Below are 144,179 nucleotides of genomic sequence, written 5' to 3' on the forward strand. Positions count from 1 at the left end.
GTGTCTGCGTCCCTGGGTCTCTTTTCCTCTTATAAGGTCTCCAGGCATGTTGGATTAAGGGCCCACCCTACTTCAGGATGGCTTCATCCTGGCTAATTATATCTGCATTTGTGCTGAAAGATGAGAGAGAGGGCTGGTGGGGGATGGGGGCTGGGAAGTTGGGGAGCAGGGAGGAGGGGAGGAGCGGAAGGCATGTGGCAGGGGAGAGCCTTGTGAGAACCTCTGCCGGTGAAATGCTGTGATGGAGGGACAGTGTGCCCCTGGGAGACCCAGAAATCAGGAAGAAGGATACACATCACCCACTCACAGCTTGGCTCACAGCCTGGAACCCACCCACCGCTGCATGCCGGGATTAGCCATGGCAGACGGCCCAGCCTGACCGATTGTATAGGACGGAATAGGGGATAAGGCACAACAGGTGAATTAGATCCTTACCCTCATTCTCGGAAAGACTCCACGTTTCTTGGTTCGCCAGAAGCATGAATGTACCAGCATTTTTATTTTCTGAAACAATGGCTGTGATTATAATCGCAGTTGTGTGATACATACAGTGACAGTTTTGTAAGTTCCTTGAGGCTTATCTCCGTCCATTATGCTCTGCAGCCTTTCTGGGCTTTTCTATATGAAACCTTCAGAAGGGTTCAGACAGCCAAAGGGCATTTGTGGAATTTTTAATAGTTTTCTCTATCTGGGCACCTGGGTGGCTCAGTGGGTTAAAGCCTCTGCCTTCAGCTCAGGTCATGATCCCAGGGTCCTGGGATCAAGCCCTGCATCGGGCTCTCTGCTCAGCAGGGAGCCTACTTCCCTTCCTCTCTCTCTCTGCCTGCCTCTCTGCCTGCTTGTGATCTCTGTCTGTCAGATAAATAAATAAAATCTTAAAAAATAATAATAATAATTTTCTCTGCCTATGGGTTGGGCAGTTGGGGCAGAGGAAGTTAATGACATTTATTACTTATTCCACAGTTTACTGCTTGGCTGTCTACACTGAGGGCATCAGGCACACTTACTGTTTGGCTTATTTTCTGGGTTGTAGCATTATTGCTGTACCATGACATAGAACGTTATAATTTGGTCTGTTTTCCAAACATTATTTATGTAACACAGCATGATGGATTTTTCTGTTATCTTAAATCTGAAAGCCAGAAAGACACGCCATTCTCTACTTTTTCAACATGTTATGATTCCTAGGATCAATATGATTTTCTTTTCTCTCTCTCCTTTTTTAAGAGTTTATTTATTTATTTGAGAGGGAGTGAGAAAGCACAAGCAGGTGGAGTGGCAGGCAGAGGGAGAAGCAGGCTCCTCACCGAGTAGGGAGCCCAATGTGGGACTCAATCCCAGGACTGGGATCATGATCTGAGGTGAAAGCAGATGCTTAACAGACTGAGCCTCCCAGGTGTCCCTCGATACAATTTTCTACACATTGTTCTGCTAGACCATACCCTGGAAGGTTTTTGTTTTTTTTTTTTCCCCTCCTAGTTAGGTAATTAGATTTTTTGGTGATATGAGAGATTTACTTATTTATACCATCATATAACTCTATCTAATCCCTTTATTATTCTATAATCAAGGTGTTTTGTCTATCAATAAGTATCTACCCTTTATATTTCAAAACAGTGGGCAAATTGCTTCGTTGGTTTCAGATGGAACGGTGAGATTCACACTGTGACTGAATAGTGCAGTTTTTAGAGAAATTAGCATACTTGATTAAGCACTTTTGCAGGGTCAATGATGATGATTCCAAAGTTTTGGTGGAGCAAAACTCCAGAGAAGAGTTAAGAGTGGGGAAGAATGGAGGAAGGCTGAGAAAGTTGTCACACATAGGATTGTCCCCAGATGGTCTGTGGTGGTGGTCCTCAGCCCCAGCTGCACGGGGAAATCACCCAGGAATTCTGAGCAGCACCAGCACCCAATCCTGGCCTCCAAAGGCTTTGACCTAATTTGTGTGGGGGTGGGCCTAGCATCAGGTTTGCCTCCCACGTGGCAGGGAACATGGAACTGGACAGCCAGCAGATGCCATATATAATTGCTGATCTTTTCAGAGGTTATCAGTTTTCAAAGAAGAGAAGGGGAGAGGAAAAGCGCCTTCGTCAATAAAAACAGAACTTGGCTCCTCTAGACTTGGAAGTAGACTAGCAATCTTGGGAGGGGTGGGCTTAGGCTCCTCTGAGGCTGACTGTCCCCCTGAGGGTCTCTCACAATGACTCCAGGCTCCACCGAGCCAAGCCAAAATGGAAGGAAAGGGGATGCTGTATTCCAATAACACAGTGGCCTTGCCCTAAACATAGCCCTGTCCTAACCCCTGCATAGAACTGAGGGCAAGACAGGGGACATTCAAGTCAAATTTTATTATTAACTAGGCCCGCAGATGCAAAATAAGATCCCAGCTCCACTTCCTATAAAACCTTAGGTTGGAGGTAGGAGTTACTTAGCTTCTGGTAGCTTGATTTCCTTATCTTTCAAATGAACATATTCATCATTGTTGTAGGTACATAATCATGTGGGATTGTAGGAAGTTTAATGAGATCGCATTTATAATAAAATGCTTGACACCTAATAGAGGTCAGTGATGAGTAGCTTTTGCTATTGTTAGACTCAAAATATCCTCACCCTGGATCATCTGCTCCAGATAAGACTAGCTCAGGACCTGCCGACCTTGTTGTGGGTCCACTGACCCATGGAGGACACCGTAAGTAGAACAGAATGAGTTCTAGACATCTTCTCCAGTGTAATCACAAGGCCAAGGAAAAACATTTTCTCCTATCCCCCTCTGCAGCAACTAGAGTTCGCTTTACAGAAGAAGGACCTTCCAGATCTTGAGACAATTGACACTGGGAATGTCAAGCCCTTCATGAATAACCAGCCTCCTATCCACTGGGATGGAGCCCATCGTAACACAATGCAACATACACCACAACACAATCAATACAACATGGTAATCCCCACAGTCTTGAGAGACGCATATGGGAACAGGGATGCTGATTTCTAAAGCAAGGATTCTCATGCCCTTCTCTACCCCTTCTCTACAGCAATGGTGTGCAAATAGATCTATGTCCCATTTTCTTTGCTATTTATCCATCAGTGGCCACTTAGGTTGTTGTCATATCTTGGTTATTGTAAATAATGCTATGATAAACACGTGATGCAGATATTTTTAGTTAGTGTTTTTGTTTTCTTTGGATAAATATCTGGAAGTGAAATTGCCGGATCTCATGGTAGCTCCATTTTTAATTTTTTGAGGAACCTCCACACAGTTTTCCAGAGTGGCTGCATCAGTTTGCATTCCCACCAACAGTGCATCAGGGCTCATATTTCTCCACATCCTCATCAACACTTAGTATTTCTTGTCTTTCTGATATTCTCATTTTAACAGGTAGGAAGTGATATCTTGTGGTTTTGTTGTGCATTTCCCTGGATTAATGATGTTGAGCATCTTTTAAAGTACCAGTTGGCTATCTGTATGTCTGCTTTGGAAAAATGTTCAGATCTCTGCCCATTTTTTAATTTGGATTTTTTTTTTTTTTTTTTTTTTTGCCCTTGAGTTGTATGAGCTCTTTATATATTTTGGATATTAGTCCCTTATCAGTTACATGATTTACATATATTTTCTCTCACTCAGCAGATTGTTTTTCATTTTTTTTTTCATTTTGTTGATGATTTCCTTTGCTGAGCAGAAGCTTTGTAGTTTGATATGGTCCCACTTATTTACTTATGCTTTTGCTGTCAGATTAAAACACACACACACACACACACATTACCAAGGCTGATATCAAGAAGTTTACTACCTGTGTTTTCTTCTAGGAGTTTAATGGTGTCAGGTCTTACACTCAAGCATTTTGAATTAATTTTTAATCCATTTGAGTTAATTTTTCTGTATATAATAATCAATTTTGAGTAAATTTTTCTGTATCTTATGATCTTATAATAAGATCCTGGTCTAGTTTCATCCTTTTGCATGTGGCTGTCCAGGTTTTCCAGCACCATTTATTATAGAGAGAATGCTTTCCTCATTGTGTATTCTTGGTTATTTTGTGATAAATGAATTGGCCATATATATGTGGGTTAATTTATTTTTTTAAGATTTTATTTATTTATTTGACAGAGAGAGAGATCACAAGTAGGCAGAGAGAGAAGGGGAAGCAGGCTCCCCGCTGAACAGAGAGCCTGATGCGGGGCTCGATTCCAGGACCCTGGGATCAGGACCTGAGCTGAAGGCAGAGGCTTAACCCACTGAACCACCCAGGTGCCCTGTTCTGGACTCTCTATTCTGTTCCATGGATCTGTGTGTCTGTCTTTATGCCAATATCATTCCATTTAAATTGCTTATAGCTTTGGACTAAGCTTGAATTTATCAAAGATTTCCATAGGAGGAAATAAAACCAGTGGCTCTTTCTCTCTAACTAGAGGATGATGCCCAATTATTATTGCTATTACTATAACTATTGAAGTTTATAAGCCGTTTGTAATTACAAAATGGCACGGTGCTTTGCGGGGCGTGGTTCCTGACCTGGTGCCAACTTGCGAACTGTTAGTGTCTGGTCCTTGCTGAGGTAAGTGCAGAACTCAAGAAATGGTGTCTCAAAAGTTCTAGAGACATTTGATGTTGTCATAGGACCAGTGGTACAGCCCCGGGTCAGAAGGCAGGGGTCAGACTCGGTGTGTTGAAGGCAGTTCAAGCTACAGACCAGCTGTGCCCCACAGGAAAGACCACACCTCCTCCCACAATGCCCTGGAAAGAAACAAAACTGGTGCCGCCTCACAGATGGCCTAAGCTGGTGGCCTTCTGACCAGTCCTCCTTTTACAGCTTGAAAACAATAGCTTGGGGAGACTGTGACCAACTGATGGTGGAGTCTTGATAGGAGTAGAGTTGGAATGATAATTTGATTTTACACCTGATGCCTCAGCCATGTCTCATAACAACCTCCAACCAACCAGGTGCTCCAAAGCCAAGACTAATGCTGGAGGAACAGGGGACTCCAGCTCAAGTATAGGGTCTTGGGAAGTTTGGGTGGCCACCATTTCCTTTGCTTCCTACAGAAACCTAGTAAGAATCCTGGAAGTGTCTATAAAGAGGGGAGAAGTGTAACTTCCTATGATTTATAAGAACAACCAACACCAGATTGGGCCTGTACTGAGGAGTGATGAGATCTGCATTTTTGCGTATTTTTATTGGACGATCAAGAAAAAAATGTGTCAAACCAGAAGTGGAGATAGTCTCACTCACACACTGTTTGGGGTGCTGGCCCTGTTGTAAGCACTGTTGTTGGTCCTGAGAACACGCACTTCATTTGGTAACATACTTGTCTTCAGGGATTTAAAATCTGGTGGGAGGGACAGATGACCCAATAGACTCCTTCCGTCATTCTATAATGTATACTGTTATGTAATACACATGTAATATATAAAATGTAATGTCTTCCATAATTACATATATAATTTTCAAGTAGGTGCTCGCTTCGGCAGCACATATAATAATAATTTTCAAGTGGTCATAAGAGCGAGGAAGAGAAAGAAAGAGAGCGAGGGGCCAGAGATGCAGAGAGAAGGCCTGTCTGAGGAGGTGACATTTGAGCAGAGACTTGATCACAGAAAGATTTGATGCGCGATGTGATGGGTGGTGGCCAAGGGGCAGACATGAGAGTGAGACCTTGCTAGGAAAGTGGGAAGGGCTTAGTCAGGGAGGTGACTAACCCCAGCTGGGGGCGTGAGGGGTCAGGCTGGCACCACGGGGAACTGGCATGGGAGGTTGTAGGCACAGACAAAAGCAGGCAGGGAGTGTTCTGTATTTGGGAACCCCAGGCTATGTAAGGTATTGGGTAGAGTGAGGGGTTTGTGTCTGGGGGTGCAGTGGGGATTATTTGAACAGGTGCTGGGAAAGAAAGCAAGAAAAGCCTTATGGGCGATGTGAAGTTGTTTGGACTATAGCCTGACGGGAACAGGTAATATGGAGGGAATTTTAAGCATATGATATGATCACATTTGCTTTTAGAAAGCTCTCTGTGGGAGCAATAGAAAGAATGAGTGGAAGGCAAGGTATGGAGGCAAGTGAGGAGACCATAGGAGAGACCCAGGTGGAATGTGTGGACAGAGAGGAGGGGGCAGATCGGACCCAGTCAAGCATGGGATCATTAGGGTTTGCTTACTGGTGGATTGGACATGGTGGATAAGACCAGGAATTTCTAGGTGTAACAGTGTTGTTAGACAGCCCCTCCAGAAGGGAAACTGGAAGTGAAGCAGGTTCAGCTGGGGAAGATGGTGTTGAATCTATTAACTGGGGGTGACTACAAGACATCCAGGTGCAGGTCCCAACTGAGTAAGCCGTTGGAGACACATCTTACCTTTCTTCACTGGGATTTGCCAATGGGGACGACAACTGAATCACCTGTAGAGTGGCTCTCAACAGGATGCCTGTGGAGATGATTTCCAACTGCTTGCTTCACATCTCTGAAATCAAGATGTGCCTGTGGCCATAATTTCTTGGGGGCATTGTTGGAACAACAGTGTGTCCTCTCCACCATATTTATGGCATGTTTTGTTCACGCATAACAGAGGGCACTCTTTTATGTGTTTTATTTCCTGTGACTCATTTTCACTCAGAACAGCGTGTTAGACAAGCACTGTTGTTCATTTTCCAGATGGAGACATGAAGGCACAGAGAGGTGAAGTGACTTGCTAAAGTCACACAGTGCCTAAGTGGCAGAGGCCAGATTCAATCCAGGCATGTTGGAGGCAAGATTCAGTCTGACAACCACCACAACATACCTGTCCTCAAGCCGGAGGCTCTACCAATCCCTAGTGTCCTCCTGATCTTTACCCTCCAGGCCTTCCACCATTCCCTGAGCGGGGAGCACGGAGGTCTGGCAACAGGTATACCTTTATGTCCAGAATATTTTTCCTCTTTAGTTCTCTCATGGCACTTTTGGGAGGATCACACACATGCCCTAGGTCAGCCATTTTGGATCAGAGTTGTTTACCAGAACACTTGATAACCTAATCACGGCAGAAAGAGAGTGACAGGGGAATAAATAACCAGCCTGGTGTGTGCCATGAAGACCAAGGAGAGCCAGGACCTGTTCTCGTAGGCACAGCTCTGGCTGACAGCAGCGCTTTCCAAACTTGGGGGTGCAACCCTTCAGTGGGTTGGGAAATCAGTCAGTAGATCGTAACCGGCATTCCTTCCAAATAATGAAAAAGGACAGAAGAGACTAGGCCGTGTAGGGGGTGTATTACATGGAATCTAAGTAAGTTATGTGGGTGCATATATATGTGGGTGCATATATATTTGGGTCATGACATAAATGTGCTTTTTATTGAATGTCTGGAAAATGCTGAGCCAGAGCACCCTTTACTGGGCAGTCCGTGGCCAAACACACTCACTGAACTATGTATGGTAGCTCCCCTCCCCCTTACCTGTGGTTTCAGTTACTCATGGTCAAGGGCAGTCCAGAAGTGGATGTTCCTCCTTCTGACAAGTCAGAAGGTCAACAGCAGCACAACAAACGCTACGTCATTCCCCTCGCGTCATCTCATCACATGGGCCTTTTATCATCTCACATCATCACGAGAGTGATGTACTGAGTACAGTACAAATAAGATATTTTGAGACAGAGACACCACATCCACACAACTTTTATTACAGTATATTGTTATAATTGTTCTATTTCGTTGTTATTTATTTTATTTATTTTTTTAAAAGATTTTATTATTTATTTGACAGAGAGAGACACAACAAGAGAGGGAACACAAGCAGGGGGAGTGGGAGAGGGAGAAGCAGGCTTCCCACTGAGCAGGGAGCCAGATGCAGGGCTCGATCCCAGGACCCCCGGATCATGACCTGAGTCAAAGGCAGACGCTTAACCAACTAAGCCACCCAGGAGCCCCTCATTGTTAGTTATTGTTGCTAATCTCTTACTATGCCTAATTTATAAATTAAACTTTATCGTAAGTATGTGTGTAGAGAAAAAAACATAGCATATATAGGGTTTGGTACTGTCTGTGGTTTCTGGTGTCCATGAGGGGGGTTCCTGAGAATATACCCCAGTGGAGAAGGGGGGGACTACTGTATTTTGTTCTCTAATGAACTGATATAGGCGTACACCTGTGTACTTTAACTACACACATACATGCTCAGTGCATTGGCAGGAAATACAGTATTCCTGCAGATCTGAAGCTTCAACCAGAAACCTGCTCTAGCTCATGATTTGGGGGGTTGGTGGCACATAGATGGTAGCTTGTCCAAATGGAAGCTTTAGCCAGAGACAAAATCATCTGGAGAAAGTGTGTGAATGAGCAAAGAGAAGAGGGTAGAATCTGGGGAACCATTTACCTTAAAGGCAGGGGTATTGGAAAAGGAGATCTCAAGACACAGACAAAGATGTGGGAGGGAAACCAGGAGGATGTTGGCATGGGAGCCAAAAGAGGAGAGAGTTTGAAAAGCTAGGAGAGGTTCAAGATTGTCAAATGTGGCAGGAGGTCAAGTTAGTTAAGGGCTGGAAGGCACACGTTGAATTGAGCAACATAAGTTCCTTGGTGACTTTGGTTGGTGCCTTCAGTCTGTGCTGGCCACTGGACTGTGGGGGACTGAATGGTGACCAGGGAAGACAGACACAAGGGGGGAATGGGCAGCTCTTCCAAAATGCTTGGCAATGAAATGGGGAGGGCAAGAAGGTATCGGCCAGATGGGGGATAACGGGCTCCTCCGGAGACAAATTTGGCTCTAGTGTTACAGAAAGACAAAATATAAGCTAGGCTTATAAGAAGGTGTAGGACATTTAGCCTCTGTTAGAAGGGATGCGATGAAGCTCTGGATTCGCACCCCCAACCCCCATCCTCTCCGAACAGTCGGGTAAGAACTTCTGGTAATTGTGGAGACAAAATTGTAGAATGGTGACAATGACTGCTGTTGCTCTGGTTATTTATACAAGCAGTGGTGAAGTTTATTTGGGAATTGTGATTCCAAATTGTAATGCACAATACAATCAAAATCCCAGAGTTTGGAGGAGGAAAAGAAAAAGAGGATGAAACGGTAGCCAAAAGAAAAATGACATTGGTAGGCTATCAACATTAGCGCTCTCACTGCATAAGGAATAATGAACTAATGGACTGTATTCTGAAAACAGAAAATGCCGTGGGTAACAGATAGAATCCAACAGAACAGACTGAATTTATTCTATTTTTACAATGAAAACCAGACTTGAAATTACTTTTGATTTGTCTTTTGGCTTTACCACACTTTTGCGAGAATTCGGATGTAGGAAGCTTATCGCTGACATTCACTAGTCAAGATAAGATTTCTCTGTTCAGGTTCCTGGGCCCTGGGGACTATCATTATCACAACCTCAACGTAGGTTACCAGGTGTTGCATAATCATTGCCACATCTAGTCTGTAAGGAGTAAGGAAATTTGCATTTGAGCATAAATATTTGTATTTAATCTTTGCTTCCCTTGGGGAGTGAAGAAAACTGGACCCCTGATAAAGTCATCTTATTTGACAAACTTTGGGCATAAAGATCATTTTCAGAGATGAAGGAACTATATATAATTCCTAAAAGAAACTTTCTCCAAATCAGAGAGCAATTTAAGAAAGTGTGAAACTATGAAGAAAAGATATTGATGAATCTTCCTTAGGTTGCTTTCACAGTGGTGAAAGTGGTGAGTAACTGCCTTAAGGAAAAAGCTCATCTCCTGTGTTCTAGAACATTCTCAGACCATTCAAGTCACTAAAAACCATTCATGGTCTTTGGTTAACCAGCATGTGAAAAGATTTGTCTAAAAGGTTTGGAAATGAAAGTGCTTGCCTTTCATTCACAAAAATGAATAGTCTTGAAGATGAGAAATATTGCTGGTTTTGCTGAATATAGTCATCTACGTAAAGGGTCTCTGGCCTGTGAATAAGCCCCTTACTCCCAAATATTTTGAAACATGGAATTAAAGTGTGCGTGTATGTGTTTGTGTGAGTGTGTGTGTGTCTGTGTGGTGGAGAATTCCCTCCAAGTGTGTATCATGTCCTGGGTGGGGCAAGTGGATTTACAGGAAAAGGAACTTTCATGTTAGTTCAACTCCTAATTGTAAGTCAAGGTGACTCATTTGGGCCACTGAAGGTCGGTGTATGTGAGGGAAGACACTGACTGACTCCTCACTGGCTATTTTCCTACAAGTGAAGATGCCGAAAACCCTAAGTTTCTTCTTACATATCTCTTAGTACCTGTCATTTTTGAAGTCATAAGAGAAAGCTGAGTTTTAAACACAAAGGAAAAAAGGATCCTACACAGTGAAAAAAAAAAATTGACACAAGACTTTCTCAGAAAGAACTTAGTGAATTTTTACAAACTCTTTGAAGTTGTTCTTGAATGACTGAACTCATTGTCCAGAGACTCAAAGGAGCTGGAATTGGTTGGAATTTTCCACTCTTTGCCATACTCCTGGATCATAGGCACAATTTTTCAAAATATTGGTAAAGCCTGGTCCTAGTGCCAGAATGAGGGGCAGATTTTATGTAGTTTCTCCTTCGCTAACTATAATTTTAGCTGGTTTTGTTTTGATTGAAATTCTCCTGGTTGGTTCGGCCGGTTAAAGCTGGTGCTAGCTAACTTGGACCAGGGCCAGATGGCTGGAGACAGACAAGCTTATTCTGTCATTGATCACCACTGCCTTCCAACCTTTTCCTCCTGGCCAGCAGAGGTGCTCACCCTCTTGGCTACCCACTCGGAATTTAGAACAACCTCTGATGCCCCAGGCAGGTGGGTGTGGAGGTGACGTGGAAAACAGTCATCAGTCTCGAGGGGCCAATCATGGTAGTTGTCTGTGAAAAGTTGGGTGGGGAACCTAACTTGAGGAAAGCTGGCTTCTGCCATGGGGCAGAAAGATTTCAGCCTTGACCCCCTCTAATGGTGATAGGACTCCAGGGCCCCCACACCAGCCATCCCATTTCACACAATCCCCCACTAGATCCTTTCCTTTCACTCTTCAGGGCCTGCCTTGTCCTGCTGATGAACCTCAGGCATGGAACTTTTTGGGAAAAATCCCTTCTCAGGCTCTTGGTGAAAACCTTAAAGGGACAGAACAAAGGTGATCATAAATCTGGGTAGAGCAGACCTACACACCAGCTGACTGCAGAGCCAGAAAAGCTGGGGAGAAAATTTCTGGTTACGTCTTTTATTTCCCTTTGCAACTGTTGGTCTAGAATCCCACAGGGGGATACCCTAGAAAATGCTCAGAAGAAATCAACTTTATCTACTTTCTTTCCGAGAAACTTTTTTGAGTAGCTGCTGGTAAACCTCACCAGCTTTTTCAAAAAGTTCTTGAAAGCCACTTAACTGTGTTGGAGCACCTTTGTGTTTTCTTTCTGTTGCCTGAACAGAAATGCAATGCACAGGAGACATATAGTAGTGTCTCCCTATAATTTTACACACATATACATGCACTTTTCTGTTTATAATTTCCCTCCCCATCTCTTTGCCCTAAACCTTATAATAAGCTCATTCATTTGTAACTCTACTTGGCAGCCTGATGTTTTCAGAGTAAAATTAGTGCAGTGGCTTTCCCCAGTAAAAAGAGGTAGCTTGGCAGGGGTATTCCGAGAGAGGAGAGCAAACTAGTCAGGGAATACAATACTAGAAATGTAAGCCCAGTGAACAGCACTGACTCCTTTAGAGAAATGTTTGCTGCCTGGATGTCCCCAGCCTCTTAGCCAAGCGATGGATCAAGCCTGCAGTCCTTTAGATACAAAGATATAAGAATGCTCTGTCTCCGAATAAACAGACACTTTGTAAGGAGAGAAAAACTGGTCTGAAGAGAATTTCTCGGGCGCTTTGATCGTCTGATTGCACAAACATCGCCTCGTCAATTTTTCTCACAATCTGAGAGAGGAAGTGGCATGAATAGGAATGTGTTTGGAGCTGGAGGGTGGGGCCAGGAGGGAGAGAGACGCTTCCCCGCCACCCGAAGAGGGAGAGGCAAGAAAAGCTTCTCGAGGAACCTGCTGCGCCGTCCCTCCGCGCGTCCCTCTCCCGGCGGAACCCTGCCCCCGGGGCAGCGCGGAGCCCACACCGCAGGAGGCGGCCGGGAGCTTGCGCTCCCGCACCGCTGGGGGCGAAAAACGCAATTCCGCGTCTCTGGCAGGAGAGGACACCGTCATCCGCGCAGCGGACCATCTCTGGCACCAGACCCAAGACAGCCTTCTCCGGTGTCTACGCGCGGCCGCCTGCGCGCACACATTCCCGCCTCCGCGCGCCGCTCCCACGCCCCGGGCCCGGTGCCTGCGACGCGCCGGATCCGCCTCCCGGGGCTGGAGCTAGAGGGTCCTCCGCGGCGTCTTTAAGGCTGCGGTCCCCGCCCCTCCCTCTTTCCCGCCCTCCCCCGCCCGTCCTCCTCCCGGTCGCCTCGGCTCCTCCCGACCTCCCCTGGAGCCGGGCTGCCGGGCGTGCGCGGCGCGCGGAGCAGGTGCGGGCGAGCCCCTCGCATGCCGCTGCCGGGCCGGAGGTGGTAGCGGCGCCGGGCGCGCTCCGCCCGCCCCTCCTCCGGGCAGCACTCGGGCTCTGGCGCGCGCGGGGACATGTCGGTGGCGACGGGCAGCAGCGAGGCGGCCGGTGGGGCCGGCGGCGGCGGCGGCGCGCGGGTTTTCTTCCAGAGTCCCCGGGGCGGCGCCGGCGGCAGCCCGGGCTCGAGCAGTGGCTCAGGCTCCTCCCGGGAGGACTCGGCGCCGGTGGCCACGGCGACCGCGGCGGGGCAGGTTCAGCAGCAGCAGCAGCAGCAGCGACGCCACCAGCAGGGAAAAGTGACAGTGAAATACGATCGCAAGGAGCTTCGGAAGCGGCTCGTGCTGGAGGAGTGGATCGTGGAGCAGCTGGGTCAGCTGTATGGCTGCGAGGTACCTGAGCGCGGGGCCGGGAGGGTCGTGGGCCTCCCTCGCCGCACGGTGCCCACACAGGAATTCTCTGTCCCTGGGCCCCTGACTCCCCGGGACCCAGCTCTGGGAGCGAGGCGCAGGGCGTGCTCTCTCCGGGGTGCCCTCTGGCGCCAGGGCGCGACAGTTGGGACGCCTCTGCCTGGGTCCAGATGCCCGGTGCCCGCAGAGGTGCGGGCCCCTTGGATGGCAGTAGGGAGGGATGGGTTTTGCTAAGCACATTGCTTTTCTCGGAGCCGGGGGGCGCTTCTAGGCTCCAGCAGCAGCTCCACGCAGCGGGGCTCAGAAGGGCTCACGCCAGCTGCGCCTAACCCCACAAGAACAGTTCTTACTGCTGAGATCCTAGCAATCCCGGTTTCTGTGGAGAGGGAGCAGGGAAGGGACCTGAAAGCTGCTTATCGGAGAGGAGACGTTCTGGGGATCCCAGAGGACCCCTTGGTTCCTGAAATTCTACCTCAAAATCAGGAGATGAATGCTTTCCCTTTTGCAGCCAGCCCCGACGCGCGTTCCCATAATTTATCCTTGCATTTCCCCAAGCCGCACACGTTGGGCTTTGTTGAAGCAGATTTTAACCCCCTTGGTCGAGCTCGGTTACTCCCATTGATGGGAGCCGAGTGAGAGCATTTGGCAACCTGGAAAGGTGCCTGGATGAAAGGAAGGTAGTTCTGCGGGTGGTTTGTGCGATGCTCGGAATCCACCAGCTTCCCTCCGCGAGGACCCTGTGACTTCCCAGGGTTTGGGGTCTAAGGTTCACACCCGAGTCCGAAGGCTGCAGAGATGCCTGGTGTTAGGAGGAAGATTTAGAATAAGCTGTAGCAGACGTCTGCTAGAAAAATGCCTGAAGCCAAAATGATTGCCCAGGAGAGTCTTTAATAACAGCGATTCTGAATGAAGTATTGTACTTTTCTTAAGGGTGTGGAGTTCGGGAAGGGTGGGAGAATGGAGGGAATTAATAATTAAGGAGACGGCTTCTCAGTTAAAGCAGGTTTGTGTCCATAGGGATGTTAACGCTGTTCACTAAAAAAAAAAAAAAAAAAAAAGAGAGCCAGATGAACTCATTGGCTTTTCTCCTGGTTTGGGGTATTCTGTTTTTCACACATTTTATGGCCTATTGTGAACACATCCTTTCCTTCACGTTCTCATGGCAGGAGGCAACAGCATCCTCATTAGGGACTACTGATGAATGATTAGCATATAATGAAGCTTGACTATATGACTAATGGGCTTGTAAAAATATATTTTTTCTCCAGCCTGGCTCTTACAAAAAGCCATCTTAATTGAGTAAATAAAAACTGGCCAACACAGGAAGCGTTTCTGGGATTGATTTTTTTTTTTTTTTTTTTTTTTTTTTTGGTAGGAAGTTGGCAAAACTCTTGCAAGAAACACTATTTGATTTAGATGGGATGACTGTTGGGTGGATGGATGTGCTCGGTCTTGCCTCTGTAGAATCCAGTTAATTTTCATTTATTTCATACTGACCTTTATACTCCATTTTGGATTTGGAGAAGATTTAATAGAAATACTGCTGTTGAAATTCACAGTGCTTGAGCAGCACTCCTTTTAGGGAAGACTAATTAGGGGCAGTTGGGGGGAAGCTAGAGAGTTCTGCCCCTTAGCAGATTGGCAAATCAAAAATCTTAAAAATTCTTCAGAATAATTGGGGGGAGGGTGGTGGATTGGATGTTCACTGTATTGAATGTGTAGGTTAAAAATATATTGGAAAGGGTAAACATGACCTTGAATCTTTTCCTCCTACATTTCGTTTCCCGTTTTATTCTTTTTTTTTTTTAAGATTTTTTATTTATTTGAGAGAGAGTACAAGTAGGCAGAGAGGCAGGCAGAGAGAGAGAGAGAGAGAGAGAGAGGGAAGCAGGCTCCCCGCTGAGCAGAGAGCCCGATGCGGGGCTCGATCCCAGGACCCTGAGACCATGACCCGAGCCCAAGGCAGAGGCTCAACCCACTGAGCCACCCAGGCGCCCCTCGTTTCCCGTTTTAGACCTTCTGACCTACAGCGAACTAGAGATTTGAGAGGGGGCTCTCTCTGTGCTGTCAGTGTGTCATTACAATGTCGCAAGTGTTCTCTTCAAGTTGTTTGCTCTATCACTGTAGGTTGAAGGAATATTGGTCATTGAGAAGGTTGTTGGCAGTTTGTAATTAATTACCAAGCTGACAATACAGCTTCCCTTAATGACAAAAAGCATGTGGGCTCCTAAGTAGACATATAAAGAATTGTTTTCTTCCCTCTATTTCTGCACTGGTGGGGCTCTATTTTTAGCTTAGTTTCTCTGGTCTGGTAGCCTTTCCTTGCTGATGGCTTCAAGTATGTCAGCCTCTGCTCTTAATCGAGAGGGACCGTCCCTGGCTAATAGCTCTGAATTTCATGAATACAGAGGGTAGGGACTGTCCCTTTTACACTTAAAATTGGTAATGTTGTCAAATTTTCATTGCATGCAATTGACACAGAAAGCGAATTTGCCAGACTTCAAACTGGCCAGAGGCCTGAGCTTTCTGCCAAGCTGGGGGAGATGATGAACCCCTATTTAATTTCAGAAGAACGTCTATCAGACCGGTCAGCAGTTGGAAGACTTGTCCTTTTCGGAATAGAAAATAGTGATCTTTTGGAGAGGCGTAAAGCACGATATTTAAGATCAGGAGTGGGAAGAAAGAAATACACAGAACACCTTCCTGGCTGTGGTCTTAGTTCGGAGTTTGCAGTGACCAGTCGATTCTGTGCGGAGAAAAATCTAAAGATGGCACGTGTGGAGTGCTTATTAGGCGCTGCTCTCGACACTGTGTGCGGACTAATTGATTTAAGTCTTTACAACAACCCTATGAAGAGGGTGCTGTTATCTGTTTTATAGACGAGGAAACTGAGACACAGAGTAAGCGGGTCTGCCAAGCCCGCAGAGCTAGTGAATGGCAGGGCACGGGGATGGCAGTATGAACCCATCAGCTAAGCACCAGGCCTGCCTCTTAAGTTCGCAGGGGCCTAGGCAGAGAGAACAGATGGAGGCCCTCATAGCAGAGGTCTACTTATTTAAAGATAATGCAGTTGTAACAAGCATGATATAAAATTTACTCTGTCTGCCTACCTTGACAGCGATATCTCCATAGTGGCCTGGAAAGCTAAGTTTGAATTTTGAATTCTCAGACTTCCCAGGGCTCACAGCTGGCATGCAGCTGGAGAACCCCCAGGCCTTGGGCCTGCTTTCTTTTCTTCCCACGGTACAGTCTCACCTGGTGAAGAGCATTGTGCCCACTCCCATACCCACTCTCTGTCTATACCCTCTGTCCCTCTTCGTCATACCTTCGGCTCAGACCAGTGGTGGCAAAGGCCCCCTTGGAGGGACAGATCCAGGAGGAGCCTATTCATGCCCTGGGAATGGCTTGGTATTGGATCAGGAAACTCTGGGGAGCTGTAGTGAGGCCTAAAACGAGAGGGGCAGCACTTCTGGGTGGGTGGGTCCAGTGGGTCCTGGGAACTCTGCAGGGGAAAGGGTGTGGGGGGATTAGGGCCCAGGATCATGGCCCTTCCTACCCAGTGTAAGGGCAGTATTTCGGCACACCACATCAAACAGGCTTTTGGATATATAGAGAAGTGTTTTTCTAAGTTCTGAAATGCTTAGTTATGTTTATAGTTATTTTCCATTTCATCTTCTTGTACAGATAGTTAAATTTTCCAGCCAGGGATTTGGTTATAATGGAACTGTTAGAGGATGGATCTGTAGCCGCATTGAAGGATTTCTGTTTTGAGACATTTTCATATCTCGTCCAAACCCAGACAGTTTTTAAGAACATTTGAAATCTGGCACTGCATTTCCTTTGACAAGTATTGCAAGATGGGTAAGTCATAATCATTTTTTCTCATCTTGCCCAGCATCCAGATAACATCTGTACTTCCAGTGTTGCAATTTGGTTTGCTTTGGAAATAAAAGCCTGTTGTTAACCTCAGATTATCGCAATTCCTGTAGCAGCTCCCCGTAAACAGACGTGCGCAGAGGGCATTTCCTGGGTTACCCTGACGGTCCACTTAGGCTTTCCCTTTGCTGCAGCTGTCTGCATTTTATTTTTTTTTTATTTTCAAAGATTTTATTTACTCATTGGAGAGAGAGAGAGAGAGAGAGAGAGACAGCGAGAGAGGGAACACAAGCAGGCGGAGTGGAAGAGGGAGAAGCAGGCTTCCCGCCAAGTAGGGGGCCCGAGGCAGGGCTGGATCCCAGGACCCTGGGTTCATGATCTGAGCCAAGGGCAGACGCTGCATGACTGAGCCACCCGGCGCCCCAGATGTCTGCATTTTAAAGATTTTATTTATTTATTTGACAGAGAGAAATCACAAGTAGGCAGAGAGGCAGGCAGAGAGAGGAGGAAGCAGGCTCCCTGCTGAGCAGAAAGCCCGATGTGGGGCTCGAACCCAGGACCTGGGATCATGACCTGAGCCGAAGGCAGCGGCTTAACCCACTGAGCCACCCAGGCGCCCCAGATGTCTGCATTTTAAAATGTGGTTCCTGTCATGTTCTACCTTTTCCTATTCCCTGACTCCCTGTCATTGTTCGTTCTGTAAATCAGTGTTTTTCCAAATGTTTTGATGGTGACCCTAGAAAGAAATACCCTTCAGACTTCTGCCTGACACACGGGCACATGGATGTATGAAAGACACGTGGATTCACAAAGCACCGCTCAATATTACCGTGGATGCTAGAGAAAAAATGACAAGCGTCATGCAAAATAGGACTTTATTCATGTTTAAATACAATATTCTGTTCTATTTCTTTTTCCAGAATTGCTGGTTGTGACTCTCTAAGTTGCTTTTAGGGGCACCTGGGTGCCTCTGTCAGTTAAGTGTCCGACGCCTAATTTTGGCTCAGGTCAGGATCTCTGGGTTGTGAGATCAAGCCCCACCTCCCACTCTGTGGGGCATGGAAACTGCTTAAGATTCTCTCTCTCCCTCTCCCTGCCAGCTCATGCTCTTTTTCTCTCAACAAAATAAGTTAATTTAAAAAAATAAATAGGGACGCCTGGGTGGCTCAGTTGGTTAAGCAGCTGCCTTCGGCTCAGGTCATGATCCCAGCGTCCTGGGATCGAGTCCCACATCGGGCTCCTTGCTTGGCAGGGAGCCTGCTTCTCCCTCTGCCTCTGCCTGCCACTCTGTCTTGCCTGTGCTCGCTCTCGCTTCTCTCTCTATGACAAATAAATAAATAAAATCTTTAAAAAAAAATAAATAAATAGATTCCATAACATTTTTGGACAGTGGCATGCAGTTTTAAAAATACTCCTCGAGGGGCACCTGGGTGGCTCAGTCAGTTAAGCGTTCGACTCTCGATTTCAGCTCAGGGCATGATCTCAGGGTGGTGAGATCGAGCCCCGCGTCAGGCTGCAGGCCCAGCAGGGAGTCTGCCTGAGATTCTCTCTCTCTCCGAGCCCTTTGTCCCTCTCCCCCTCTGTCTCTCTAGAATAAATAAATAAATCTTAAAAAAAATACTCCTCCAGAAAGAAAAACCTGAACATATGTAATAGAATTAGCTGGCGTTTATTAAATGCTCTCAACGCATCAAGTATGGTTCATGTAGTCCTAGTCACAATTTCCGATATTCTCATTTTGTGGGTATAGAAACTGAGTCATGGAGATGCCAGAAAGTTGCCCCAGGGCCCACGGCTGAAACGCGTCCGTGCAGGTCCACGTTCCCCCATCCCTTCCCCATGAACTGACTGCTCCTCAAGGCAGGACAGCGCTGGGCACCTTCCATGAACTTCCATGTTTTGTCTACTCCCCGGAAGTGGCTGCTGGAGCCTCTGAGTTGACTGATCTTGCGTGTACAGGGAAACCCCACCATCGGGGAGCTGTTCTTATACCTGGATGAGGCTTCTAGTTTGAAGTTCAGGTCCTTGTTTTGTATATAGAGTCCCACTCTATGACATCACCTTCTCCTGTTTTGCTGTTTTCTTAGTACCTGAGCCAGAAGGTAGAACCTGTTGCCGAGAGCTTGGTTTGTGGATTATTTGGTGAAGCATCATGGGTTTGGGTATTGGAGAATGAATAGACATTTTTAAAAACCTGCTTTTTTTTTTTTAAACCTCCATAAACGCAATCTATAAGGAATCAATGAAACATGTCAGAAGTCTATGAATGGAAGAATTCTCCATTGCCAAGGGAAGAAAAGTACTTCACATGCTTCCCCTCGGAACAGAGTTAGGGAAATTCGGGGTGGAGGTGGAGGTTGAGAGAGTCAGTGCTCCACTGCTCGAAGAGCCTGAAGTCTCATCGTGACCCAGCATTCAGTGGTCGTGAGAGCGAAGGCAATTTCCATAACCTCTTGGAGCCCCAGGTTCCCCTTCTATTTAAGGGGATCACCCTGCCCTCTTGGCAGGGTTGTTGTGTGGACCAGATGGGAAAGGCATGGAACATAGATCTGGAACACAGTAGGTATGCAGTTGCCCTTGTACCTGGAACCATAACCAGCCACTATCACTTATTCTCTGTCATGTGGGCAGAGGACAGGAAGGAAGAGAAAAGGCATTCACATCTGTTTGCTGGTAGAACTTGGAGAAGATGAGTGGTTACTTGGAGTCAGGGATGTTGGTATGTGTTTGAACTTGGACATGGGCAAATTGTCTATCATTCCGTTTTCTCCTAGAATCTTCCTTATTCTGGAAGTTCCCGTGGGTTTTCATGTATGTATAGAGAAATTAAACTTCAATCTGCATTAATTTTCTCTGCATCTGTCCTGGTGCGGTAGAACACAGTTCTTCAGTCATTAAGCATTTACTGAAATGAATGAAAAAGAGTAATCACCAGAAAACATGTTTTAGCATTGAATGAGTTGGTGGCATTTCTTTGTTAAGAGTCACAGCTAGGAAAAGAAAAACCAGATTTATGGTTTTGTTACAGTAATCCATATCCCACTCTCGCATTATTACGGCTTTATTTCAGCGTTGTTGAAAAGTACACCTACCTTCATTGACTTATTTGCTCCAAACAGGAGTTTACAAATTGTGGTTGCAGTGCATTGATTTTTTTCAGCTTAGATCGAGGGAATTCTTTTGAGAATCTGATGTTCCTCATGTCTCCCGCCCACCCTCTTTCCCTCTGCTTCTGCTGTGCCCCTGACACACCAGCTCTGCCTCAGGTTCTTGCCTGGGATTCACATTTTTTGCTTCCAGGGTCTTTTGCTTTTCTCCCAGCTCTGAAACCACCTGGCTGCTCTTAGCCACCCATCCCTCATTGACAGCGCTTCTCAGAGGAGCCCCTGTTTAGAGAGGAGGGAAGAGCCAGGTCTGCATGGTTTCTTCCCACTGTGGGCACGATCTCATTTTGTGGTTTCCTCCCTAGTCTCCCCAGGCTGTGCTTGATTATTTCACGGCTATTTCAAACCATCATCTGTCTTTTCAAGGCAACTTTTCCCTGCTCTTTCCTTCCCTGCGGTCCAGTCCTCGGCCCCGTCCTGCACCAGCCAGTGCGGACGCCCAAGGGCCTCTTCCCTTCATCACTCTCCTGCCTGGGATGGGTTTGCAGCCAAGCTCCCTGCTAGAACCAGGAACAGCCATTGCCTGCCATGAAAAACGCTTCCCTTCCTGAATCCTGTATCCCCTCGGGTTGCTACTCTTACTATCTATTTTTCTGGATCCTTCTCCAGACACTGTTGATGCACGACAGCTGCCCCGAGGACCCTGCTGTTCCTCAGTCCAGGGGAACCTCATGAGTCTTTATTTTCCCTGGACTCCTGCCTCTGTAGGCACCCTTTGCCACTCCTTGGGGAAGCCTTTGGCTCCAGGGGCAGCCTCGCTGGGTCTCCCACTCCGCCAGCCCCCTTCTGGGTTCTTTCTGTGTCCATCTCTTTGGTCTGATATTGCACAGGGCCTGTCTTTGGGCCCCTGCTCTGCCTTCTGTGATGATTCCCCCCCCCCTCCCCGCCCCGCACACTCTTTCTGGGTGGAATGAATATTCGCGTGGCTTCAGTTGCTGGCCATATGCTGACAGCTCTTCAATCTGTATTTTTAGCCCAGATCAGTTTTCTGAGGACCAGACATACTCAGAGAGTTTTGAAATGGACATCTCCAGGGACACCTAAGTGGCTCAGTCGGTTAAGCATCTGCCTTCAGCTTAGGTCATGATCCTAAGGCCCAGGGATGGAGCACCACATCGGGCTCCCTGCTCAGCAGGGAGCCTGCTTCTCCCTCTCCCTTGCCTGCTGCTCCCCCTGCTTGTGCACTCTCTCTCTCTCTCTCTCTGTCAAATAAATAGATAATACCTTAAAAAAGAAAGAAAGAAAGAAAGAAAGAAAGAAAGAAAGAAAGAAAAAGAAAGAAAGAAATGGACAACTGCACTTAGATGCTCCACGAAAACCTCATGGTTCTCTGGCTGGCAGATGAGTTTACCTTCCTCTGAAGACCTCCTCCTCTTCCTCTGCAATCGTGGGGCACCAGAGAAGCTGTTACCTATCCCTGTCTACGATCATGCTGACCCCAGAGGCACATAGCTGTGATGCTGCCACTGCGCCCAGCAGCTCCATTTATTGAGTTCCTACTGGATACCCCATCCTTGCAGTAACTCTGCAAGGAATAGAGCTATGGAGGGCTTGACCAATAGGCTCCTGTCAGAGGCCACGTCCCTCTGGATGACAGAGTCAGGAACAGACAGCGGTCTCTGGTTCCTGGGCTGGGACCTCCCCCTCGGAGCCCTCCCCTCCAGCTGTCCCTCACTGTGGCCATTCAGAGTGTTTTCTGAAATCCAGACTGGATCCTCTTATGGCCCATGGCCTTCATGGCAAAAGATGAGCCCTCAGGCTGCAGCCAGGGCTCAGGGGCTTGCCCTGCCTGCTGCTTCTGGAACCACATTTCTTGCCCCTGTCCCCTCCCCCTGAGATCCTCATGCAGGGCAGACAGGACCCCTTCAGACTTGCTTCTCCTCCTGCCAGACCATCTCTTCCTATCTCTCCTACCTCACTTGTCCACCTGTTACCTGTTCTTCAGGTTCACCCTTGGGGTATCTCCTCTAGAAGCTTCTCTGGTACGTCCCCTCATGGCAGGCTGGCTGACTGGCCTCCAGGAGCTTGTGCTTCCTTCCCCCTTTCTTGGAACACGTCTGTAATCCTGTCTCTTGCAGCTTCATGAGGGTATGATCTTGGGAGGTCCCTGAGGCCCCAGTGTCTCTCACACACCTGGGTGCCCTAAGGTGTCTAGCACCTGGCCCTCAAGTGAGTGTGACCAAAACTCGCCCTCCAGACCATCTTCTGGAACTGTGTGTTTCAGAAAGACACACCCCAATTAACTGCACTAATGTCATTTGGCTCTGCCTGGGTTATAAGTCTACTTTTTCATTGTTGACTCAAAGTTTCAGCTCGCTCTCCTGGTTGTGAATTATATCTGTGCAGCCCTGTGAACCCGTGAATGGCAAGGAAGTGGCAACGAAATAAAGCACAGAGGCAGGGGGATGAAAGTCTTCCAAGGACGTAATCACAGGTTACTGCCATTCTTCTCTATAATTTTATATTTTCAGTATGTACAAGAATCCTGTTTTATTTGCACAGTCATTGTTCATTTCTCTGAGAGTGGCTGTGCTTGCTGGGCCAAGAGGGGGTGAGCTCTTTTCCATCAGTAGATGAGATTCAGAGCAACAGGCTCACGCAAGTCTTATTAGGACAGGGAATGAGAGCCAAGATTCCTGCATCTGCTTCAAAGTTTCAGCCAGTAAGGTCTAACCAGGTTTTTCTGAGTCAGGACTGGTGCTCTGGAAATCCGTTTCACTGTGTAAAACCTGAGAAAAAAGAAGACATTGGAGCGCAGGTTCATCTCTAACACATGACTTTATGGTTGAGGAAAAAAATGATCAAAGAAGGGCTTTTCCTTTTTTGAAGACTCCTTAGGGCCAACTGTGGAAGGAACTTTGGAAGATTGATGGATTGGTGGGTTGGTTGATGGGTTCATTCGTTTCCAGCAGATATTTGCAAAGATGAGGAAAGGGGACTAGGAAGCCTTTGTCCTTTAACATTGTGTAAGGGCAAAAGAAAAAGAAAGGAATTCTTTCTGTTACAGGAGGAGAATGGAGCTGTCCATGTGATCGAAGTCGTTTGAGGGCAGAGCCTATGTCCTCTTCGCGGTTGTCTTAGTTCAGTACGTTCTTTTACTACATAGTGACTCTGTGCTGCTTCTTTTACTCAAAGCCCTTTCACAAGAAAGGATATGATAAATTTGTTCACTTGAAAATGTAAATGACTAAACACACTTTAATTATCTATAGGAAGTAGGGTTTTAAGTAAGACAAAGTAATCTCTTAGCAAGTGAACTTCAGGAATCAATGAACAGGAATCAATGAATATATTATTTGTGGGCTCTGGAACCTTCTTGGCATTTATGAAATCTATGGATTCAAAGCATGTCCATTGTTCCCAGGATGTCATGGGAAGGACCCCGGCCTGTGGGACTTGAACTAGTTGGGCTGCTGCTTAATTAGCTGGATGATCTTGGCAAGTCATATTCATGACAGACTTCTGTTTTCAGGTTTTCTTTCCTTATCTGAAAAAATGAGGGTGGTCTAGGGTTTTTAGGCTCTACGCTTTAGAGCTCCTATGATAAGGGTGCCCTGCACTGCAGAAAATGGGGTTTATTGAAGACAGGGTGATACTTAAAGTGGTAATTGAAGGGTCTTTCTCTCTTAAGGCAAACATGAGACAGACATTAGGCTAGTTCACCAAAGGAGCATCTAATTGCAGAGCTAATTCCAATAGCTCAAGTGAGAGTGTATCCATCCTTCCTTTGGCTTGGTCTCTTGGGTGACAGGGCTTGGATAGGAAGAATCAGATTGAGAAGCCTTTTAAAACACCCTATTTCCCTATTCCAGCACTTCCCACTATTGACTTCTAGGTTAAATTTGAAATCTTGACACTGCCGATATCATAGGTATCCTATCTGCCTTTTAAAGAAAAATTTAATTAGGTTAACTTTTAAGAAGAGCTGGCATATTTGACTTAAAAATTTTTGGTGTCTAACTTATAATATTGGCTCTTGGGAGGCTTTTCCTTTTTCTTTATTTGTCCTTTACCTTGGCCGTTCACAATTAACTAATAGTGGTATTTATTTTTAACTTGCGTTGATATAAAATGAGCATCTGAGAGGGAAAATAGTAATAGCTTTAGGAAATAAAAAAATTTTTTTTAAAAGATGAAGTGTATAAAGTAGCCTAAAAAGGGGACTGAATAAATCTGTATAAACAAATTGATTTTCACTGGGGAATTTATCCCTAGAATGTCATTTTATAGTTAGTGTGAGAATGAGCATGACAGGATAGGAAAAAGAAGAAATTGAGATTTTTCATGCACAGTTCTGGGGGGTAGTGGAAAGCAGATTTTTTTGCTCTTAATATTTGTTTATTTTGTATGATGATGCAATCCATAAGGCACCATCAGATAATCCCTTTCAATCCATACAAAGACTCTGTCATATAAGTAGCTACCTCATTTTTAAAAAAGATTTATTTATTTGAAAGAGAGAGAACACATGCACGGAAGGGAGGGTCAGAGAGAGAGAGAGAGAATCTTAAGCAAACTCCCAGCCTAGTGAGGGCTCAATTCCACAACCCTGAGATCATGACCTGAGCTGAAATCACAAGTCAGATGCTTAACGGCCTGAGCCACCCAGGTGTCCCTGTAGCTACCTCATTTTTAAAACAACAGAACTGAGGCTCAGGGGCACCTGAGTGGCTCATTCATTTAAGTGTCTGACTTGGGCTCAGGTTATGATCTCAAAGTCCTGGGATCAAGCCCCGAGTACACCCCTGTGCTCAGCGGGGAGTTTTCTTGTCCCTCTGCCCCTCCCCCCACTTGTGCGCTCTCTCTCTCTCTTTCAAATAAATAAAATCTTAAAAAAAAAATAAAACAACAGAACTGAGGCTCAGAGAGGCTCAGTACCACGCCCGAGTATAAATTGCTGGCGGGAAAAAGAGGAAGATTCACACTTGGAAACCGTGACCTTGAGGGTCACCTCCCACCACCCTGGTCATTTCCAGCTATTCTAGAATGTCTGCCCCCATGCCCTGAGCAGAGCTCTTCTGCCTAATCATTGGATACATTTCCAAGCATGCTTCTTCTTAGTTGAGCAGTTTACAGGATTCCATTCTATGTTTGTTCCCAGTTCATTAGATGAACCATCAACAGGATTCAGCCATTTCTTTGGAAAAATTCAGATCTATCAATTCTCAAGTCTATATCATAAGAAGGGTACTGAGCATTTCTTGGATGGCCAAGTCTGCACAAACAGTATACTGGAGCCCTTGCGCTCTTCAGCTGTCCACACAGATGGAGTTTTGAGGTGAAAAGTTGGAAACTCACTTTAATTAAAGCATTGGTTGCAGAGTGGGTATTTTTTTTTAAAGATTTTATTTATTTATTTGATAGAGACACAGTGAGAGAGGGAACACAAGCAGGGGGAGTGGGAGAGGGAGAAGCAGGCTTACCAACTCAGCCCGATGTGGGGCTCGATCCCAGGACCCCGGGATCATGACCTGAGGGCAGATGCTTAGCAACTGAGCCACCCAGGTGTCCCCAGAGTGGGTATTTTTTCCAACCCGTTTGAAAGCGTCAGCTCTTACTTGTCACGTGATAGAAGTAAAGAAACGAGGCTTCTAAATAAAATGTACAAACGTCTTACCAGCTTCCTTCACTTCTGTTAAAGAATATTTTTGCCCTGAGCTGCTTTTTCAATCGTCTGTTAACATCTTTTATATTTTCTGTGTCAGTCGTACAATGGATGTAGATGCTCCATTCATTTCTGCAGATGTTAAAAGAATCCAATCTGTTTCAAGCCAAAAAGGTAAGGCGTTGAGATTTCAGATTGGTAAAGATGATCTTTCTGTTTGGTTCTTAGGGCCAGTGCTCAACCTAACAATTCTAATTAGTCAGCTGGTTTTTCTTCTGTTGGTGATGGGGTGTGGCAGCTCTCCGACAAGTCAAGAGAAGATGAGTCATTGATTTGGTGCTAAAACAGGATTATGCTTGCCACAACAAAAAGAGCCTACAAATATTACAACTAAAAAATAAAATAACATGTACTATATCTGGTAGACAAGTGCCTTTTGTTAAGCTAGAATATCCCATTTCTGCAGCAAACCCCAGATGGTTCAGCATTCAGGAATCTTCTGCCAGAAGCAGTTTATATGGATGGATGTTTAAATAAAAACGTGTGTATTTAGGTAAACAGAACATCGTCTAAACTAGCCTGAGACTTTAAAAGCATTTAGCTGCCATTCATTTCTCAAACCTCGAGGATATTCACATGTAAAAATCAGAGAGGGAGCGTGGGCTTCACTTTGTTAAGTGAAATATCCCAAGTTTGAATTAACTCGTTGCTCTAAAGAAGAAGAAAATGAGGAATTGGTCTGTTTGTCATTGACACCTTGCATAAAGCGGTTAAAGAGGCTGAAGGAGGGCAAAGAATGAGGGGCACCTGGGTGGCTCAGTGGGTTAAGCCTCTGCCTTCGGCTCAGGTCATGATCTCACGGTCCTGGGATCGAGCCCTGAATCGGGCTCTCTGCTCGGAGGGGAGCCTGCTTCCCCTCTCTCTCTCTGCCTATCTCTTTGCCTACCTGTGATCTGTCTGTCAAATAAATAAATAAAATCTTAAAAAAAAAAATACAGAGAATACATAGAACATTTAGCAAAGTATTGATTCTCAAGTCAGTCATTATGACGAAGCCACTGTCCCCTGCCGCAGGTGCGAGCGAGGCTGGGGGCTCTGATCAGGTCTGGTGCGTGGGGTGTGGACCAGCCTTCTTCTCAAGGAATGCCGGCTGTCTTTTTCTCTCTGGCCCCACTTTACAAAATCAGAACAAATGGGAAAGTTCCTACATATGGCTTCCTGCTGGTGGTAGGAAATAAGTTGTCTCATTTCAGGATCCCTCATTAGTTTTTTTTTTTTTAAAGATTTTTATTTATTTTTTTGACAGACAGAGATCACAGGTAGGCAGAGAGGCCGGCAGAGAGAAAGGGGGAAGCAGGCTTCCTGTTGAGCAGAGAGCCCGATGTGGGGCTCGATCCCAGGACCCTGGGATCATGACCTGAGCTGAAGGCAGAGGCTTTAACCCTCTGAGCCACCCAGGTGACCCCCTCATTAGTTTTGACCTTGGGTTTCTTTTAAATGCTTAATGCCTGGCTTGGGTGGCTCAGTGGGTTAAGCCTTTGGCTCAGGTCATGATCCCAGGGTCCTGAGATAGAGCCCCGAATCGGGTTCCCTGCTCAGCAGGAAGCCTGCTTCTCTCTCTCCTTCTGCCTGCTGCCCCCCATGCTTGTGCACGCTCTCTCTCTCTGACAAATAAGTAAATAAATAAAATCTTAAAAAAAATAAACAAATGCCTAGATGCCTGGCCTGGTGCAGAGCACTGCATTATAAGGGAGATGGGACATCTCCCTGGGGCAGAAATGGGCTTGGTCTGCCCAGAAGGATGAGGCAGGCTCCCTGCACCTGCCTTTATTCACAGTATGGTTCTGAGTTGTCATCCTTGGCTTCCTTTAATTTCCCCCTTTTAAATGATCTAGCCCTCTCAGGGATGTTTTGAGGATTAATAACGTTAAAAAAATCATCCCAGAAGAAGCACGTGGTATTTATGAAAGTACCATTAGCAACATCTCTGCTCTTTTTGCCATAATCAATTCAGCCTTCTTATTACAAATACTCAAGGTAAAGATACATTCTTTGACCAAAAAGAGAACAGAGGCTCTTGAAGTTTTTGTTTTGAAAAAAAAAAAAAAAAAAAAAAATTTTTTTTGAGGGGGCTTAGGCCATGGTTGAAAATTTTGGTCACACACCAGGATTTATGATTATGGAATAACCTTGCCATTGCCTCGGGATAAAAAATGTTGCTGGGGGCGCGCCTGGGTGGCTCAGTGGGTTAAAGCCTCTGCCTTCGGCTCGGGTCATGATCCCAGGGTCCTGGGATCGAGCCCCACGTCAGGCTCTCTGCTCTGCAGAGAGCCTGCTTCCTCCTCTCTCTCTCTCTGCCTGCCTCTCTGCCTACTTGTGATCTCTGTCAGATAAATAAATTAAAAAAAAAAATCTTTAAAAAAAATGTTGCTGGGCTGCTTCAAGAGAATTACCTTTTCAGTTCAAGAGAATTATTGCATGTGAGTTAAGTGATAATATATCTATTATCATATAATATTCATTCTGGATCAAAATCCTTTTCATAGGTTATCTTCCATATGTGCCTAGAAAAAGGGCTGCAAAGATGGGTAATAAATATTAATAGTGTTTTTAGTGTCATTATGGGTAATTTTTATTTTGTTTACAATGTATGTAAACCAATGAATGCATTCCTCTTATGTGAGAAATCTACGGTTCTTTTAAAATAGTGGTGGGCATGGGTATGCCTGTCCTCACCTGTGAGGAAAGGGCTCCCTGTCACAGATCTTTACCATGTTAAGAGCAGCTTTTCTGGGGCTTTGCCTTCTCCCCTTTCTGAGGCAGCCAAGAGGTTTTTATTTTTAATTGCAAATAATTAAGGAAAAAGTAAGCTAACAATTTTGTTCATATTCTATTCTTTACCTTTGCCAACTAAGCACTGGTAACGCTTTGGGAAATCAGGGTGTCCTTGGTAAGATTGGTTTGTCACATTCTGCATCCCTTCCTGAGATCCCCCAATCCCCTAAATGATTTTTTTTAATGTGCATATGAAAGACTTACTCTTTGCACTATAGAGTTCTCTGGGTTTCGACAAATGCAGAGTGTCATGTGTACTCTCACAATATCACATAGAATAACAATGGAATACTATGCAGCCATCAAAAGAAATGAAATCTTGCCATTTGTGGTGACGTGGATGGAACTAGAGGGTATTATGTTTAGCGAAATAAGTCAATCAGAGAAAGACAAGTATCATATGATCTCCCTGATATGAGGAAGTTGAGAGGCAACATGGGGAGTTTGGGGGGTAGGGAAGGAATAAATGAAACAAGATGGGATCAGGAGGGAGACAAACCATAAGAGACTCTTAATCTCACAAAACAAACTGAGGGTGGCCGGGGGTAGGGCGTAGGGAGAGGGTGGTTGGGTTATGGACATTGGGGAGGGTATATGCTATGGTGAGTGCTGTGAAGTGTGTAACCCTGATGATTCAGACCTGTACCCCTGGGGCTAATAATACATTATATGTTAATAAAAAAATTAAAAACTTCAAAAAATTAAAAATTAATAATAAAAAATCATATCACATAGAATAATATCATCGCCTTAAAAAAGTCTCCTGTGCTTCACCCATTCAGCTCTTTCTGCTTCTCCCCAGGCCCCTGATAACCACCGATCATTTTAGCATTGCCGTAGTTGCACCTTTTCTGGAAGGGCATAGAATTGGAACCAGACAGTATAAAGCCTTTTCAGCCTGGCTTCTTTCACTTAGCAATAGGCATTTAATAATCATCTATGTCTTTTTGTGACTTGGTAGCTCAGCTCTTTTTATAACTGAATAATGTCGCATTGTATAAATGTACCACATTTTATTTGTCCATTTGGCTGTTGGAGGACATCTTGGTTGCTTCGGGTTTTGGGCAATTATAAATACACCCAATACATACATTTGCATGCAGGCTGTTCTGTGGATATAAGCTTCAGATCAGTTGGGTAACTCTGCCAGATGTCAGGGCCCAGGTGCCGGGGACCCTGCAGTGAACCAAAGAGGCCAAGAGTCTGTGCTCCAAACACAAACACAGTGAGCAAACTGAAGTGGGTTCAGCTCAGGAGAAGTGCTGTGAAAGAAACAGAACAGGCCGAGGGGATAAAGGGTGCTCTGTGGCCTGTTGGGTGGGACCAAGGAAGGGCCTCCCCAGGCAAGCGGTCACACGGGCACCTGGACCTCCATGATGAGAGATGACTGCAGCGGTGCAAAGGCCCTGGGTGTACGTGTCACTGAAGTTTGCTCATTTTAGTTGCCATCCCATATTCCACGTGTGAGTGCGTCACACTTCTTTTTCATCTGTTCTGCTTCTGATGGGCATTTGAAAGGTTTCCAGTTTGGGGCCGTTCTGAATCGAGGTGCTGTGAACATTACCCCACACGTCTTTTGGTGAACATATGCCTGCGTTTCTGCTGGGTTCTATGCATCGTGGCGAGATTGCTGGCTTAGTAGGAGTGCATATGTTTGGCTTTGCAGACTGTATATTTCCAGAGGATTGTATATATGTCAGCCAAGAGTAATTAGACTGACTTACACTCCCACCGAGGTATAGGAGACGACCAGTTGTTTCCCCCCGTCCTTGCCAACACTTGGTGCTTTCTCTTTTTCACTTTCACTCTTAGGGAGACCATCACATTGGGGTTTTAGTTGACATTTACCCGAGGACTTAGAAAGTTCAGCCCCTTTTCATATGCTTATTGATACTTTGGGGATCCTCTTTGAGAAGTGCCTGTTCAAATCTTTGGCCCACTGAAAAGTAAAACGTTGAGTGGAGTTGTCTGTCTTACTGATTTTTATGAATCCTGGCTACTAATCTTTATACATCCTAGATAAGCATCCTTGGTCAGAAATAACGTGTTGTTTGAATATTTTCTCCCACAATGTGAGCTGCCTTTTTTTTTTCACTCTTGTAATATTAAGTGTCTTTTGATGAACAGAAGTTTTTAATAGTAATATTGTTCAGTTTACCAGTTTTCTGCATTTTGCATCGTATTGGAGAAATCTTTGCTCCAAGGCCATGGAGATGTTCTTGTATGTTATCTTTTGGTGCTTTGCTGTTTTACCTTTTATATTTAGATCTGTAATCTATCTGGAATTGATTTTTATGGTATAAGGTAGGGATCAAGATTCATTTTTTCCCCTCCAGTTGACCCTGTACCATTCATTAAGTGTCATCCTCTGTCCAGTGCACTATTGTCACCAATCAGGGGACCATATCTCTGTGAGTCTGTTACAGATTCTGCTGAGTGTGTTTTAATGTTGGGTTAAGCCTTCCCGTCTTGCTCACAATACTTCCATTTTCATTTCCTGGCACGGTGACCCATGCACTAAAATGGTAAATGGTTAGTAAATATCAACTATTCAAGGAGCAGGTCTGAACTTGCCTTTAGACAAGTGCATTTAAAATCTCTAGGCTCAGGCTCAAAGAAAAGATACTCAGATTTCATTTTAGAAAAGACTTTACTTGACTAGTTAATTGTGTTTCTTCAACATGCCCCAATATGGTTTTGGACTCATCCTGCTGGTGGAAGTCCTAGGGAAGGTCAGTTAACTTCAGACCGTCCAGTCGGTAGTACTGTATCTATTCAACCCTCCAGTCAGCCACCCAATAAAATTTGTTATGGGTCTACTATGTACCAGGCATAAAGGAGAACTATTAAATAATGGGATTCCTTCTAGAGTTTCCATTTTTAATTTTAGAATATTTGTTGTTTCTTTCTTTATAAACTAAATGCTTCTTTCTTTACAAGTTAAATACTCAGTACAAGAAGGGCAATTTTTGGAATTTTCTTCTATTGCTAGGATAGCTTATTCTATTGTAGTTATTTAAAATTTTTTGTGTGTGACAGTCTGGGTAAACAGGCAATAGGCCTAAGCATTAGAACTTTTATATTGCTATCAGAATATTTTAAAACAAATTGAACCCTACAAAAGAAAAGTGATTAAATTTTTTTAAAAAGCACATTATTTATTTTAAAAAAGCACACTATTAGTGGATTCAATGAGCAGTTAAATGCTTTCCTTATTTTCAGAATTTAGTGCCAGCCCCAAGACCACATCCAGTGTAATGGAGACGTGTGTTTTCTGGAGGCTGGCATTGTGCCCAGAAGGGGCCAGTCAGTTGTCCTTACATCAGATTGCACTACAAATGGGGGGCATGCTGAGGGCTGCTGTTGCTCTGGTACCTGTCCATCAGGGGGCCTGTCTATGGATGGCGTCTCCACAGCCACCATCTTGCTCGGTTATGGTAGGGCCCTGGTTCACATCACAGGACCTCTCTGCTCCTTGCCTCCCCCCAGAGGTGTTCATGAGGAGTGGTGGGGTGGACAGATGGTCTAAGCTGGGGCCAGCCCTCAGCATTAGCTGCTGGAAGGCGGGGCTGCCCCTGTCAGCTCTTTCTCGTCTACTGCTGCCTGTTTCTGATGGTTTCCAGTTCCACCTGTTCGGAGCCCTTTGTGGACGCTGGAAGAGATAGCTGGGGAGCTGGGTCATGGCTGGCTCTGCCCTGCCTCAGGCAAAGCAAAGAGACTGGCAAGAGAACAGGGTGTCTGTGCTATTGACTGTCGCTTACTTGATAGAACTTTTATTTGCTTTCATATTAGTCAACGTCGGCTCTGTTTTTAGTTTCTCTCCTTGAACGTGTTGTATATTTAGTGAAACCTCAGCTATCCCGAGGCCACTAATTCTGTGACCTCAGCCATTTCAAACACAGCAAAGAACCCGGGAGAAGGCAGATGGGGGACTTCGAGAACCTGAAGAGCTGCCCTGGAGTTTATGTTTTCATTTCTTGGGGAAGGTCTTGGGCTGGGGAGAGCACGTCGACTCTTCCTTGAGCCACAATTCCAACAAGCTTGGCCTCCTGACTTCTTAGCTCACCAGGCTCTAGAAGCCGCACACCATGCTGCTCGCTTGAAGTACTGGGAGAAAGTCTCCAAGTGACAGCTGACAGCCTGACGGTGAGGGGTTGACAGAGAATCTATAAAAAGCTCAGAAGATTGGAGCCGTCTCACAGAAGACAAAGAGCTCCATGCATGCCAGTGGCCTGGAGGGTAATGCAGCACAAAGGAATGTCTGCTCACAGGGCTGACCTGAGTCATTAAGAAAATACTAATTCTGTTGGTAGCCTCTGCTTCAGAAGGCAGACACATGAGTAATATGTTAGAGAGATTTTCAGAAAAAGAGGCCCAGTGTTGTTTACCTAAAATAACTTGCTTATAGAGATCCATTGTTTTCCTCAGGATAGTCAATATTTTTTTCTCTCTCTCTGTCTTCCTTCTCTCTTCCTCTCTCTCCCCCTCTCTCTCTCGCTCTTCTTGCTTTCTTTCCTGCTGTTCTCTCTCCCCACTCTTCCTTACCCTGGTCCCTCCACCTACCTCCCCTGCCCAACTGCTTTTCCTCCCCTCCCCCACCCCTGCCCAACACAGTGCAGTTTCCCATTTGTCTCTGAAGGACACAGGTATCCAGTGGGTTGCTGGTAAATGTTCAACAGCTGGTTCTCAGGAAACCAACCAACCAACCAACCCTGATTTATAGCATTTGTGCCTTTTGTTGGTGTGGATTAGCCACCCCCACCCCTGCCAATTTGATCTCAGGCTACCATTGTGAAGTCACCAAGTGTGGAGCAGGGATGAATATTTCCTCCATACAGACCCAGTAGATGTAAGCAACCTCCGGAGTGTAGACAGGAGTGAAAGGTAATGAAGTCATTAAAAAGTGCTAAATTTTGAGCATTTATTAACTTTATTTTACTTGTCACTAACTTCCTTGTATGTTTATATAATTTAATTTTCAAGGGCTGTGCTTGGTAGTTGGCTCATAAAATCCCTGGAAGGTTAACAGTTGTCTCTCGTCAGCTGTGAGCCGTCTCTGGCACGTACCCAGCCCCTTGTAGCTGAGGGAGATGATGCCATCTTATCCGAGCATAACCACAGTCCAACCAGCTCTCGAAGAGAATCCCAGAAACCTATAGTTAAGAGAGACCCCCCCCATCCATTCTGACCTCTTCACCTGCCACTTTAATTCCATCTACAGCCAGTGAAAGGATAGTCCCAGGCTTCCGGCACTTGGGTTTCTCATGTCCCAGTACAGAATCTACCGCTGACCTTTGCGCTCGAAGGTGGAGGGACACGGGCTTTTCCCACCCCAAACCATCCCTGGAATTTAGTGTCTTTCTCCTGTTGCTCTCCAGCTTCATTCTCATGAAAAGATTTCATTATTTAGGACATGTTTTATTGGGGGGAGATTCATTCAAAGACCTCCATGTCATTAAGTAAAATCAGCAAATGTTTATTAGTGCTTGTTATGTGGTAGGTGGTTTGTAGTTCCGATTTTTTGATGAAGAGTTTATTTTACTGTTTCAACACCCATCTATAAAGGATATTTATTATACAGGCTTATTATATATTCATAGGTGTGTATATATATAAAACCTATATATATATCCATATATACTCATTATATGGTATTTCTGACATTCAGAACTAATATTTCAATTTCCTATAGATAGGAAATATTTGATTCTCTTGGGCTAATGATACCAGACAGCCTTCTAGATCTTTCTAACCCTGGGGCACTGGTGCCTTTATGACATGGTGGAGCTCTTCTGTAAAGCTGTATTTTGGTGTGTGTTTGTTAATGCGGCAAACCACACTAGACTTCCCATATGGGGCCCTGTGGTGTGGTGGGAAGGACACGGCCTGCAGACCAAGGCAGACCTGAATCTGAAGCCCAGCTCTGCTCTGCTCACCAGCTTGTGATTCTTCTTCCTTTGGGCTATTGGGAGTTGGTGTTATGGATATTTCTTCTTTCCTTAAGAAGACTTGGTTTATTATGGGCCTCAAAATAGAAGCTCCTTAGTCTGAAGATAAAATTCTTTGGAAATCCTATCTGACATCTCTCCTGGTGGGCACAGTTCTGTAACAGGAAAGCAGTGGGTGTGTGGGTGTTGTGCGTAATGGGTACAGAGACTGGCTCCCGGCAAGGAATCTGAAGGGACAGTCAGGCTGCTCCGTGTCCCTAAAAGGCCAGATTCATCCAGCTTCATCAGGTGGCCAGATGTGGGGGTGAGGTCAGGTTCTCACATCCCATGCTTGGGTATCTCTTTGGTTTAGCGTCAGCCATATTGCTCTTAGTGTCACTCAGTCAAATCATCTTAAGGCCAAACTGGCACTTGCTATGGCTTCCCTCTTTTTATTGATGGTGTGGTGAATCCCCCCAACAGACCTGGGTTGTGTTTGTTTTTGAAGTAATTTTAGATTTACAGAAGAGTTGCAGAGACACTGATGAGTTTTCCTGTTCCCCTGTCACTGGGGTACATCCAATGTTAACATCTTTTCATGTACATTTACGAAAACCAAGAAGTCAACACTGGTATAATACTATTAGCTCAACCACAGTCTTTATTCCTATTTCCCTGGTTTTTTTTCCACTAATGTCCTTTTTCTCTAGCAGGACCTAATCCAGGATCTATCAGATCGCATCTGGTGGTGTTTGTCTTTGGCTCCTCTCATGTTCCACCCACTCTCAGTCACCTAATCTAGTCCCTTATACCCACCCTTCTTTTCGATTCTCATGGAAGTGCCTGAGCTTAGCCTCAGCTACTTACTACCTCACTTGTGGACCCTGGCATATTATTGTTGGATTTCTGTCGCCAGATTTTCTGACCTTCTTGGGAGCTGCCCAGAACTGGCAGGGAACCATCGGAAAATGGACCCCTGTGAGGTAGCTCAGACTTTTCCCTGGCTGAAAGCTGAGCTCCTCACAGCCTCTTTTCTAACCCTTCCAACATGGTTTTGCACCACCTCCCAGATTCTACTTTGGCCCTCTTCTGCAGACAGGGGGATCTCTTGGGAGCCTCCCCAACATTGCTTCCTATCTCACAGTTGCCAACCTTGAGTCCTGCTGTGTGCAGGAACTGTGTTCTTTCATTATTTATCTTACTCAGTCTTTAGGGCAGTACCTACGAGGGAGACCAGTTAGAAACTGAGGCACAGAAATGGGAGTAACTGGCCATGGTCACACAGCTAGTATGTAGCTGAACAAGGATTTGGACTGAGAGAGTCTAACTGTGGACCTTAAGTTCTTGAGCACTCCAGTCTCTCGTCTCAAATTCAAGATGGTCCCATGAGTTTTGCTCATGCCATTCCCACATTCCTTCACCAAACCCTTCCATTTTTTTAGTGAGGATTCTACTCATCCCCCAAAGCCAAACCGAAATCTCATTCCCAAGAGTTATTTTTTTCATTTTAGACTGAAATCAATTTGTTTACCCAGCCTTCTTAATACTTATAAATCAATTAAAATAAAGGCTTTATCTCTCAGCTGGCACTTACCATATGCTTCCTGTGTGTGTGATTTCTTATGGGTGTGCATCTAATCTTCCCAATTTGACTGTAAGCTCCTAGAGGGTGGGAACTTGGTTAATTTTTTATTATTTTTTTAACTTAAAAAATTAACATATATTATTGGTTTTAGAAGTACAGATCTGTGACTCATCAGTCTTATATAATACTCAGTGCTCATTATATCACATGTCCTCCCTAATGCCCCTAATGCCCATCACCCGGTTACCCCATAGGAAATAAACAGGTTTGCTAGAGGGGGAGGTGGGTAGAAACTCCAGAAAACCTGTTTATTTCCTATGATTAAGAGCCTCTTATGGTTTGTCTCCCTCTCAGGTTTTGTCTTGTTTTATTTTTTCCTCTCTTGCCCTATGATCCTCTGTTTTGTTTCTTAAATTCCACATATCAGTGAGCCATATGATAATTGTCTTTCTCTGGTTGACTTATTTTGCTTGGCATAATATCCTCTAGTTCCATCCATGTCATCGCAAATGGCAAGATTTCAGTTTTTTGATGGCTGCATAATATTTTGTTGTGTAGTGTGTGTGTGTGTGTGTGTGTGTATACATATACACACACACACCCCATATCTTCTTTATCCATTAACCTGTTGATGGACACCTGGGCTCTTCCATAGTTTGGCTCTTGTGGACATTGCTGCCATAAACACTGGGGTGCATGTGCCCCTTCGGATCACTACATTTGTATCTTTGGGGTAAATCCCCAGTAGTGCAGTTGCTGGGTCACAGGGTAACTCTATTTTCAACTTTTTGAGGAACCTCCATACTGTTTTCCAGGGAACTTTGGTTTATAATGTATTATGTCATCCAAAAAGTCCAGTGTACAGTCTCTGTTGAATAAATGTGTTTTTTTTCTCAATGTGGTTTTAATTTGAATCTCCCTGATGGCTAGTGATAATGAACATTTTTTCATCTGTCTGATACCCATTTGTATGTCTTCATTGGAGAAGATTTCTCTGTAATGAGTAAATGAACAATTACACAGCAGGCCTCCAGTTTTTCATCCACCCCACTTTTCAGTGCCCATGGCCACGTCTCTTCCTCCTCTTAAATGCTCTCCCCCTTCCCTTCTCCCACTAGACATGACTGCAGATACGTTTCCCAGAATACACTAGGTCATCTTGAGCTTGGACTCTTCCAAGGTAACTCCACCTCGAGCCGGGGTTCCCAATTCCAAGTCCTGCCATCCCTGCCCAGTCCTGCCACCAAGCTCCTCTTCCCACGTCCCCAGGATGGCCAATGCAGCCATTCACAAGAACCTCAACACATGCCTCACAGCCACTGCTCTGCCCATTGGTTCATGGCACTACCTCACTTGAAGGTCACGGTCCCATCCAAAGTCAACAGGTGCTTCTTCCTTCAGTAAAATCTCCTCTATTGCTCTGGCTGAAAATGTGATCCCTTCTTTGCACTTCCTTCGCTTGTGTGTTTCCTATCTGCTGTCATAACAAGTTATCGTAGACAATGGATTAAAACAATTCACAGAGATTCATTCTCTTTAGTCAGTGGTCCACACAGTTCTTCCTAGACTACAGTTAAGATGTTAGCAGGGCCATGTTCCTTCTGGATGCTCTAGAGGAAAATCTGTTTGACTTTTACAACTCGTAGATGTATTGGAATTTCTTTTCTTGTGGCCCCTTCTTCCACCTCCAAAGACAGAGCATAGTATCTCTCTGACTCTGACGCCTAACCATTCCTCTCCTTTTCACTCGTAATAACCCTTGTTTTTTTTTAATCATTTTTAAATTTATTTTCAGCATAACAGTATTCATTGTTTTTGTACCACACCCAGTGCTCCATGCAATCCGTGCCCTCTCTAATACCCACCACCTGGTTCCCCCCAACCTCCCACCCCCCCACCAACAAGAGACTATGGACTCTGAAAAACAATCTGAAGGGTTTGAAGAGGTGGGGGGGGGTGGGAGGTTGGGGGAACCAGGTGAATAAATGTGTTTTAAGTAAGTGTGATTTCCTGGAATATCATTTGAAAATAAATAGTGAAGAGTGTCTCATTCTATTTGAAAGATATTATTGATGGCTTGAGCTTTGCTTATGGAGCTGCTGTGGCATTGAATCACTCTTGACCAAATAAAACCCAAACCAACAATAATAATGGGCATCTGTGTTTATTTAGGTTCTGGGCTCAATTCTAAGGCCTTTCCCACATTAATTCTTTTTTAAAAATATTTTATTTATTTATTTGACAGAGAGAGAGAGCGCGCAGGCAGTGGGAACAGCAGGCAGAGGGAGAGGGAGAAGCAGGCTCCCCGTTGAGCAGGGTGCCCGACGCAGGACTCGATCCCAGGACCCTAGGATCATGACCCAAGCCAAAGGCAGTTGCTTAACCGACTGAGCCACCCAGTGCCCCCCCCCACCTGCCACATTAACTCTTCATCCCTCTTAACAAACATCTGAGGCACATATTTTCATCAGTCCCATTTTAAAAGGGTAGGAACGAGGCACAGAGAGATCAGTACTCACTGAGAGGCACAGAGGAGCTGGTGGGCAGGAAGGACTGTCTCCTGTGGGCTGGATCTCCTGGGTCTCCTTCAGTGGGGTCACAGTGGCCTCAGAACTCACCTCTTCTTTTTGTGAGGTCAGAGGTCATTTACCAAGACTACAGAACTTTGATGTGCTGAGTGTCTTTTTTTTTTTTTTCTAAGTGAGTTCATTGCCAGTGTGAGCCTTTATAAATCTTTAACTTCTTGCTCTTTAGGACTGCTTAGTAACTTCCTTTGTAATACAATACTTTACCAATTAAAAATCCAAATAAAGGCAAGCTCCCAAGTGTGGAGGATTTCTAAATGCAAAGAAGTTGCTCTGGCATTTTCTGGGTGGGGATTTGGTCCCCCCAGGACCGGGGGTGGGGGTGGTAGGGCATTATCAGAACTCCTACTTTGTGTGTTTTCTCTGTTCTAATGCTTAATTATTTTACAGCATCTAACCATGTGTTATCGGGTCACCACAGCACATGGCTTCTCACTCTGCTAGGTTTAAGGCTGGTATTTTTCTTAGAATCAGTTAAAATAAAACCTGGATGTCATAACCGTGGCCTGTTTTGGGTAATGCGGTTTAACCACAAGCATACCTCTGGTATTTGTAACTGATGTTTGGTTTGCTGGTTGCAATTGCTCTGGTGGGTCCCGAAGATTCCAAGGTTCTCTCTCTTTGGCAGCAGGATCCCCAGAGCTGCCACACCTAAGTCATAAGTTCCTCTGCTCAAGAAGAATTCACAACTCCACTGTGGGTTTTTAGAGTACTGGCCCGACATGCCTCTGCCCTTTTCTTTTTTTTTCCCCTTTCTTGTAGGTTTATCCTTTTGACTGATTACCTGGTTTTTTGGGGAAGGAGTTCTCCTGATAGCAGTGAACAGGAGGGACCCTGTCGGTCTCTAGGAGGTGAGGGGCTAGGGCCAGTGAGGGTTGGGGTTGGGGAGCCCATGCAATGTTTTCAGCCACCCTGTTGGCTAATCTGGACAGAACAGTGTGGAGGGATGCCCTCTCTGCAGGGGTGCCCTATGGCCTCCTTGAGTTACCAAGCCAGCAATTGCCCCTAAAAACTAAGCTTGAGGCAGGTCACCCTTGGTACAATTTGTGTCTGGCTCCCTCGGCAACCACCTTGTCTTTTTTCCAGCTTCGCGACTTATCATTCAGTTTAACTTGGCCTTTCCCCGTGATTGTAGGTCTTGGTGCCAAAGAGATGACAGAAAAGCAACATCCTGTTTCTATCTGTGCAATCTTTTTTTTTTTTTTAGATTTTATTTATTTATTTGAGAGAGAGAGAGAGAGAGAGCAGGAACAGAGGAGGGGGGAGGGGCAGAGGCAGAAGCAGACACCCTGCTGAGCAGGGAGCCTGAGGTGTGGCTCCATCCCAGGACCCTGGGATCATGACCTGAGCGGAAGGCAGACACCTAACACGTTGAGCCCCCCAGATGCCCCACGCCGTGCAGTTTTATTTAAAGTGCCGAGTAGGTAATTGGGCTCAGTAATTGTGACAGCTTCCTTAGTTTGTTTGAAGGACTTGTTGGTCGAATGCATAATCTGTTTCTTCCTGTGATGTTTGAGTGGATCAGTGGATTCATGTCTTGGAGCCGGCAGAGTTTTGTGACCGTCTTCAACTCGGTCCCATTCAGACACACTCTTTCGTTTCATAGAAATGAGATGTTCTTTTAAGCGTTATTGGGAGTGAGACCCATGGGAGGGCAGGCCCCTGTCATTGCCACAGAGGTCTGTCTAACAGAGGACTGGAAGGAGGGGCTGAATCAGGAGAATCCTGTGCTGTGGAGGACCCTGTGGGTGAGGAAGTGGGCTTCATACTGACTGATGAGTCCACCCTGGGAAATGGGAAGCTGGATCACTAGGAACAGCCAATTATTTAAGGCAGTCCCACCAGGCAAGTAGCCCACGTTTGCCCCGTATGTCAGCTAGCCTTTGGCTTCTGGCTTCCTGTGTTCCTGACTCCATGTCCTGTTTGCTGCCTTCTCTGTACCAGAAATTCTAATGTCCGTGTTACCCAGTCGACAACTTAGACCTACTTCCCAAGATCTCTCTCTGGGTGGTTTTGTTCTAGAAGTTTCTGACTCCACATTACCCTCCAGACACCAGTAAGCCAGCCTTAACACCCAGTGGAAAGGAAGCAGGCCTTTCCCGAATGCCGTGTGACAGCCAGAATGGGAATGAGCTTCTGCTTCAAGAGATGCATCTTGAAAGTTCTGGAAGAACTAAGATATACTGCTTCTCTCTCTACCTGTTGTTTCTGTGAAGCGACCTGGGAAGAAGAGATGGAAAATTAAATGATAATTTGCGCCTATATATGGGTCTTAGTGGTGCCTTCAGGCCAGGTTTATATTGGGAAGGGAACTATCTTGGTAGATAAGAAGTGAGAATTCTTGCCAGTGTGATGGAGGACTCGCCTCTCTCTGTTGACAACACAGGGTCATGTGTGGAGTGTCCTGGGCAATAGAGCTTTTGTGAACATGGAATGGTTTCATGCCTAGGCTTCCTTTCTCTTCTCCTTTCTGTGCATTCCTGTCCCTCTCTTCCTGGCAGAGGGAGCTAGAGTGTGGGTGGGGGGAGCTACCTTAATGGGACTGATCAGACCTACATCAGAACCCCAGAGGCCCGCCTGTCCAGTGACTCTCCCAGTGAGGAGATGGGGACAGACCTCACCACCAAGACCCCATCGCCAGCCAAGAAGATGGGCTTCTCTTTGCAGTCTACGTCTTCCCTCTTTTCTGGGCAGTTGTCCAGTTGCTCATCAGTCTAATGTTTTACCTCACTCATGAACATGCTTTCTGCCACAACTTGCGTGCTGTGACCATCATCTCCTAGAGGGCTTTGTGTGTGTGTCTCCTGACCCCCGGGTGGCCCCTCACCACCCCAGTAGATACTGTGGGGCTTTTGTGTGGAGGTTTTGTGCCCTCCTGTCTGTCTGTGTCCTGTGATAGGGGACAGGCACCATATTGGAAAGGCTTACAGTGACCAGTCTCGGGCCCACCTGGGATCCTTGTGGGGAGACCTAGCTGAAGGAAGCATCCAGATGGCCTGGCTGATAACCCAGCTCATGTAGAAAGCCTGGAGGAAACACCACATATGGGCAGGGGAGTGTGTTGGGGCCACAGGGTCAATGGGAGCCCTATGTGGGATGACAGAGAGGGGCAGGACCAGCTCAAGGATCTCTGGAGACTGTGGGAGATCCCTGAAGGGGAAAGGAGTTACAGTGGTGGAGACTTGTTACTCTCCTAATATGCATGAGCCTCTTTAGCTCCCTCCTTCAACTTAAGTCAGTGCGATTCATTCATAGACCTACTGGAAACATCTCAACCAAAGAGATGGCTGTGTGTCTGACCTAACCATGGTAATAGATGCATCACCTTGATTGCTCTCTGTTTCCTCTCTTGTTTTTTGGGAATCATTAAAGATAAGATTATACCTGGCTTTCAAAACTATCATGGCAATACAAAATTCCGTGTCCAGAAATACTACAGAGGATCTTTGTGCCATTGGTTACCGTGTGATTGCACTGAAGTGATCACCCAAGAGGAGAGTGTGGCTCCTAGTGGTTTCTCTCCAACCCCGACCCAGCTCGGGGAGGTCTGGAGGCATCCACATCTGATATGTGGATTTTCAGATCTTACAGGTGACTCATCATTCACGGAAAAGGAGAAAAATGAGATCCTCTTGGAGGTACCTCCTGGAGGATGGGTTCCAAACAGCGGATGCCGCAGGCCGGGCGAGCTCTCCAGGGAAAGCCAGCCAGCTGCACTTGTTCGCTTTCTAGAGTCTGCCTGTTACTATGAGTGCAGTCCTTTGCAAAGCTCTGTTCTGCTTCCTAAAATATCCTCCCGATTCACTTCCTCTTGAGATGAAGAGAGGCCTGTGGGGTCTGCCTGTCCTGAGAGTAGAGCCAGCCTGGGGAGGCATGGGAAGAGACCCAGGGAGGAGGGACCACCCACAGAGGCCTTCATCCTCACAGTGAGGAGGATGGACTGCCCTGGTGTGGCGAGTCCCAGTAAGTGTCTAGACCTGGGGGCTTGACCACAGGGGCCTTTTCTTTTCTTTTCTTTTTTTAAAGATTTTATTTATTTGACAGACAGAGATTACAAGTAGGCAGAGAGGCAGGCAGAGAGAGAGAGAAGGGAAAGCAGGCTCCCCACTGAGCAGAGAGCCCAATGCGGGCTCGATCCCAGGACCCTGAGATCATGACCTGAGCCGAAGGCAGAGGCTTTAACCCACTGAGCCACCCAGGCGCCCCCACAAGGGCCTTTTGAAATGGAAACTAATTCTGTAGCTTTACCATTTGTTAGACTCTGAATCTGAGGTGTATGTCTCATGTTAAGTCTTGTTGCTTTTCAGACTGGTACAAATAATTGGTTCTATCCATGGTGACTCTTACATCCGTGAGATGAAACAAGCTTATTAGTATTTTTAGAATAGGCATGATGAAACCCAAGGATGGTGCCAACCATAGTGTGAGGAAGATGCGGGTTTGAGTCACACACTGACTGTGCAATTGGGGAAATCACTTGGCCTCTGTGTTCTTTGGTTTCTCCACTTGTCAAATAGTGGGTAACAAGATGTTGTGAGAGTGAACCGAGGTGTTCTATGTAATAAAGCATTTATCACAGTGTCTCGTTGATGGTAAGTGCTCAGGAAATGTCAGCTATTTCTAGAGTTGAGGCAGAGGAGTAGCAACGGAGAAAGGTCTGGGCTGCCCTTCCAGCTATGTTACTGTGGACATATAATGGAACCTGGCCAAGTCTCAGTTTCTCCATCTGTCAAAAGGGGTAATTTTAGTTCTCCCTCCATGAAAGCATAGTCATGAGAGCTACACCTGGTCATGTTTGGGGAGAGTGCTGTAGTGAAATGCAAGCCCTTTGGGGTGTAAGGTGTGGGGTAGTTTTGTATCTTCTCCGGGGCTGCGTACGGTGCTCTACATTTGCAGATAAACCTCACGAGCTCCCAAGTTTGCCTTTGGTTGGTTTCTCTGCTGCAAATGTTGTCCCAGCCACACAAGCCCTTCTTGGAGTAGTTGTTTTGAGTACGTGTCTTGAGGACCTCCCTGGGGTCCCTTCGGTGGGTGACACAGGGAGCACAGTCTTTGTAATAAGCTCCTCGATGTGAGTGACATGAGAATGATTGCAGAGGTTTTCAGGAGTGTCACCAGCAGTGTGGCTGGGGGAGGGGCATGTGGAGTGGGCAGACTGCAGGTTTGAATTTGAAGGAAGCCTGTTCGGAGCGGTGCGTTTTTACTGCTGAACAGTGATCCTGGACCACATCCGCAGGTGTAAGAGGGGTTCCGGGTGAAACAGGATGTGACAGTGACACTCTGCATCATCACTAGGAAAATTCATCAGTGTCCACATTCTTGTCACCGTGCATCTGAAATAAGGACAGAATGTCAAAGTTTAGGTTGATTTGGGTGAAAGGAAGGTAGAGAAACCACAGCTTCTCCCTTTGGAAGTGATGGTCAGATTTAAATTTAGATGTAAGTGATGTGTGTGTGTGTGTGTGTGTGTGTGTGTATTTTTTTTTTTAAAAGATTTTATTTATTTGACAGAGAGAGATCACAAGTAGACGGAGAGGCAGGCAGAGAGAGAGAGAGGGAAGCAGGCTTCCTGCTGAGCAGAGAGCCCGATGTGGGACTCGATCCCAGGACCCTGAGATCATGACCTGAGCCGAAGGCAGCGGCTTAACCCACTGAGCCACCCAGGCGCCCCCCGTGTGTGTGTGTATTTTAGGTGAAATCAAGTGGCTCTGTCTTCAGAATCTCAACTCTTGTAATTACATTTTTTTTTTTTTTTTAAGAGAGAGAGAGAGAGAAAGAGCACATGCAGGATGGGGAGGGGCAGAGGGAGAGAGAGAACCTTAAGGCAGGCTCCACACCCAGTGCGACCCGACTCGGGGGTTGATCTCATGACCCTGAGATCATGACTTGTTCGGAAATCAAAAGAGTCTGGCGCTTAACAGACGGAGCCACCCAGGCATCCCCAGAATTGAAATTTTTATTCCCTCTATTTTCATCTATTTGCCAGGAAGTGGCTGGCTGCTTCCAGCAAGGCTGCGTTTTTAGGAGAGATTCTGGGTGTGCATTGCCTAGCCTGCCATGCACCCGAGCTCCTGCTTGGCGCAATGGTTATCTGTGCTTTCTCAGGGTAGGGGGTGGGGTTGCCAGTGGGCCTTTTCCTTCCTTTCTGCTCTGAGATTCAGGTTGTCCTGAGAGGAAGCATTTTAAAAGTATGGCAGAACATTTGAAAAATCTTGTCTTGAATACTTAACTGTGAATGAACATCGTTCTTTTCCGTCGTCCTAGCTCTTCCCTTTTCGTCCGGTTCCTGTTCCCCAGGTAGCCCACTTCCCAAGTTACGAAATGGTTTCTGGCACGTAATGGTTTTCTTGCTTATACCTTAATTAGGAAAAATATCATATATGAACCTAGCTGTCTTGTTTCTGGATATAATAAGATGCTCTGTCCTTCGCCTTAATTGTAGCATGCTGGAGAGCTGAGCCACTGAGGTTGGCTTGGAGTCTGTGTGAGCCATCTTTCTGACAAACAGAGCACGCTTGGAGTGTATCTTTGTTAAGATCTTTCATTAATGTGACTTGATTTATTTTGGATTTGGAGCTATGACAGGTTTTCTTTTTCATTGCTTCTCTAATTTAAGACTTGAAATAAAATTACTCTGTGCAGTAAATGGTTTGCAATATGTTTACCCCTTTCTTCTTCTTCTCCCATAGCAGTTGCTAGATAAAGTGAGAAACACGATGCTGGGGTAGAATATGAATTAGTTTTTTAGAAGTGCTATGTCTGGTCTGGGCTGTACCGCTAACTAGCCTGGGTGCAAATGATATTAAAGAAAAAGAAAGCTTGGTTTTGTTACTTGACTGAATTCAGCCACTTTCACCAAATAAGTTGGTGTGTATAGATCTTTAGGTTATGGTCAACAACAGAATAATCTTAGGATGGTGGCTGAAGGTGCACACTGTCCTTCCAGACCTGCTGGGATTGAATCTGGCTCTGTCAACTGCAAGCTGGGTACCTTGCTCCAACTATAAAATAGAAATAATGTAGGTGTGTACCTACCTTACAGGGTCACTGTGATGAGTAAATGAGATGATATGGTGTGAATATAGTGCAGAGTATAGTACCTTTCACCAAGTAAGCACAATATAATTGTAGAACTCCATAAATACCCACTTAAAGCATAAATATTTGGCTGGTTTGTGGATTATAGCTTTCCTGATTACTGTGGTATCTTACACTTTTCACTTTTGAAAGGGAGTGATTTTTTTTTTTTTAAATATCAGTTATCTTGGACTGTTAGCAAGCCACTGTGGCTAATGTTAGTTATAAATTTCAGTTGACTTTTCTATAGTACAGTTAGCCTGAAAATTATAAAAAGGAAAATGAGTTGGGGAAAATGGGTTTATAAATCCAACTGTAACTCTCTACCTTGACAGAAAAGAAATAGAATGGAAAATAAAATTTTGCATTTTGTTTTAAGAATTCAGGCAAGTTCGGTGTTCAGAAAAGTGCTTCCACATGTCGTGGTGTAGAGTTGTTACAGACCTAACTGTCTAACATCTGAGTGTGGGTTTCTACCTGAATCATCAGACTGGGGAATTTCTTGAAATGAGTAAGTACAGCATAGAAAAGTTTCAGTGGTTTATATCAAATTCATATTGAGGCAAACATTTATAAGCCTCTCAATTTAATTCAATTTAACTTTATTTTTAAAGCCTATTTATGGTCAACATCTTAGCAAAGGTGAAGGGATGTGCTGTGGTGTGATGCTCACCTTTTGACTCTTCACACATTTCTCTCATTTTGAGTGGTCATTTTTGATGTCAGGGGAGTGATTCTTCGAGCTTTCGAAGAAGAGGAGTTGTCAGAATTTGACAAGCTAAATTGGGTAGGTTAAATATAATTTTCTCTTTTGATCTAGATGGACTCAGAAGTTAATATCTGTGCTCTCCAGGAACTAATTTGCAGGGGTGGTGTCATGTCAGAGTGTTGTGAACGCCGCACCTGGTAAACAGGTGTCCCAGGTAGCATGTGGTATGTGACGTTCCTCGTTGGGCCTGTTACAGTGTCGAGCTGCGGTGGCTCATGCATGGAGTGTGGGAGCTGTCTCACTCACAGACTCCGCCTCTTGCTCAGGGGCAAGTCTGACTTCTGTTGGGTGAGCACTTCCTGTCACCTTCCGGTGAATATGGATGCCTGGCCCTTTGTCCCCTCCCCTGCCTCATTCCCCTTGTGACCACAGGATGTGATTTACCACATCTTGCGTTTGGGTGAACATCCACTTGACCCGTGTTTTTTTGTTGTTGTTTGTTTTCTTTTTTTTAATATTTTGAGAAAATCTTTTTTTTTTTTAAAGATTTTATTTATTTATTTGATAGAGACACAGCGAGAGAGGGAATACCAGCAGGGAGGGTAGGAGAGGGAGAAGCAGGCTTCCTACTGAGTAGGGAGCCTGATATAGGGCTTGACCCCAGGACTCTGGGATCATGACCCAAGCCGAAGGCAGATGCTTAACGACTGAGCCACCTAGGTGCCTCTTGACCCATGTTTTGAGCTTTTTTTCTGCCCAAGATGTGGCTAAGAGAACCCCGTTTTGTGTGGGACCCCCCACTTCTGGTTTAGGTCTGTTTTCTCCACTGAAAGAAGGGCTCCTTTGGAGCAGCCACAGCCCAGTTTTCTTCACTGTTGTATCTTGGAGCACACACAGTGACTCACACACGGCAGGTGCCCCAGAGGATGGGTGACTGAGTTAATGGATGGATGACTTCATGCCTTTGGCCCAGCTGAGAGACCGGTGAGCAGGAAGCCATGGTCCTGACTCCCCCACCAGGGCTGGAACGGCTGCTTCCCCTTTCATTCTCTTGATTCCTTGTCTGGGCAGCCAGCAGCTTCTCTCAGCTGACGGTGCCACCTGTGGTTGGGTCTCGGCTGTCACCCTGTGTGGCAGGCCTTTCCCCTTTCCACTCTTATTATTACCCTTCCCAATTTCTAATGTGTATGTTTTTCACGGCCCTGCCTCTCAGTGCAGCTGGGGTGTTATTTAATGTAACTGTTTTTTTTTGTTTTTTTTTTTTAAATGTAACTTCTTTCTGTGTCACTTTCTTTGTGTAGGAAATGACAGCAGTGATACCTCCTATCGCGTAGGCTCTGGGGGGATGCAGGGAGTGGCTGCCTGGGAAAGGGCCTGTGGTAGTCTGTTCTGATCCCCGAGTCACCCACCCTGTCCTGTGCACCTGCACAGCTGCCCCTGCTGAGGCCCAGGCCATCTCCCCCATACTCTTGGCCCTGCCAGCCACCTCATGCTTTCCCGACTTTGTTCAGCTTGCCAGGGGGACCCTCCTCACAGCATCCATTGGAATCTTCTAGCGACAGTCCACTGTCTCCCTAGCACTCCAGCTTAGCATCTGACGAAAAACGCACACCAGTGAACACTTGTTAGTTGGAAGATTGTGAGCTGGCCTCACCCTGTACTGGGGGCTCCAGGCTGCTGCATGGTGGCTCTCCAGCCTCCTGCCTGTGACAAGAACCGAAAGATCATTTATCATTCCGGCAACTGGAGACAAGTCAGCTCGCTGTGTCAGTCCAGATAGGCTAGGAGTGACCCCAAATTTTCCCGCCTAAAAATAATAACATTGTATTTCCCACTCAAGCTGTGTAACGAGTGTTGACCTGATGTGGGGGTTCCGCTCCTCAATGTCACTCAGGGACCCAGACCCATGAGGCTGCATCTAGAAACATGCTTTTATAATTAGCAGGTCAGGGAGAGGGCCCTGAGAAGCCCCTGAGGGCTTCCACCAGGAAGGGCACCCATTGCTCCCACTTCCTAGTTCATTGGCCAAAGCCAGTCTCACTCCACATCTAACCTTAGAGGGACCAGCCAAGCCTGAACGAGCCACTAGAATACTTGTGACCAGAGAGAGAGATTTTGCTGACAAAGAGAGTGTTTCCTAATTGTTACTGTCACTCTTCAAAAGGATTGTTCCATGCCGCATCTCCATCCTCATTCAAAATAATTTAGTCTGTGAGAAAAGGCATGAATCCCAGGAAGCTTTCTTTACAAGTGGAGTTTTCCTTCAGGATTGCCTTCCAAAGCTCTGAGGAACTCATCCACTTTGAAGGAAATGACTATCTGTCTGAAGAGAAAATATCCTAAGTAATCTAGAGCTGGGCCTCCAAGGAGAGTGATTTACATGAAAAGCCCCTCGGTTGACTCATTATTCTATTGGGCTTTTCCTGAGACCTTTCATGTGTTCAGGGTTTATATGGCCTTTAATCCACCGTAAGAAGCATAAACAAGCCTCTGGGGACTGGCCCCTCTGGGCTCAGTCCTGAGCTGGGAGCTGAGGTTCTAAGGTTATGTGGTAGAATGGCTAATAAAATGACGGCATCCTGAGGGAAGAAGTAGCAAAGGGAAGTGTGCCAGAGAATAAGCGAAGGAGAGAGCAGGTAGGGGAGGGCCTCCCCCAGAAGATTCTCCAAGGCTGAGAAATCAGCTCACTGGAGGTGAAGAGGAGGGGCGTGGTCCAGAGATGGTTCCAGGCTGTAGGGCAGCAGAAGCGGGAGACACGGAGGGTTCATACCGTGAGAACTTTGCGGGCCAAGTAAGGGAGTCAGAATTTTAAGTTTAGTTAGAAGCGACAGACACAGGGGAATGAGGTGGTCAGTTCAGAATTTTATTTTTTTTACTATTACAAAAGTGTATTGAACAGAAAAGTTCAATATTAGAATGTACACAACCTGATTTTTATATCCTAGAAAAAAAGGTGCTGTGAAGGGGGACACACAGAAAGAGTGGTTGTCACTGGGTGAACATGGCTGTCGCCTGTGCTCCCGCCAAGGCTCTTTCCTCCCATCCCCATCATTCCCACATAGTTTCGTCGCCTCATCCCCACACAGTCATCTGTCAAAAGAATCATAAAGGGACCAGATCCCCTTGGTACTCCTTGGCCGCGTCTGCCACCATTTAATTGTGACCATAACTTCTGGCCCATAATTTTTTTCATCTCAGGAGAGGAGTTTTGCTTACAGTGTCTGCTCGGCAAGCTCAAAGATGCCTCGAAACAAAATGCCTTGAATTTTTAAATTTAACTTAAGCTGGATTTGTTCATTACTTTTTACATGCCTTACTTCTTGGTATGATTTACATTTCCACAACTAATTACTTTCTGTTTTAAACCTCAAGTTCTATTTTACACCGAATACTCGCATTTAAATCTGATCATTTCCAGTATTTTTTTTTTTCACTCACACAGAAAATTTAGCCATGTGAGAAAACTGAAGTGGAATGTTCTACTGTAACGTAGACTCAATCACAGCAGAGAGAGAGAGAATGAGAGAGGTCTGTTTATTCTCAGGGCTTGTTTGTTTCATTAGGTGGTTGCTACAATTCATTATCTTGTCAAAATTTAACTTTGTACGTATGGATTTAAAGCGTGAAGGGTTTCTACTTTAGAACAGACAGATCTGCTTCTGTTTTTGTCAGTTTTGTGGTGAGATACTCTATTCATTCAAATCTTTCTTCTTTTGGTAATAGTTTAATCCGATGGTCACACAAACGTTTATACAACACGTTCGGAAACTTTAAGTTTTGTTCCTAAATGACTTGACGGCAGATTAGAATTTTGAAAAGCGCCGTGTGGCTGCTGTGTGGGGAATGGCAAGTGGCAGAGGTCGAGAGGAGTGAAGAGCTGGAGGGGGCAGAGGGGGACCAAGAAGATGTTAGCGGTGGGGATGGGGTGGGGTGTGCCTTTGGGGTGTTCTTTGGAGGTAGGATGGATGGGACTTGCCAATGGATGGGCGTGAGGTCCAGCAGGAAGGCAACAGTGGTCCTTTGCTCAGGACACACTGTCCAGGTGGGCAGTGCACCTGGGAGACGGGAATGGAAATCAGAAGCTTGGCTGGTGATGAACAGAACAAAGGGAGCCTCCTTCCCTTTGCTCAATACTTATTTACCCTTTGTTCGAGCATGAAATTCCCACTCCTTTGCGTTCATTTTTCTGGATATAACTGAAATCAACCCTTGAGGGTCTGTGCAATCCCTTCTCCCCAAAAGTGCCAGGTGCAGAGCGATAAGTTTCCAGTGTTTTGCGTTCACTCCCCATCCTCCTATATTTCTTTCTGTTGACATAGCACCCACTCAGACAGTGGACCTAATGCAATAGAGAAGATTTGCTGTGTTCTTTGATGACTTAATTGACATCCTCATGCCATTTTTCATGGTCACAGTTATTGGATTTGAGGGGGACTCTGGTCTCTTGATTGGATAAGGAGGACACCTGGGTGTCCCTGATTGAATCTAGCAACAGTTCTAGCCTCCTCGTGGAGGGTTAGAAAAATACTCAAGTCTTATCTGTGATATATTACCACACCATCTTGTATGACGGAGGGATTTTTGGTGACGGCTAAGTTCATCATGTTGATATCGATGGTTTTTAACTTCTCTTTTTAAAAAATTTTTTATTTTTTAAATTTCTTTTCATTGTTCCAGAATTCATTGTTTATGCACCACACCCAGTGCTTTATGCAATATGTACCCTCCATAATACCCACCACCAGGCTCACCCAACCTCCCACTCACCTCCCCTCCAAAACCCTCGGATTGGGGGCGCCTGAGTGGCTCAGTGGGTTAAAGCCTCTGCCTTCGGCTCAGGTCATGATCCCAGGGTCCTGGTATCGAGCCCCACATCGGGCTCTCTGCTCAGCAGGGAGCCCGCTTCCTCCTCTCTGCCTGCCTCTCTGCCTACTTGTGATCTTTGTCTGTCAAATAAAAAAACAAAACAAAACAAGAAAAAACCCTCAGATTGTTTCTCAGAGTCCATAGTCTCTCATGGTTTTCTCCCCCTCCATTTTCCCCCAACTCCCTTTTCCTCTCCATCTCTCCATGTTTTAACTTCTCTTGCAGTGGGAACATTTTCTGACTTCACATTCTAGGCTACTCTCATTTGGAACCTTTAAAACTTTCCTTCAGACCAATTTCGAATGTTTCATTTTCCCCGCACAATTCTGGATGGAGTTTGAAAGCCATAGACCCCTTAACATCAACAACCATAGCTTGGAACTGTAATTCTGGCTGGTTCTCTACTGACTCTTTGAGCTGCCACCTCCCTAGTGGGGTTGAATTGAATCACACCGGTCTGGTCTGGGTTGTCGTCCACTCCCCTCCCGGACAAGAACACGTCCCGGGAGCTATAGGAAGGGGAAGGCCAAGAGGGTCCCTGTTCAGCAAGGCTCCTAGCTGGACCTTAGTTTCCCATTCCACTTGCACATTAAAGAGGGAAGAAAGATGGTTTTGGTTCAAACCACCTGTAGATCAAGCTGCCTGACCCAGGACAAATCCTGTCACCTCTCCAAGTCTTCATGTCCTCATTTGTAACAATAGCACCTGCTGCGAAGGTCGAGATGAGCCGTAATTAAATTCTTGATGGCAAAAGTTATTGGCACAGTGCTCAGCACAGTGGTACTAACAAATAGGAACTATTATTATTTTGAAAAAATAATACCCAATTTGGTACTTCTTGACCAGACCTAGGACCATGCTTTGTGATAATTTGGCTCTTACACAAGTTTCTTAAAGAAAATATACACATTGACTCTTAAGTCACTCATTTATAGCTGATTTATGGCTCGAGACTTTGTCTTTTTATTATTATTATTTTTTAAAGACTTTATTTATTTATTTGACAGAGAGAAATCACAAGTAAGCAGAGAGGCAGGCAGAGAGAGAGGAGGAAGCAGGCTCCCCGCTGAGCAGAAAGCCCGATGTGGGGCTCGAACCCAGGACCTGGGATCATGACCTGAGCCGAAGGCAGCGGCTTAACCCACTGAGCCACCCAGGCGCCCCTGTCTTTTTATTATTAATCAATGGACGTAATAGTCTCTGCTCTGGGACTGATTTACTGAATCTTAGAGGGTGTAGACAGGTGGTACTAAGCAGTCATCTGGATGGAGGCCAGGAACCCTGAACAACCACTAATAAAACTTACATTTTGAGCTCTGCCAACAAAGGCATTGCTCGGATGTGATTAGGAATTTGGATCAGGACTTATCTTTCTCTGGCCTGGGTCTGCTCTTGACTTCCTCAGACTGATTGTAGCTCTCGCTGGTGCAGCACACAGAATAAGGCAGACACAGTGTGAGGCACAGGACATACTACTTAATCCTTGGGACAGCCCAGTGAGGACTATTCTTACTTAGTCCCATTTTATGGATGAGGAAGTAGAGGCGTAGAGAGGTTTAGGTCACATAGCGAGTGATGGGTGGGGCTGGGACCAAGCCCCTGGTCTGCTCGGCCACAAGTCGGTGTTCTGGAAGTACTATTCCCACTCGAAGGCAAAAGTGACATTGGATATGCATTTATTGAGAGCAAATATTTCATAAGGGGACAGCAATGTGCAAGGAGGTGCCTGAGGCCCATGGAAAAGGACCCATTACATATGGTACCCAGTGTTGCTGGGACTTCATCTTGGAGGACAAAAGGGAGGCAGCCAGACTTTCTTTTGTAGAGAATCTGGCTTGGGGCTCTCTCCTCACTCTTACCACTCTGCCTGGACACACTGTAAATTCACGACGATGAACTAGAGACAGGCCCCGCGTGCACCAGCTAGCCCAGGCTGGCTGCTCTCCTGTTCCCTGAGATGCCAGAGGCAGCCACGTTCCGCAGGTCCCGCCTCAGCCTTCTGGTTTCCCATAGAGAAAACGGGGACAGTTGGAGGGCCCTCCCAGTGCCCCACGGGCTCATGTGCCCACACACATTGCTCACTTCCTAGTGCGGCGGTTGAGCTGTCTACAGCCCAAGAGGGACCCTCCCTTCTGCAGGGGACTCCACCCTTCTGGTCTACTCAGGGATATTGTTCTGGTAACTTTTCCTCACTTTCCTGCTTCGTTCATTCCCTGCGGAGTATAAACATGCTATTATTTCTTCATCCCTAAAAAAAAGTCTAGAATCCTTTCTTGACCCCACTTCCTCCTGTTAGCTAACAACCCTGTCCTTCTCTTCAAAACAACTTGAGAAAGTTTTCTGTGCAGCGGCCCCCCTCTTTTGCAGGGGATACCTGCCAAGACTGCTCATGGATGCCTCCAGTTGTGCCTAATTCCAAACCCTGCATATACTGTGTTTCTCCCTTCTGTGTTCTTACCCGTGATAAAGTTTAATAAGTTAGACACAGTAACAGGTTAGCAACAATAACTAGTAATGAAATAGAATGGTTACAGCAATATATTGAAATAAAAGTTTGCGAACATGGTCTCTCTCTCTCATGATACCTTACTATACTGCTCTCAGCCTGCTTCTTGTGTGGTGTGATGGTGTAATGGTGTGAGCCTGTGTGAGGAGATGAGGGGAGTGACCTAAGCTTTGTGATATAGTGCTAGGCTGCTCTTGAACTTCTGCTGCTTGGTCAGAAGGAGGGTCATCTGCTTCCAGACCAACTTTGACCACAGGTATTTGAAACTGGAGATGGTGGGTGGGATGGCTGCTTTCTTGAATACCAAACCCAGTCCCAGTCTCCCACTGTGTCTGGAACTGACTCTGGGATTGTGCCCCAGCCCTGCTCCGAAGCTGCTTTGTTGAGTAACCGTGACTTCCCTGTTGCTCAACCCAATGGCCCAGTCTTGGTCCTTGTCTTACTTTCATAGTTTGGCACAGGTCATCTCATTCCCTCTTCCTTAAGGCATGTTCCTCTTCTGGCTTCCCAGGCACCAAACTCTATCCAGTCACTTTGCTGGTTATCACACTTCTAATTTTACCCACTGGAGGCCTCAGGGATTAGCCCTCAGCCTTATGACAATAGCCAAGTTATGGAAGCAGTCCATGTCCATCGATAAGATGAATGGATAAAGAAGATATATTTATATACAATGGAATATTACTTGGCCACAAAAAGGAATGAAATCTTGCCCTTTGCCATGGGCCCAGAGGGTATTATTCCAAGTGAAATAAATCAGAGAAAGAGAAATACCCTGGGATTTCCCTTGTATGTGGAACCTAAAAAACAAGACAAATGAACAATAATGTAAAACAAGAGAGACTCATAGATACAGAGAATAATCCAGTAGTTGCCAGAACAAGGTGGGGATGGGGAGGGAGCAGATGAAGGAAATAAGAGAAGGGGAGCAGAAGCTACAAACTTGCAGTTATAAAATAAATAAATAAGGTACAGGGATACAATGTAGAGCATATAGGAATATAGTTAGTAATATGTAATAACTTTGTATGGTGAGGGATGATAGCTACATTTACCATGGAGATCACTTTGTAATGAATATACATATTGAGTCACTGTGCTCTATGCTGGAAACTAATATGATATTGTACATCATCTACACTTGGGTAAAAAAAATTAATCAAAAAAATTTCTTGGTGCTAGATATTTGCTGTTCTTTAGCATCTCAATGAGTAAAGGGGGAAGTCTGCTCCCTGAAGTACTCATGCACATTGAATGTAGTTATTGACAAGAAATTTATGGGTGAGATGGAGCCAGTTCATAAATATAGTAATTGATCCAAGAGGCTGTCTCATTGTCTCTCGATCAATGAAGGCAAGAGTTATAAAAAGAATATATTTCTACTTTCCCTCGCATTTTCTTTACTAACACAGCTAGAGAAGTTTCTGTTTATAGCCCTTTCTTACATAAACCTGCACAACCATTTTATCTCCAGTTCTGGGTCAATTTCAAGAAGAAATTAAGTATTCATGGCGTTACACGATTTCCTTTTATTCTTAATGTCAATATCCTAGAAAATGTGTCTAAAGGTAGTTGTAGGCCTAACTATTTTGTTTTGGTGAGCACTTCCATTTATTCACTTGATAAAAAATTCACCATGCAGGTACATGGGCCAGATAGGTGTGAGGGTTACAAAATAAGACATAGTCCCTACCCTCAAGGACCTCTTCCTGTGTTGGTGGACACAACAGTTATATACATCTTGATGGGTTTTAGGGTTTTAATGTACTAGGGATCATGATGAAATGTAATGTGCCAGTGATTATAGAGCTGTGGGAGGCCAGAGGACAGGAGATCCAGGTCCTAAGAGGACAGAAGATCCAGACCCAGATTGGGTCATGGGCAGTGGTCAGCCTGAATGACTTTCACCCCATCTTCGGATGTGCTCTGGGTATTGAGGATGGAAGGCCCAAGATCCTTCAGGTGGGTCCCTGTCTGGGCTGAAGAACCCATCTCCGTGAGTGGAGGGATGGGATTCTCCTGGTCTGTGTTACAGAGGCCGACTACGAACCGTACTCCTGGTAGACCTTCACTTTCTTTCTTTTTTTTTTTTTTTAAAGATTTTATTTATTTATTTGTCATAGAGAGAGAAGCGAGAGCGAGCACAGGCAGACAGAGTGGCAGGCAGAGGCAGAGGGACAAGCAGGTTCCCCGCCAAGCAAGGAGCCCGATGTGGGACTCGATCCCAGGATGCTGGGATCATGACCTGAGCCGAAGGCAGCTGCTTAACCAACTGAGCCACCCAGGCGTCCCTGACCTTCACTTTCTAAAAAGAGCATCTCCAGGGCCTTCCAAAGGGAATCATCACAATATACCATCATTATGCCTGCCGAACTACTAGCCGGGCTGCTTGGAACAGCCTAGAGGTTGGCAAGGATTTGTGGTCATTTGGGGTAACCGGGTAATCATAAATCTTCTACCCTGCTTGCCTTTATGACAACTGAATTAGCTTGCAAGTGCAAAGAGCCTTTGGGACTTGGGATAAATCATGTGATCGGACACTCAACAGATAATTATGGAGTGCCCACTAGGTGTGAGGCCTTCTGTCTCCTCTCTCATTGATGTCAGAAGTTAGCAGACTAGCAGGGCATCGGATTCTTAAATCTAATTTCTGTTCCAGAGACCTTTTGATTTTGGGGGGGTTTTTTGGTTTTGTTTTTTTAATTTGCAAGGTTGTTTTGAAGATGTCGTCTTCAATCCAAATTATTCCCCGCCTGGAAGAAACTAAATAAGGATTTGGGGAAAGAGTTGACCATGTCACACCTCTTTCTGGGAATAAAAACATAGATCGGAGTAAGGCATTTGCACCTTTGTTATCTGCCACCGCTTTTTTCTTTCGACAAGGAGATCAGTCCGTTTGTGGAAATTAAAAATAAAGCATGGCATCCCTTTCTTTCTGTGCATTTGCCATTACTTGCATGCTAAAATGAGTGTCTGTTCCAGTAGCAAAAGTGACAGATGCATAGGAGGTAACAACTTGCTGTCTTAGTTGAAGCTTACTTTGCGATGAATCAGAATAACAGAATTGGCCTTTTTGGAAGAACTGGAATTGTATTTTGTGCTACTTGCCTGGAATCGAAGGTGAAACTCTTTCATAATCAGGGCTGACAGCATTTTGGAAGACAGATGAGAGTTTCTAGGTATAAGAAAGTCTGGGCACTCTTTCTTTCTCTCCCCACCCCTTCACATAAACGTGACCTCCCACCTGCCACAGACCGAGGCTCAAACTTCTGCCCCTGGCTTCCCCCTTTTCGTTCCCAGACCCATAACCTTAAGGTGGGGGGCACTCAAATCTCAACCCAGTGTTCACAAGGATTATCTCCTGAACTTGCATTCCTCAGGCCTCAGACAGATGGAGGACGGGGGGAGTATTTTCTTGGGGAGGAAAAAGTCAGAAGAGCCCAGTGTAAGAGGCTCAGCTCTGGCCTGTTGAGTTCAAGGAGAACCTGCTACAGATCCAGTGTGGGTGAAGGCTGACCTTCTAGTTGCTGGTGTTTGTCTAGGAAGTGATGCCGTGTAGCCCCTTCCATCAATAGCCACTCCCAGAAGGTCCACACCAGTGGATCTTTGGCTCCGGGGGGCTCTGGGCTCATGTGGGGAAGGCACTGAGTTTGAACTGAATTGAATGTCTGCTGCTTGCCCGGGATCTATATGATTAGGGAGATGGGTGCGGGTGGCCCCAGAGTTAAAGGGTTGTTTTATAGGATTGGCAAATTGCTGATTTCCAGACTGTTATGGGATGTCTGGTGGTGGATATGCAAGCGGTTGAAGCATTGCTTTCCAGGGTAGAAACAATCTGGTTATGACATCTGTCCCCCTGTCACCACAGGCTGTGAGGAAGAGGACTGGCTTGGTTTTGTGTGTGGCCTGGCTACCCGACATCAGAAGACCTCCCTCCACAGGGACAGGAGGGCTGCTCTGTGGTGAGAGGTGTGTAGAGAGCTCAGTTCCCTTGCCAGAGCTTTGTTTTTCCTTGGCATTCCCCCTGATCTCGCCTCATCCTGTGTTGAAGACCTGTACAATGACAAACGCTGTGGAGGATGGGTTTTTTGACTCACTTTCAAAATGGAGCCCCCGGCAGGAGCCCAGCAGTGCCATCTGTTCATGGAGGGTCTGGAGAAGCAGAGAGGAGCAGTGGCCGAGCAACAGTGGCCTTGAGCGGGGATCGGTCTTTGTGTGGCCCTTGATTGAGTAGGACGGAGCAGCCACTTCTTGCTTGTGTTTCATAGCCGAAACACGTGCCACAGTGTTCTTCTGTGTAGCTGCCATTCCATTTGCCTTTGTCTTGCTCCCCGAACGTCAGGTGGGGGTCTCATGTCTCGTTGGTGGTACAATCCTCAGCACCCAGCCCATCACGGTAGAACGAAGGTTCTAGATGGGGAATGGAGACCCTATGTGAGGAGTGGCTCTTCCTTTTTGTTGCCCTTCTCTGGCATGGAATGTCTTCCCTTTCTGCAAAGACACTCAACCCCTTCTGAAGCAAACTAATTGGATTGTGAATCCTCTGTGGCTCCCGTTACCTGTGTAGAGGCTGGGGTCGAGTGGCTCTTGGGTGGGGGGCAGTGCCCAGGGGTCTGCGTTTTCACATGGGGCTTCTGAGGCAGGTGTTCTGCAGGTCAGGACTTGAGAAGCAGTGCTTCCTGCTTCTTGCCGCAGAGTGCTCTGGAAGTAGGCTCTTCAAGTGGGGAGTCAACAGTCCAAGAAGGAACTCTGACTCATTCCCGCTGCTTTGATCACACACCCAGAATTTTCCACACCTTTGATTTCTTGTGTACTGCGCCATTGAGTCCCGTGGGGACCCTTTGCCATGCTCTTCAAGTACACTCCAACTATTCAGTGGCATGGCTGAAACCTGTTGACATTTAAAAAATTGAGTACCTTTGTAGAAGAGCAGTCACAAAATAAATTACGAGACCTACAATTAAAAATCGGTTAAATTTCCAAAGCACCAGATCTTAAATAAACTCTATTTTAGCCCCAGGAGACTGGCAATATATCACAGCCACTTCCCAAGTAGCTTCCTAATTACTTGCTTCTGTGGAACAACTGGCCTTTTCCCCGCTCCCTTATAATCTTGAATCTTTCTCTGTCCAAGACTTGGGTTTCACTTGGCACCCTAGGGTAGCTCTGTCCAGTTCCCATTCCCACTGCTGACCAGTAGGTAGTGTAGACTAGTACAGACACTGGTCCCTTGCCCACATCCTGACTGTCTGTCCCGATGGATCATATCCTCCAGTGTGGACGTGGGCTTTTCTGCGACAGCCCCAGGAAAGAGCAGTGCTTACACCGACCATCTCTACCATGTTTGTAACATGTGAGGCTCAGGTCTCCAACTGGGGTTTTAGCACGTTCTCTGGACATGGTTAGTTATTTCCCAGACTTGCCCTAGAACCCTGAGTCTGTTCGTGTGTATTTCACAAAGGGTGTGTCCCGTGGAAACTTGGAATCACCTCCTGGGTTCCAGATTGGTGAGCGCCTGGGCTATTTCTGATGTGTCGGAGCGTCCAGAAGCCATGATAGTGAAGCAGTCCCTGGAGGGCCCTCTGGCTGCCGTCCAGCACTCTGGAAAAGGCTCTGCCATTCTCGTGCTGCTCCCACAGTCACTGAAATCAGCAGGGACAAATCTTTTGCTCAGCACGCTGCATCCTGAAAGGTGGAGAACACACATGTTGGCATAAAGCCATGCAGATTGGGGTCAGCTTGTCTGAGTTTGAAACTAAGCCCTCAGCCCGTGAGTCAAGATACTCAAACATTTCTGGAAACCGCGGCAAGGATAAGACCTAACTCTGAATTGTTCAGACTTTAATTCAAGAAATGATTAGCAAGGGCTTCCCATGTGCCGGGCTCCATGCAAGGCACTGCTCTGGGAACTTAACAGTTTAGGGAGGGACACCAATAGGTGTAAAACTTGACCTGTGTGGTACCTGCAACAAAGAAGTGTGTGGTCTTAGGAATACAGTTTCAGGGGTGGGGAGGTTGACCTTGGCACAAGCGAGACCAAGGAGGTTCCCCCTTAGGAAGTGACTGCTGACTTCAGCTAATGAGAAGAGCATATCACACATGCATGTGCAAAGGCCCTGTGGAGGCCTCAGTGGGGAGCATGTTGAGGGATCAGGACAGGGCAGGGTGGGGGGTAGGGGCAGGCACCCAGGGGCAGGCCCTGCCAGGAATTTTGGTTTTAAGACTGATGGGAACCCACCGAAAGGTCTTCGGCAGGGCAGTGCCAGATTCGTGTTCTTAAAGTTGCTACCCTGGCTAGAGTGGAGACTGGACCGATAGAGGGATGAGACTGGATGTGTGGCAGCCATTGGGAGAAACCGGTAGTAATTCAGGCAAGATATGATTTAGTATAGATGTGGGGTAGGGGAGGAGGTGAAAGTGCAGGTTCAGGAGCCATTTAAGCCAGAGAACAGATAGACTTGGTGATGGATTAGATGAGGGGAATGGGGGGACAGGCGGGGTCCGGGGCCACGCTTCCTGGAACGGTGACCTCGCTGAGGCAGAGTAGCACTTATTACGTGGAAATGATCATGGCAGTTTGTGAAGCTGCGCTCCATTTGGTCTGTTCATTTCGCACAGAAGTGCCAGTGAGTCACTTTCTTTGGCTGGCCTTTCTTTCTGAGGCTAGACTTTGACCAAAGTTGGGTGCGCCCAGTGTGCCCAGGGACCTGCCCTCTGATCCCACCGTGGTCCCTGGAGCAAGAGCTCCTCTAGACCCTCCCCTCCCCTGCCGTGTGAGGGAGGTAATGGAAGGAACTTCTGGCAAGTTCTCCTCAGGCAGAACGTCCCAGTGGGTGGCTCTGAGCTCTCACCTGTACCCTAGAAGGTACCGAGCTTCTGGAAAGTACCCCCATACACTCCCGAGGCATCCTCTCCCCTCCTCCTGCTTCCGCTGTTGCTAAATCTAGTATTAGTCTGGTGTATTTATTACAACAGATGAGCCAGTATTGATACTTTTGGTTTTTTTTTGTTTTTTTTTTTTTTTTTTTGGTGGGCAGCAAAGCAAGGGTTTATTGAGTGATAGCAAAGTGAGAGTACAGAGCTCCCAAGGAGGGAGGGGACCCAAGGGGGTTGCCACCAGAGTTTCTAAGTCCAGGGGTTTTTATGGGCTTGTTGGCGGGCTCTTTCCTTCTGATTACCACCCCCTGCACCTGTCATCCAATCAGGGTTTTGTCACCGATCTATAATATGGGAAAGGGTAGAGGGCTCCTTCCAGGGTGGTGTGTAAAATCCTTATAAGATGGTTTCCCCTTAGGGTGGGACCGGGGGAACCCCTTGTCCCTGCCTGCCTGCCATCCACTTAAAAAGGATTTTGATACAGTTTTCTCAGCCACTCTCCAGACTTTTCATCGGGGGCGCACTCTTTGTGTTGTACCTTCTATGGGCTCGACCCTAAGGACATTTATCCAGCAGTACAATGTCATACACTCTCACTGCCCTTAACTGTCCTGTGCCCCACCCGTTTATCCCTCCTTTCCCCTCAAGCCTTTGGCAACCGCTGATCTTTCCACTGTCTCCATAGTTTTGCCTTTTTCCAGAACGTCATATGGTTGGAATCCTCTGGCATGGAGCCTTTCCCAGTTGGCTTCTTTCTCTTAGTGATAGGTATATGAGGTTCCTCCGTGTCTTTTTTGTGACCTGAGAGCTCATATCATCCACAGTCTGCCACACTGCAAGTGCGCTGTGCCTGCCGGTCTGTACCTGGAAGTCTCCAGAGGGGAATCACAATTTCTTTTCGGTGTCTGGCATCTCTTCCAAATGGCAGCTCTCTGACTCCTCCTCAGTCTTACTCTTCTGTGTACCTGTCAACCCTGAACACATGTGGCCATAGCAGATGTAGCAGCTTTCCCAAGATAGGAGATGGGAAAATGTCCACATTCGATATTCTGTGTTCCCGTAATCCCAACACCCTGGTCACCTGGTTTCCCATTGGAACGAATGAGTCACGAACAGTGCGGTGACCGGTTTGAAAGTTCGGGAGGACTGCCTTCTAAGAACTGAGCTGTAACAGATGTTTGCCTTTGTGACACCCTGGGTCTGAGTGTTTCCAGCCTGAAGAGTTCTGCTGGGCCCTTAGGCGTAGGAATGAATCATCATCCATCAGAAGACAGTCTTGACCATATGACTAAAGGGAGGAGAAGCAGGTCATAGCCAAGTGTGACTTCTTAGGGACAGGCTGCACACCCATTGCCTCTTGTTCCCCATGGGTGACAGCAATCCTCTCTTCCGGGACAGCCCTTTATTCTCTCCCCATGTCCTTAGCTGTTGCCTGCGGCCCCACAGCAGCTTAAGCTCATGGCTCCGCTGTCTTGTCCATGTTCTTGACCCACGTGATCCCTCCCGTCTTCTGCTTGATGTGCTTTTGAGTGCGTGTGTCCACCAGCCCTCTCCGCGCTGGCCTGCGAGCTTGCATGTGGTGCTCCTGGTGATGCAGGTGCTGCTTCCAGGGGCTGGAGACCTAGAGGCGTCCCCGTGCTGTGAGTCAGCACAGGGGGCGGTGGCCGTCTTATCAGTGCAGCCAGAACCTTTGGGACATCCATTCTGCCATGGCTGAGAAGGCCATCCTCGCCGTCTCTGCGAACTGCCTTAGCTCTCCCTTCTTGTCAAATACCTGCTTAGGAACACAACCTCTGATTTTTTTCTGGTCACTCTGGCATTGTTCATGACCAGCTGTGCATGTTAAGTGTTCATATACAGGACGCAGAAACGCAAAGCGTCACTATTTCCAGAAAGCTCTGCTTCTGGGGATTTTTGCTTACATTTGTCCCTGTCCCCGCCCATTTAATCCTTGTGGTTTTGAGTAAGTTGGTGATGTGTTAGGTCTTTACATGTGATTTTCAGGTGTAAGGAGTGAAAGATGGGCCAGAAGAGACATTTATATTAAATTTTTTAAAAGAGGGATCCGCTGATCAGACGGGCTCGGAAACCTTAGCCACGTCTGAGGTCGTGTTACTGATCCTTGAGTTTGTGCGGCTTTTGGGAGTGGCAGAGATTGGGGGTGGCAGAGGCCTGCCCCGTGTCGCCCGTCAGTGGAGGAATAATTGACATGGGGGCCAGGGAATGGGGTTCGCATCCAGGAAAGCACCTCCCTAGCTCGGCTCGGAGCCGTCCTGCTGCTTTCCCACACAGCAGCTCCTTTCCTTAGCATCTCAGTGGCCACCCCTGACTTCTCAGCGAACCAAGTAGGAGGAGAATTACGTACTGCACTTCTGTCACCTGGTCTACGGCAGCATTGTCTCTTACCAGGTGATTTCTGCCGCCTCTAACGGGGACTCTGCTCATGCCCATAGCTCGCAGAGCCCAGCGTGATCCTTTCTAAAAGGTGACTCAGATCACGCCACCACTCTTCTCCAACTCGGAGTGGCTTTTCTCTCACGGACGGGACAAGTCAGTCTTCACAGGGGCGCCACCCCAAGCCCACTCTAGTGACGCCTGACACCTGGCAGCTCTCAGATACACCTGAGCACTTGCTAGTCCCCCTCGATGTCTCCCTCCGGACATCCAACCCGCTTCCCTCACTCTCTTTGAGGTCTTTTATTTGGATATTTCTCTCACCGGAGGTAAAATTCTAGCCTTGCTGCTCCCTGTCCCTCCCCTCTGCCTATTTTTCCTCCAAAGTATTTATTGCTGTTTGCTGTGCTGTCTGTGGTGCTTACATGTTTATTGTGTGTCTTCCCCTTCCAAGGTTTGATCTCCACAAGAACGGGTGTTTTTGTCGGTTGTCTGTTCTTTCTCTCTGGCGTCTAGAAAGTGCTCGGTGGTGGTAGGTATGTCGCCAGTAGATGTCGTGTGGGTCTTCCTGGTGCTCTTAGCGTTTGCCGTAGCTGTACCTTGTTCTAGAATAATCTCACAAGACCAGTAACACGAATCTTTCTATGAGTTGGCGTTCATTTTCTGTTGTTGAATGTTAAGGCAGCAGCTCTCCCCTGGGCTGCTGTGACATGAGGCTGTGTGACAGGTCATTTGCTCAATGATAATGATGGGAAGTACCAAATCAAGCATGTGAACTATCAACAAATTTAGAACAGTTTATGGTGTTTATCAAATCACATCAGTGTTGCTCACCCATATCACATCAGGTTTTCTTGGCCAAGAGGACGGGTGGCTCTCTGTGTGGGGTACTAGGTGGATGTGGGTGGTGACAATGGAGGGGTGCTCTCTGTGCTCTGGAGGTAAACTTCAGCTGGGAGGTGTCTGGGATAAAGGGAGGCACAGACTTGCTCTTCTGGATGTCAAGAAGAGCATTCTTCGTGGATGTTACCTTAACAGTCCCTTTGCCGCAGGATCAAGTTTCGTTAGGCTCTTTCATTTTTTTTTTTTTTTTTTAAGGAAGAGTTTGGGAGGTACTATTTTTTGGCTTGAAGCCAGCTTCAACCCTTGAAGCTTATTTAAATTTTAAAATAAGTGGGTATAAGGGAAAGGCTAGTAATGTGGGATCAGAGCACTTACCAACGGCATCGGAGCTGGGATGACCGCATGTGTTGCCCCATTTTGGATCCATGGGAGGCCATCCTCTTCCAGCCCCTCTGAATGCCTGGCCCCAGGCAGGTGTGTGCCTGTCCCCAAACCTGTGTTGCCCAGTACACTCAGCTCCATTCTTTCTGCTCAGCTTCCCAGGTTTGAGGGCCCACGTGCTTTGTTCTTCACTTCCCGGCCTCCCAGGTACCCTCCTCCAGCTCGATTGAGAGTGTGTGCCCTCTGGTCTGTGCCATTGCCAACCACAGATCAACCACAGATGCCTTTCCTAGTTCTTTGTTTCACTGGAGCACTTCTTCCTCAGATGGGAGGCACATCTATTAAGATGTAAAACCTGAGGTGTCTTGAAATGTCTGTGGTGTTTCTCTCTCGGTTGGCAGTTTGTGGGCATGGAGGCGTCCCATTTGGAAATCGTTTTCCCTCAGGATTTTGAAATTACTGCTCCCTTGCTTGATGACACCGATTCTCTGCCTGCCTCTGTGACCTGTTCCCTTTCTGGACATTTCCAGGGTCTCCTCTTGGTCCCCTATGTTTTGAAATTCCACAGCAAGGTGCCGTAGGGCAGGCCAGGTTCCTTTTTAAGTGGAAAGGATTTCTGGCAGTTTCCAGGACTTACTTGAACATGTAATATAATATTTAAATATGTGCCACTTAAAACCAAGTATAACTCTTGATGCTAATGGTTTTTCCAGTTATAAAATCAAATAAAAATTGCAAATTGTCTGGAAAGCACCCAGCCAATGGAATTCAGGGACACAACATGAATTTAGCATGATAGCTGATGTCACTCCTTTCGAGGTTAGGAAGGAGGCCCCGCCCTGCCCCTGTGCATCCCGTGAGAGAGGTCTTCTGGCTTCACCTGGTGGGCGTACTCGCCGGGGTAGGAATCTAACAGGTCTCTGTGTTTAACATCCATTCGGTGTTAAACCTTTGGCCTTCTACTCATTAGCCCACGACGGTTACAGTCATTCTGCTTGATGCCAATGTGTAAACAGAGTCGAGTTGAAGGTTAGAGGGTGGTCGTCCAGATGATTCTTAGACAACATATGCTTGCTTACAGAAATTTTTGGGATTGTCATTAAAATGAGAACCTGAAATGTAAATATTTTCACAGGGAATTCCTGGAATCCCTCGGCTTCCGCTCGCCTCTCTTCTCTTTATATTTTTCCTAAACCAGTTGCCCTGTGCGCTCACAGCAGGCGGCTGTGAATGCAGCTGTGGGCACGGGCCCTTGCCCAGCCCTGCCCTGCCACCTGGGTGTCCCACCCCGTGTGTGTCCATCCACGCCCTGCCAGGGTCCAGGCTCCCGTCCCACAGCCCTTCACAGCCCTGTTGGAACTGGAGGCTTGCTGAGAACCGGGAGCCTCTGGCCCTTCGGGGAGCCATCAGGCTGTGGGTCACAGAGCTGGAAAACCAGAATCCGTGTACAAGCTGTTTTAGCTCCAGCGCTCCTGGCCCCGTCACTGCCACGGAGCTGTATTTTTTTTAAATACAAGCACATTTATCACCACGCTGAACAGGGTTCGTGGTGTAAATTTTCTGGCAAGTTAGAAGTGTGTGTGTATATGGTATGTGAATGTGTGTGCATGAGTGTGTGAGCATGGGACTGTGTGCATCTGAGTGAATGTGCACATGTGAGAGTGTGTGAATGTGTGCATGTGAGAGAGTGTGAGCATGTGAGTGTGTGCGCATGGGAGACTGTGCATGTGAGAGTGTGTGTATATGAGTTTGTGCACATGAGAGTGTGAGCATGTGAGTGTGTGCATGTGAGGGTGTGTGCACATGAGAGTGTGCATATGAGACTGGGTGTGGGTGTATGTGAGTGTGTGCTTATGAGTGTATGCATATATGAGAATGTGCATGAGTGTGTACACATGTGTCTATGAGAGTGTATGCATGTGAGTGCACACGTGTGTGTGTGTAATGCACGTGGGAGAGGGTGTATGTATGCATGAGAGTATGTGAGAATGTGTGTGTGTGCAAGGGTGTGTGTTTCCCACAGGCCGGCCAAGCTTCAGGAGCCTGCGTGGGCGGCCTGAGTGTGTCCTCATGCTGGGGCCTGTTGTGCACTCCCAGCGGAGTTGGCCACCTCCAGGCCGCAGCCTCTGCCCGCTAGGGGCTGGGCCTCTGCTGCTCAGCCCTGCAGCGCGTCCCTTTGCAGTGGCGAGGACGGGGGTCCTGCATCTCTGACATCTGTTCCAGAGCTGGGAGTGGGGGGGGGGGGCGGGAATTGCAGATGGGTTACCTCTGAACTGCTTGCTGGTTGTGAACTGCACTCCAGGTCCCAGATGTGCTCCTTATTATGGCATTTCCCCCCAACACCTCTGGGGCTTGAAACCTGGATCTTCTCTTACCCTTTCCTTCTCCCTCACCTGCCACCCAGCTCACTTCCAAATGCCATCCGTTTTCCCTCCAGGTTAATCATGGTTTAAGATCTTTTTGTTCTTGCCGCAACTCATTCAAGCCCGGTTCGTTCACTCACTCTGGGATGAGTGTGTGCTTCTCGGCAGGCCTCCTCTTCTCCTCTCCTCCTCCCTTTTGCCCGCGGCCCTGCAGCCGGCCCGCTCCCCTTCTTGCAGTTTCCAGCCTTGCTCCGGAGCCCTCTGTGGGCCAGTCTCCGCAGGATGAGGAAAAACTGCAGCCTGCGGGGGGATGGATTTTGTTTATCCTTTACAGGATTTTAAGGGATTGTTAGCCAACTTTTAAAATATTGCAATGTTTTATTTCAACTTCTGAGAAGTTAGAAAATCTGGTGGCTCTAATTGGCAGGAATGGAGTGTTTTTTGCTGTTTTTCTTCAGGGCATGTTTACTCCAGTTTTCCCTGCTCCTCACTACTCCTTATAGTGCCCCCAGCTGCCTTAGTGCTCATTTCTGTAACCCCTCTGCTCGCCATAGGCATTCAAATTGACAACACAGAGATGTCTCACTCCTGGGCCAAGGACCTTCCTACATGCCATATTTACAACTCACATTGTATTTTTGCCTCCTGTGTACATTTTGCCTCTTGTGGACAATCTCCCTCCCCCACAACCCTCTCCAAATCCTGCCACTCCTCAAGGCCAGCTTACATGCTCCTTGGTGAAACCCTCCCAGGCAGCCCTTGGAGGAAGGTTTCCCTCTCTTGAATTACTCAAGAACTGGGAGTTTGTCTTTCTCTTTGGGTGCCATCGTATGTTATTTTGTTTTGAGCTTTGACTGACAGACAGTCCCTCGCAGGCTGAGTCTCACAGGGCCTGGCCCACAATGTCTCCCGTATAGTGGGTTCCCAACAGATGTATGAACAAGAAAATGGGTGGTGATGATCAAGGGGCTTGTTCTGTGGTACCAACAGGAAGGCCTCTGACTAAAAGGGGGATATGTTGGCTGGTGACTTAGCCCAGGGATCCTGAGGAAATGGTTTCACTTAGTGTTACCATAGCCCCTGATTTATTTTTGATGTGGGGAAATCCTCAAACACAGCTAAATGCGAGAACATCAGAGTAAGCTGTGGCTGTGGTTACTCCCTCGTCAACGATGTGATCTGTTGTTTATTTGGTGACACTGCTATATACATTGAATAGCGCCAAAGAGAATTTCCATGAAATATGGACTATTTCTGCATTCCTCATTAAAAATTTTAAATACCAACTATGCACAGGGTTCTTTTTTTTAAAAGATTTTATTTATTTGACAGACAGAGATCACAAGTAGGCAGAGAGGCAGACAGAGAGAGAGAGGGGGAAGCAGGCTCCCTGTTGAGCAGAGAGCCTGATGTGGGGCTCGATCCCAGGACCCTGAGATCATGACCTGAGCCGAAGGCAGAGGCTTCACCCACTGAGCCACCCAGGCGCCTCCAAATATACATAGGATTCTCTACTTGATACTAGATCATTCCTTGCTCCCCAGGACTCTCCCATGTTTACTTCCATGGCCCATGTCTCTATGTCATTGTGTCCCGGGCTTTGGTTTCGCCATCACCGACCTTCAGAACACACCCCTACTCCACCCTCCTGGGGTGTACATGGAGCTCGGACTCCTCCCAGCCACTGACAGACAGGGTGGTGGTAAAGAGAAGCATCCTAGTTTGGTAGAAAGTGTCCATGCCCAATGATTGTTGTAATTACTCAGTCGGTGAAGACAGTCTGCTTCAGGAAAGCCAAACCTAGGTTTTCCTTGCCATATACCCTTGGTAATGGTATTGACCTTGTGATACGGGGCGTTTTCTCTCCTCCTGCCAAGCTCCTTTGAGAGGGAAGGAGGCTTTGCTTCCCAATATCTGGGCCAGGTGGTGAGTGGACTCTAGGGCAATCCCGTCCAATGGAATGAAAGATTCCACATCTGCACAGGAGCCATGGGCCACATGTGGCCACTGGGCACTGAAGTGTGGCTAATGAGACTGCAGAACGGAATTTTTAATTGGATTTCATTTAGTAAATTTTAAATGAAAGGACCATATGTGGTTGCCATATTGGACAGCCCAGATCTCGCAGGTTGGAGAAAATGGGTCAAATGTAGTATCTGAGGGAGAGCTGAGTGCGTTCCTTAATGAGAGTACGGCGGATGCCTCCTGCATGGGTGGGAGTCTGCTTTGCTAGCAAGTAAAGGCCCATTTGGCCAAATTTGGCCGGGCATCAGAGCTGAATAATGTTTGCAGGGAAACCCACTGCCGTACTCTTCTGAGGAGAGCCTTATTGACTTACTCTGTCATTTCCTTTACGAATAGCAGACGTTGAGCTTCCCCTAGCCGTGATTCCTCAAGCAGGTTCTGTATCCTGCTCCCATGCTCGAGGAGTTGAACCCTGACTTAAATATAGACTTCACGTCCTCACCAAAAATTAATGCCAAACGCAGATGACTGTTTTGGGGGGAGGAGTGGAGAAACAGAAGAGGGTTCTGTGTGGATCGTCAGATAGGAATTTGTGGGTTTGTCTCTTTTGCTTTTCTTGAGTAGAGGCAGCTGAAACTGGCTGTGGGTATTTTGGCCTTATATGGTAGTTTTTAAAGCCACATTGCGTTGTGGATGTAACTGAATTAATCTCTAACCACATTTACCAGAACGTAAGCCAGTGTGTGCTGGGCTCCGCTCCGATGGCCATTGGTTCAGCATTCATGAGCCTGGGGAGGTTCCCTGTGGGCTCTGTCCACACTGTGGCTCCCTAGCTGTGGTCTGTGTTTGTGGGCTGCCGGCTGTTTCAGAAACTGGTGATTTTCTCTGTTGGTGTTTCAGTCCCCACACGTCCTTTCACTGTGGGAAGTCAGGTAGACCCTTGAGAGCTCTACCACCCCTCTGTTTGTGGCTTTCTAAATGACTCCTTTCAGATGGGATTTCACATGCACACAAAAATAGGAGCGGGGGCATGGGCAGCTCTGAGTGACAGAGCACCAGCTTGCGGGGGAAGGGACATGGTGGCGGCCAGGGAGGCTGATAGCGACGGATGGACGGAAGCAGCACGCACATCCAGTGTGGGGTTTCTCAGCATCCTGACCATGGAATGCGGCCTTAGGATCTGCTCAGCAGCCTCAACCTGGATAGAGGCTACGTTTGTGCCTCCCTCCATTTCCAGCCCCCCTTTTCTAGAAGGATGGGTGAGGGTGTGGTAGAAAGTTCCAAACTTCCAATCATGGTTTGGTCTTCCTTGTGAGCAGCCCCCATCCAGGAGCCCACCAAGAGTTACCGCATTAAAACTCAAGATGTTCCTACCAGCCGGGAAATCCTAAGGGATTTAGGAGCTCTGTTTCAGGAACTGGGGTCAGAGACTAAATGTTAGAACAAATGTGGGCACCCCCATTCATAAGGGTTTTAGGAGCTCTGTGCCAGGAACCAGGGTAGAGACCAATATATACATTTCTTATCATTTCACACCAGTATATCATATTCCTTGGTTTCCTCCAAATTGGGTCCTCTTGTTTGTTGGAATAGAAAAAAGAGAATGGTTGAGCACTATTAGTGAACGCATCTAACTAGAAAGGAGATACTCAGGAAGTGAGCCTTGTGCCTGAGGACCAAGTGATGCAGCCAGTACTGAGTGACTAAGCCCAGATGTCCCTCATAGAGGTCTCTCTCTAGCTTCTGCAGACCCATCCCTGCGATGGGGAGGAGCTGGGGAGGAGGTGACCCCTACCGGGAAGGTGTCACTGTTCTTTCTGTAATCTTCTGACTCCCATCCTCTACTCATAATTGTAGCTTTCTACCATAACATAGGAAATTGTCATCTTTGAAATACTTTCTACTGCTTTGTGACTCTTAAATCTTTTTTGCTCCCTCTCCCCTGCCCCTTCCTTTCCCCCTCCTTCCTTCCACTTACCCCCTCCCTCTTTTTCTTCCCTTTTCTTCTGGCTTCCCCTTTCTCCCCACTTTCTCTCTTTCTCCTACTTTTTCCCCATCCCCTCCTTTCCCTCCTTTTCCATCTGGTCTCTCCTCCCACCCCATTGATGATCCCCGCGCCCCCCCCACCCTGCCCCATCAGTGATCTAGTTATTCCTTTAAGGCAACTAAGTTGGTTTGGTGCAATGTAGTTTCTCACTAAATAGAATGCCTCCCCATTTGCCTCCCCGAACCAGGAAGAAGAAATGCCAGAAGTAGAAATTGACATTGATGACCTTCTTGATGCTGACAGTGAAGAAGAGAGAGCTTTAAAGTTACGGGTAAGCAGCTTTCAAAATCTAGAACTTGCCTGTTGTGAGTGCTTGAATTGGCTTGCATGTCTGGAACCTGGTGTGCGCTGATCCTGTCCTAGGGCGGTGTTAGCACCAGGACCTGAGCAGGCAGTGGGCCGAGAGGAGAGGAGGGGGGTGCTCAGTATCCATTCCCCTGCACGGCGTCTCTGATGGCAAAGTGGTTCTTGACTATGGTCAGTTCTCAAACCGCCTACCGGGTATGAGCTTCCATAGCCACATCTTCTTGGAGGAAGAGCTGGTTCTTGCTTCCAGAAATCCGTTTACCAGGACAGGAAGTAATGTTCCACAGTTATGTGAGAGGAGAGGTGCCGGGCCAGATCTGGGGCGCCCAAGCCAGGACTTTGGTCTCCCGGTTTTGGATTCTATCACCCTTGAAATCAGTTTCTAGAGCAGATTGTTTACAACCTAATAAAAGAAATATTGTTAGAATACACTTGCCTGGTAACCTCCTGGTACAATAGCGGATGTTGAAGCTGTCTCCTGTTTCCTCAGTCCAGAGCGAAACAAAACTTCTTTCCCTTCCCACAGGAGGTCAGATCTATCATTTTAATATCTGCATTTGGGAGTTTCTAAAACCAGTTAGCTTCTGCCCTGTCATGGCTCTTAGTGCTCACTGATAATTACTGCTAATAGTTGTTGGTCATCACCAACGGCAAGTGATCTCTAAAGGCAAGGAAAGGACACATTTTAATGTATTAATGTGTTCTGTGTGTTAATAATTACTAGTGTCCCTTGTGTGGTGAACAGTGTCAGCTTAGTGATCACTCCTTGTTGGTAAATTTACTTCGGATGCAATAGCATCTAGTCACAAAAGTTAGAAACAGTAAAGCAGGCACCAGGTTCTGCAGAAAATGTAGTGGCCTATAAAAGGTTTTTTATAAAATTAAGAACTTCAAAGGGGCTTTAGCTACTCAGGCCACCCTCTTTGGTTTCCAGGCGAGGACACTGAGGCCTGGAGGGGTGTGACATGGCAGTTTGTGGAGGAATCACAGCCAGACCCCTGGCTTTCCATGTCCCGGCTAATCATTACCGTTTCCCACAGGCTGTCTTGACTTAAGCATATACGGTTTACTATTAACCATTTGGTAGCCCGAAGGAAAGGCATGTGTATGTTCTGAAGAGTGCAAAGCATTGGTGCGTAGGAATGTACAACTTTCGATATCTTCAGGACGACCCGATGGGTGCTGAGATAAAGTGTGTTTGTAGATGGTCGATAGAAAATCTGGCTTTACCATGTATAGAAGAACACCATGAAGAGAAAATAATGTTTCATTTCACTTTTAAAATGATAATGGATTTTAAAATAATCAAACTTACTTTCTGTGTGTTTTATCCTAGGAAGCTCTTGTAGACTGCTACAAACCAACAGAGGTAAACAAATCGCTTTTCCTAAATGCTGTGTTTGAATTCGTTTTTATTAAACCAGTTTGCGTATTTTTAAAACCAAACAACAGTAAATGGTTTGGTTATGTGTATACTAAGGAATTATTCTTACCCATAGGTCAAGTGCATGCTTGACTAGTATTAACTTCCTTAAATGTATGCCCAGGCATTTCTGGTTCAGGAAGATTTAAAACTAATGGAATTGGGTGTGTTGCTTGTCTTTTTAAAAAATTCTTTATTTATATCTGATTTCATTAACATATACTCTATTATGAGTTTCAGGGGTAGAATTTAGTGATGCATCAGTTGTGCATAACACCTATTACATCAAGTGCCCTCCCTAATGCCCATCACCCAGTTATCCCCAAAAGCCAAATTCAAAGGTAATTAGGAGAGGGTTTGGAATCATTTTAGTGAATTGTTAGTGTTTTAGGAAAATGTTAGTAAAGTGTTAGATCTGTAACTGGAGAACGCATTCTTTTATTATATAGATATGCATTTTTAAGAACTGTTAAGTGAAGTCTGTCATTCAGAAGAATTGCCTTTATTGGAAGAAGTTTTATGCTGTTTGCATATTTACCACCAAGTGGATAAATATTAGTATAAAAAACAGTGGGTATTAGTTTGGTTAGACCAAAGCATTTAAGGTATACTCCAAAAAGTGAAAGCATGGTGGAGAAATTAAGGATTTGATCGATCATGAAAAGATTGATAAAGGAAGTCTTTTTCATTTGTTCCTATGATAAATCAGAGAAATTAGAATATCCATCCGATGTTTTTCGCAACATCGCAGCAGTGGTAGTAGGACTTCTGATTTTTGAAGTGATGTAATTACAAAGTGAGAGGAAAGCATACTTGCACAAGAGCGTATAAGATTTAAATGAATACGGTGTTTTGTGATTGTTTGGCTTGAGGCCAGTTACTTACTTGAGCTTTATTCTTACAGTCTCCAGTGTTCCTTTATGCTGATTGCATCTTGCCATCATAGAGATTTTTAATTCTAATTTTAAAATTGTAAAGATATTAAGTATATTTTTAAATCAATGTAGCATATAGTCAAAGTTTTGAAAGCCAAATATACAACTACACTTATAAAGGAAATATAACATTGCCTGTCCCATTCTTCAGTCCCTCTTCCTAAAGGTATATATTTTATATCTATATATTATATTCAAATAGATTTATACATCAACACTTTTGGCTGTTTTCCTACTATTTACTCTTGTATTCCTAAATATGCAACTGCTATTTTTTTTTTCATTTATTCACCTAAGGGGAAATATGATAGCTCTCTCACTTTCCCTGTAATTCATTTCCCTCCATCCCCTTGATAAAGTTATTGGCCAGTATTTTGTTGAATCAGTGGTCAAGGTTTATAGTATTATAATTTAAACAGATATTTTTCACTGCTAAGCCAAATAGTAACATATAACCATTGCTCCTTTTTTGTGTAGCTCTTTGTTTTTTCTGCAGTTCATGCTATCTTGTCTTTTATTTTTGTCTAGTACCTATTGCTATTTTTTAATGAACTCTCCAATATCTTTGTCAAACAGGTAGATTCTTTTCTGTATACTCAAACCTATCATTACTATGCTCCCACCCCAGGCTTTCCTCGTGGTGCTCCTATGCAACAATGTGGAGAAGTTATTCTCTGGGTCTACTGAGTAACTACTGTAATAAGATTTCTGTTCACTGTTGTCCTGTTTGATGCTTTGTTTCTTAAATCCCAGTCTTCCTCATTTTTGTGGGAGTACATCCTCCAGTAGGTTTTTGGGAAAAGATGCCTAGAAGGTAAATGTTTTGAGTCCTTGCATGTATAAAAATGTATCTTGATTAATCGCTTGGATGGTATAGAATTCTGGGATAAAATTTATTATTAAAGCTCAATTTTAAGGCATTATCCTATTTTTTAATCATTTCTCATATTAAAAGTCTGATGCCACTTCCATTCTCAGACTTTCACATGTGACCTATTTTCCCCCCTGAATTACATTTAGGATTATCCACACTTTGAAATTTTACGGTGATATGCCTCAGTATGGGTCCTTTTTTATTCATGTGCTGGGTACTTTGCAAACTCTTTTAGTCTGTAGTTATATGTATTTCAATTCTTCAAAATTTATTTATTTATTTATTTATTTATTACCAATTTCTTCCTTAGTATTCTATAATACTGGCTCTCCTTTTATTTAGATGTTACGTCTTTTGGATGGAGCCTCTAATTTCTTATCTTTTTCCTTTCATTGTCCATCTCCTTGATTTTTTATTCTACTTTCTGAAAGATTTCTGACTTTACTATCTAGTCTTTTTACTGATATTTTAAAATTTCAGCTGTGTTATTTTTAATATTTAAGAGCACTTTCTTGCTCTCTGTTCACTGTTTTGTTTTACTATTTCTTAGTGTTTCATGGACACATTTTATAATTTTTTTCTCTTTGAGGATATTAACAAATGTTTGATTTCTTTATTTTTGTTTTTAAGATTTTTCTGCTCCCTGTGTGGTCTCTGTTTTCTCTGAATCTCACTTTTTTTCTTTCTGTTTTCATCTGTCCTTGCCTATTTTTGACAGCATGTCTATGAGTGTTAGGACCCAGTAAACTGATTAAATCCATGTAGCATGAGCACAGCTTGTCTACTGGTAGGTCTCACCATGGAGTGATTAGGTTACAAACCAACTTTTTTTTGGTGATGGTGGTGGTGGTGGTGGTGGTGGTGTGTGTGCAGAAGAAGTGGTCCCAACTCAACTCAAAATGTCACTATTTGAACACCTTTTTACCAAAAAGATTCAGGTTTTGTTGTTTTTTTTAAAGAGTTGGACCATATAAACTCCTTGAGGAGTTGATAGTTGGATTAGAGGCTTTCTGGAAACAAGGACAAGGATGGAGGCAAGAGACCTCACCATCAGCTTTTTTGGGAAAAGAACTTCTTTGTTTATAGTTATCTGGGGAATTAAAGGAAGAGTTAAATTAATTAGGGGCACCTGGGTGTCTCATTTGGTTAAAGCGTCTGCCTTTAGGTCATGATCTCAGGGTGCTGGGGTCGAGCTCTGCGTTGGGCTCTCTGCTAGGTGGGGAGTCTGCTTCTCCCTCTCACTTTCTCTGTGCTTTCCCTCTCTTTCTCAAATAAATATATTAAATCTTAAAAAAGGAAATTAATTAGATATTTGGAGAGTTATATTAAGTTGTTGTGAAAGGTTAAACAAGAATAGTAGAATAGTCAAGAAAGGTGATAGATTGTGTCACTGATCACGTGTGATGTGGGGGTGGGAGGGTTGCTGTTGAGAGTAGGTCCAGACTTGGTGTAGATGTGCCATTTACTCAGTTAATCATTCCCTTCTTCACTTCTCCTTCTAGTGGGACAGTTCATGTTCTGGTAGTTAGGTAAGAAAGGTAGGACTTTCATGAGACCTATTCTCTTCCAGTTGTACAGTATCTAGAAAGCAAAATATTCACACTTGTTAACAGCCAGGCAGTTAAATGAAAATGATGAGTCTTGCTTCCCCCAGAACAAAAGTATTCCTCATCTGGTTTTTATGATGAGGTTTAAGAGATGAAAGATGTAATATTTGAATTCTCTTTGGAGTTCCAAAGGAAGAAAGAAGAAAAAGCATTTACATGTGAACTTCTCTGTGTCCTTTAGCTCATGGTTTCTAGAAATAGAAATAGTGACAAATGCTAAGGAATTTCAGTGAAGTTCATTCATCCATTAAAGGGGTCATTTCAGAAAAGGTTGGCATTTGGGTTATGATGATAAAAATTATACCTTATTGTTTTCCCAAAGCTCTAGAGTTCACATTGCAGTAACAAACATTATCTTATTTAATCCTCACAATCATGACCTGAAGAAGAAAGTTAAGTTATTTTGTCTCTGACCTCACAGCAGTGAGCAAAGGGAAGACTCAACCCTGAGTTTCAGACACCTGATATTGTGCTCATTCTTTCCCCCTGCTTGGCTCCCTGAGCTACTTGACTTGGAAAGACATTTAGGACATCAAAGGACTTTGTCCTATCTCAACGAAGTGCCTACCAATTAACAATGTTCTTTTCAAAGTAGTCCATTCTGAAGTTGCTATTTTTTTTGATCAAAGGAATTTGCATACAATTTTATGTCACTTTGAAGTTAACCAATGTAAGGAAAACATCTCTCTTACATTAACCAATGTAAGGAAAACATCTCTTGGGGACATTTATTTATAGTCTCCTTGCTGAGGTGGGGTGGGTGGTGGGAAGACTGGACTTTAAGACAAGAGTCTTTTTTTAAAATTTTTTTTTTTATTTTAAGAGAGATTTTGAAATTTTAAATTTTAAAGTGTGATTCTCAACACTCTTTAAAATTAAAGAGAGATTGAGAGAGAGAGAGTGAGCATGCAAGTGGGAAAGGGGGAGAGGGAGAAGTATCTTTAAGCAGACTCCCTGCTGAGAGTGGAACCCCACCCAGGGCTCCATCCCAGGACCCTGAGATCATGACATGAGTCAAAATCAAGAATCAGATGCTCAACCATCTGAGCACCCAGGCGCCCTCTAAGACAAGAGTTTTATGTGAGCAACAGCTCTACGTATGTGTGACTTTCAGCATTTTCTCAACCTCTCTGAGCCTCCATTTCCTCCCCTGTAAAATGGAGGTAATAACCACCTCTCTGGGTTTTCGTAACCAGTATTTGCACTGATAATTTTAGAGATAGCAATAATAATAATAATAATAGCTCAGTAATTACTAAGCACATGTCAGGGACTGATCTAAGTACATTACATGTATTAACTTATTTCTTGTCCTCAACAAAACTGTGAGGTTGACACCATTGTTATCAGGAATTTGAGACATAGAAGGGCTATGTCACTTGCCTGAACTGATATACTTAATAGTTGGAGAAGTCAGGATATGTACAAAAGCACCCAGCATAGAGCTTGACACGTGTTAGTCAAATCTTGTTCTATATAAGGTAATAGTTCTCCATTACATATTAAATATGCAAAATGCCCCAGTTCTCCAATAATGACATCTTGAATTATTCAGCTTGAAGAGTGTGCTTTAAAGAACTTGCTAATTTCACAGAAGTAATATTGTTTTTGGTGTGTCATGTGCTTTGGGTCCATGGTTTCATTTTAGGGAGGGCGCTGGCTAATCAAAAAAGAACTTGTAGGGGCGCCTGGGTGGCTCAGTGGGTTAAAGCCTCTGCTTTCGGCTCGGGTCATGATCCTGGGGTCCTGGGATCGAGCCCGGCATCGGGCTCTCTGCTCAGCGGGGAGCCTGCTTCCTCCTCTCTCTCTGCCTGCCTCTCTGCCTCCTTGTGATTTCTGTCTGTCTAATAAATAAATAAATCTTTAAAAAAAAAAAAAAAGAACTTGTATGTTCTCATTTTGATTCATATTCTTAGCTGTGGACTCTCAATGTGCAAATCTTTTCTGACTTGGCCTTTCAAGACACAACGATGTAATTGTCACCACACTAATGTATGTGTGGTTGATTAGTAAGAATGGTGTTTTAATTTTTTTCCCCCTGAGTAAATGACATTTCTGATGTAGCTGATATTAAAACAGAGCTGATTTAAATGTAGAAAAATAATGTTTTTATATAATGCAAGAGGAAAAGGAGTCATTTAATTTTGGTTGATATTTGGATTTGAATGATCAGTAGTGACAGCCTGGTGAACATTAGAGAAATCTGAGATGGGCTTTTGGGGCCAGCTAGCCAGGCTGGGGAAGAGCTTCGTGTCCTATTTCTCATTCTTACTTTGCATGGTTTTCAAATCTTAGGATCACACAGGAGCATTTCCTCTTACTGCTATGGTGGACAGAAAATGCTTTTAATTTGGGCTCGAGGGCATCTGTCTTACCATCTGTTACAGGAGTTGTCAGTCCAGTCAATGGACTCGTAGGAATCTCTTTTTATAGTTGATGATGGCTGTGCAATTGTTCTCTGATAAACATCATATTTTTTTTTCTGTGCATTTAGCAATCAGAGCCTGTAGGTTGATACGCATCAGGCTTTTACACAGGATGACTACCTATGAGTAGGTGGTGAGAGGCATATCTGGGTCCTAGTAATCTGTCGGGTCATGGAAATGTCACAGACACATGATGGTGCAGGAAATGGATGTCTGATCGTGATTTGCAGTAGAAATTGACCAGTGGTTTCCAAAAGGCAGGCGTGCATTGTTGTTCTTTCCATGTTGATGGTGGGAAGGTAGGATCTCCCTCTTTCACCATGGCATCTTGGTGACTGCATCTCACTTTTCTGACCGACTTTTGTGGGGCCCACTGTTACTCACCCCGCTCACATTGGTCTTGCTCCATTTAGCATTTTTAAGCTGTCCTGCAAAATATTGTTCAGCTATGTATACGTGGAATTCATGGTAGTGCTCAGAGCTCCTGTTCTGAGCTCATTGCGGTGGACATGAGAGAAACTGGGTATTTCTAACATAGAAAGTTTGTGTGTGTGACTGGAGGAGACATGGCTTGGCATTTTGCTATCTTCTCTCTACTCATTTGCTCAGCAAATGTTTATTGAACATCTGTGTGCCTATAATGAATCTAGGGACTTAGATAACGCAGTGAACCTGGGCATCCATTGAGAAAACAGTCTCTCCTAAGTTCACAGTTAACTATGGTGAGAATTAAGTGTTCAAAGGATATTAAAATAGGAATCAAAGGCCAGAAATGCCAGGATGTCAGCTTATCCTATCGTTTTCCAAGTTAGTTACCAAACTGCCTACTGGAATGTGCTTTGAGTGGCTCTGCACTTGCTAGAGAAAGACAAGGAAATAGCCATTTCACTCCATTATAAATGGGTCAGAGTGACTCCATGCAGAGAAACCTTCTTTCTTCTCAGCTCTCATGGGGTTTCCTCAAGAAAGACTGCAGTTTGGGGCTGGGATGAGGAAGAGAGCTTGAATGCTGGATTAATGAGTTGAAATACACCCATTGGAAGCTGTCAGCTTTAGAACAATCTTTCTGAAGAGTGAGGATATTGGGAGCTTCCAAAGAAAGCCTGAAATCAATGACTATGACATTCTAGAGGTTGTAGCCATTGGCTAGGAAAGCCTTGTTATGTTTTAGTGTAATTAGGGTGGTTAGTAATAAAGGACTAGGATTTATTAACCAGAAACAGGAGTAGCTTTACCAAGTAGCCAAAAGGATTTTGGTCGCCATATGCCCGTCGCTCACACACTTTCCTGAGGGCTTGTTAGGCACCAGGCGTCCTCTGCCCAGGGAGAAGGAGCCAGCAGGTGCTGAAGCTCGCACTTGGACCCATATTTGAGTCCACATCTGTGCTCTGTCTACCTCTCACTGCCTTTCTCTGAACTCTTACTAGGTCAGCACCAGCACCCCTTTGGAATATTTGTAAACCTGGTTCAGGTTGTCTTCCTTGAGGAAATCAACCCGGAAGGGTTAAGTAAGCTTGCCGAGGACATGCAGTCATGGAGCAAAACTCCACATGTCTCTTTCCATCTTTATTCAGCACGTTTTGCAGAGTTAGGGAACAGTCCACAAGCCCATCCTCATTTCCAACACCTATTGTAAGCGTAGAGGTCACCAAGACCATGTTCATATTTGACAATGTGCTAGAAGGACCCACGGCACTCACTGTACGCTTCTATATGCATCATTTCATTCCATTACAGTCAAAGGCTACAGATGGAAATCAGCCAAGGGAAGGGTACATGGGACAGAGTCCAGGAAAGTTCCAAACACGGGGCCTCCAGCTGTCTTCTCTCGGTGGCATCCTGGCAGCGCTGATTCTCTTAGCTATGACATGCAACACCGTGTACAGACTCTTGCCAACCAGGGAAAAAGCTCACCGGGGCCTTGACACCCAGAGTTTTTACTGGGACTTGGTTACGTAGACTGCCCATGAGCTTGACTTCAGTCACCAGTCCCTTGGTATACTGAGCTGATATCACATCACCCAAAGCTCCTCCCCCAATACTCTCTAGTGTGGGTCAAGGGCCCTGGGGTAAACAAAGATACTTTTATCAGGCAAGACAGTCCAGAGCTTAGAGCTCACCTCCCAGGAACTGAGGGCAAAGACGACCTCTTTTGGGGCAAGGTGAAATTCTTTACCACTCTTAGAAGCGGGATGGCCATGAGATGAGTGATAATGATGATGATGACAATAATTGTGACATAAGGAAAGAAGAGGTAGATGCTGTTATAGGATGTGCCATATAGGTCTGGCTTTAGATGCCCCCCCCAGTAATTATTATAATTATTTTATATATTATATATATATAAAATTATATATATATATAATTTTATATAATTATTTTTAAAGATTTTATCTATTTATTTGAAAGAGAGAGAATGAGAGACTGAGAGAGAGAGCATGAGAAGGGGAAGGTTAGAGGGGGAAGCAGACTCCCTTCTGAGCAGAGAGCCTGATGCAGAACTCGATCCCAGGACTCCAGGATCATGACCTGAGCTGAAGGCAGTTGCTTAACCAACTGAGCCACCCAGGGAACCCAACCCCCTCCCCCCAGTAATTAACGATGGTTATTTTTAAAAAACACATGATGGAAGCTGTACAGGCTTTCAAGGATAGTGGGTCTTTAAGTGGCTGGCATTTTTGAATGATTGTTGGTGATTTTATGGCCTTTTCCTCTTTCATTAAATTCAGAATGAACATGTTTTCAAAGCTGATCAACCCAAATTATAAACAGCTCCACATTCTCTTCCTGGGTTTGGACTTAATTTAGACAGAAGAAAGAACACCAATTAAAGACAATTTGACACATGTCTTTTGGATTTCTAGATCGTTAGAAAAGGGAGTCATAATCAGAAACAAATCTCACCGCTTGTAAATTCAGTAAGATGTCATTTTAACAAGATTTAGGTGTAATATTCTCTCTCATTGATAATGGGGCCCTTGATAAAATTACTTCAGTTTTTCTTAGTGATTATAAAGTTAGAGATTAAAATTTTGCTGGATTTACTCCACTGATGGTTTTTTGCAGTGGGATTGTTGATGTGGGTTTTATTTTACATTGTCCAAATAGCAGGTGTCCTAGTTCTGAGAAGCCAGTCATTAGTAAGTGAAGGAAGAATTGAATGCCGGAGAGGCTGAGTGGGGGTGGGGGGCAGGTGAACTGTCGTGCCACATACAAATGAAGGTTAGACTCCGGGTACAAAACAATTAGTCTAAGAGCAGTGGCCCGAGTCTCTAAAATAGATTAATGGGACCGCTTTCACCAGCACAACAAATTAATCTCTAAAGGCAGATAGTCAAGAACATAAATGGACAGCACAGTGTCAAGTGGCTTTAAGTTTGAAGAAGGAAAGAAGGAAACAACCAGGATGCACTTACGACCTTCCGGAATTTCCGTGGGCAGCAGGGGTTATAATGAGAGCAGGCACAAACTCTTCCCCGTAACAGATTTCATAAACCTCTTTTCAGATCATGAAAATGGGACCGTTCTGCTGTGCACGGTGAGCAGACGAACCTCTTTAAGGATAAACAACACTCTCCCCACCCCTCTAAAAAGAGGGGGACAGTTAAATATTCACCTGCGAGTGATGCTGGCACTTGTGGTGCTGAAATGCCTCAGATGGCAGGGAGCAAATCCTGGCTGGGTGGGAGGACACAGGGCTGGGGAACCCCCCAAAGCTGTTTGTCAGTGCTGACTCACGGCCTGCCTGTTGTCAGTGCTGACTCACAGCCTGCCTACATGTGACCTGCATACGTAAGCTGATAAAAACTTACAGTGTGATTTTTCTAAATGCCTGGTTGGTTCTTCGGGCAGGGACGTTTTGGCATTTGGAATAGTTCTCAGTTGTTGCCATCACTTTTAAAAGAGGGAGTACTGCCTTTCCATCACCCTCACCTATTTAAACTTCAGTGGATTTGGAAATTCTTCTTTTCCTCCCCCTGATCATGCTTTGCCTGATCCGCATGTCTTCTGATGCATGTCAGGCTTTTGGGAACTGTCAGGCTGATCTGTGAAAGTTGGGTCGGTTGACTTGGGTTTGCTGTCGTTGGGCAGTGAGACTAAGCAGATGGTCCCCGTGAATATGCCTTTTAAGGAAGTGACTGGTGCATTGATTGGGGTGACAAAGAGGGGACAGTACAAGGGGGAGTCACTGAGCCACGCGGATCCCAGCCTTCAGAATCTTCACCTGCTCTCTCTCTCTCCACTCTACCCTGCACTCTGTATCAGGGTGGATGATATTTTTTGGAAAAGCGGGTTGAGCCTTCAGAGTTCTGCTGGGCGCCTTTTATGGGAGCTCACTTGATCTGTACAACTATTGTGATCGGTGACAGTATGTACCAAGCAACAGTTTTAAGCATATTTTTCAAAAAGTCCTTTTGTGGGGAAAGACTTATAATTCAAGGGCTGCCCCATAATATCTATTTGTCTTTTTAAATGACTCTAAATGCTGAAATTATGACAGAAGTCGGTTTAATTATGCACAAAGCAGTGATCTGCAAAGATACTGTGGTTTCTCCTTTTCCTACTTTCTGTTGGACCCATCATTGTTACAGCAGTGCAGAACATCAATGAATGTAACATGAATCACTGTGAGTGACAAGGGAAAGGTCCCAGACGCCTGGCCACGGTGATAATTACAGACTGAGTGTCCATCTGCTGCCTCTGGTCCTGGCCGGGGCAGGCGAGAGGGGGTGGAAGCTGAAAGCCACGGGGCGCAGGAGGGATGCAGGGATGGGAGCTCAGAGCAGAACGTGGCACTGGGACGTTGTGCCCCATGACAGTGCCACCCGGCAGAAACTCCAGAGCGAGGAAGGACCGTCTGTTTTCACGGCTGGTGCCAGATCCCTTCACAAACATGCTTTGGCTCTGCGAAGTCTCTCATCAGTCAGGGGACTGCGTGTTATGTAGTCAGGTTTACGAGGTCACTGGAACTGTTTCTTTTCTTTCTATTGTTTCTTTAAGCTCTCTGGGCGTGTGTGCATGCGCTTGTGAACCCATGTGTGCACACACGCTTCCTGGGCTGCACGCTTCCCCGGATGCTTCTCCTCTTGCCTAACTCCCTCATGTTGGCTAGTTTTCCAGTGCTTAAAGGAGAACCTTTAGAACCTTCCTCCATAGTAGTGGGGGCCAATAGATACTTTGTACAACCCCCCCCCCCGACATACACACATGCCCATGCATGCACACACACGCAGAATTAGTGCACAGGGCTGCTAGTGTCTCCCCTCTCTGCTCCTCACTGCCACTGTTGTGTGATTTAATGAGTCCACGCATGTATTCCTTTACTTTGCAAACCTTTGCCCAGGAACTCTTGTATATTACACACCATGCTAGGCAGGCAGGAATGGGGCTCTGGCAACGAAACAGGAGTGACAGAAAGGCATGTGGATTATCTTGCATGCTGCCCAGCTATGTAAGTAATGTTTTGCAAATTTTCTTCAGCTCAATTATTTTGCCCAATATTAGATTTCTGAGATTTGCTCCTGCTGATGTAGGACGCTCTGGTTCATTCATTTTCACTTCTGTGTGGCATTCCGATGTATTAATGTACTTATCCCTTCTTCTGCTGACACTCATTTACGCTGTGTCCAGTTTTTTATTATTATGAATATGATGTGATAAAAACTCCTGATCTGTTGACTCGTATACAAAGAGTCTCCAAGGAATATACCAAGAAATGGAGTTGCTCTTAAAAGTTGGCCCCGGGGGGCACCTGGGTGGCTCAGTGGGTTAAGCCGCTGCCTTCGGCTCAGGTCATGATCTCGGGGTCCTGGGATCGAGTCCCGCGTCGGGCTCTCTGCTCAGCAGGGAGCCTGCTTCCCTTCCTCTCTCTCTGCCTGCCTCTCTGCCTACTTGTGATCTCTGTCTGTCAAATAAATAAATAAGATCTTTAAAAAAAAAAAAAGTTGGCCCCGGCTTGCATGCCCACCTGCAGAATTTAAGAATTCTCCTTAACCTCGTCATCCCCATACCTGGTATTGCCAAACGGTAAAACTTTTTGCCAATCTGAGGAGATCTCGTTGTTTTAGCACACCTTTTCCTGACTGCTCGCTAGTAAGATTGAACACATTTTCTTCTTCATGTGCTTATTGTTGGTTTATGTTTCCTTTTTGGGGATTTCCATTTCAAATCCTTTGTCTGCTTTCAAGTTGTTTGTGTTTTTCTTATTGATTTTTAAGAGTTGTTTATATTTTGTGGATGACAATCCTTTGACCTTTGTGTAGGTTGCAAATATGTTTCACAAACTGTAAAGCTTATTTTGCTTGTGTTGTCTTTTGTGTATAGAAGTTTTACATTTTAATTGAAATCAGATTTATCCGTGACATCCTTTATGGCTTATGCTTTTAAAAGATGTGCGCCTAAGAAAGAGTTTACTACTCCGGTGTCTTAAAGACAGCCTCCTTCGGGTACCTGATTGGCTCAGTCAGTTGAGTGAGTGACTCTTGATTTCGGCTCAGGTCATGATCTCAGGATTGGGCTCTGTGCTGAGCATGGAGCCTGCTTAAGATTCTCTCTCTCCCTCTCCGTCTGCCCCTCCCCCCAGAGCTTGAACTCTCTCTCTTAAAAAAAAAAAAAAAAAGATAATCATCTTAATATTTTTTGCTAAAACGTTTCACTTTTATTTTTCACACTCAGATATTTAAACCATCTTGAACTTACTTTTGTGTATGGTGTGAAACAGAGATCTAACTTTACCTTAGCTGTGTTGTTCTAGTACCACTTATTACGTAATCAGTCCATCCTTATGCCCTTACCCCCACTGACAGGTAATCATCTTGGGTTGTATATCACATTTTCCTGATATGCAGAACTTGCTGTTTGTCTATCACTGCACACTATCACAATTATTGGGGATTTATTTTGTTTTATTTTATTTTGTTTTAAAGATTTTATTCATTTATTTTAGAGAGAGAGAGAGAGGAAGAGTATGAGTGGGGGCAGACGGTGGAGGGTCAGAGGGAGAAGCAGACTCCCTACTAAGCAGGGAACCCAACGCTGGGGCTCAATCCCAGGACCCTGAGATCACAACCTGAGTGGATGCTTAACCAACTGAGCTACCCAGGTGCCCCTTGCCAGGGCTTTATAATCAGTTCTTAGCAAGGGCCAGGATTTTCTTATTCAGTATACATACGATGGAATATTATGCAGCCATCAAAACCCCCCCAAATCTTGCCATTTGCAACAATGTGGATGGAACTAGAGGCTATTATGTTAAGCGAAGTAAGTCAGTCAGAGACAGACAATTATCATATGATTTCTCTGATACGAGGAATTTGAGAGGCAGGGTGGGGTGGGGGGAAAGGGGGGAAAAATGAAACAAGATGGGACCAGGGAGGGAGACAAACCGTAAGAGACTCTTAATCTCAGGAAACAAACTGAGGGTTGCTGCGGGGTGGGGATAGGGATAGGGTGGCTGGGTGATGGACATCAGGGAGGGTATGTGGTATGGTGAGCGCTATGAAATGTGTGACTGATGATTCACAGACCTGTACCCCTGAAGCAAACAATACATTATATGTTAATAAAAAAATTAAAAAATATCTTGACTATTCTTAAATATTTATATTTTGATTGGAACTGCATTAAACTTATAGATTAATTGGGAGGTAAATGAGATCTTTATGATGGTTTGTTCAGGACCCAATAATAAAAACTGTGAATTCCTCAGGGTGAGGGACATTTAGAAGAAAGGATAGGTAACAGTGAGTTTGCTTTTGGTCATTTTGAGACTGGTGTGCCCATGGAACTTCCCTGTGGAGACCTCTGGGAGCCACAGGAAATGCAGGCCTGGATCTCAAGGGAGAAGACAGAGAGGAGGCCTGAGAGTATGAGGAAATTGGCTGACTGAGAGACAGTGCCTTGAGAAGGCTGGGAACCAGGCTTTGGAGAATACCCACATTCCATCAGCAGATCAGGGGGCAGAAGTAAGTGGCCAAAAAAGAAGAGTGAAGGGTGGAAGTCAGAGACTTACAAAGAGAATATAGAGGAGAGGGGGCAAGCTCTGAGAAAGAAAAAGAAAGAAAGAAAGAAAGAAAGAAAGAAAGAAAGAAAGAAAGCAAGCAAGCAAGCAAGCAAGCAAGCGGGAAAAAGGAAGGAAGGAAGGAAAGAAGAAAGGAAGGATGGAAGGGAGGAAAGATGGATGGATGGAAGAGGGAGAGAGAGAAAGTTGTCTTAGCAGGGTCAGATGAAGAGAGCTTGGCAGAGGCACATGGCTATGGGGAGCCCCGAGGAGTCAGCTGGCTGGGTAAAACCTGGGTTTCAGTGGGCAGAAGAAAGGTCAACACTCCGGCTTCCCTCTCCTCTTCCTTTTTCCCTTCTCTCATTCTCTCCTTTTTGCTCCATCCTTTTCCTCCTCCTTTTTTTCTTCTTTTCTAATTTATGAGTTAGCTAGAGTCTAGAAGGCAGCAACTTAGGGCTTCTGAGATATTCATGTGTGGGAAGAGGCTGTGAGCAGAATGGAGGGAAGGTTCTTGCTCTAGAGACAGATTTCCAGAGCTTACCTATGAAACAGTCCTTTACATCTCTGGTCAGCCCTTCCCCATGTGTAATCATTAAAGGATCACTGTGTTTATCACACTCACTTGAAGTCATTTTAGTTTGGTTTGTAATTAGACTAGAATTACTCATCTTGGTTGCTTACTAAAAAAGATGTCCCCCCTGGGCATCATGATACAGAGAGAGGGAATTGTACCATCCGTTCCCCGGCGATGAGACCAGGTTTCTGACGGCTTATAGAAATGTAGGGTTTGAACCTTAGTCTGACCATTCAGTAGCTCTGTGACCTTGGGTGAACCTCTAAACCTCTCTGAGCCTATGTTATAAGACTGTTATAAGGATTGAGTGAGACAGTACATGAAAATGCCCAGACTGCTTGTCACATAGAGGGTGCCCAGTAAGTATGAGTTGTGTCCGAACCCCAGACAGAAACTCAGTGCTCGTGAGAGCATGGCACTATGCCAGACAAAATAGAAAGGTACATACTGTGGGAAGGAGTCGTCCTCAGGTAGGTTAATGGGTGAAATGGGAATGCAGAGTGTTCTCAGCTCAGATATGAAAGTAGTGCCCAGGACTGAGGTCGGGGGTAGGGACCCAGAGTCATTTAGAAAGGTGTTGTTGTTTTAAGATTTTATTTATTTGAGAGAGAGAGAGGAAGCACAAGCACAAGCATGGGGAGGGGTGGAGGGAGAGGGAGAAGCAGACTGCCTGCTGAGCAGGGAGCCTGACCAGAACTCGATGCCAGAACCTGAGCTGGAGGCAGACACTTAACTGACTGAGCTACCCAGGCGCCCCATGAGATGTTTAACAAGAGGCAAGTTTCGGGGCCCTGAGCACAGCCTGGCCCTCAGCAGCCCACAGAGACAGTGTAGCTGGGGGTGGGGGTGGGTTGCAGACCTGGGATCTCGGAGAGCATTTGGACAAAACTGCTCAGGTGGCCTAACAAAACAGATGCCAGTCATTCTGAAATGATGGGTCAGGGCAATGTCCGTTTGCCTCTTTAAAATTCCAGCAGTTTGCTATAAAATACTGTTTCAAACATTAGGAAACTAGAATGGTCAGATCTTACAGACCAGTAGAGAGATATTCAACTAAAAAAAGGGATACCCATAAGGAGAGAGGGGGAGTGAGAGGAGGAGGAGGAGAGAGAGGAAGCTAGGCTGTCACTCCAGGGCATTGGTTCTAGATTCTAGATACCTTGTATTAATACAGAACTTCTCATCTTTCAAAATCTCCTAGATTTATGACCTTCTTTTAGCCTGTCATCCCCTGGGATAGGCAGAGTGGGAGAGGGAGGGACAGTCCCAGGCCTGGGTTGGTCAGGGATGGTGTGTGCTGTCGCCTGCCCACAGGGCTCTCACATACACATGTAGCACTGTGGCCCGCGTCTTAGGTGGACAGAACCTATCTCTCTGTCTTCCTTCCCTGCTGGCCTGGGAGCCCCTGCTAGGTGGGGCCTCTTCCTTCCTCTACATCCCAGCAAGTAGGGTGGAGTCTGGCACATGGTGGGGGCTTGGTACCTATTTATGGAGTTCAACTTACTTCAAGAGATCTGGATTCAAAATATTTGCTTTGTGACCTTGGATAAGGACTTTTAATGAACTAGAACTTCTATTTTTCTCATCTGTACAACGGACACGATAAAACTAGATTAGATTAAATACGGTGGTATGTATAAGTAGGCTACACAGAGAAGGCCTTCAGCAAATATGAATTCCCCTTTGTTTTCTTTAGACTGAGCACGACCAGAGCCAGATCCTCATACAGAACCCACATGCACAAGGAGTTTGCCTCCATCCTCACCTATCCTTTTAGCTAAGGATTAAAAGGTCAAAAAAGAGTCATAAAGGTCCTTTTTGAGTATCACAAAAGATCATGACCTTTGTGGTTAGGGAATCATTTTCTTGTAGAAATATTGCATCTGGGGGAAACCACTTTGTTCATCCCTTCTTTTGGTGTGTTCTCTATGCGTACAAGTCACATGGCAGGAGGCCAAATGAACACAGTGGTAGAAGGTCTGCTTGAAGTTAGCTTGTTTCTTTATAAATGCACACAGAACATTTACCAAGTCAGACATATTCTGGGCCACAGAGCAAGTGTCAAATTTTTTTTTTAAGATTTTTTATTTTTATTTATTTGACAGAGAGAGAGAGATCACAAGTAGACGGAGAGGTAGGCAGAGAGAGAGAGAGAGGGAAGCAGGCTTCTTGCTGAGCAGAGAGCCCGATGTGGGACTCGATCCCAGGACCCTGAGATCATGACCCGAGCCGAAGGCAGCGGCTTAACCCACTGAGCCACCCAGGCGCCCCGAGCAAGTGTCAAATTTTAAAAGATTCAAGTCAGTGCTCGCTTCGGCAGCACATATACTAAAAGATTCAAGTCAAACAAAGTGCATTCTTTGAATAATGGAATTAAGTTAGAAATCAGTAACCGAAAGATGTCTGGAAAATCCCCAAATATTTGGAAATTAAATGACACACTCCTAAGTAACTCCTGGGCCAAAGAAGGAATCAAATGTAAAATTTGAAATGATTTTGAAATGAATGAAGTAAAAACCCATTATACCAAAATTTGTGAGATGCAGCCAAAGCAGTGCTTAGAAGTGAATATATGTATATATATATATATATATATATATATATATATATATATATAACACTAGAAATAGGTTTTAAATAAATGGCTTTAAAATACACCTAAGGAACTAGGAGAAGAACAAATTAAAATCAGAGTAAGGTGAAGAAAGGAAATAATGAAGATGAAAGCAGAAATCAGTGAAGTATAAAACAAAATTGAATAAAGAAAATCAGTGAAACAAAAGCTCATTCTCTGAGAAGAGCAATACAATTGATAAACCTCTAGTCCAAATGGAAATAAAGATAGGAGACAAATTATCAATGTCAGGAATGAGAGAGGTGACATCAGTACAGTTTGTACCGAGGTTATGAACCTCATACCAATAAATTCAATGACATCTATGAAATAGACAAATGCTTTGAAAGACACAACCTACCAATACAAAGCAAAACAAAACAAAACAAAACAATGAAACTCAACCATTCTCTTACACCATATACAAAAATAAACTCAAAATGGATAAAAGACCTCAACGTGAGACAGGAATCCATCAGAATCCTAGAGGAGAATATAGGCAGTAACCTCTTCGATATCAGCCACAGCAACTTCTTTCAAGATATGTCTCCAAAGGCAAAGGAAACAAAAGCGAAAATGAACTTTTGGGACTTCATCAAAATCAAAAGCTTCTGCACGGCCAAGGAAACAGTTAACAAAACAAAGAGGCAACCCACGGAATGGGAGAAGATATTTGCAAATGACAGTACAGACAAAAGGTTGATATCCAGGATCTATAAAGAACTCCTCAAACTCAACACACACAAAACAGACAATCATATTAAAAAATGGGCAGAAGATATTAACAGACACTTCTCCAATGAAGACATACAAATGGCTATCAGACACATGAAAAAATGTTCATCATCACTAACCATCAGGGAGATTCAAATTAAAACCACATTGAGATACCACCTTACACCAGTTAGAATGGCCAAAATTAGCAAGACAGGAAACAACATGTGTTGGAGGGGATGTGGAGAAAGGGGAACCCTCTTACACTGTTGGTGGGAATGCAAGTTGGTGCAGCCACTTTGGAGAACAGTGTGGAAATTCCTCAAGAAATTAAAAATAGAGCTTCCCTACGACCCTGCCATTGCACTACGGGGTATTTACCCCAAAGATACAGATGTAGAGAAAAGAAGGGCCATCTGTACCCCAATGTTTATAGCACCAATGGCCACGGTTGCCCAACTGTGGAAAGAACCAAGATGCCCTTCAACGGACGAATGGATAAGGAAGATGTGGTCCATATACACTATGGAGTATTATGCCTCCATCAGAAAGGATGAATACCCAACTTTTGTAGCAACATGGATGGGACTGGAAGAGATTATGCTGAGTGAAATAAGTCAAGCAGAGAGAGTCAATTGTCATATGGTTTCACTTATTTGTGGAGCATAACAAATAGCATGGAGGACATGGGGAGTTAGAGAGGAGAAGGGAGTTGAGGGAAATTGGAAGGGGAGGTGAATCATGAGAGACTATGGACTCTGAAAAACAATCTGAGGGTTTTGATGGGGCGGGGGGTGGGAGGTTGGGGGAACTAGGTGGTGGGTATTGGAGAGGGCACGGATTGCATGGAGCACTGGGTGTGGTGCAAAAACAATGAATACTGTTTGCTGAAAATAAATTTAAAAAATTTTAAAAAGGAGAAATGTAAAAGATTTTTACATATAAAAGAAAAAACAAAACAAAACCCTCCAGACCCAAATGGCTTCACAGGGGAATTTTTACCAGACATTTAAGGAAGAAATTATACGAACTCTATACAAAGTCTTCCAGAAACTTGAGAAAGAAGGAATACTTCTTAACTCATTCTATGAGGACAGCCCTACTCTGATACTAAAACCAGACAGACAAAAAAAAAAATGTAGACAACTATTCCACATAAGCATAGCTGAAAAATTTCTAAAGAAAATTTTGTCCAATTGAATGTAACAGTACATATGTATACGTAGAAGGATCAAAATATCAAAAATCAATCAGTGTAAGTCACTGTGTTAAGAAATTAGGAGGAAAAAGCCCTTCCTATAATTATGTCAGTTGATACAGAAAAAACATCTGGCAAAATGCAATCTCTCTATTCGTGGTTAAAAATTCTCAGCCAACTAGGAATAGAAGGGAAAGTTCTAAACTCTAGAAAGAACATCTGCAAAAGGTAAATGTCTACAAAAAGCTGTTAGAAGGAACAAGGGAGTTCAACAAGCTTGCAGGATGTGAGGTAAGTCTATGAAAATCTATGGCTGGTAACAGTTGGAAATTGGAATAAAAATATACTACTTACAATACAGCAATAATTTAAACATGTAGGAATAAATCTGACAAAAGATGTGTAATCTCTGTACACTGAGATCTAGAAAACGTTGCTGAGAACATTCATTGTTTTTTTTTCCCCCACAAATTGACTTATGGATTGAAGTCTCAACCAAAAGGAGCTATTTTAATAAATAAATCCAACAGTGTGGCTGAATCTCAAAATAATTATGTTGCATAAAAGAAATCAAGAAAGTAGAAGACTTCTTAACAGCACACTGTCTTGGGTTTTCCCCCCTTCTCCTTCGTTTCTCCTTTTCAGTCTCCTTTGCTGGGCCAGGGCTTCTTCCAGACCTTGCTTGCTAGGGCGCCTCTGGCCTTGGTCTTCAGCCTTCTTTTCCCCTCTATTTACAATTTCCTCCAAGCTTATCTCATCGAGCCTTAAAATTCAAAACATTGCTACCTGTGCCATCCAATAGAATTTTCTGAAATGATGGAAATATTCTATAGCTCCAGTGTCTACTATGGTGGCCACTGGCCATATGTAGCTACTGACTATTTGAAATGTGGCTAGTATGAATAAGGAGCTGAATTTTAAATTGTTTTTATTTTAATTGATTTACATTTAAGTAGTCACACTATGTCATTAATACTATAGAATATAGAAATATACATTACATATAAATATACTATGAAATGAATACTGTTATGCTGAAAATAAATAAATAAACTATGAAGATGGATCTATATTTATTTATATTTATAGTACTTGTATATGTGGTTGGGGGCTACAGCATCTCTTAGCCTTGTTCTACATCATGTAGTTACAAACTGTGGGTGGTAACCCATGAACTGGCCTTGACCCATATTACTGCGGACAGCGAGACCCTGGCAAGCTGACTCTAGCTCCCACAGCATGGCTCCCACTCCACTCGTCCTGGCCTTTTTTTGCCAGGAACACCCACTTCTTTGCTTGTTTCTTTGTAGGACCTTTAAACGTGTGCCGTGACCCAGACCCCCAGACTTTCTCTGAGCTGGCCTCTCTTTGTTAATGCAGGTCTCACATCAGATGTCATTTCCACAAAGGGGCGGCCCGTCTCTGACTCAAGTAGTGTCCACAACCCAAGCCTGAGTGACCTGTTTTGGAAGTAAATGAGCTAGGTTCTTATTTACATAGAGAATTTTTGAGTAACAGGAACAAGAGTCATCAAAGTATTTTTGATTAGAGATTCTTGGTTCTTCTTTGAGAATCATCTGCAATCATTAAAATCCTGCATAAGTTTCTATATGGGGCATAAGTACTGGTCTTGCTATTTTTTTAACTCTGCGGAATACCTCATTATACAAATTTAATGAACACTTTAAAATATGTGTAATACAGTATATTAACTTAGAGACATAAATTAGTTGATATAAAACTTTAAGAGTTTCATTGATGTTAATTTCTTATAAATGCAAGTTATTTATTGAACTTTTTAAAAAAGATTTTATTTATTTATTTGACAGATCACAAGTAGGCAGAGAGGCAGGCAGAGAGAGAGGAAGGGAAGCAGGCTCCCCACGGAGCAAAGAGCCCAATGTGGGGCTTGATCCCAGGACCCTGGGACAAGACCTGAGCCGAAGGCAGAGGCTTTAACCCACTGAGCCACCCAGGCTCCCCTATTTATTGAACTTTTTAATCACTGAGATTAATATACCTCATGATTGATTTTTTTGAGATAATTTGAATTTTATTTAAATTACCAAATTACTTTTGTCTTGAAGAAGAAAGGTCTGTAGTTTAGGATATATTATTTCTTATCATGTTTAATCTTTATTTTTATAATGATCTTTATAGAAAATATGCTATAGAAATAGTGCAGAAGAATTACTAGTTATTAACAAGATAAGTGATAGAAGTTGTGATTCTGACCTTTGCTTTAAAAAAAAAAAAAGGAGATCTACACTCAAATGCTGGAACTTTCTACAGAATTCATTTGAGTAGTAGGTTCCAAATCAATGAAACTGAAAGTATATGTTTCATATTATATTGTTGAAACCATATAGCAAGAGGAGAAACAGGAAATGCACTTAACTTGACACAATGAAAACTGAATGTAAGTGTGAAAATTTGGCTTTAGTTAATCCTAAGAATTTTTAAAATTAAAATAGTGTTCAGAAAGTTAAAATAGGGCCTCATATGTGTTCCACTCTGCCCAAGATCAGAAATGGTGGTGATGCAAACGCTTTTCTGGATAAGCTCTCCAAAGGGAATATTCAAAACTGCAGATTTATACACAGAGATGTTAATTGTAATGTTGTTACTACTTCTGAAAAGTCCCGGAACCAACCACATATCCAATAATGGAGGAATTAAGCAGATGGTAGAATATCCATATAATAAAGGATCGTATAACCATTGAAGTAAATTTTTAGGAAGGCTATTTAGTGTTGTGGGAGAAAGCTTCTGGCATAATGCTACGTTGAAGAAAAGGGCATATTCAGTGTGATCTTAATAAGGTAAAAATCCATTTGCATAAAGGAAAATACATTAGTGGTTCATTCTGAGGATAATTGTTGCTGGCTTATATTTTCCAAGTTGTCTAGAAAAAGCACATATTACTTTATAAGAGCAAAAACGTTAAAATTTGGGTGGCTAACAAAATACTGAATGTTTAAGCTTATTGTGTTTTAGAGCTGGAGAGTAGTTGCTGGGATCACTTGGCCTGGGAGCTCATGATTGGAAGGGGAGATAGAGCATGGTTTCTCAGAAGGCCAAATGAAGAGGAAGATTTCTTAGTGTTTTCACTCTCGGTAAATTCCTGATGTACCCACGACTGCCACTTGTTGATCAGAAAGTCTGGCTTTCCTCTTTGTCTGTGACATACAAAATAGAAAGACAAAGTAATTATTATCTAATAAATGTGACTGTTTAGATAGCAAATATTTTAAAACAGAAGGCGACAAGGAAAGATTCCTGATGGTATAACATAGGAACTATTCTAGATTGTTCTTTAGTCTTTGGGTGTTCGTCTGTGACTAGGACATGGAATCATTTTAGTGGATCTCCCTCTGCAACCCCTTTAAATGAAATTAGAATAGAAAATAGAGGGTGTGTTCTATATATTAAGTATTCATTCTTTAGATTTTTATTGCAGGTATGTGTTTGAATATACTGAATTGTAAATGTAAAACGCGTTTGGCTTTTTTACAAAACTGATTTGCAGTCAAGAGAAGTCAGAAGATTCTTCTGAGATCTAGATAAGTCGTTCTCAGAACGATCCTTGGAGCCAGGAGGAAGTGTCCTCTGAGAACTTCTCAGTGGTACACATTCTCAGGACCCACTTCCCCCCCGCAACCACCACCCCAAGAACTACTGAATCAGAAATTCTTGGACCCAGCACTCTGGTTTCATAAGTCCCCATGGTGATTTAGATGAGGGCTTACATCTGAGAACCACCACTAGTCAAGCTTTGCTATTCCAGGCATGGTCCAGAGACTAACATGGGCATCACCTTGCAGCCAGTTAGAAATGCAGAATTTCTGGCCCCATCCTGGGTCTACTGAGTCAGAAGCCATAAGCTCCCTGGGTCACTTGTGTGCTCATATAAAAGGTTTATTAAAGGTTGAGAAGGCTGATCTAAAACCACAAGTGCCTTCAGAGGCCATGTAGACAATGTCAGTGAGTGAAGGCAGCCTGTGTTTCTCCCCCAAAGAGAGCAACAGGGAGAAGGTATTGATGGTGATGTGAGGTTCAAGCATGCTTCATTTGCTTAAAAATGTCCTCTACTGAAGACCATGGGCTTGACACCTCCCACCAAACTCATCAACCCAAGATAACTGCTGTTGACCACAATGACTTCAAGCAGATTTTAATCCCCAATTGTAGTAGAGTGAGCCTGTCTTATTAACTCCTTCTACTCTCTTCTAGGAATTTATCCAGGAGCTGCTCTCTCGGATAAGAGGCATGAGGAAGCTGAGCCCTCCACAGAAGAAGACTGTGTAATTCCGGCACAGGGTGCAACTCTCCCAGAGACGAAGAAGAGTCCTGGGATTTGGGCTTCATGAAGACATTTATTAAAGCATAGTTGCCCTTATGAGAAAAATTTTTTTTGGGGGGGTGTCTATTAGACATTTATTCAAGAGTGTTCCTTTTTTGTTTGGGGAGGTTTTGTTAGTGTACTATTTTAATAGCAAGACCAGCAGGTCTTTGGTTTCAGCACAACCAAGGATTATCAAACCAGGCAGACAAGCAGGAATGGGTTGATCCCAGCAGCATATTCTTTGAGAAATCGCAGGTTTAGAACCTAACTATACAGGGATGATGGTTTTCTCACGACTCGTTTGGTAATACTTTTTCTTAAGTTGTACAGTTGTCTCAGATGTCAAATTTCTCGTACTTGTATATATCTACACGCGACTAAGTTAAAATGTAGACGTGGGTTTTATTTCACATTGATGGGATACACTTGTGGTTGTCCTTTAATTGGAGGTCACAGCACATGGGTTTTCAAGAAGCCACTAATTATTCTTCATGTGACTTCAGCTGACCTCCAGCATTCACTTTCTGCACCAAAGTGAAAGAATTCAGCGTATCCATTATTTTAATGAGCTACGCCACAAAAAGTTGAGTTGGTCAAGGGCTTAATTCATGGACTTCATATTATTTCATTCATTGAGATGCTTTGCCAGGTCATGTACTTCTTGCCTCGTTCGTGGTATTTTAAAATTTTATGAACCCTTCATTTGAAGAACTACTCAGATTTCTAGAGAAATGCCCACGGCAAGGGGTGTCTCGCAGTGGAAAAAGGGAGCACTGTGTAGCAATTAACTCTCTGCTTTCAACCAAATACTGTGTATTCTTCTCTGTCCATGAAAGCAGGTCATAAGGAAGTTAGCAAATCACCTATTTTCCTCCTTAGAAATAGCTCTGGTCAATTCCATGCCCGGGTAGCGTTAGACCAGAGCAGGTCAATGGAGGGTTGAACATGGTAAGAGGTGAGAAAGCCTCCCCTGCTTTCAAGAAAGTTGATATAGGAGCATTGGCTGCTTTGGAAGGGTGGTGGAGATTGCATTTCTGGCTCCTCTCAATGGCATGTGCTAAGGATTCTGGCTCCTGGTCCCAGTTATGCACCCCGGCCTCCTTGCTTGGAGCTAGGCTTAGGGCCCCTGCCTCCCAGTATTGATCAGTTCCTTGAAGAAGGATCAAAATTCAGATGGATGTGGGCTGGGTAAAAGGTCAGAGTAGAAACTCTCCCTTTCCCCCTGGAGGCCCCCACCGCCTCCCCACGGAAACCCCACCTACTATAAGGCATCTCTAGGTGGCCCTGTCAGAGGACAGGAGTCAGACATTTTATAACAAGGGTGCTCTGAACATATTTTATTTTTTAAAAGAACTATGTTTGTGAATTTTATGTATACTGGCAAGCTTTGGAAAATGTATTTAATTTTGTAATGTTTACCAATGATTTATTTACAAGCTATTTACTCAAATAAATGGAGCTGCTTACAAATCTGCTTCCACCTTTGCATTGCAAGCCATGTTTGAAGGATAATTTGAGTCTGTGAGATGTTCCGCAGACTGGGGTACTGAGTCCTTACACCTCGCTTTTCATTCCCCAGAAATTTTCAGGCCTTTGATCCTGGTTCTCTCCTGAGGAGAGCAGAGGTGCTGGGACATGTTCCTGGGTTGGGAAAGAAAGTGAGAATGAGCTCTGTGTATTTGGTCCTGCCTGACCATGTGCTCTGGGGCCTCTCTCGGGCCACAGGCTTTGCATTTAATTTAAACTCCCTTTTACCCATATGATAGAAATTCTGAAGAAAATTTCAAATTAGTCAGATACTCCAATTATGCGAGAATGCCATGCACCCTAGAAACACAAAGGTACTGCATGTGCCAGATTTCCACTAGGCCTGACCAGCTCAGGTTATGGGCTAATGAAGCAGGAAGCCCTTTGATGCTGCCACACAGCTTACTCTGGTCCTTCCCTCACTGAGGGCCTCACATCACCTGACTCCCCTGACTCCTCCTTGATTCCTCATCTCTGCCCTCAGCACACCCTCAATCACCAGGCTCTTCTTCCTCTGCTAATACCTCTCATATCCCTAGTTAAATCTTGCCTTGATTTCTGTAACCATCTTGGGGATTGGCTTCCCCATGTCCAGTCTTGCCTATCTCTGATCTGCTCTCTACTCAGAAGCCAGAATAATTTTTCGGAAAGACAGCTAGGATCACTCTACACTCTACCCCCTACTTAAAACCCAAACTCCTCTGCATTTCTTACAAGGCATTAGTCCATGCCTCTCCCTCTTCATCTTTTGGCCTTCCACTAACATCCAGTCTTACTGAATAACTAGGGTTTCCGGAACATAGATATTTTCTCCCCTGAAGCTTTGCAAAACTATTGCCTGAGTCTGGACTTCCCCGACCATGCATGGGTTCTCTCTGGAAAACTAGTCTACAGCCCTTCCCAAGTATGTCCAGAGCTTCTAGTATTTACCCCCATCACAGCAAGTACCCATCATATTATTACTGTCTATTCGCCTGTTCATCTCTTCTTTTAGACTCTAGGATCCTTGAGATTGGGACCGAGTCTTGTAAATACAGCACCTAGTCCTGAGTCTGGTCCATCCAAGGGGTCAATGCATGTTTGCAACTGAATGAATAAATATAATAAAAGATTCTTCAAGAAAACTCAACTGTTTCCTTCTTGGCAGGGATAGCGGTTCTTAGGACTAAATATGCATTTGTATCACCTGGGAATCTTTAAAAACAAGTCGTAGCCCATTTAATCAGAATTTGAAGGAACAGACCTTGGATATTTTTCTTGTTCAGGTTCCCAAACTGAGCACCAACTGGGCTGTTGGCTCATTCTCATGGAGTCTGGCATACAAGTCTGACCTCATTGACCTCAGTTCATCACTTGGATGCTATTACAGCAGGTGGCATCTGTGGCTTTAACACATTGACTATTTCTCATTTTGTCTTCTGCTGGAGAAGAGTTTATAATCCAGCACTAGGGGAATGACTCCAAAGTACCCAACTTCTAGTTTGGTGCTCCACTTGAATGCGAAGAAATCTAAGTTTAAATTTGATCCATTTATAACAATTATAATAATAGTCCCCACTTATCACTGTCCTGAGTACTTACCTGCCTTATTTCATTTAATACTGACATGAGTCTTATGAGGTAGATTGCATTATCCTCATTTTATGGAAGAGAAAGTAAACTCAGACACATTGAGCAGGTTCCTGGAGGTCATGTGTTCCCAGAGCTGATACTGAAACCCAGTGCTATGTCTGATTCAAAGCCCCTTGACCGTTAGGCTTTCCTGCCCCTTAGAGGGGAATTGTTCTCAGCTCCCCCCATAGGAATGAAAGCCAGGAGCTGCATCGAAAGTGAGCTGAGCCCCTGGGCTGAGAGGTGGAGACTGGGAGGCTCTGTGGTTGGAGCAGTTCCTCGGCTCCCTATGGGCTCTCCCTCACTCCTGAGAAGAGGGGATCCCAGGCTTTGTGCTGTTGTCCCCTGCCCCCTCTCCCCTGACAGAAAGCTCTGGACTTGGCCTTGGAGGCTCAGCATGGAGTACCTTCCATCAGTTTCCCAAGGAGGCAAAATTGGGAGGAAGAACAACTCAAGGAAGGTGTTTCTCAATTCCTGTAACACAGATACCTGATTTTCATTTACAACTAAAACCCCCATAAAAGATAGCATGCTGTGCAGAATCCGTTATCAACAATAGACAAGTACACGATTATACTGGCTTTTTCCCAGAAGACCCAGTGGTTGGGAACATGAGCTGTTTTTGAACCATGGCTACCGTATCCCCAGAAGACACTGACCAAAGAGGCCAGCACCAAGAGCGGCCAGTATGGCCCAGGCACTTAGCCCAGCACCTGGAGAAGCAGGTGGGATAGCTTCTGGGAGATGTCCCCTTCCCGTTTCATGGCACCAATGAGGCTGCCAGTGGGGGCCAGAAATGTGCTCCATGGCTTAGCTCTAGGGTGGGCACTGCTCCCACCCAGTGCTAGGATTTTGCCATTTTCTTGCTCAAGACTCCCAGGCCTTGAGCCAGGCTTCTGTGTGACTAATAGCCTGGGGAAAGGCAGGCCGCACAGCTGATGGACACATCTCTATCCTCACATCATTTTTGCTTCTGAAGCAAAGATCCTCAGGATTCCCTCCACTGCTCAGGAAACTTCTCTGAGAACAGCCACTTTGGAGGTGCTCTCTCCCCTCTTCCCAACCCCATTGCCTCCTCCTTTTCCCTGTCTTTGGTCACTAGACTCAGGGCCCTCTAATGGCACAAAGGACCTAAGAAGGCCTGGTGGGAAGTACTTTGGGGTTGGAGGGACCCCTGGTCTGCAGTCTTAAAAACCAAAAGAATTCAATGTATTCAGTAACTGGAACTTTGTAAAAAACCCGTTTCAAATTGGACATAGACAGGAATACCAGTAGTTTCCCCATCGCTTTCCTCTTCTCAAATTTACTTGGGGCCTGCAGAGTTTTTACTAAGAACTAGTGCCATTTCCTTTGGGTTTCAGGATATCCCTTACTGTGTGTTTATATTTTGCCTGTGAAAAAATGGTTGACTTCTCAGAGTCTCTCCAGATTTGGTGGGGTTTCTTTCCACCCCTATTTGGATGCACGTGCCAGAAACATTTCACTTTCTCAGTGTATTTAAGCCAGCATGGCATATCTTGACTGAGGATGAATTATTTTTAAAAGACTGGATCGTTCAACCCTTCTCTTGGTTCTGTGGGTATTCTCACTACAACATGGCGGACAGGCATTTCACTAGAACACGGATGTTAAAGCAACTACAAATCCAATCCTGGAAATCCAGTTTTCTAGGGCTTTCCTTGCATCCATTGGAGAAAGAAGTCCAGATTAATCTTTAGTACAGTTTTCCTTCATCTTCAGGAGTGACTCTGCTGGATGGCCTTCTCAGGGCTGACCTTGTTCTGGTAGATTCTAGAGGTAGATAGTCCTAGCAAGCACATGAGGGTAAAGAAAAGTACACTTTTACCATCATGGCTATATAGACTTGATCTCATCTACATACATATTTTTAATTCTGTGTGATTGTTGTTGGGAGACAATTCTACACAGGTCTCTTGTGTTTCTGCATGCTTGAATTAATGTCAGTATTGGAAGATAGAAATACATTTCTCCCTCTAAAACAAAGAGCAGGCAGGGGTTGAATAATATGAGTAGCACATTATCACTTGTGGTTTTGAAGTGCCCAAATTGAACTCCAACAGCAGGTTTGTGACCGTCATATCTTTGTGTATCCCAGTCTGCCCAGTTTCTGAAATCAAAAATAGAAAAAGAGTTCATGGAATATCTGCTGCTACCAGATTGGTTCCTGTCAGTTCGCAGGATGATTCATAGAAAGTGTAACCCAACACGCCCTTCTGGGTCACAAGTGGCTTGAGCCTAAGTGATTTACTATTTGGTTTTTCTATTGTTAGTAGCAGGAAAATGCTCGCTTGTGGCTGATTATATTCCTAAAAGGGGACATCACTGACAAAACCCCCTTTCTGATCTCTCATGGATAAGGAGATAAATAAGATAATTTATCTTTAAGAAATATTTTTATAGCCCTTAGCACAGAGCATTACTCTTTTTAGCTATAATCCCAGCGGGGATCAGTGTGCGGGCTGTGGGGGTGGGGACCAAAATGTACAATCTGTAATGTAGGTTTGCCTCACTTTAAACAGAATACCTCAAAGCCCTAGAGACCTTCCTCTTCCTGAAATTAGTGATGAGTGAGAAATTGGGTTTTTTTTCTTTCCTTCTTAATCTTATTTTCTGTTTGAATAGGTGTACTGAGAACTCCCTGCCAATATCTTTAAGCTAAATGTTCCTAAAGCTACAGCTCCTGGAGGCTTCGGGGAGTCCTCAAAACCTCTGAGACTTTGCAGGAGAGAGAGAGAGAGAGAGAGAGAGAGAGAGAGAACAGACTGAGACGGAACCATACACAGAGCAGCAGAGAGAGATCGTGTGTCAGAAAGGAGAAGGACACAAAAGAGAGGCACGGACAATTTGGAGAGGAGAGGGTCTGTGCTCTCACTGGGTTTTCAAAATGTCCATACCAAAAATGTCCATACCAAGAACCAGGTTGTGGAATTTTGGAGGCCACAGCTGTGCAGGAAGCCAGGGTTGCCAGGAGCCCCCCAAAGAGCTGGTGGCAAGGCCAGCCTCTCCTCCTCGGCCTCGGACCTCCCCGAGTGCATTCCCCAAACTCCTTCCTTCCCACCTCATACTCAGATGTTCCACTTTGCTAAATTCCTTCCATGGATGATGGAGTCTCCCAGACACACTGTCCCAGGAGCAAGTAACAGCCTGCCTGGCAGAGAACAACAGGCTTGTTCTGGAGGCAGATTCAGGTGTCTTTCCTCTTCTGCCTTCAGCGCTGAGCTCTGTCCAGGGGTTCCCATGATCATAAGCTTCCAGAGCAGCTTCACCTCCAACACGCCCAGCTCCACAGTCTGCTTCAACCGCCAGTGCCATTGGCTAACAAGCCTGCGGTGGGTGCCAGAGGGCACCTGCAGAAAGATCTTTCCTCAGCCTAACCCCCGCCTCCACTCCCTGCTGCCATCTTGTTTAGGTTCTCACACAAACACGTTGAGATGGGCATGTGAATACTGGTATACGGGGCAGAGCAACGGGTGGGAGAAAAGTCCATACTTGGTCATCTTGTCCCTGGGGGGAGGAAAAGAGGAAAAGAAGGTAAGAACAAGCCACTTCTTTGAAGCATTCTTTTGTTGTTTCATAGGTGTGCAAAGAAAGAAAGCTATTGTGTTTTATTGGGGCTGGTGTTTAATTGGGGCTGGGAATTTAAATCCCATAAAATATTTTATACCTTCTAGGAGGAAGGAAGCTCTTAGCTGTTTGTTTTGCTTGTGTCTTATCATGAGTCTCATTTAATCCAAAGCACGGGTCCATGATTTACGGTCTTAGTATGGGGGAAATACTAGAGATACTTAATGCCACGAGGCACATGTCATATTAGCAGCAGAAATGGCCCCTGCCTGAGTACTCGCTCCCCCTCCCACTCCCTGAGATTCAGAATGACCCATCCACCCCTACTGTGGGCCACACAAAGTCATATTTCTAATGAGATCCAGACCCTGGAGGCAGAAACTGTGAAAGAACTGGAATTCCCATTTTGTTGCCAATAATATCAAACTTAATTCGGTGATGACTATACAGACACAAACAAGCAGAAAGGAAGGGGCTTTAAAATCCTAACCAATAATCAAATCAGTGTTTCCCTCAGATACTAATTTCATTACCGGGGGCTCATAATTTCTGTGTTGTCAGTTTTAGTGAAAAGTCCTTGAGGGTTATTCATTGGTCATTGGGAAAGTCAATGTTAATGTCTGCTGTGGTTTAGGAAAGGATGTTTTATGACTAAATTTTCAGATGCTTGTATTGAATTGCCTGGGATTGGAAGTTTCACTGGGTTGCACCCAAGGCTCCATAAAAGCTTTTAAATTACCTGTAGTTGTCAGAGCACATTGGCTCCTCAAGAAGATGAATGGAGCTTGCCCACTATACTGCCCATCAGGTTTTTTTTTTTTTGTTTTTTTTTTTTTTGACAAAGAGAGACCACAAGGAGGCAGAGAGGCAGGCAGAGAGAGAGGAGGAAGCAGGCTCCCCGCAGAGCAGAGAGCCCGATGCGGGGCTCGATCCCAGGACCCCGAGACCATGACCCGAGCCGAAGGCAGCGGCCCAACCCACTGAGCCACCCAGGCGCCCCGCCCATCAGGTTTTTAAAGTAATGCCCGGTTCCCTCTGTCCTCCTCCTAAATGGTGGCTCTGAGGCTAAGCTATGTGCCTGGATTTCAAAAGGAAAAATCTTCTAGGGGACAAGCTTAGGTTAGTAGAATTGGTGGAGTCAGCGGCACCACTCGGTGAGCTTCCAGAAGCCCAGCTCTCCTTCCACTCTAATTCTGTAATCCCCCCACCACGTCAGTACTGGAGATCCTACAACCAGACACCCATTCTCCTTCAAGTTAACCCACCCATATCCGGGGTAGGAGCCTTAAACTATAAGCATATTTGCTTTCATCCAATTCCTTATTTTGGGGGAGGGTTAGGTTATGAGGCTGTGAAGGCTAGTTAAAGTGGGGAATGGGGACCTGACCAATGGTTGTTTGAATGTCATTTGAATTTCAGTTATCTCCTACAGCAACCCTGTGATGTGAGCAGCTTCATGTTCCATTTACAAGAAGTCAAGCTAAAAGGAGGTCAAAATCTTTGCCAATAGACTGAGCGGAGGAGGCATATAAACTGATACCATACTTTAGGAGGGCAACTTCGAAATATTTATTAAAATATAAAATGTTAATATTTTTTGATTCAATTGTTACACTTTTTAAAATGTACCTAATACTTATACAAATATATGTGTAAAGTTTATTAGTGTTTTTGTAGTAGAGAAAAATGGAAACCAACTCATGCCTATCTACAAACATTATATGGGTTTTCTAAGAAAGGTACACCACCGTGGTGGTGGTTACCAGGAGAGAAAAGGAAATTACACAGGAGAATTTAATGTAATCCCACTTTTTAAAAACAATATATACATATGATCATATGCATTTTTAAAAAGTAGAAGAAGGGGCGCCTGGGTGGCTCAGTGGGTTAAGCCGCTGCCTTCGGCTCAGGTCATGATCTCTAGGTCTTGGGATCGAGCCCCGCATCGGGCTCTCTGCTCAGCAGGGAGCCTGCTTCCTCCTCTCTCTCTCTGCCTGCCTCTCTGCCTGCTTGTGATCTCTGTCTGTCAAATAAATAAATAAATAAAAAACTAAAAAAAAAAAGTAGAAGAATACTTTGTCATCAACTGTTATCCTGATAACAATATAGGGTCAGGTGTTGGGGAGGCACTTATTATTGATTACATTTCTGTAGTGTCTGAGTATTTTCTTTCTTTAAAAAAAATTATTTATTTACTTAATCATTCACTTATTTATTCCTTTGAGAGAGAGAGCGAGTGGTGGGGAGGAGCAGAGGGAAGGGAGAGAGAGTCTTAAGCAGACTCCAAGCTGAGCGTGGAGGCTGATGAGGGGCTTGATCCCACAATCCGTGAGATCATGACCTGAGCTGAAATCAAGAGTCAGACGCTTGAATGACTAAGCTGATCAGATGCCCCATGTTTGAGTATTTTTAGGAGGAGACAATGTTTGAATAAGACATGTTGGTGGAAGGTGCCTCGCCCAGGGCCTCTGTGAGCCTCACACCTCTGTCTGTGGCTGGCTGAGTGTGGTTCGCACTGCCTGGCCTGTGTGCTTGGGCCTGGGTGACTGCTCAGAGACTCTGGAAGGTTCCAACAGGCCCTGGCAGAAAAGGTTTAGCCAGAGGCATTTTTCCTCTGAGAGAAGAGGCTGAAGGTCAATTGGAACCCAGTTTCCTGATCTCCAAAGACACGGTGAAGAATTGGGGACAGGGGGAAGGTTTTATTTTTTTCTCCAGAAAAGCAGCAGTAGCTACAGCAGGTGCGAGATGGCCCTTCCACTGTTCCTCTTGGATAACTCCATCCAGCCTCTGCATGCCCTTCCTGACCAGCTCCCACCACTACATGCTCCTTGTGCCGAGAAACCCAGTCCAAGCTAAAGCTCTCACTAGGATTCCAAGTGACACGGTTGTCTGAGCTAGGGAAGGAGGGGCTGTTTTTTGGCTCCCGTCTTGTGATACAGGCCTCCCCAAACAAAGTATGGGCTTCCCTCTGCGTTGAAAATAAAAAAATAGCAAAACTCAGCCTAGATTAAGTAGGCCCTGGGAGCTAGATTAAGTAGTCTGTGATTCTGGTTTGTTGATCAGCATATTTCGTTCCCACAATGCAAATATCACAGAGAAAGGCCTAGTTCAGGAAAATACCCTAGGAGCTGTGAGACAGAAAATGGCAAGGGAGTAGGTGGGGAGGGGTATGGTCTTTATTTTGATTTTTCTGTGGGCCTCGAGTGGGCCCTGGGAGATTGATAGAGTGAGAAGAATATTTGGATCTGTCACAACCCCGCCTGGTGTCCTCGGGCAAGTGATTCTGCCCAGACGTAGAAAGGAACAAATGAGCAATTAACGCAAAAAGGTCCTGCAGTGGACAGATGCCTGCAGAAATGAGGTTGTATGTTTGTCAAATGGGGAGCCTGAGTAGTTGCAACGATGAGACACCTGTCACTCCCTCACTCCACAACGTTGGGCTCAGAATCAGCCCTGCACGCCGCTTCCTCCCTATGTGGTTTTTGGTGCTGCCTTAGGTTCCTACCCCTTGCTTGCTTTATCTATAAATTAGAAAAATAACAAGATTAGATTTTACACGTCTATAAGCCTGTTCTATAAAAAGCACCTGTTACGATTCTATAATTAGGAAAAGACTACATGTAAGTACTCAGAATACTTTTCTTTCTCATTTTCAGTTTAAAAAATAATAATCATTCCCTAAAGACTCTTAATTCTTCTTCCTCCCTTTTCCCTCTTGGTCAGTTCCCATGATTCATCTGCTTCTGCTAACCCACGAGAGAGGAAGCTGTAGGAAGTCCAGGGGCATCGTAAGGCGTCTTTAAATGTAAGTCTGGAGCGCTTGCCTGTGGGGGATAAGCATCCGTACCCCAGAATTCTCAAGCTCTGGGATTCTGTAGTCAGACACTTCGAGGTCCTGAAAAAAACTTGTGTTTTGATTGTTGTTGTCTGTGGGTTAGACTTTCTCCTTTTTAATATTGAAATGAATGTGTATTACTTTTCCCTCCTGGGGGGTCCTATTTGGCTGGCATAGGGAGGTGGTCCTTGAACAAAAATCCTAAATCCAACAGCCATCCCAGTGGGCCAAATTATGGGTGGGAAATGGCCTTCCGGATCCGAGGTTCAAAAAAGGAGGAGATTCGTTTAACAAGGCGTACCTGTTTTCCTCAGCATTTCTCCGGACCAGTGATCTTAAACGAAGGACAAGGTTATGGAAGATCATTTTTAATTAAACCTGCAGTCAGTCCCTCGAGGGCTTTGCGCTGCGTTCACCTCTTAAATTATATACTCTAATTAGCGGAGACCTCCCTCTGGCCTCGAGGTTTTATTCACAGGTCTTGCCTCTTTCTGGCAGCTCCTATCTGGAAGCCTCATCTGGAGGATTTCTTCTTGCTGTCTCAGCTTGCATTCTGCTCTCTTCCAGCGGGTCTGGCAGTGAGCCAGTGAAGGGCAGAGCCTGCTCTCTCTTAACTCCCCACACCCTGCTCGTCACCACCCCAGTGGTCCTCACTCCTGCTTTCCCCTGCATTGGCCTCCACCTGTCCACAGTCTTTTGATGAAGATGTTGACCAGCATTTCCCGCTGTTTCTGGGAGAAGAGATAGAGAAACCTCCTTAATCAGGCATGGACCCTGCTGACTTCTCTTCCTAAAATCAGAAAAACCTAGTTGATTTTTAAAATATTCCTCACTCAATAAATTCATCATTGAAAAAGGAACCAGAAAATGCAGGGTTTCTTTCATGTGACCCACATCGTAACCCTAAAGACTTTGGCTTCCTGGAATATCCATTAGGAAGATCAGAAGTAATTTTTTAAAAGATCGCTATTAGAAACTATTTCTGGTGTCCAGAAAAATCCAGGCAATGATATTGGAATACCAACCTCTGTTTATAGCGATCTATGATCTGTCCATCTACTTGTGATTCTAGATAAAATTGAAGCCCCTACCCCTTTCCCTCTGTAGGGGCAGCTGTTAACCTGGATTTGATCTTTACCCTTCCCATGTATTTCTTTATATTTTTACTACTTATGTAAGTTCCATAAATGATGTTCCACTTCAGATTTCATATAAAGAGTATCATATTCCATTTCTTAATCTGCAATATGCTTTTTACATGTGAGAATTTCCTTTTTGAATACTCATGGCCTCTTCATTTATTCTAAGGGAGGTATCTATTTGTTCCTGAATGAGACCAGCTCTGACTTCTAGTGATTAAAAGCAATGCTACCGGGCACCTGGGTGGCTCAGTCAGTTAAGCGTCAGACTCCTGATTTTGGCTCAGGTTATGATCTCAGGGTCCTGAGATTGAGCAGCAAACTTTTTCTGGAAAGGGCTAGATCCTGTGTATTCTTAAGCTTTGCAGGCCACACAGCTTTTGACAAGTCCTGCCATTTCATCTCTCCCCACCACCCCTCTCTTAACAATCCTATAAAAATGTAAAAACCATTTTCAACTTGAGGGTCATACATATTACTCCAGCTGGATTTGGCCGTCTTGTTGGCAGAGTGCCGGGCCCTGGTCTGGCGACTGCTGGGAATGAGACTATCCATATCTCTAAACTTACCAGATATCATCAAATGCTCACGGTGATTTTGAAGAGGCACAAAATCTGGCATCTCTGTTTTCTGCCTGGTGGTCCATGATGACTGATTTCCTTCCTTCCTCCCTCCGTTCCTTCCTTCCAACATGCTGTTTGCACAAACATCAATCATTTCTTTATACTATGGACCTTCTTGCTTGAGCTCAGATGTTTACCAGTTATATTTGAAGAATTCTAGAATGAGGCTTATCCTACTTCCAGAAACCCAAGTGATGGCCTGGCCAGGGGTGCAGTGTGGGAACAGTCTGCTGCCTCTAGGGGCGGAGCTCCAGAGCAGATGCCATCATGGAGACAACGGGGTAGATAGTGCCCACTGGACGTGGAGCCATAAATATGCTTGAACTATTTGGCGTACTTGATGGTGCATACTGACTCAGGCTTTTGATTTTTATGACTATGTAGAGGGAAGAATATATGAGAATGGAGGTAATCCTGGAAGACAAAGCAAATATTAATACTGAACAGTCTTGAAATTATAAAAGTATGACAAGTCTTCAGGGGTAAGTATGAGATCAATACTTATGATGAATATGTATGGTAAGGAGCTTCAAGAAAATGAGGAAATCCCAGCCTGTGGGCAGTGGGGTGTTGAACAAGCTCATGCCAGTCACACTGGACACTTTTCTTAGAGAGAGAGCAAGTGAGCTCATGTGTACGTGAGCACGTGGGGAAGACCAGAGGAAGATGGTGAGAGAGAATCTTAAGCAGGCTCCACACCCAGCAGGGAGGCTGACCCAGGGCTCGATCTCATGACCCTGAGATCATGACCGGAGTCGAAATCAAGAGTCAGCCTAACCAACTGAGCCACCCAGGTGCCCCATACTGGACACTTTTTAAATTATAATTACAATATTAGAGGAATGTTGGCTCTGTAGATCTGTGAAGAAAGCGTTTTGTTCTCAGAAATAGTTTGTTGGCCTGGATAAAACCTGGAAGACCTGGGAACAGCTAAGTGGTCCTGTGGCCCTACAGGCGCCATGTGAAGGATGTAAGAAGAGAAGGGGGAGGGGTGGAGGCTTCAGGAGGACTCCAATGATGACTGTTGAGCTCTCTGCAATACACTGACAGAAGAAAGTGCCAGTCAGCACTATAGTCTTCAGGCAGAGCTCCTGTTCTCTGGGAAACTTCAGTTTTTGCTCTAAGGATCTTGAATGGACAGATCTAATGGATTTGATGGGATGACGTGCACCGCCACTGTCAAGATTAATCTTTATCTACCATCAAGATGGCAGACGTGAACCACATCTACAATATACCTTCTCAGGGATTCCTAGAGTAGCATTTGATTAAATATCTGGGTGCATGGTCTAGTCAAGTTGATACATAAAAATAACCATCACAACCGTATTATAGAAATCTTCCTAGTAGGTCTCAGTTTTGTGGTGGGCAGAACTAAGACTTAATACAGTGGGATGAAAATGAAACTGATAGATGATGTGTCCCCTGTAGGAAGGGTCTGTATCAAGTTCAGCTTGGGATCCTGGACACCCAGAATAGTACCTGGCCACCATAGGCCATCCGTAAATATGTATCCATCTGCCTTGGGTCACCCACCCATTATCTCAGGGAAGCAGATCATGGAATTAACCACAACTTGTAAAACCGATGGCTTCAGGTCTTTCTGGCCATAAGAGGTGTGCTCTGGAGCCTGACTGCCGGGGACTAACGCATGGCATCCCCACTTGCTACCTATGCCACTTTAGGCAATTAACTAAACCTCTCTGAGACCATTCTCCTCATTCAAAAGATGGGGGTGATCATTGTATCTATTACATAGGGCTCTTGTGCACATTAAATGAATTAATGCATGTGAAAGGCTTACTCAGTACCTCCCACATGGAACTACCCAATAAATATTAGTTATCAATTTTATTATTATGTACATATCAACACTTAATTCTTTCGCTCTGAGCCCCACACTCTTTGTCTGTAGTAAGTCCAGAGATCCACACATCCTTCTTCCTCAAACATTTTCTAGATTCTTAGGTTACTACTGCTTATTGTGCAGATCATAAGCTGTCTGATATTTAAATAATTTAAATAAAATATATTTAATATTTTTAATAAATATATTTAATATTTAAATAAAATATTCTCAGGCATTCCTTGGTTTGTAGGTAGCCATCTCCTACCTGTGTCTTCACATCGTCCTTATCCTCTTTCTATGTGTGTCTATCTCTGTGTCCAAATTTCCCCTTCTCATAAGAAAACCAGTCATACGGGACTAGGGCCCACCTTAATGACTTTATCTTACACCTTGATCATCTGTAAATCTGCTATTTCAAAAGAAGGTCGTATTCACGAGGATGGGGGTTAGGATTTCAGTATCTTTTAAGAGGGATGCAGTTCAAAACATAATACCCAGCTTTCATACTGGGCTTGTTGAATGATAAGCTGTGTTTATGTTCTGTCCCTGAAGCAGTGCTCTTTAGCTGATAAATAAAGAGCTAATTCTAAAGTACACAGTGGAATATGCCCAGGGGCTCCAGCCAGAGTGAAGCTGGGGGCCACTGTGCTGTTATTTTGAAATTCACTGTGGTTATGTTTTAGTATCTTTTAAATAGCTTATCTTTATATCTTTAGCTCGTTTAATTGGTGGTGCTAGTGCTGAAGGATGGGTTGGAATGAAAACTAGAAACAAAAAGCTATGATGAAGGCCGGGCACCATGGTACACTATGCTATTAGCTTCAGAAGAAAGGGAGCTCGCTGAAATAATTAGAGATGATGCTAGATAATTTTCTAAAGCATTACAACTTCGGTTGTTGATTTACATGCTGTGAGAAGTCATTTCTCCCACTTTACATTTATTCCCATGTAAGAATTAGTTTTGGTTATTCAAGGCCTTCAGGCTGAATTCCTCCCATGTAGTGTTACTGCTCTCTGTGTTTGTGTGTGTGTGTGTGTGTGTGTAACACTGTGTACTCTCCCACCCCTTTCACCAGTATTCCCTGACACAGGTATCGTATCACAAGAGATCACCCTGAAGCATAGACAAGGTGATTGTCCCCACTTTACAGGTGCAGTAACTGAGATACAGAGTAGAGAGCGGCAGGGTCTGAAGGGAGATTCCCCCTCCTAGACTCACTCGGCAGCCGCAGGTAGAAGGTTGTGGTAGGCAACGCGAACCCACCACTGAGTTCAGACTAACAAGGAACTAAAGTCTCTTTCTTGAGAAAAATACATTTTTACTGATGGAAAAAGATGAAATTATCCCATGTTGATTCATTCCCCTGAATACTGTTTCTCCTTCAAGTGGAAATCAAATGCTTGATAATGGACTGTCTGAAGCTCTGCTCCTTTCAAAAGTGATTGGCCAAAAATTAGTTCCCTGATAGATGTCAGTCTTTCTGTGAATAGAAGATCTGACTGGATGGGGCTGGTCACATGCTGGGAGCTCCCCAGTGAGTGACCGTAATGGCCACTATTTTCTGAGGACCTACTGTGTACCAGACAGCACTAAGCACTTCCCATTTACTATGTCATTTAATCCTCACAGCATTCCTGTAAGGCTGGTAGGAACTGTTATGATCCCTTTTCACAAATAAAACTGAACCTCAGTGTTGTTAGAAAACTTGCCCACATATCCAGCTAAAAGTAGGAGAGCCAACAGATCATGTTCCCAGGGTCCTGGGATCGGATTCCGCATGGGGCTCCTTGCTCAGCGGGGAGTCTGTGTCTCCCTCTCCCTCTGTCTGTTGCTCCCCCTGCTTGTGCTCTTTCTCTGTCAATTAAATAAATAAAATCTTTAGGAAAAATAAAAAAGAAAGAAATGTAGGAAAGCCAGGACGTTGACCTAGTTAGTGTTATTTCATGGCAAGGTCTTAGCAGCACTGTGGGAATGCTGAGGGTCTTGTAGTGGGAGAGACACGCAAACCAACAGCTTTATGCTCTGACGAGGGCTGTGATGGGGACTATGGGACAGAGAGAGAAAAGACCCTGAGTGGGGTCTTGGGGGGAATCATGGAAGCCCGTGATTGGGTTTCTAGCTGTCTGTCCTCATGGCACCCTGTGATGGCTAATTTATGTGTCAACATGATGGGCCAAGGGGTGCTCAGACATTAGGTCAAACATCGTTCTGGGTGTTTCTGCAAACGTGTTTTTAAAGGGGGCTAACATTTAAACTGGTAGACTAAGTAAAGCAGATTGCCCTCCCTAGGGTGGGTAGGCCTCACCTACTCAATTAAAGGCCAGAACAGGATAAAAAAAGGCTGACTCTCGGGGCGCCTGGGTGGCTCTGTGGGTTAAAACCTCTGCCTTCAGCTCAGGTCATGATCTCAGGGTCCTGGGATCAAGCCCCGCGTCGGGCTCTCTGCTTGGCTGGAAACTGCTTTCTCCTCTCTCTCTCTGACTGCCTCTCTGCCTACTTGTGATCTCTGTCAAATAAATAAAATCTTAAAAAAAAAAAGTCTGACTCTCCCCAAGTAAGAAAAAATTCCTCCCACCTGACTGCCTTGAACGGAGACCTTGGGTCTTTTTCTGCCTTTGGATGAGAACTGGAACTATGGCTCTTCCTGGATCTCTAGCCTGCTGGACTTTGGGCAGGAATTACACCATAGGCTGTCCTGTTCTTGGGCTTTCAGACTTGGACTGGAATGAAACTATCAGCTCTCGGTGGTCTCTAGCTTGTTGACCCAATCTACGGATCTTAGACTCATCCACAATCATAATCATGTGAGCCAATTACTTATAATAAATACCTTTACACACACACACACACCCCTTTCATTGCCTGTGGGTTCTGTGTCTTTGGATAACCCTGAATGCACACTCTGTCATACCACATATCAACATCTCACTCTTGGGAGTGTCTAGATGAGTAAGTGAAGTCTAGAAAGAATCCCTGGGGAAGAATTATAAAACAGCACAAGCAATCGTCTCTGTGTTAAAAGCAAGGGCCTATGAGTTCCAAGTTAAAAAACCTTGGACCCATTGAAGACCCATGTATCTCCGGGTGCTGGCCGGTATTTACCCACACTCATGCTATATGCAGGTTAGCTGTCGACAAGACATTTCGCTGGCCACATGGACTACTGAGTGTGGGACTATGTGGAGGATGAGTAGATGACATAAATATTGTAAGACCTTCCAAACCCCAGTTTGCTCCCAGGGGAAGTATTCTATTTTTCTGAGCTTACTGGCGGAAGAGAGACAGATTGATTTTCCTAGCAGTATGGTGGACAGAAAAGGATGGATAGGGTTTTGTTCTTGGTACTGGGATAATAGAATGATAACCGATGCTTAGAAAATGCCAGTGGCTTGCACAGCCTTAGCTAATGGGAGTTACAAATAGCAGGCTGGGGGGGTTTAATTTGGGGGTGCTTCTTGGGAACTTGGACTCTGTTTTTACATTCCTGCGGGCATCATTAGGATCCAGCATGACTCACATATTCTGACTAGGCACTTAGAAAGTCAGACTCGTACCATCTAGGATGGAAATGCCACCAAATGAAGACAGAAAAGTATTGTCTAGACTAAGAGCAAACATTTTTTTTTAAATTTTTAAGTGTACTTATTTATTTTTTAAAGTAAGCTCAACACCCATTTCAGGGTTCAAATTCACAACCCTGAGATCAAGAATCACATGTTCTTCAAACTGAGCCAGCCAGGCTCAAAGTATTTTTTCCCTTTCCCTTTTTCATCTCCTTTCTTGTGCATGACTCCCTTTCTTCCTGCCTTTCTTGTCCTCTCTTCAATTTTAAACTGGTCCCCCCATCTTCCTTGAACTCCAATTGCTGTTGATCTCATTTCAGGACAGCAAGGGCGAGGGCCTGTGCATAAGCAGGTGAATCGTGATATGGTGGCTACTCGCAAATCAAGTGTGTCCACCCGCTTGTGCAGTGACTGTCACATGCTTAATGAATAGTCCCTTGTTTCCAAGGTCCGGGAGAGCTGAATAAGCAGATTTGTGACAGTGACAAACTATCCAGGCCCCACATGACAGAGACTGAGCCCAAAACTCTAAGTGTGGCCCCCAGTAATATAGGAACACAGATAAAGTAGAGATGAATGAGAAAGCCAATCTTGGTGGACAGGGAGGCACACTCAAAGTGTTGGGGATTAAAATGAGCAAAGACAGAGAAGTGGGAAATCATGAGAAGACCAAGCTGGCTGGAGTGGAAGGGAGCAAACCCCAGCAGGTACACAAGCAGAGAACGTAGCAGGTCTAGCAGCAGCTGGTAGTAGTCCTACACGGATGGGGGTGTGCAACCCCACTTCTGAAACCAACTCTTTCTCTGTCTTTTCTGCTCCTCCTTAACTGTATTTAGATCTCCTGTTATAACACCAACTGGTTACATCATAATGTACCATCTGTCATTATTTTTACACATATCCAAATGTAGTTATCACCAATAAGGTCTTGAAGGACAGAGATATCAGAGTGATGTGTGGCATGGAAGAGGTGCTCAATACAGATTAATTCATGTCTGTAGTCTCTGGGTGGCACAGAGCTTGGTATATGATGGGCATTCGGCATATCAGTACTGAGAGCTGGGGTTCCATTGCAGGTAACAGGGTCCACAATAGCTATTTTAAGTAGAAAGGGATTCAATACAGAGCATTAGCTGCTTACAAAATTGTCAGAAGGGCTGAAGGAGTGGGATTATAGGCTGGGCCCCCATAAATGACTCTCAGGAGAACAGGAGTGCAGGATAGAGCCACTAAGGGAATTTGAGGAATCTAGGGGATCAGCAAAGCCACTGTAGCAAATACAAGGCTCCAGGTCCTATCCCTTAGACATACTCCAAGGATCAGGAAGTAGGTATTCCAAATACTGGTTCCAGAAACACACTGGCCCAGCTTTGATCCTAGGATCAAAAGCTACCATCCAACCTGTTAGCTGCAAAACTAAACAATGCCTATAAGTCCTGCTTCTCCCCACCGCCCCCCCAACTTAACTCAGGTCCTTCTTCAAGGCTGCATGAGTGCATTTGAGTGGTAAATTCCAATCCCTCCAGAAACCCTAGTTGCAAAGGGTCTGGGAAATTCTGCTTATAATCTGTTCAAAAGGACTATAATATATGAAAGTCCTTAGAAAAATGTTGGAGAAAGGAGCTACCAAGTGAGCATTTCTACTTCACTAAGTATCTGAATATGCCTTTGTCCAGTATATGCTATTAAAGCTTAATGTTGGGAGATGGAGAGAGGGAATATTCTCATGAGCTTCCTAACTGAAGCCCATATAGATCTACCTAGAAAATCCAAACACTTACTCTGTCCCCTGTACCCAATTTGTGCTCAAGGCAACTACATTTTGGAGAAATGACTTGCTAAACCAATGTGAGGCAAGTCTCACGATGATTTCTGACAATGGCCACTATTATGAGCCAGAGACCAAATCAGCTGGGACAAAGGCAGCCCATTCATCTTCCTTTCTTTCTCTTCAAATCTTGTTCCCAGACCCCTCGCCAAGACTGGATGGTTGATGATAGCTCTCATTAAAGCTGAGAGCTCTCAAACTTTAAAAAAAAATTTAATTTAAATTCAATTTAGTGAACATAAAATGTACTATTAGTGTCAAGGGTAGAATTTAGTGATCCATCAGCTGCATATAACACACAGTGGTCACTATATTCAACGCCCTCCATAGTGCCCATCACCCAGTTACCCCATCCCCCCCGACCTCTCCTCCAGTAACCCTCAATTTGTTTCCTATAATTAAGAGTCTCTTATGGTTATCTTATGTTATTTTTCCTTCCCTTCCCCTATATTCATTTGTTGTTTCTTAAATTCCACACATGAGTGAAATCACAGGGTATTTGTCTTTCTCTGACTGATGTATTTCGCTTAGTATAATACTCTCTAGTTCCATCCACGTCATTGCAAATGGCAAGAAGTCATTCTTTTTGACAGCTGAGTAATTTTCCAGTGTGTATGTGTGTGCACACACACCACATCTTCTTTATCCAGTCATCTCTTGATGGACATCTAGGTTCTTTCCATGGTTTGGATATTGTGGACATTGCTGCTATAAACATTGGGGTGCACGTGCCCCTTCAGATCACTACATTTGTATTTTGGGGGTAAATCCCCAGTAGTGCAATTGCTGGGTCGTAAGGTAGCTCTATTTTCAACTTTTTGAGGACCCACCATACTGTTTTCCAGAGTGGCTGCACCAGCTTGCATTCCCACCAACAGTATAAGGGGCTCCCCTTTCTCTACATCCTCGTCAACATCTGCTGTTTCCCAGCTTATTCATTTTAGCCCTCTGATCGATGTGAGGCGGTATCTCGCTGTGGTTTTGATTTGTATTTCCCTGATCCCGAGTGACGTGGAGCATTTTTTCACGTGTCTGCTGGCCATTGGGATGTCTTCTTTGGAGAAGAGGTTCTTGAACTTTCAAGACGGTTTCTGGAAGCCTGCTTACAATGGGATTTGTAAGTGTGGCTGAGTCATACCTCATGAGCCTCTGCTTCCCTACCTAACTCCAGGGCTGGGTTGGTTCTGGGTTTAGCCATATTCCTGAGGGAGGGCAGTTCCGCCCACGTGGTGGCAGACTTCTTGACGCTGGATTCAACCTGCAGGATTCACAGAGGTGACACCTCCATGCCACTGAACAGAGCACCTGCCACGAAGGGACCTCATTTGCATAACACAGCATAGAGCCGTCCCAGTGCCAAAGAACATGGCTCCTTCTTTCTGATGATAAAAGTATTAGATGGCTTTTCGCAGAACTTTGGAAAATGTGTCTAACAGGAAGTAAGAGAAAACACAGTAACATTTGGGCATTCTTTCCCTCAGAGTCCTGGGATTTTAAAAACAACCCAACAAGACACAGGTACATATAGCGGAGTGAGGTCGTTATGTGAATGCAGATCTTTCTAGAGACATTACGAGGCATACGTCACCCCTTACCATTGTAGTAGTCATCACCCCGAGCAAATTCATTTTTTACAGCTAACTGAAAAAAAAAAAAAAAAACTGGTATAGTTACAGCCCGTATGTTTAGGCTTTTGCCCATGCTGATAGATAGCATTTGGCCATCACTCTCTGGAAGGTATGAAGAAAGGCTCACAGTCTTCTCCAGTCAACAAAGAAGCCTCTTGGTAGAATCGTCAAGCGGCTGACTGGTGTCTGGCCGGTGGGAGGAAGAGCCTTGAATGAATAAGGGCTTTTCGTTCTCCCCAGAGCATGTGGACAAAGATCGTGCTAAACAGGGAGCATTTCCATGACTCCCTTAACATCCGTTCAGACTCTGTTACAGAAGCTCACAAAAAGTTAGCATATGGTTTCCTTTCTCTTCCCCCAGGGGAAAACAGCAGGCCGGGGCAAGTCCGCTAGCCTGCTGCAGCCTTGCTCTGGAAAAAGCAGTGACTGCGGCTTTGCTTCAGAGGGCTCCCAGCCGGTCTGGCCTTGCTTGACCCCGTTGTGGGTGAGAGGGAAGGCCAGTGCGGGCTGATTGCTCACCCTGACCACGGCTGAGTTTGGGTTTGGGGTGGAGGTTAAATAGAGCCTCCCACATCTTCTAGCGTCACACTTGCAGGACTTGAAAGGGCAAATCGGTCCTAAATGGATTCTCTCAGAGGTAAAGCCATATTCATTTTCTCTCCTTGGGCCGTACAGTTTGCAGAGACATAAAAGGTCTGAAATGCATTGGCTTCTCAGACCTGCCGGTGAGACTGCCAGGCAGACGGGCACCAGCTGGGCTGGGCAGGGCTGGTGAGCAGCATCTCAGCACTTCCTGTTCTCCTCTCCACTCAGATACTCCCCCGACCCCCACTCCGCGCTTTTCCTTTTTATTGCCGACACCTCACAAGCCTCCAGCAAACGTGGCAGGAGAAGTGAACTCAGAAGGAAAGCAGGGGGAGAAGAGGGAGGCATAAGATGAAAGGTTTTCAGGTCGAATTCGTGTGTGAGCTTCAGCCTCTTCTGAAGAGAAGCTATGGGCAGACATACAACCTTCCATCTGTTCTGGTGATAAACCAGTCTTGTGTTGATGGTTGGACTTTGACAAAGAACACACGGATAAGACAACATTGCTTCCCTGCCCCACTCAGTAACAAGCAAACGGAAAGCACTTTCCACCCAAAATCAACCTGTGAAAGAGAGGATGTGGTGCTGTGGCTTATAATAAAAATTATATATTTGGTCTTCATCCCTGTTTCTGGCACAGAGCTCCTAAGACCCTTGAAAGTCCCTAAGTGATGAGAGCAATAAAGGCATCGCTTGTTTTATAGATGACATCTCTTTTGGAAAACATTCCTCACCCCTCTCCCAGGTAGCCACAAGGATGGGGGCTGGTGGCCAGAGGAACCAGCTGTGGGATCAGGTCAGAACTTTCAGTCTCACCTCCTAACCTTGGGCATGGGAGAGGGGCTCAAGGTTGAGTCAATCATCAATGGCCAATAATTTAATCGATCATCTGTATGTAATGAAGCTTCTATAGAAACCCAAAGAATGGGGTTTGAAGAGCTTCCAGACTGGTGAACACAGGAAGGCGCCAGGAGAGTGGTGCCCCAGAGAAGGCATGAAAGATCTGCCCTTTTTCCCTTACCTTGCCCTATGCCTCTCTTCCATCTGGCTGTTCCTGAGTTACATTCTTTTATAACAAACTATTCTTCTACTAAGTAAAATGTTTCTCTGAGTTTTGTGGGCCACTCTAGAAAATCAGAGAATCCAAGGAGGTGGGTCGTTGGAAGCTCCAATCCATAGCTGGGCAGTTAGAAACATGGGTGACTACCTGGGCTTGCACTTGGCATTTGGAGTTGGGGGATGCTGCGGGGGAAGTGTTGTGAACCGAGTCCTTAACCTGTGGGATCAGATGCTATCTCTGGGTAGATAGTGTAGACGTGAGTTAAATAGCATAACACACAACTGTTGTGGGAGACTTCCTCGTCCGTGGGGAGTCCTGCACCCCTTAGAATTAGGTGCAGAATCTTGGAAGGTTAACAACTGTGTGTGGTGAAATAATTTTAGCACTTTCCATCTTTTCTGCATCGTGGCATGGAGAGAAAAAGATATTTGATGGAGCCCTGCAGCAAATAGGACAAGCAGAAGGTGAGGCCACGGGGAGATGAGACCTGCAACCCACCAGGACAATACCAGGGGGAAATATTCTGAATCCCATGAGCCCAGTCAGCTGTGTTATCTGAGGGGGAGGGGCAGTTCACTGTAGACAGCTGGATGTTCACATGATTGATACTCCCTTCCTCACTTCCCTTTGCCCCTCTGTGATGGATTGATTGGTTGATTGATTGATTCTTTCCATCATTAATCAAAATGTGTCTTCAGGGATCTTGGGAAAAAGGCCCATTAAGCAACCACATGGTGGTGTAGAAAAGGCATAAAAAGAATGGTCAGAGTGTATTGAAACACGTTTCAAAATCAATTTCTTTCAAGTATGTGTTTTAGATTAGAAGATACTGGAGTCTTTATAGATGTAGCTTCTGACCTTGTTCTCAGATTCCTGGACACAGATCAAGAATCTGTAGTCATCACACCCCCGGGAAGTCCTCAGTTCATGCTTCTGGAAACCTGCTCAGAGCAGTGTCACCCACTGTCTCTCCTCCCCTTATTGTCACCCATTGTCTCTCTTCCTTTTGTTGTCACCCACTGTCTCTCCTCCCTTTGTTGTCACCCACTGTTTCTCTTCCCTTTGTTGAGTGCCAGGATGCTCAGAGTCCCACTGTATTTCTAGGGACCACTTGATGTTTACCTTTAATTCTCTTCTGTCCAGACTTGGGTATTTGTTGTTCAACACCAAGTGTTCTCAACACCAAACATTTCTAACCTTTTCCTTTCTCCAAGAGCACCCAATGTCAAGCCAGAACTTCAAGGGGGAAAGGGTTTTCGAGCTTTGCTGTCGCTGCTCCCCAGGACTGTTGGAAGGGTCTGGGCTGTTCTGTGGGGAAGGGTGGGGCAGATGTGCTGAACAGTGTTGTCTGCACCTGGTCTGGTCTTGCTCCAGAACTGGTTTCTCGGAAAACAAGCCATGAGCTTTGTGTGCATGAAGAACATGGCTGCACAGTGTTTACAAAAAAAAAAAAAAAAAAAGATTTTGAACTTAATCAATACTTTGGGAAAGAGCTGGATGAAGAAAACAAGCATGATTGGACACAAGCTTCGGGCCATCTCAGGGGGCCTGCAGTCTTCCAGCTGGGTCTGGGGACACCTTCCCTCTTACTTGTCCAGGAGGCCTGGCAGGCACTTGCAGGCATGTCCAGAACCTTAAGTTCTTTACCTTCATTAAATAGTAAGATGACCATTTCATTAATGCTCAGCCACATGCTGTTGAGAGTGAAGAGGGAGCTCTTAGCAACCTGGAAAAAATATCCATAAGACTCTACCAGACACTCAACTGAGTGCCCACTTCCATAAGAGGAGGAACTGGAGATTGTCAGTGTAAACTGATGTCAACCCCGTGGATTCAGCCAGTTTGATCATAGAAGTCCAGCCCACCTGTCCTTCCCATCCAGGAACAGTGGGTGCAGCTGCCAGCTGTGTGAACTTGGAAGACCCACTGGCCTTTGTGGACTTGGCTTCTCTGTCAAGGGAGACGAACCCTCACTCCCAGCCAGTGCTGGCTGAGGGGAGGGCACTCCAGTCCCTCTTCTCCTTTTCTGTCCTCTCCCCTTTTCACCCAGCACCAACGCCTCATTCTGCACCAACCTGTGAGTGCTGCACCCATGGTTATTGTGACTTATTTCAAAACACATTTCAATATACAAACCAACCCAATTACAGATCAAAATCCATGCAACTGTGGGTCTGTTGCTTCTGTAGCGTATTATATCCTTAGTGCCCTACATGTCACTCTCCCCAAGAACATGCTAAGTCCCTTCCTAGAGGTTGGGAGCCGAGAACATCCGTCTACCATCACACCTTGCACAGCAGGGGGATGCTATAGCAGTGAGTTACAGCAACAGAATAGAGCTTATTCCATTTTGGCAATAGTCACAAGGCTAAAAGAAGCTCTTTCTTAATGGTGGTGGCAGCCTGGGATCCCCTTCATTTGGAGTGATAAGAATTTTTCTGAATTTCCCTCTGCTCCTTCTGAGACAGCACCTGCTATGGAAGGAGGGGCGGGATGCCACAAACGGTACCAGACAGTGAATGAGTCACTTGGAGGGGTTTCCTGAACCCTGGAGACAGAGAGCCCCTCAGCCCTAGAACATGGAGAGAAGACCCTTTAGGTACGTTGTTCGCTAATGAGTTGATAAGATTCAATGTTTATTTAAGGACCATCCTTTAAAAGAGAAGCAGGCATTGCAGGGATGAAAGGGGAACCCAGGACACAGAATTGCATGGTGACAGGTGGTGAGTATACTTGCGGTGAGCACAGCCTAATGCATCACTCCCTTGTACACCCAAAGCTAATGTAACAATGTGTGTCAACTTTATTTCAATAAAGTAATAATAAAGTAAGATGAATAAAAATACTTTTTAAAAACCAGGAGTGGGTGTTCTGGCCAGTGAGCAGAATCCGACCTGATGTCTGTGTGTGTAGGGTCCTAAAGCTGAGCATCGTTTTTCCATTTTTCAAATGGAAATTTCAATACCCACAAATAAAGTTTTATCGGAATGTGGCCTCACCCATTTGTGCACGTGTTGTCTCCGCGGCTTTCTGCTCTGACACTCAGCAGTTGCCCAGAGCCCCCGCAAGGCTTTGCTCCTTGGCGCTTTATAAATTGGGGTGATGCTGTTATATCTCAACGGCATTTGGGGTGTCACCCTTCTGCCATTCTAGGATATCCCAATTTATTTTTTATGACCAACTATTCCAAAGGCTTCAGAGTACAGAGCTAAGGAGAGGAGGGGGAGTAAATCTGAATCTCTAGGCTCCAAGTGAGTAGTTGCTAGGGTTGATTTTACCGACAACTGTAAACCAAAGAATCCCACGATTTACCTTGGCTCTTTTAATTTTTAAATCTGTGCTCCTGGGGGGGGGGGTTTGGTGGTTGGGGGGGGCACGGAATTTGGCTTTACAGCTGCACTGGACTCAACCAAATGGTTGTTTTCAAATACCGATTTGGTGTTCCAAAATAACTGTTCTTGCCATTTTTCTTGAAATCCACTTTTTTTTTTAAAGATTTTATTTATTTATCTGACAGACAGAGATGACAAGTAGGCAGAGAGGCAGGCAGAGAGAGAGGAAGAAGCAGGCTCCCCGCAGAGCAGAGAGCTCGATGCGGGACTCGATCCCAGGACCCCGAGATCACGACCTGAGCCAAAGGCAGTGGCCCAACCCACTGAGCCACCCAGGCGCCCCAAAATCCACTTTTTGTTAATGGATAATTTTCTCTTTTATATAACTATAATAGATGTAGATATAATATGCATAGCTATCTATATGTATATACACATATTTTTATTTATAGTTATATAACAAGGATACATGATATCCTTGATTTTGCCTCTTGTCCCACAAAACCTGAAGTATTTGCTCCTTGGCCCTTTACAGAAAAAGGCTGCCTACCAGAGCTTTAAAAGTTCCTGTCCATCCCTAGAAAAGTTCAGAATCCCAACATTTGCTGGCTTTTGTGGCTGAGCCCAGCTGTGCTCCAGACTGATCTTGCCCGAATTCCCATGTGTACCCTGGGCTGCAGCCACACCAATGATGTGACCCATTCCCTTTCACTTCCCTGCCCATGTAGGTGCTGCTTCCTGGGCCCCCAGTGTCCTATTCCATGATGACTGCTAGGTCAGGGAGGGCACATTTTCCCTGGCTTTATGTTTCCACGAGAATAATAAATAACAGCTTATACCCATTGAACACTTACTGGGTATCAGGGACAGTTCCAGCAACTTTGCTTGTAGTATCTCATTTAATCTGTCAGTCCTACCATCTCTATCCTACAGATCACAAAACTGAGACTCAGAGAAGGTAAGCAACCTGTCAAGGTCACGCAGGTCAAAAGTGGCAAACCCAAGCTTTGAGTTCAGGGACTGAGCTCCTGCACCTGTGTTCTGACTGCTTTACCAAAGACCTCTCTGGAAACATGTCTGGCCTCTTGCAACCTTTCTCTGACCCTGCATGGAGGCTGCCTTCGTATCTGAATGGGGGTCATAGCCAGTGGGCCACGGCTGGGTGGGGCCACCCTGTTAAATGTCTTCAGGTCTGGGAGACTCAGTGTCCTCTCCTCATTGTCCTGGGCAGCAGTGTTGTGTCAGGGGGCCTGCTCTGCATTTCCCCAACATCCACCCCACTGTCTACACTTGGATGGAGGGCTGGGGTGTACTGGCAACCCACTCCCCCCCTTTTTTTTCCTTTTTGATACTTTATTTTTTAGAATAGTGTTAAATTTAAAGAGAATTTGAGAAGACATTACAGAGAGGTCCAAATATTCTGCACCCTTTCCCCTTTTATTAGCATCTTACATTGGTATGGTAGATTGGTTAAAACTAAGGAGCCAGAATTGATACATTTTTATTAACTAAAGTCCATAGTTCACTTAGATTTCCTTAGCATTTACCTAATGTCCCCTTCCTATTTCCCAATCCCACCTAGGATACCACATTGCAGTTTGGGGGGTTTTGTTTTGTTTTTTGTTTTTTATCTTTCTCCTTGGGTTCCTCTTGGCTGTGGCAGTTTCTCAGATTTTCCTTGCTTTGATGATCTTGACAGTTTTGAGGAGAACTGGTTAGGTATTTTGTAGAAAGTCCCTCAACTGGAGTTTGTCTGAATTTTTTCTCATAATTAGACTGGGTTATGGGTTTGGGGAGGAAGGCAATGGAGATAAAGTGTTCTTATCCTATCATATGAAGGGTACTTGCTATCAACATGATTTATGACTGTTGATCCTGACCTTGGTCATGGGGCTGAGGTCTCTTTTCAGGTTTTTCCCCACCATAAAGTTACTTTAACCATAGGTCTAGAGCCATGTTTTCCAGTTGGCTTTCTCAGTAATAAAGCTGAGATTTTTATCTCCATTGGTCAATCTATGATTTCTTATTTCCCAAGCGATTCCATACTTGAGAAGGGAAGTAATAAATGAGTGTTATATGTTGTTGAACCCCTAAGATCTCAATAGTATCTATCTGGCAAAATATGGTTCATCTTTAAGATTTGCCAAGCATCACCTCCTCTTTCCAGCCTTCCCCGGTCTCACCAGACAGAGTTGATGTGTCCTAGTTGTTCCCACAACCTCCACCTACATCTCCTTCATGGGACTTCTCACTTGGCTGTCATGATTCATTCTCCCTGATCTTTCCTCCACAGAATTGTCAGCCTCTCAAGGGCACTGGCCATGTATATAAATCTCTATGTCCTTGCAAACTGACTTAGAATCTGGAATTTAGAAGATATTTAGTAAATGTTTGTAGAATAAAGAACCATTCACTCCAAATCAATGAAAGTAACTTTTCCAGAATGGAGACTTAGTGGGACTCCTTTTGGTGATAGTTGGGGGAAGGAAGCCATGAGGACCAGCTCCATTCTCTTTACAGCTCCTTGGGAAGGAGGCAGGGCTGCCTAGGTGGTGGGACTGGCATAACTCATGAGTCCAGGACCCATGTGCAATTAAGACGGACTACTCCATCAATATTTACAGTTGTTACTGAGTGAATAGTAGGAGAAAGGTAGCCTTCCCTGGATCCTAGAGTTCCTATTCGTTGAGGCTCTTGAAAAAGTCTCAAAAAATGTGTGTAGTCTTAGAAACTGATAAGTAGTAATCATAACAACATTTATCATTGTTGAGCAAATATGATACACCCCATGCTAGGTGTTTCATACTTGTAATATTTAATTCTTACAACTCTACAAGGTAGATCATTGTCAAAGATTATATGACTAGAGACCCAGAGAGGTAAAACAACTTGCTCAAGCTCACAAAGCTATGAAGGCCTGGGTCTCAGCTGTGGGTCTAATTCAACTTCATCCTATTTCTACTGATTCTACACTGATTTCCATCTTAACTTTCTGCTTTTCTTCATATTCTGCTTCTGTAATTAGCTAAGTCTAAGAAACTGATGTGAGAAAGGACACAGTATTGGCCAACAGAACACAGCAGATGGACCAAGGTTCTGTTCTTCTTTCAAAAATAAGATTCCATTTTTGTCATCTTGCCCTAAAGAATGCTGACTCTAAACTATTTCTGAACATTTTACCTGAATCTCCCCGATAGGCCTTACTGTGCTTTCTTGATTTTAATATGCATATTTGCCTACATTTTAACATCCTTTAAAATTAGAAAGTCTCTGACAATTGCATTCAACCTGGATCGAAATCAAGTTTCTTAACAGGGGATCTGCGGATAGGTCTATCTACAGCTATCTCAGTGAGGGTACTACATGCTTGGGTTCAAATTCTCTAGGGAATATTTTTTCCCTACCTTCACCCAATGCAAGTTGAGACTTATGAGTCTTCTGCTGCTCCTTTTTGTGTCACGGATTTATTTTCATTTACTCCTACACTGAAGGCATTAGCCTTTGGTAGACCAGCTCTATTTGGAGAGTCTCCCAATATTGGCCATTTTTTTCTTTTTTATTGTTACATAAAACAAAAATGTGTCTTATATAATCAGTGGTATTTTAGATCGAATAAAATACAGTGTTTATTGAGGTCTTATGTTAGTTTCAAGCAGTGCGGTAACCAGTCTTCTAGATACCCCTCCCTGTCCCCTGTGATTCTTGCCTCCTGATAGTCACGCACTTTTGAGTCCCCTTCCACATTGACTAAGGCTGACCTGTGCAACCGGTTGGACATTATGGACATGAGAGAGTGTGACTTTCAGTGTGGGGTCATAAATGACCTGGTTGCTTCTGTCTTGTTTTCTTTTGGATGACTCATTTTGGAAGAAGCCAGCTGCCATGTTGTGAAGACTTAAGCAGTCCCATGGAGAGGTCAATGAGAGCAGTTAGGACATTCTGCCAACAACCAGGTCTAATTCCTTAGGTTTGTGAGTGAGCCAACTTGAAAGCAGATCCTCCAGCCCCAGTTGAGCCTTCAGATGACTGCAGCCCTAGCCAACACTTTGACTGCAACCTCGTGAAAGACACTGAGCCAGAACCACCTAGCCAAGTCACTTACAGAATTGTGATTCACAGAAGCTGTGAGATTGTAAATATGTATTGTCTTAAGTCACCAAATTTGGGTGTAATTTACTATATAGCAATAACAACTAATACAAAAGCTAGACAAATATTTTGAAACAAAAAGTTTTACTTGTCTTTTCGAAAGCAGTTTTTAGTTCCTTATTTTCTAATGTTTTCTTTCCATATTAGTGAGGGCATTTCTATTATCTTCAGGAAAACTGAGATCTAAAGAAATATGAATATTTGCTATGTCTAATGTAAAGGGAAAGACATCATGCTTTATGCATGCTTCAAATTTTATAGTTTTATTGAGAGGTTTTTCTAATAATGATATAAATAGGAATAGAATATATATTGGGGATTTTTTTTTGAATGGGGAAATTTTAGTTGGATTATTTTTAATCCAGGAGGAATACATTGCTTGCTAAGATGTCCTTAATTATCCTAAAATGCTTTAATTTGGGGACACCAGCTAAAGAGTTGGATAGATTGCTCATAAGTATTAAAGAGACCTGATAGCTAGTCAAAATTCTGTATTTTGGTATACTGCAGCTCTGCCATTGGGTTTGCTGCAACTTGTGTTTTAATGAATATTTAATTAATACACCCTTTGGAGAGATTCTTGGTTTTCAGTGTAGCCTTTGAGAAAAGCTAGCTTGTACTGTCTTGTGCCCTCTACATTTACAAAATCTATTGAAATAGAGTAATATTATCTTCCTCTTTGGTATTCCAATGGATTGTTTAAACCTGCATTTTGGTTTTAATCTTCATTATTACTGTCAATTGTCATACAAATCCAGTAGTTTCTAAACTTTGTTGCTCATCAGAATTACCTGTGGAGTTTATCTCTCAAAATATAGATAGTGGATCTGATTTCCTAAATTAGAATCTCCAAAAGTGAGGCTTGGCAACCTTTTTTTTTTTTAGTTAACAAACTCTCCAGTTGATTCTTTCAGATTCATTCCAACATACAGCACATTAAAACCCACTGGTTCACTTCCTGTCCATCCATTTCCATCTTCCTCCACAGTCTCCAAGTCTGCTGAGAAGAGAAGATGAAGAAGAGTATTCACTAGAAGAAATCTTGGAGATCATCTGTTCCATACTCTCACATTTTTCAGACTTTCCTCAAACTTGTATTTCATAAGAGAAGTGAAGTGACTTGCTTTCTTGGGAGATTTAGTTATTCTATTAGTACTATGACAACATAGTTGGAGTTTTAAAGTTAGTAAAAACAAATACAGCATCACCGATTGCTACATATCTCCATTCTATGGGAGAGATGCCATTTATGTTTTGGGCAACAAAACTGTCTAAAGACTTCTCACCTGCAAATGATTCCATGATGCTTTTCTTGAGGAGACTTTTCTAGTGATGAAGAGAACTAGGAAAGAGCATATATGCTTAATTTTTAGATTATGTAAAGAATATAAATTTAATTTTTAGATGGGATTAGAATATTTTTAATCCAGAAGAAAAAATGATAGTCGACCAGGTGCACAGGGCTTAGATAAAAACCTAAACTTTTTCTGCATTACAGGTAACAGGATTTTTGGGTTAGGGTCTCATAGCCTGAAAGAGAGGAGGTAATTGGTAGGAACTTGAAGGAGAAGTCCACAGGATCCCTATGAAAGTCAAAAGGGAAGAGCCATAAATGGAGGGAATGCCCATGAGAAAATCTCTGTTGCAGAGGTGGCTGGAGAAATTCAGGACTGAGATGTCTAATGCTCAATTTTATGTCATGTGACTTGTTCTGTAATTCTCCCTCCATTATCCCAACTTTCACTAAAGTGTGTTCTACACACAGTAATCTTATGCTGATGTTGCTTTGGGGAATGAATGAAGAGGGAAAGCATAGCATGAAGTGATGTTGCTTGAGGTTGGAGAAATCAGTGGAAAAGGTAGAGGAGGGAGGTATGGGGAGAACACCAAGAGGAATGTAATCCATCTGGGACTCCCAGGAGACTGTGCTTCATAATGAATGTGAGATAGGTTTGAGCTATTTTTCTTGGATGTTAAAGGAAAGCATGACCCTCACCCTGAGAAGAAAGTCTTGGGGACTGATATCTCAAGCAGACACTTAGATTGCATCATAAGTTTCTTATCAGATGGTAGAATATACATCATAGCACACACAGTCCTGCCACATAGAAACCTTGGACCTTGATGGTCATTCCCCGCCCCAGCCCCCAGAGGCTGAGACTTCCTTCTTTCTCATATGTATCCAGCTGTTCTTTAGACACTGTTTCAGTGCTCCCCAAAGAATAAAGTCACAAGTACTCCATCACAAGGAAGACAGATTTACAATAGCCAGGGCCAAATGCTTAATTTAACCCTCAACCCTAGCCCTTTTGGGCTAGAGTTGTCAAGGGAGAACTGAAAGGCCCCTCCCCCACCTCTGGCTTTTCCCAGCTTTTGTATTCTGTGATTCTTAAGAAGAGAGGGGCCAAACCCTAGTTTTGTGTAGTGATGAATAAAGTGGTCTGGCTGGGTGTCAGCTGGCCTGCCAAATCTGGCAGCTGGTGAGGAAGGAACAGAGAACTTCCAAGGAATTGGCTCAATTTGCATGTGTAATGTGTTCATATATACTGTCTGCATATAGATTGTATAATATCCATGACATACAGAGAAGGGCTTTAAGTTCCCGAGAAAGTAAGAAGCTCAGAAATAAATATTTCTAAGGTAGCACAAATCAGGATAAAGATTCTGGTCTCGCACATGGGCTGATCTCAGCTGCCAGAGGACATTTTGGGAGCCAGGGAGGCACACATGAACACAAAGGAAGTCATTCCCACAGTCAGGGCCCCAACCTGAAGCTTGGAGAGGGAAGGGGTTGCCTGGCAACAGCAGAGACTTCCCATCTTGCCAGTCACCCCTGTGGAAAGCACAGTAAGATATCTTCTTTTTTTTTCCTTTTTTTTCCTTTCTTCCATGGACTTTCATTGTTCACTTGATGTCATCTGAAATTGTTTGGAATCCAGTGTGATTTGTTTGAGGCCTCATAGGAATGCTGCATGGGATCTTTCTTCATGGAGAAACTGAACCCCGAGGAGCTAAATCTCATGTCCCCGAAGCTTTCAGAGGTGCTCACGGGTTTGCCAATTCCTACTGTGGGCAAAATGGGATGACAACAGCTCACAGCTGGAAGAAGGGAGGTGACATGGTCCTGAAAGCTGCCAGAAACAGCAGATAATGGACCTACTGATTCATGTGATTACTCCTACTGCCGGCCATCCTGAGGTTTTAGAGAATCAGGCATTGTCTTCCAGGCCTCGATGCAGCCCTGGCTACCCACAGTCGCTTTGTTCCTGTCCTTGTGCTCCCAGCCTCTACAGGACGTGTGTTCCTACCTGCCCCTGCTGTGCTGCCGTTTTAAGATTTGGTGTAAGATTGAAAGAAAACTCATTGGGTTATTAAAGCTCTTTAAGTGACCAGACGATCATTAAAAAAAAAAACTTCTATGTACCCTTATAGGTACCCACATTGAGATTTTCACATATTAGGTACTCAAAAAGTATTCCTTTAGTTGAGTAATAAGAAGGACCTATATGACTGTCGCACTGCCCAGTACCTGACTTTCCAATCACTCTGCACCATTTTGCTTGGGGTATTAAAGGAAAGGGTGAACCCTCCAGGAGAAGGCCTTGGAATGTAATACTTGACTTGAGATGTACTTTTTGGATTACATTATAAAACATTTTCTATGAAATGGAAGAGTTGAGATCATAGCATGTGCTCTTGTGTAGATGAAGGTGTCTGGGCATGAGCTCACCCATTCCAGTCACCCATTCCCGCCAGGTAGAATACTGGAGTACTCAAGGGTCCAGTGGGATCCAATGCTCCCAGTTGCTTCAAGTGTTTTGGAAAAGGGAGTTCATTACGCTTTCTTAAGACTATTTTATGGGGAAGAGATGTTCTTCATTTCCTTGAAGCTTTCTGATTTGAGACTGGGAGGAAGGAAAGAACTTTCCTGGGGAGAGAAGGAATGCTGCTGATCACTGGGCATTTGTTGCCAAGATGGGAGCCAATGAAGGGCAAGCGGCCCCATCAGAAGCATCTGACTTGGAACTGAGTGAGTCTGTAGGATTCGATGGGAGACCCTATGCCATTGGGGCGGTGTGGGGGGAGGGCATTTGCATTACGCCTTCTAGTTTGTATTCCTACCAGTGTGAACCAGCAATTTTTCAAAATGTCTCTCTTTTTCTCTTATTTTAAATTATAATTTTTTCTCTTACAAGATCCAAACTAATTAAAAAAAAAGTGAGCATTTATCCTTTACCTGTGCCTCTGGGTTCTGAGCCTTATGAGGTCTGCCCTAAATGAACCTAGAAGGGAAGCAGAGATACCGTTTGCTTCCTTCTCAGAGTGGGCCCACCTCATTCCAGGACCCTCACATCCCAGAATGCCCAGGAAGGGTCAGAGGTTAGCCCGAGGCAAGTGAGCCAGATCCTTATCCTTGTTCATTCTGATGAGAATAGAGCATTTCTCTGGTGCATTGTTTTCTTTCCTTTTAAGACGATTTTCTAAGACTTTTTTTTCCTGGTCATTCTACATCTTGAGCTTCAGGAAAACTTATGTAATGATGACTTATGTAAAGCACACTTCTCTGGTATTTTCTCCAAAAGACTGACAGCACCGAGTCTAAATTTATGAAAGCTAAAGCTTACAAAGAATTAACTCATCTCTTTATAAAAACTAAAAATTGATCCTTTAAAATGGACACAGAACATTCTGGTGCTTTTCCAGGGAAAAGCAAAAGTCACTGTTTAGTCTGGTAATATACTGGAGCCGTGGTATCATTTCTAAATGTGTAGGGATGTAACAGTTGCCTAATCAAGCAGGGAAGTGATTTAGAGGTGAGCTTCTGGGAAGATAACTGAGTCTAAAAATCATAATTTTATTATTTCTATAACTTATTTTATTCTTTCCAGGTTCATCGAAGAATAATTGACAAATCCAATCAGACTATATTTAAAATGTATACTGTGATAATGTGATACATGTCTGCATTGGGAAAGGATTTTCCCCATCAAATTAACACACACATCACCTTACACATTCATCTTTAAATTTTTTAAAAGATTTAATTTTGGTGGGCGCCTGGGAGGCTCAGTGGGTTAAAGCCTCTGCCTTCGGTTCAGGTCATGATCTCAGGGTGTTGGGATCAAGCCCCGCATCGGGCTGTGTGCTCAGCAGGGAGCCTGCTTCCCCCTCTCTCTCTCTGCCTGCCTCTCTGCCTACTTGTGATCTCTGTCTTCAAATAAATAAATAAATAAATAAAAACCTTAAAAAAATAAATAAAATAAATGATTTAATTTTTTGGTAAGAACACTTAAGTTTACTTTCTTATCAGACTTCAATTACACAATGCAGTGTTCTTAATTCTAGCCACTGTGTTACACGTTAGATCCTCCAATTTTATTCATCTTCTTACTGAAAATTTGCACCCTTGGACCAACCTTTCCTTACTTCCCCCATCCTCCATCCCTAGCAACCACTCTTCTACTCTCTGTTTCTAGGAGTTTCACTTTTTTCACCTTTTTTTTTTTTCCTGATTCCACATGTAAGTGATGCCATGCTGTATTTGTCTCTGTCTGGCTGATTTTACTTAGTATACTGTGCTCTAGGTTTATCCATGTTGTTGCAAATGGCAGGATTTCCTTCTTTTTACAGATTGAATAATGTCACATTGTGTATATATACCCTATTATCTTTAACCATTCAGCTGTCTATAGACGCTTAAATTGTTTTTATACCTTGGCTTGGGAATAGCCCTGCAATGAACACGGGAGTACAGATATCTCTTTGAGATAATGATTTTGTTTCCTTTGGATATGTACCCAGAAGTGGGATTGATGGATCTTTTGGTAGCTCTATTTTTAATTTCTTGAGGAACCGCCATACTGTTTTCCATAGTGGCCGCACCAGTTTGCATTGCTTCCAACAGTGTAGAAGGATTCCCTTTTCTCTACATCCCCACCAGCATTTATTTCTTAACTTTTTGACAATAAACATGCTAAAAGGTATGAAGTGATATCTCATTGTGATTTTGATTTGCATTTCCTCATTTCATATCTTTCCATATACCCATTGGCCATTTGTATATCTTCTTCAGAAAAATGTCTGTTAAGGTCCTTTGCCAATTTTTCAGTTGGGCTATTTTATTTTGCTATTGAGTTGTCTGAGTTTTCGTATATAATATTTTGGATATTGACCCTTATTGGATATGTGGTTTGCAAATCTTTTCTCTCATTCCATAGACTGACTTTCCATTTTGTCGATGGTTTCCTTTGCTGTGCAGAATTTTTAATTTAAGGTAGTCTAACTTGTCTATTTTTGTTTTTTATTCTTTGTTTTTGGTATCAGATTCAAGAAACCATTGCCAAGATCCTTTATGTTTGCTTCTAGTAATTTTACTGTTTCAGATTTTACATTCAAGTTCTAATCCACTTTGAATTGACTTGCTGTATGGTATAAGAGTTCATTTTCTTTCTTTTGCATGTAAATGTCTAGTTTTCTCTACACTATTTATTGAAGAGATCATCTTCCCCCTATTGTATAATTTCAGCTCCTTTGTCAAAAATCAACCAACCATATATGCATGGTTTTATTTCTGGACTCCGTTCCATTGATTTTTGGTCTGTTTTTATGTCAATACCATACTTGTTTTGATTACTATAGTTTGTTTTTTTTTTAAGATTTTATTTATTTATTTGACAGAGAGGGAGAGTGAGAAAGCACAAGCAGGGGAGAGAGGCAGAACAAGAGGGAGAAACAGGCTCCCTGCTGAGCAGGAAGCCCAACCTGTGGCTCCATCCCAGAACCCTGGGATCATGACCTGAGCCGAAGGCAGGCAGTTAATGGACTCAGCCACCCAGGCGCCCCAAAATTATATTACTCTAGCTTTGTAATATAGCCTGAAATCAGGAAGTCTGACGCCTCCAGCTCTGTTCTTTCTCAATTGCTCTGGCTTCTTGGAGTCTTTTGAGGTTCCTTATGAATTTCAGGATTATTTTTTCCCTTTTTGTGGAAAATGCCACCAGGATTTTGAAAGGTATTGCACTGAATCTTTAGAACCCTTTGGTTAATACGGACATTTTAACAATACTAAAGCTTGAGTTCTTGTTAGAATACATGAAATCCTGCTTCCCAAAGTGCAAAACTTAGATCTAGGGCTGTGTTTCCCAAACTGCAACTGAAGCACCCAGAGGTGCCTCAAAACTCAGGGCACCACAGGATATTCTAAAATTTTGAGGGAAGCCAGTGGTATCCGTCCAACACTGAGTGAATGACCAGGTCAAGGTAGCTCACAGTTTCACCATTAGGTCATGCTTTGTTTCTATTGGAGATGTCACATTTTTGTAAAACTGGATTTTTGGTAGTTGCTATAATAAAAGGCAAGTATGACATGAAACTCAGAGTGAAGCAGAGACCTAGGGACTAGATCCCTGATGGACTGCACATGCTATATGTACAGAAATCATACAATCTGCCTTTCAGGGGTGCCCAGATGATGCCCACGTGTGCAGTGCTCCCTCTGCCTCTCCCAACAGTAAACGTCCTCCCGGCCCCACCGGGTTCAGCTTTTCCTGTCAAGCTTACTTAACTCTTTCAAAGTGTTTGTTTAGCATGTCTGCTCTGATCCCAAAGATTTTATCAATCATAAATGAAGGATTATTATTTGGACATAATCAATCATTGGTCATATTTATTCATGTTAGAGTAGCAGTAGATTTATTCATTCATGAAGGAGCTCCTTGAGGACCGTCTGAGATATGGAAATGAGAGATGCAATGTCTGCAGGGACAGCCCACCTGGGAGATCTGAGTGGCCCCGCCCTGTCAATGCCTCCCAGCATTGGTTCCTTCCCCCGTGGGTGTAGGTTTAATCATGTGACTTATTTGGCCAATGAGTCAATAGCAGATGTAACAGAAGCAGAGGGTTAAAAAATCCTTGCCCACTGGGTCCTGCCCTGTCTTGATGCGGACACTTCCACCACCATGTGGACAAGTCTGGGTCGATCTGTCGGAAAAGTGGTCCCAATCATCCCAACCATCCTGGCCGAGGCCCCAGAAATGGCAGAAAGGCCATCAGAAACCCTCGAGCACAGGACGAGTCAGCTCAGACTGGACAGCCTCCTCCACCCCGGGAACGTCAGGACTTCTTCCCAGATCTGGAGAGGACATAGATGTGGCGCTTTCTGAAATATTTGCTTTTACTTTTCAGGGTTGTATGGGATTTGACCTTTCTCAGCTTTTGTGGACTCGTGCTTTTGGTGTGAGGGCAGATCTGTTGATAGACATCATCTTTATGAACAAGGCTGGGGCTACAAGAAAAGAACATCTTGGGGCCAGCAAGGACATATTTGTGTACTACAGAGCATGCCTGAGCCACATGGTCCATGTCATCCCCACCATTCCTCTGGGCCCTGCCAGAGATTTAAAGGGGTTTGAAATTAGAGTTAACTTTATGTTGCTAGCGTATTAAGCTTCTCTCTCTCTCTCTCTCTCTCTCATTGTTTTTGCAGTTCCTAGAAGCAATTGGAAAACACAAGCTTTAGGGAATGTTTTTTTTTTTTTTTTTTCTTTTTTTCTCCAGCTTCTCTTGATGACAGTGACAACAAAGAAGTCACACAACACGGTCTGTGCTTCTGGGAGCAGAGGCCTGGGCCCAATGGCCAACGGGGACAGGGTCACAGTGATGGAACAGTTCTTGTTCAGCTGTCATACTGAGAATGTCACACACCACGTCTGGAAAAAAGTCTTCACTCACGCTAAGTATCTCTTTTGCTGGTGTCTTTCTTGACCCCTTAGCTGTCACAATTCAACACAATTCACACTGTTACTGTTGTGTGAAAGAAAACAATTTTTCTTTTCTTTTTCTCACAGAGATTCTAAAGAGAGTAATTTCTGAGTGATCCCCTGACACATTGTAAGAAGGCACATTTTTATATGACTGTGCTTTTTCGTTGTTAAATCCACTTTATTTATTTTTTTTGTTAAATCCGAATTTTCTGCTTACTGGGCAGCAGACTGGGAGTCCAAGAAGAAATTACTGGGATCCTTGCAGAGATGGGGAAGCAATGTGTTAGACCAAGTTTTCATATCAATTCCAGATGTCTGGTCCAGATATTTCTAATGGAGGATAGCAGACCTCCAGCAACTTAGGAGCAAAAATGCATTTGTCAGGGGCTCTGCTAGGTTTGTTGATGATCGAGAGAGAATTTGGCCTCTCTGAATGAAAGCAGTAACTGGCACAGAGTGCTAACTCTACCATTCCTGCCATATTTGTTCTGAGTAGCTGGACTTGTCCCTCATGGAAATCGTTCATACTCTGCCAAGGGAATCAGTATCCTAGTAATATCCCCAGGCACCAGGCAAGAGCCACAATCTAGGGTTCAGACTCCAAGCCTCTTAAATTTCGACTCATTTATCTGTTATCAGTTGCCATATTACAAGTTATCCTAAAAATCTGTGGCTCTACACGACATCTATTATTTCACAAAGTTTCTGTGGGTCAGAAATCTAAGAGTTCTCAGCTGGGTGGTTCTGGCTTAGGGTCTCATGGGAACTTGCAATCAAGATGGCGGCCATAGGGGGCATGGGGCTGAAGGTCCGACTGAGAGTTGGTTCCTTCCTATGACTGCTGGCCAGAGGCAGCAGCAAAAGTACTTTTGCTTTTGTACAAAAGGGGTTTTTTTACTGAAAGAAAGCCTTCTAGACTGAGGTTTCCTCCTGCAGCTCTTGTCAAGGACCCATGTAGGGCTCAGCATGGGAGATCCAGTCCAAGAGGAGAGGTGATGTGATTGGTGAGTTGGCCTGGGGTGTGGGCAGGGGGTCAATACAGTCCCACGGGAAGAGGAGTTGAACTTAACTTAGACAATTCTGAAGAGCAGAGCTGCTGGCTTCCTGGGCGCAGGGAGTTCTCATTTACAAGAATGAACACGCACCGGGCAAGAGGTTTGGCAATCTGAGGAGAGGGTTTCAAGTAAGATGAAAGGCCGTCGGCAGCCGAGATGAGAGCTTGAGCGTGACCTACTTCTCCACCACGCACTGGTGGTGATTATGGGACAGAGTGAGGCTGAACCCTTCACAGGTCCTGCCAGAAAGAGCGTTTGGTGAAAATTACTCATGAGCAAAGGAGCTGGATTAAAGGGTTACTTTTCGTTTTCTGGGGACTCCAGCACGCCCTGATTTTCAGGCACCAGCCATGAAGCTGCAGACTGTGGAATAACATTACAGGCAATCACCAGTAGAAAATGGGAGAATTATTATGGTATGAAGCTCACGGATGATTTCTGACAGTATGATCTTATAAGTAGGAAACCAAGATTCTAGGAGGTTAACTGACATCCCCAGGCCACTGAGTTATGTAGGAAGGGCCGGGTCTTCTGCCAGACATCCTAGCTTCTGACCTGTCAGCCAGGGCTTTCTGCATTATACTCCAGAGAGAGTCAGACAAGGTTTTACAAGACGAGTGGCCTCGTCCCAATATACCCCATGAAGGGCAGGGCTCCCCAACTCAGAGCTGTGGTGCAGCCAGAAAGCCTGCTTTCATCAGCAGACTTGAGGGCAAGGAAAGGGAAGTGGTTGTTTTAGCTGCTGATGGATTTCCCCTGCATTGGTCCTGTGACACCCTAAGCCTTACTCTCACGTGACCCGGCATAAGGTAGAAGCCCACTAACACCTACAGACCCTTTGGAAGGAATACATGATTCGTGCAGAGAGTCTTTGGCTTAAGGTGTCCAGCAGCTCTGTGTGGCCGTCCTGGATTCTTAGAAACTAGCCATCCTGTGACCTCCAGGGGCTGGAGAGCCCATGCACACTCCTCTGTTCCCTGTGGGCAATCTCAGCTCACCCAGATGGACCCTGTGGCTGCAAGGCTAACCCGTATGTTTACTTCCCCAGGTCTTAGAAGCCTTCCCATGGGTGAGGCAGGGACTCCAGGCTATTCCCTGATGAGGCCAAGGTGACAGCCATCACCAACATGTTAGCGTCAGCTTTTCAGAATCTCAGTAAGACGCGTTCATGTCCGATCAACCTTGACAGTGAACCCTATGAATTAGCGACTTGCTTTCTGAAGGCTGAACTGGGGGACCAGAGGCTGTATAGAAACAGGCACTTACAAAATGAGTTGTTTGCAAGCGGCCCTTCCTTTTCTATGCTGTTCCCAGGTTAGGGCCCTGAGTAGTTGGACAAGGAGAGCAAGACAGTGGTACGTGCTGTCCCAGGCTCGATGGGTCCTGTGGGGGTATTTGCAGCGTGCTGATGGCTTTAGATGTTGGTATGGCCCCTAGATCTGGCCACGATTCTCTTCTTACCCTCCAGTTGATTGACGTCCCTTATGAGACAATTATTGAGATTATCTTTACCTGTGTGGTCCTGATTTCGTGTCATCCCTCCACCCCTACAAGAGGAGAACTCCATGCATCTCTTCTATTGCCCCTTCAGCCCCACAACCCGACCCCCTCCCTTCCGCAAGCAGCTGCGACAGCTGAAGCACCTGGGGCTGCTCCCGGACATTGGGGTGGGGGTAGGGGGTCTGCTGGCACAAACCAGAGGCTCCAGCAGCTCTGGGGACAAAGATCAAAGCCGGCCACAACAAGTTTATTGCAAGTGAGAGTCTGAGGTTCACTCTGACTCGGAAAACCAGCAGGACTCAGCAGTTAGGAAATGTTGCATTTCCAAGGGTGACAGTTCCTACTGATCGGACAGGCAGGCCTATGCTAAATTTAGCACGTTGCTTTATTGGTGTCTGGCAGTCATATCCCAGCGATGCAAGGTGCTAAGCTCATTGGAAACAATAGAGGCCATAAAGCTCTGTTTTGCCCTGGGGAACAGCGGGGTGGTGGGGGCGGGGCTGTGAGGAAGCAGGTCTCTGAGCTGGGACTGATAAGGGGTAGGGAGGGGTGGAGGGATGGGGGGGGAGTCCGCGTTCCCTGTCCCTGCACCACCTGTGTGATATATTTCAATGCTGCAGCACATGAAGAGCCAAGCTATTTCTGAAAGATTCCCATCACAATGAATTTTGGCTTACACAATTAAAAATAGATTCCTCTTTCCAAAATTAGACAAACCAGACTGAGTAAATAAGTGTGTGGAGCAATCCCAGAGCAAGACACCCTACAGGTCAGCACACAGGGAGACCCCAGGCCAGCAGCCTGATTTTACAATGTTGTATTGGAATCCGACGGCCTGCGTTAGTTTATGGATTATCTCTGTTTCCAGGCATGGGGAGGGGCTGAACATTTGTCATGGAGACCCAGTGGCGTGCAAAGCCTAAAACATTTACTGTTTGGCTTTCTACAGGAAGTTTTCTGATGCCTGGGTGGCTCAGTGGGTTAAGTGTCTGCCTTTGGTTCAGATCATGATTGCAGGGTCCTAGAATCGAATCCCGCAATGGACTCCCTGCTTGGTGGAGAGCCTGCTTCTCCCTCTCCCTCTGCCCATGCTCTCACTGGCTGTCTCTCTTTCTCAAATGTTCCCTGCCTTATAGCAATGGCCCCTGGACCAGCTCTTTCTGGTAGTTCTGAAGGTGAAGGGCCCCGGTGCATTTATTGCTGGGAAAGCGACAGAGACCGGAAGGTGCGGGTCTACTACATGACAGCCACAGAGCCTGACCACAGCAGCTACATCAAACGGTGGCTCAAAGTCAAATCCAGCCTGCAGGTGTGGCTTCTCAAGGCAGCACCACTGTGTTTTACAAAAATCACCAACATTTTCAAACCAGGAGATTTCATTAAAACATATCTGGTTTTTTACTACCCTTGGAAAAATTGGGCAATATGGCCACCCTGGGTCCCCGTTCCTGCCTGGCAATTTGGGCGGGGAGGCTGGCGACAGCGACCTTCTTTAGAGGGGGGTGTATCCTGTTCTACTTGACAACAGACCCGACCACTTCCTACTGTCTCCCTGCCACTCAGACAGTGTTTTCCAGCTGCAATTTGTCATGATTCTTGCCCTGCTGGGTTCACAGCCCTGGGGTCTTGATTGTCTGTTCCCTGCCAGTTAGCATGAGTTTACAACCTCGGAACGAAAATCCAGATTCCTGGCTTTGGACATGAATTCTCTCAGGTTATTCTAAAATACTGGTTGGACCATATCTTTTTTATCCATTCGTCTGTTGAAGGGCATCTTGGCTCTTTCCACAATCTGGCGATTGTGGCCATTGCTGCTATGAACATTGGGGTAGAGATGGCCCTTCTTTTCACTACATCTGTATCTTTGGGATAAATATCCAGTAATGCAATTGCAGGGTCATAGGGTATCTCTATTTTTAATTTTTTTTTAAATCGATCAATGGACACTGTTAACTCTTTTTTAAAAAAAATATTTTATTTATTTATTTATTTGACACACAGAGATCACAAGTAGGTAGAGAGGCAGGCAGAGAGAGAGAGGAGGAAGCAGGCTCCCGGCTGAGCAGAGAGCCCAGTGCGGTACTCGGTCCCAGGACCCCGAGACCATGACCTGAGCTGAAGGCAGAGGCCCAACCCACTGAGCTACCCAGGCACCCTATTTTTAATTTTTTGAGGAATCTCCACACTGTTTTCCAAAGTGGCTGCACCAACTTGCGTTCCCACCAACAGTGTAAGAGGGTTCCCCTTTCTCCGCATCCTCTCCAACACTTGTTGTTTCCTGTCTTGTTAATTTTGGCCACTCTAACTCGTGTAAGGTGGGATCTCACTGTGGTGTTTTTTTTCTTTTTTTTTTTTTTTTCATTTCTTTTCAGCATAACAGAATTCATTGTTTATGCACCACACCCAGTGCTCCATGCAATACATGCCCTCCATAATACCCACCACCTGGCTCCCCTAACCTCCCACCCCCTGCCCCTTCAAAACCCTCAGATTGTATTTCAGAGTCCATAGTCTCTCATGGTTCACCTCCCCTTCCAATTTCCCTCAACTCCCTTCTCCTCTCTAACTCCTCCATGCTATTTGTTATGCTCCACAAATAAGTGAAACCATATGATAATTGACTCTCTCTGCTTGACTTATTTCACTCAGCATAATCTCTTCCAGTCCCGTCCATGTTGCTACAAAAGTTGGGTATTCATCCTTTCTGATGGAGGCATAATACTCCATTGTGTATATGGACCACATCTTCCTTATCCATTCGTCTGTTGAAGGGCATCTTGGTTCTTTCCACAGTTGGGCAACCGTGGCCATTGCTCCTATAAACATTGGGGTACAGATGGCCCTTCTTTTCACTATATCTGAATCTTTGGGATAAATACCCAGTAGTGTAATTGCAGGGTCATAGGGAAGCTCCATTTTTAATTTCCTGAGGAATCTCCACACTGTTCTCCAAAGTGGCTGCACCAACTTGCATTCCCACCAACAGTGTAAGAGGGTTCCCCTTTCTCCACATCCACTCCAACACACGTTGTTTCCTGTTTTGCTAATTTTGGCCATTCTAACTGGTGTAAGGTGGTATCTCAATGTGGTTTTAATTTGAATCTCCCTGATGGCTAGTGATGATGAACATTTTTTCATGTGTCTGATAGCCATTTGTATGTCTTCATTGGAGAAGTGTCTGTTCATGTCTTCTGCCCATTTTTTTATATGATTGTCTGTTTTGTGTGTGTTGAGTTTGAGGAGTTCTTTATAGATCTTGGATATCAGCCTTTTGTCTGTGCTGTCATTTGCAAATATCTTCTCCCTTTCCATGGGTTGCCTCTTTGTTTTGTTGACTGTTTCCTTGGCCGTGCAGAAGCTTTTGATTTTGATGAAGTCCCAAAAGTTCATTTTCGCTTTTGTTTCCTTTGCCTTTGGAGACATATCTTGAAAGAAGTTGCTGTGGCTGATATCGAAGAGGTTACTGCCTATGTTCTCCTCTAGGATTCTGATGGATTCCTGTCTCACATTGAGGTCTTTTATCCATTTTGAGTTTATCTTTGTGTACGGTGTAAGAGAATGGTCGAGTTTCATTCTTCTACATATAGCTGTCCAATTTTCCCAGCACCATTTCTCAATGTGGTTTTGATTTGAACTTCCCTGATGGCTAATTATTGATGAACATTATACAATGGAATATTACACAGCTATCAGAAAGGATAAATACCCAACTTTTGCATCAACATGGACAGGACTGGGGGAGATTATGCTGAGTGAAATAAGCCAAGCAGAGGGAGTCAATTTTCATATGGTTTCACTTACTTGTGGAGCAAAGAATAACACAGAGGACATTAGGAGAAGGAAGGGAAAAGTGAATTGGGGGAAATCAGAGGAGGAGACGAAGCATGAGACTATGGACTCTGAGAAACAAACTGAGGGTTTTGGAGGGGAAGGGGTAGGGGTGAGCCTGGTGGTGGGTATTATGGAGGGCACAGATTGCATGGAGCACAGGGTGTGGTACATAAACAATGAATCTTGGAACCCTGAAAAAATAAAATTAAATTAAGATGTTAAAAAAAATAAAAAATAAAATACTGGTTGGTCATGCAGATCAGAAGTTCTGTTTGACCATCACTCACATTAATAAATTGTCTGGGAAAAATAATAAACGTAATACTTGATAATAAAAAGATGGGGACAGTTGCTCTAAAACAAAAAACAAAATGCATTATCTCCCATAATTACAGCCACCTTTCTTTACCAACCATTAGTAACCAGTAAACTCTCAGATCCACGGGGACAAGGGGTCAGGCTGCTTCTGACATGTTTTCTGACTTGGTAACATTTCCTCCTGGGGGTTGTACTTATGTTACAATTTTTGACAATTTTATTTGCCTCCTGAGTTCCAAGGATGGAGGTGCATTTTACCTTTTCCAGAAAACCAAAGCCTTTCCCTGTCATCACCAGGGCGTACTTGTTTTGTATTCTGAGAAGGGAAAAAAAAATTGATTTTTAAAACGGTTTTAAGAGTTGTAATTGTATCTCCCTTCCATCTGCTCGTTTGTACAGTTTAGCACAGAAGGGGTTTAATTCCTTATTCAGAACCTGCTGGAAGTTTGAGGTACACAATTCCCAATTCTGTGGCTCACTAAAGAGAAGATATTAAGTTAAGTAGCCAGTTTCCACCAAAAGGCAGATGGGCAGAGTTTTAATTTTCCTCATCTCAGAAGCCAACACCTGAAGAAATGGAATATGAAAGAAAGGATCTTTAGGTGGTGACATTGGCCCTGATGAGGCTGGGAGTTGGTGGGGAAGGTCCAGTCAGCTCTACCCTCTGTGTTTGCATATACGCCTAGCAGCACCCAAGTGACACAGAGCAGTGGAACTGTCCCTCTCGAGGTGTGGCTATTTCTACATGAAATTTATGAGCACCGTTATGGGTTTGATTTTCTTTATAGGAGAGTATAGATCATAGGGACTCACTCTGAGGGCATCATCAGGGTATCTACCGGTTCAGAATCTACCAAATCTGTCTTTAGGCAGATAAAGGAGTTGAGTGAAAGCCACTCCTTGCATTTGCTGTTTTTCAAGTGCCTCTAGTTTAAAATAATCAGTATGCCAAAGCGACATAGTTGGGTGTCATATTCAGCTACCCTTCCTTTATTTTCATAAATCCTAACTTGGACTTTTTTTTTCATTCTTTAAAAAAAAATGGAGTCTCTCCATTGTTTTTCTTTGTCATTTTCACCTGTCCACTGTCATGCAGAAAATACTATTCCTATGATTTCTTTCCTCTTCCTTTTCCTCTTTGTAATATTATATTCAAAAGGAATATAATGAATGCTAACTGGGCACTGGTGATTGATCATTTCTTTTGATAACCTTCCCCTCCTCTCCTCCTCCCCTCCCCCAATGCCCACCCCTCAGCCCCCCAAGCTGCTGTCCTTCCCCCCCACTTCAGAGGATCCCCACCCCTTGGTTCACTCTTTCTGTTCTGATGTGCCCTGCCTCTTCCAAGTTGAACTCCAGGATTGAGATCCTTTTGAATTCCTATCCTGCTTTTTCAGATATAAACATCTGACAGCACAGCCTGCTGCCTTATGGGTTTGTGAAACATGGGTATTTGTTCCCAAGATTGAGCTTCCCACTATACACAATGTCTATAGCTCCCTCCCCAATCTCTGAATTAATAAAAAAGGTGAGCCCAAATACAGAGAAAAGCTTGACTTAGGGCTTCACAAATGAAGAGAATAATAAAAATTTTTAAAATGACAAACCATTTTTTGAATTTGCAAATACATATTTTAAAAGACTTGTGTGAAAATTAAGGAAATCATTTAAAAAATAAGATGTCTATTTTGATTCCAACTTTGTCATGTCATTCTGACACCTTACACAAGCTACACCCTCTCTAGCTTGGAGATTTCTTATCTGAGTGTGAAATGGCATATGAACAGTTCTAGTTGCTTATGAAATCTTCTGACAAGAGAACACTGTACTGGGAGACTCTTCCTCCTTGCCCCCGGTGTAGAAGAACACCTCCCTCTGAGTCACAGTGAATCATTCCTTTTGCTTGGCTATTCCTTCTCTGGAGATGTCACCTATCACATCAGATTAGAGCTAGCTGTTTGCCTGCCAGTTTTCCCAACCAAACAACAATCAAGTTCTATTATTGTGTTGCAAGTCAGACAAAATTCGTATCAAGCAGACTTAGTTCATAAAGATAATTTATTTTATATTTTTTCAAAGATTTTATTTGAGAGAGAGAGAGCAAGCGTGAGTAGGGTGAGGGGCAGAGGGAGAAGAAGCAGGCCCCCCACTGAGCAGGGAGCCTGATGCAGGGCTCCATCCCAGGATTCCAGGATCATGACCTGAGCTGAAGGCAGAAGTTTACCTAACTGAGCCACCCAGGCACCCAAAAAGGATAATTTATTGGCTCATGTAACTGAAGGTCCAATTGTGGGCCAGGCCTGAGGTCTGGCTGGCTTCAGGGCTCATGTGATATGACTTGGTCCTAATCTCTCTCTCTTTTCCTCTGCTCTGCTTCCATGATGTTTACCCATTCGCATGTGGTTCCTATCACAAGAAGATTTTTTCCTTCCCTGTGAAAATCTCCTCCTGCCATACTGACTGCATCAAATAAGTGTCTATCCCTCAACCAATTGCCAAGGCCAAGATGATGAGCAACACTCAGGATTTCCTGCTTCCTGGGAGCTGGGGTGGAGTCAGGTCCAGCCACCTGTCTGGCTGGGAAGAGGGAGGCGGCGACTTCTCAGATACCAAGATGAGAGAAGGTCAGGGGTAGATGCGACACTTGCCTTCACATGTAGTGAACACCCCCAGCATAGCATTGCTTTCATAGCTTGCTTTCTATAGAATTGTTCTTGTCTCCCCCACTTAGAAAGTGAACTCCTTGACTCCAGGTGATTTGTGGTTGCATTTCCAGGTCCTAGCATACACCATGTGTTCAGTAGAGGTTTCTGATGGTCAATTACTTCAGATACCTCTACAGCGGTCACTTCCAGGTGATGGCTCTTGGCTATTCTCAAGGACTTTGGATTC

At 44.7% G+C, this 144,179-nt stretch overlaps 1 protein-coding gene and 1 long non-coding RNA gene across 2 annotated transcripts; one reads left to right on the forward strand and one right to left on the reverse strand.

Annotated features, from left to right (window-relative positions):
- The first annotated feature begins 11,983 nt into the window (after positions 1-11,983).
- Positions 11,984-96,976, forward strand: PPP1R14C (protein phosphatase 1 regulatory inhibitor subunit 14C). The gene is made up of 4 exons (XM_047734564.1): positions 11,984-12,869; positions 70,679-70,762; positions 72,134-72,166; positions 95,395-96,976. The coding sequence occupies exons 1-4, from the start codon at positions 12,555-12,557 to the stop codon at positions 95,467-95,469; spliced, it is 507 nt and encodes a 168-aa protein (XP_047590520.1). The 5' UTR covers positions 11,984-12,554; the 3' UTR covers positions 95,470-96,976.
- LOC125102923 (uncharacterized) lies at positions 33,867-38,481 on the reverse strand. Its single transcript, XR_007128231.1, has 3 exons — positions 38,399-38,481; positions 35,889-35,956; positions 33,867-33,924 (listed from the first exon to the last, which is right to left on the reverse strand). It is a non-coding gene; the product is annotated as an uncharacterized LOC125102923 (long non-coding RNA).
- Positions 96,977-144,179: the final 47,203 nt, after the last annotated feature.

This window comes from Lutra lutra, chromosome 6 (genome assembly GCF_902655055.1).
Source record: "Lutra lutra chromosome 6, mLutLut1.2, whole genome shotgun sequence".
Lineage (NCBI taxonomy): Eukaryota > Metazoa > Chordata > Mammalia > Carnivora > Mustelidae > Lutra > Lutra lutra.

Excerpts from the sequence above, each read along its gene's own strand:
- PPP1R14C (XM_047734564.1), top strand. The coding sequence starts at position 12,555 with ATGTCGGTGGCGACGGGCAGCAGCGAGGCGGCCGGTGGGGCCGGCGGC. Across the intron at positions 70,763-72,133 it reads AGAGAGCTTTAAAGTTACGG|GAAGCTCTTGTAGACTGCTA; the intron begins GTAAGCAGCTTT and ends GTTTTATCCTAG. Across the intron at positions 72,167-95,394 it reads ACTGCTACAAACCAACAGAG|GAATTTATCCAGGAGCTGCT; the intron begins GTAAACAAATCG and ends ACTCTCTTCTAG.